General features: G+C 42.3%; 4 protein-coding genes across 4 annotated transcripts in view; 3 read left to right on the top strand and 1 right to left on the bottom strand.

The window, feature by feature from the left end:
• The window catches only part of EXOSC9 (exosome component 9), a 12,033-nt gene extending 10,950 nt beyond the window's left edge, over positions 1–1,083 (bottom strand). The window contains exons 1-2 of the mRNA XM_056855312.1: positions 1,015–1,083; positions 282–376 (exon numbers count right to left, since the gene is read on the bottom strand). Coding sequence (XP_056711290.1) covers positions 282–376; positions 1,015–1,080 — 161 coding nt within the window. The 5' untranslated portion in view covers positions 1,081–1,083. The remainder of the gene's footprint in view (positions 1–281; positions 377–1,014) is intronic.
• An 18,058-nt stretch (positions 1,084–19,141) lies between these two features.
• Positions 19,142–19,327, top strand: SMIM43 (small integral membrane protein 43). Its single transcript, XM_056855976.1, has one exon. The coding sequence runs from the start codon at positions 19,142–19,144 to the stop codon at positions 19,325–19,327; it is 186 nt and encodes a 61-aa protein (XP_056711954.1).
• Positions 19,328–55,513: 36,186 nt separating this feature from the next.
• On the top strand, positions 55,514–78,247 carry ANXA5 (annexin A5). The gene is made up of 12 exons (XM_056855029.1): positions 55,514–55,585; positions 57,070–57,154; positions 58,498–58,592; positions 58,844–58,957; positions 61,472–61,562; positions 63,049–63,128; positions 63,820–63,876; positions 74,584–74,677; positions 75,254–75,349; positions 75,767–75,825; positions 77,453–77,575; positions 78,137–78,247. Exons 1-12 carry the CDS (start codon positions 55,514–55,516, stop codon positions 78,197–78,199), a joined length of 1,029 nt encoding a protein of 342 aa, XP_056711007.1. The 3' UTR covers positions 78,200–78,247.
• Positions 78,248–84,935: 6,688 nt separating this feature from the next.
• Positions 84,936–115,943, top strand: LOC130482318 (DNA dC->dU-editing enzyme APOBEC-3B-like). The gene is made up of 6 exons (XM_056855028.1): positions 84,936–85,134; positions 103,065–103,089; positions 104,070–104,470; positions 106,286–106,333; positions 112,424–112,861; positions 115,819–115,943. The coding sequence occupies exons 1-6, from the start codon at positions 84,936–84,938 to the stop codon at positions 115,941–115,943; spliced, it is 1,236 nt and encodes a 411-aa protein (XP_056711006.1).
• The last annotated feature ends 28,236 nt before the right edge of the window (positions 115,944–144,179 follow it).

Genomic DNA, 144,179 nt, shown 5'->3' with positions numbered 1-144,179 from the left:
AAAGTACTAATTGCTTCATGGCTTGCAGATAGGGCTGTTGTCAGGCTACAACCTGGAAACTGACACTATGTATTCAAATTTCTGTGAAACATAAGAAATTGGATTCTGAAACCTGCTTTTCTCCCAAGGCCCTACATCCACCTCCTGCCACCCCCACTTGTTATAATGAGCAGGACTCCCAAAGTGCTACTTAGCATTATTTCTATCTGAGGAAAGAATGCTATGAGGGTAAGGAGACAGAGGTTGATGGGAATGATCAGCATCTCCCTCTTGTGACAAACCTGGTCTTCCCAAGCTCCACAATGCAGCAGCCATAGTCGGTGCCAAAGGAAATGCGGATGTTTCTGTAGTCATAGCACTGGCGCCCATCCAGACGCTAGAATGTCAGAACAGGGACACGTTACAGATATGTAGCTGGGATTGTGAAGAACAACAAACATAAAGGATTCCGCAGACTTAAAAGGACATGGCAAAAATACACTCTTTCATGCCAATTAGTAACTCAATTTCAACCTTAACTGTAATATTAGCATTCCCACCTTTTGACAGACAGGGTTTCTGGTCACTGAACAAGCGTGCGACAAACGGGGTTCAGATTTCCCTACCTCCATACTGAGGTACCAGCTAAAAGGACCAATATCGATCTTTTGGTACAATTTCCAACCGCTCTTCAATGGGCATTTGCGATTGGCGTAAAAGAAATTCTAACCTGCTTTTTTGGGGAACATAAAAACTGCACTGGACGTGGTTCCAAAAGAAACAGCCCGGAAAAGGAGTGATTCCGGCGAACGAATAAAACTTTTAGCGCAGAAATGCAGAAAGTCCCTACCAAGTTATCACACACACACACACACACCCCAGGCACGCATCATCTAAAAACAAGAGGGAAGGCCCCGAAGAAGACTGCCAACCCAACAGCCGATGAAAAGCGAGGCTGCGGTGCGCGACATCCCATCCTATCCCGCTCCCCATTGTGCCAGCGTGCTCTGCGTGGTACGATCTGGAGTCTCACACCTTCCTCTCCTCGATGGCGCGCAGCAAGAAGCGCTTCTCGCAGTTGGACAGCGGCGTCTCCTTCATAGCGGCGCTTCGGCGTTGCCTTGACGAGCCCGCGCGCCCGCCCGGAAGGAGCAGCGCCTTCCTTCCTTCCCTTGCGCGCTCTACGGACGTCATCGGCAAGCGACGGCAACGAAAGCGCGCGCCCATTTAGCGCATGCGCAAGACGGCGACTCTTCAGGGACAGGGAAAAGGGAAGCGGGCGAATTCACTGAAGTCTATCTCCGAGGCGTCGCCGTGTTAGTAGGCCGCAGTCCAAACAACTACTGACTGATTTATTTATTCGGATATTTATACACTGTTTTTCTTCCCAGTGGAGATCCGGGATGGTTTAGAAGATCTGTCTCTTCTCTATTTTATCTTTACAGCAACAGCGTAGAGTGACTGGGCCCAAGGGTATCCTGTCAATAAATAGCCAACAAAGGCGATGTTTTATCACAGAGGGGATATAGAATTTACCTGGTTCCCAAGTCACTAGATCTCAGTGAGGAGCTCACCTCACCAGCCTACAGAAATAAGAACAATTTATGATTTACCCCCACTAGACACTTGTAGAAATATGCTGGTTTAAAATAGTGTCGAAGGCTTTCACGGTCAGAGTTCATTGGTTCTTGTAGGTTATCCGGGCTGTGTAACCGTGGTCTTGGAATTTTCTTTCCTGACGTTTCGCCAGCAACTGTGGCAGGCATCTTCAGAGGAGTAACACTGAAGGACAGTGTCTCTCAGTGTCAAGGGTGTAGGAAGAGTAATATATAGTCAGAAAGGGGTTGGGTTTGAGCTGAGTATTGTCCTGCAAAAGTATTGTCCTGTAAGTATCAAGATAATGTGCTAATGAGGGTATGGTATGTTAATATGGAACCATTGTATCCTGAAGTGATCTGTTAATGTGTGTAATCCAAAGCTAATCTGTATGGCTATTGTTGAATGTTGTCTTTGTCTGGAGGTTTTTCAGGGCAGGAAGCCAAGCCTTATTCATTCTTAAACTCTCCTCTTTTCTGTTAAAGTTGTGCTGATGTTTATGAATTTCAATGGCTTCTCTGTGCAATCTGACAAAATAGTTGGTAGAATTGTCCAGTCTTTCAGTGTCTTGGAATAAGACCCTGTGTCCTGTTTGTGTCAGTCCATGTTCAGCCACTGCTGATTTCTCAGGTTGGCCAAGTCTGCAGTATCTTTCATGTTCTTTTATCCTTGTTTGTATGCTGCGTTTTGTGGTCCCGATGTAAACTTCTCCACAGCTGCAAGGTTTACATCGGGACCACAAAACGCAGCATACAAACAAGGATAAAAGAACATGAAAGATACTGCAGACTTGGCCAACCTGAGAAATCAGCAGTGGCTGAACATGGACTGACACAAACAGGACACAGGGTCTTATTCCAAGACACTGAAAGACTGGACAATTCTACCAACTATTTTGTCAGATTGCACAGAGAAGCCATTGAAATTCATAAACATCAGCACAACTTTAACAGAAAAGAGGAGAGTTTAAGAATGAATAAGGCTTGGCTTCCTGCCCTGAAAAACCTCCAGACAAAGACAACATTCAACAATAGCCATACAGATTAGCTTTGGATTACACACATTAACAGATCACTTCAGGATACAATGGTTCCATATTAACATACCATACCCTCATTAGCACATTATCTTGATACTTACAGGACAATACTTTTGCAGGACAATACTCAGCTCAAACCCAACCCCTTTCTGACTATATATTACTCTTCCTACACCCTTGACACTGAGAGACACTGTCCTTCAGTGTTACTACTCTGAAGATGCCTGCCACAGTTGCTGGCGAAACGTCAGGAAAGAAAATTCCAAGACCACGGTTACACAGCCCGGATAACCTACAAGAACCAATGCTGGTTTAACTCCTCTAAATCGTCCCCCTCTCTTTGGGTCTTTAGAAACTGTCCTTCAGATTAAGAGTTCTAACCCTTTCTTTGTCCCTTGGGTAGCATAATCCAAGTTTATACTTTTTAAATTGTGTACAGAATGACCCTTTTTTTTAATTGAACTTTACTTGTAATTAGAGCCATTGGTATAATGGAACAAACTTACATGAGCATGAGCTGCCCAAGAACTACTGAGCAAAGGAAAAATAAAATGAGTGATAAATTTAATCCTTTCTCTCTAGGTCTAAAAATTTAATCCTTTCTAAGGTCTAAAATGTACTATTTTAGGAGAAGATTGTATTCTTCTAAGAATTTGGCAGAATAATCTTTATATATTTAGAATAGTTTTGGTTTGCCAGGTCCTGGCAACTAGCAGGGGTTGGAGAGAGGAGTGCCAGATCCAGGTTGGGAAACTCCTGGAGATTTGGGGATGGACAGGGACCTCTATGGGGTACAATGCTATAGAGTTCATCGTCCAAAGCATCCATTCTCTCCAGGGAAACTGATCTCTGTAGTCTGGACATAAACTGTATTTCCGAAGGATCCCCAGGTCCCACCTGGAGGCTGGATCCCTAGGACAGTTGAATGCTGTTTCTCCAGAGGCAGCTAACAATAAAGAACAAAGTAATTAAAAGTACAATTAAAATGATAAATGAAATGAAAATGAAATTAACCCCCCCCACAAATATTTCACTAAAGTTAACCTATAAGCAATATAACTATCCAATCTATAATCAATAGCCAGTGAAACATTAAAATCTCAGCAGTGTTTAATAGCATAAAACAGTGTAAAAGGAGCATGTAACAGTAATAGCCATAAAAATATACCAGAGGTGTTCACAGTGCAGTCCTAAGCAGAATTACACCTTTCTAAATCGATTGAAATCATTGGGTTTAGAAAGGTGTAACTTTACTTAGGGTTACACTGTCAGTCTCTAGTTAACATATTGCTTATATCTGTTGATATAAGCCACATATTCCTCAGATATACTTCAAGGGTAACTGAGGCCATTTTCATTTTTTATAAAGCCTATGTTGGTATTTATTTGAGAGGGCCATTTCTTGATTGTGACTAGCAGAAGCACACTCAGTAATGTCACCAACTATGGGCATCATTCAATCCTCTATTTCTCAGCTAACTGTGACACAAAATGTTTCTGTGTCATAACTTGGGTTGAAAGCCAGAATGGAAGAACTCATTATCATGAACATACAAAGTTGCCTTATGCTGAATCAGACCATTGATCTATTAAGGTTAGTATGTCTACTCTGACTAGCAGTAGCTTTCCAGGGTCTCAGATGAAGATCTTTCACATCACCCACTACCCAGTCATTTTTACAGATGTTGGGAATTGAACCAGGGCCTTCTGCATACAAAGCAGATGCTCTGCCACTGAGCCACATCCCCTCCCTCTCATTCAGAAAACCGGGAGCTCAGTAGCTACCACCTTGCTTCAAATTTTTACTCAAAAATTTATTTGATAGTAGCCTATCATTGTATAAATGTGATTCAGTGATGATGTTTTCCCCAGCAAAAGTTTTACCTTTTTTGCCTCTTGCAAAATTGAAGGAACTGACCCTCCTGATATTTGTCATCCACTGATAACACCATCCCCTGGCTTTAATTGGCCAGAATTTAGGCAGGGGTCAAGTGAACATATGACATGAATTTAGTGGGCATTAGAGCCCTAAATATTATAGCTGAAAAAAGCATCTTAAAACTTGGAATAAGACTACCAGCCTGCACTGCATGAACACAATGGTGGTGGAAAAGTATGTTTCTTCACTGCCACAGAGGCGGTTCTGAAATGAGTTCTTATTCATGTTCAGGCAGATTTGGCTTGAATCTTTTTCTACAGCCACTCTAGCTGTTGTCTCAATTGCTTCATAGCACTCAGTTCTGCTGAGAAGCATGGTGTTTGACGTCCCCGACTACATGGGAGAGAATGCTTTGGAGCAATCATATCATCAACCACTGCTCAGAAGCCTCCTGGATCTGCAGTCTAATCGCCTCAGCGCTATCAGCAATCCATTTAGATCTTTCCTTCTTACCACCCCCCTCATTGTGTTTTTTTTTTATATACATTTTATTAATTTTAAACATTATGTAACAACATATAACATACATTCCCATTCTCATACAGATTGGGCTCTTGCCAGGGTTAATATTTAACATCACCATAGTCAACCATTTTGCTTGTTATACATTATTGATTAATATTTCTAAATTACTATTAGAAATTATAATAACTATCTATCCTTGCTGCTATAAACGATGATTTCTTAACATGTTGTTTGATTTCTGCACGATTTTAACCTTTTCTTTCTTTCTAAAATAACTACATCTGATCTCTATTATCACACATTGATATCTAACTTTATAACTTCAGGTTTGAATATTCAAAATAACACATCCAGTTCATTTGAAATGCATTCATTATTCTTCTTTTCAACATGGCGGTTAGTTTGACCATCACAGCATATTCTGACATTTTTTGTTGCCATTTCTCTATTTCTGGGGTCTCTTGTTTCCACATCATTGCGAAGACAGCCTTTGCCGCCATTACCATACAGCTAAATAAGTCTCTTGAGTTTTTATTTAAGTTTTCTGGTTCTAATCCCAATAACATGTTTTCCGGGTGCAAGGGAAATTTGATTTTTACCCCCTCACTGTGTTTTGTACTACCTTTAGCATAAATCCCACTAGACAGGGACTGAGTGGGTAGAGAATCAAGCTCTAGCCGCCTCCCACACAGTAGAGACATTTTAAATGTGTGTGGAGCAACAGCAGAACAAGTGGCACAGAAACAGGCTATGCTGTTGCCTCCCAGTCCCACTCTGATTGCTGCTGCTGCCACGGCAGGGACAGGTTCTTACATTCCTGTCCATTAGCAGTCCTTGTCACATTCTCAAAATATAAAAGAAACATTTTGCATCTTAGCTATCCTGCCTGTTGTTGTTTTTTAGCAGCTTATCTTTATTCCTCTGTATGTGTAATATATGCAAAATTAATCTAATATAGGAAAGAAACAAATGTATAGTACAATAAAGAACTTTTTCTACTTCTAATGAATTTTCATAATATTTGCATCACAGGGCTGCAGGACTTTTAAATGGTCTAGGTTGTAAAACTTGCAGTTTTTAATGAAAAATCATGGTTATTTACAAAACATCCAACATCTTCAGAAAAGGAGCAGAGATCTGTGTTCCATAACAAACAGGAAGAGCAACCCAGAAAAAATAGTGCCTCAAAGCTCAAACACACTTTTAGAAAGTGCTGCTTTTCTTTCCTCAGAGGAGTTGGTCACAGCTCCCTTAAGCATTATGAGAGAAATTCGTTCTCTGCAAAATGGCTCTAGTTTTGGCTCTCTCCCCCCCCCCGCCCGTTTGTAAATTGTAATTGGTTTTCAGGTACAGAAGATACCTACTTTTCTTTAATTATAACCATCCCATGAGAGTATCCTATTGATTATAATGCAGTACCATAATACACATATGCCTAGCAAGAACGTTCATAATTAATTCATGCTCTTATACATAAGACATCTTGTAGAAACCAATATTTTACAGAAAAATGCATTTACCCTGTCACAGGTTGACAGGGCTGAAGGTCATGGATTTGTCACATCAGGGTTGTTGGTAGCTGATGCAATGCAATGACAGCACTTGTAATGGTATGTTTTTCTGCCTTAGCAATTCAACAAACCCTGTGACCTTTTCCATCATGCAGTTTGTGTCATCAACAACTGTACAATTCTAATCATTTAAGAATTTAGCTCTAGCAATGTTTCAGGTTCTACACAGAGCACCACAGATCTTACACACAATTTCTCTTAATTAGATTTTATGTTAATCCTACACTGTTTATCATGACTTGGGAGTAGTTCTCATCCACTCTGAATCGTCTGATTACTTTTTAATTGGTTCTTGTTTTATATCGGCCTCTCCTTGTCACTTCTTCACATACTCTCTCCCCTCCCCTTTCTGTTGCTTGAACTCTGATTATACATTTAGTTACTTCAGATGAAGACTCCTGTGCAGCTTTGATTTACGAAAGCTTACGCTGGAATAAATTTTGTTAATCTTTAAAATGCTACTAGACTCCTCTTTTAATTTACTACAACTGAGTAACACGGCTACATCTGCAAAACATAGATTCAACATTTTTAAAAGCCCACTCTGTACATCCTATATAAACTGCATTGAAATAAATGGCATTTGTGTGACTTCAGCCTGAGTAGCATAAATTTATGCTCTCTGCCCACCTATTTATAATCTCCATATATTGGTAGAAAATAACCCTTGAAAGCACGCTTTCTCACTTGATTTGAAACCGATAATACCAAGGAAGCATACACAGTCTATTTTCCCTGAAGCATTAGTAGCCTTTACTAGCATTAGTAACCTACTCACATCCTCAATTTAGTACATAGTTTGTATGACTTCAAAGATGTTTCTTGAGAAACAGAACTTGCCAGGTAATGGAGTTCTCTCACACAATCTCAGGACCATTTCAGCATCAAACACTTCAGAGTAACTCAAAAGATGTTGTGCTTTTATTAAGCAAGTCTATTTGCAAATTATAAAAGGCTCAGCTAAACCCATCAAAGCTCTCATTTCAATACATTTAGCTCATATCGTGAATATGTTAATCCTGGGGTGCCAACTTGAATTTATTACCAGGTTAACTTCTCATTTGTGGGCCCATCCTGTTCCTATTGCAATCACAGGCAAAAACCTCTCACAGTGTTTATCAGAAACAGGATTAGCTCCAAATTTAATTTACATTTTAATGAATTGCTGGCTGCCTTCTAAATCTTACTGATTACAATTTGCACAGTAGTCACTTGTGGTACAGGCATGTTGTAAATGGAGTGTGTGTGTTATATGCTGTCAAGCCACTTACAACTGACAACAACCCTAATGACCCCCAAAATGTCCTTGCTCAGATCTTTTCAATCCATCTCATGTTGGGGCTTACTCTTTACCTACTGCCTTCAACTTTTCTTAGAATGTAAATGGAATAGATAAACCCAAATCTTTGCACTTTTAACTTGTATGTATGTATATACATGTGCAAAGTATCTGACTGCATAGTCTTGTGGCTGTGGTACTTGAGTTGTGGCCCATAGTAGCTAATATTTTCTTCAGTTTATTGAAGAGAAGCCAGCATCTTCTTGTTTTTTGTGATACTTCGCGTAACATAAAAATGCTAACTTGTACAGGACAAGAAAAGGACAGATTTGGATTGGTCAGTTCCTGTTCCTGGTAAAAACAACAGGTTAACGTAGTAATCTATAAGCAGTTTGAGATAAAATGTCTGATCCAAGTTGCGTAAGCCGATATTAAGTATTCAAGTAGATACTGTGTATTTAAACTGATACATTGTGGGTTTATGGTTTATATAGATTATCAGGTTTTAAATAAGAGTGTGCATGTAGCCATTAATGTGGGAGGCTATGCTCTTGCAATTCAGTCTTCTATATGTTAGCACTGGAACCATGTCATTTCAGCTGAAGTAGTATAAAGGAAACAGCCCCGTGGCACAGAGTGGTAAGCTGCAGTACTGCAGTCCAAGCTCTGCTCACGACCTGAGTTCAATCCCAATGGAAGTTGGTTTCAGGTAGCTGACTCAAGGTTGACTCAGCCTTCCATCCTTCCAAGATTGGTAAAATGAGTACCCAGCTTGATGGAGGTAAAGGGAAGATGACTGGGGAAGGCACTGGTAAACCACCCTGCAAACAAAGTCTGCCTAGTAAACGTCAGGATGTGATGTCACCCCATGAGTCAGGAATGACCCGGTGCTTGCACAGGGGATCTTTACCTTTTAGTATAAAGGAAGAAGAAGACAGTCCTGGAATGCTTGTATGTAGCTATAATTATTGCATGGAATACTGAGATATAACTTCTGCCAAAAGTAGCAGAGACGTGTACAGAGGACTCATTGTAATTTTCATCCAGTCCCACCAATGCTCTTGGTGTCACTATAGCTTGTCAGTGGCAGGCATCAGAGTACCAATCACAGGATTTTAAAATGGCCTAGCATGGTTAAACTTCACTTGCTTAGCTTGGTTTTGTGACAAAATCACATGTTTGCATATAAGAGGCTGTCAAGATTCTAGTATCATATAAGCAAGTAACATGTCCCAATCTGCAAAAAATGGTGGCTTAGTTTTCTACATTTATATTCTTTATTCCAGTTGCACAGCCTAATGTTGCAGACATCATCTTGACATTTGTAGTGCATTCCTAAGGAAAGTTACTCCAGTCTAAGCCCGCTGAAATGAATGGGCTTAGACTAGAGTAATTCTCCTTAGGAATGCACTGTCAGGACCAACAATATTCTATACATTCTATGGCTGGAAGTGATCAAATCACTTCATTTTCTTGCAGTTAACATAATAATAAGACACTTTGGAAGAATACATTAAAATAAGGGAAACATTTGTGTTCCATTTCTTGCACCGTCTAAAGTTATGTAAAATATACATTTCAAAACATGCAAGCGACAGTGGCCATAATGTGAGCCCTACCTCCTGCAATCAGGGGAAGCTGTGTATTTGTTTTACAACCCTCCCTTGTCCAACTGATTGATGGATGCCCCTCGCAAAGAGGATACATGGGAAGCATGCAGCTGTCAAAAAGAGGGCCCTGGCTGATACTCCCCATTCAGTTAAACCACAACCACCCTACATTTATGAATATCTTCTATTGCCACTGTCAAACACTTGTCACTCCTTTCCCTTTTCATGATAAAAGCCAGGCTCAGTTATGAAGGCCCATGACAGCAGAATTTACAGAAAATAGAGTTCTAAAACTTCTTGCAGTGGATGGGGGAATGTTGTCACAAGGCACTTCCCCAATAAGGAATCTACCATTGGGAGAGTGGGGAGCTAGGCCAGGCAATGCAGAATGAAAGAGCATTCTAGGTGATAGTAGCACCCTTTCTAATTTATTCAAATTCCCAGATTAAGCACCTATTCAAAGAAGCCAACTGTGGCTCTTGCTACCTGTAACTCATTCAAAGGTCAATGGGCATCCACCAACATGCAAGGGAGAAAGTCTTCCCCAGCCCCAGCAGAGAAAAGTGAATTGTGAAGCAAAACCAAAAGAAAGCAGCTGTTTTCCTATGGGGTTTCCCACGTTTTTTGTACTAGTGGGACTTTTGTGCTTTGGCCAAATGCATGACAGATAATGCTGTAACAGGTAGAGACCTACCAGCACGGAGGTGCAGGGATGGGACTGCTGTACCTGTTGCTCCATGATCAGGCAGCATTCTCAAGCACAGGGGCTCTGTGGGAACATAAAGGCTGGCAACCGCATTCTTCTGTAAGGTTGTTTGAACACCCTCACCTACTAAAGCAATTCAGTAAAAGCTGTGACTCTTACAGTTGTGGTTTTACTCTCATGATTGATAACCTTCCTTCCGTTTGTTAGTTGTCTCAGCTGTCTTCATAGACATAGGAGACAGCACCAAAGGAGCAGAGCTTTGAGTGCTCCAGTACCACACCCAATTAGGGATTAGGGTCTGCATTCCCTCTATGAGTTTACCATGGGAACTCTAACAAGGACGGGCAGATCCCATCCACTGAACATCCTCACTTTCATCTTTTCAGACACTGATGCAATAATAATCTCAGCAGATGCCCTGAAGCATTCATTCAGATAAGGGCCTACCTTCTCCTTACATGTATTGCTGTAGTGGCACAAAATCACATCAGGCTGCCTATTAAGTTGATGTGGGACTGCTTCTTTATGATGTGTGATCGTTATTTAATAAGTAATTCATTGCAAAGCACTGAAACACTTGCTGTGACCAGAAATTCTAGGAACAATCCTTGACAGATAGGCAGAGCTCTTGCCCCTTTCTGTCAGTCACCAGTCCCCTGTGTGCCTGTTTGTTTGTGTGTGTGTGTGTATAGAGTAGCTAACAACCAGTCAGGGCTCATGGATGGCTAAAGAAGCCAGATTTGCGGTGAGAGAAAAATGTTAGGCTTTCAGCTCAGATAGGGTCTGTGAGTATTCAGAGAGACAGAGAAAGGGAGAAAGATTGACTGACTACTAGAGGGATTCTGTCTCAGAGTTTGCCTTGTGTGTAAGTAGTCAAAACAAGTGAATGTATGGAGATGGGGTTTGCGTGTCCAGAGTGTTGACTTTTCAGAGCTTACTTTGGGGGCTAGCTTAGTGGATGCTGTGCAAATCCTGAAAGTGAGGAAAGACCAGTCTTTGCCTCAAGAATAAAAGCTTGGCTGATCACTGTTCTGTGCACAGGGTTGCCAGGAGGTGGGGGAAGGCTGGTAATTACTGGGGGGGGGAATTCTTTGTTGTCACATAATGACATTGTTTCTGGTATGACCTGGAAGTGCCAGCATCTCATCAGGGCAATGCTCTAGCGCTCACCCCAAAACTCTATTGTCATCCCCATTTTGTCAGACGACTTGCACCCACTGACCAGATGAGCACCAGTGGGCATTGGCAACAATTACTAGGAGTTTGCCCACCATTAGCGGGCACCTGATAAGTCTATCTGTGTACCCAAAAGTTATCATCTGAAATGTTATAACTTAATGTGCCAGCAAAAGCTGTGTATTATTTGTAAATAGTCTTAAACCTCACTACTGAACCTTCTTATTTCTCCTATCCCTGATAGTGAATAAAGGTTATTGGGTTTTTTAAAATCATGTTTCCCTAATGTCTTATATGTCTTGCAGAATGTTATAAAAGTGCATTTTGATAAAACTCAAGAGATGAGGGCTGTTCTATAACTGTAATAGTTTGGCTTATGCAATATTTTTATTGTCTGACTTGTATATTTTATTCCATTAAAGGTTTTGGTATCGGTATTGGATGTCTTATATGTAGGAACTGCATTTAGAAGGCCATGTGTTCAGTCCATCAGTAGAAGGCTGGGGAAGAGTCCCCTTTGGTCAAACTTTGCACCATGCTACCTCAGTTTAAATGGCATTTAATATCCCAACCACCATACACTCCCCTTAATAAGAGTCAACATAAAGATTAGTGCTAAATACGTCTTGCATTGAAGTGTGGTGCAGATATTCAGGATCTTCATATATTGCTAGGGATTTTTGGTAGGGTGGGGGATCGTGCAAAAAGTGACCATTTATCTATCTGCTTTAGGATAGGAGGGGAAATTGCTAATCAAAGTACCCTACAATGTAGCCATGACCTTCCTATATTTGAATGTTTTAGGTCTGTAGAACTGAAATGGTATTACTGATAGTCAGAGCTTAGTACAAAGGGGCAGGACACAAAATCACAAAATCACACAAGATTGGAAGAGACCACAAGGGCCATCTAGTCCAACCCCCTGCCATGCAGGTTCCTACAGACAAAGCTCCCTCTTATACCCTTCCCAAAGGACTGCAAATGCAAGCCTTTAGAGGTCAGGGCAGATATTAAAGGCTGCAATCCTATCCACAGTAATTTAAGAATGGATCTTATAATTGGACATGTCCACCTGAATCTGTACAGGATGGGACTATTAGGATTGGGCTGTATCCTTATCTATTTCACACTGTAGTGCAAATCAATTGTCCATTGCTCCAGTCTTCTGTCTCTAGTGTTTTTACATGCTATTGTATAGTTTCCAGTTGATGGCTGAAAATCACGTGTGCAAGACAAGCAGAGCCCATATGACTGCTTTCCCAAACATACTGACTTGAACACAAGTCTAATTTAACTCATCATCAAATTAAAATGTCTACAGTTGGACCATAAGTCATTATTTTCATGAAAGTCAGAGCAGGCAAGGAAGCTGCAGAAATTTTGAAACTGACAAGAGAAAGACACTACAATTCATGGGAAATGATTTGCGAACTATTCCCTGGCATTTGAATGACTAGGCAAAGCAGAAAGCAATGATCAGCCAGGGACCCAAACTGCCCATCCAGGGTACAAAATATTTTATTAGCTGTACACTGCTCCTGGTATCCTTCTTAATCACAACATGCTCCCTATTGGTCAGTTACTTTACTCCCCAGAAATGTAGAGAATATATATTGTCACAGAACATATTTTGTGCAGTACTTTGAGAGAAACAAAAATATTGTCAATATTATTTTATGAGTTACAAATACAAGCATACCTGCATTTGTTCATGAGACTTGGGAAATTCTTATTACCAGCATAGATGGGTGGAAGTGATTAGATTTTTTTCATTAAAGGTGCAGTTCTGTACTCATATAAATATTTGTGAATTCTATAAACTTTAGTGCGACTTCAGTATAGGTAGCAGAGTGCAGGATTCCAGATTAAAGTTAGGAAACTATCTCAAACCAACATCATCTTGCATTTTCCTGGTTTCCCATTTTAGCATTGCCTTGTAAAGTAGCAAAAGCTATTTGACTCTGCTGACAATCATGTTCCAGTTTTATCTATAGTTTTCCTGATACAGCATCTGTGTGTTCCTCCTCCTCTATCTACATCATGCCTTCTGTAATCCTGCTTCCACCCAAGATAATGATGGTTTTCGAATTAGTTTTAGCATGTAAATTATTCTGTTTCAGATTAGAGGCTGTCAACCCTTTAAACATGATATAAGAGCCGTATCGTTAAAGCGAAACACCCATTGTGTACTTTCTAAAGGCATTGGAACTACTCCAGACTCGTAAATGATTTTGGAATAGTAGCATTAAGCAGCATTTCTGTGGCTGGAAACAGCCTCAAAGGGTTTCAATGAGCATAGAATAATTCTACTTAGTTCTGTCAAGAAAGCATAGTTCTATACAAACAAAACTATTCCTAGCACAGGAAGCAGATTTGTCTAGATTTTGATTGCTGTTTGTCTCAAGCTCCACAAAGACACATAACATTCTAAATTTTAATAGTTAACAACAAAACTTTGAATGTCAACATGCCTGAAAATGACACTTATGCAATGATATTGGAAGTTTAATAGTTTCCTGCAGACAATGCTGAAACACCCTTTCAGTCTTCAACATACTTTAAAATGGTTTGTCAGAGTTGTTCATTATTGAAGGATACCATGGTGAAGGTCAGCCCTGCCACTGAACATCTTGAACAACAGCGCGGATTTCTGGGTGGCCTCCTACTGTAAAAGAGAAAGTGGGGGAAATATTCATTATGTTACAGAATGAATTATGTTAAGACTGTCAACCGCTGTGGATATCAGAGTGCCAGGCTTTCACTGCTGAAAAGGGAACCTATACTTTCATTTGTACATATTGATTTAAAAGTCAGAATGAGAAGAGATAAATAATCAGCTATCTAAAGTGGCTGCAATTTATTTAGTGTGCTAAATTGTTTTTAGATAACAGTTTATCACCTGATTCAGCAAGGCTGATTTGTGTGCATAGAAGAGTCAGGGAGCTACGGGAACTATCAATTTTAAAGCTGTAGAAGATAGGGATAATTTTGCTAGCCCAATGGTAAAAACTTACAAAATGTTATAATTAATAGCATAAGGTGATCCACACACTTCTGTCTGCACATGGGACAGATGAAGATTAAGGCAGCCTGCACAGCCTGCTTTTTAACTGGCCAATTCATTATTCAGAAAATAAGTTTGTGCATGTGCAACATTCTCACTGTGCCGTGAAATTATATCCGATGGAATAACAAGCTTATCCGGTAAGAAACTCTTAAGATACTAGTCTGTATTTCTACCCTTTCTTTTTAAAAATTATATGAATATTGCAGGACTTCTGACTAGTTTCTCCAAATGCCTCCACTTACAGCTCCCCTTGTCCTTGCCTTGCTGCTGGAACAGATCACTGGAGTGTGAGTTTAGGTATTAAAGCAAGATTGATTGTCAGGGAAGCAAAGAATAAGAATATAATAAGATTACAAATTCAGCTGAATGGTCTGGCTTATCCCATGCATGGTATGTGTAAGAAAAGAACAAGTTCCTAGAAATGTGCTATGTATGTATGTATGTATGTGTGTATGTATGTATGTATTTCCCCGCATTTTTCTCCAATGTGGTCCCAAACTGGCTTACGTTGTTCTTCTGACCTCCTTTTTTCTTTACAACAATCCTGTGAGGTAGGTTAGACTGAGTACATATAACTGGCCCAAGGTCAGCCAGCATGCTTCCATGACAGAGTGGATCTCCCAGATCCCAGTACAACATTCAAACCACTATAGATATTACCCAGGATTCTTATCCTGATATACCAATAGACATTTCCCAAACATGGAATTCCAAGTCACAACTCCTTGAGGACTATACTGGAATTTTAGTCTCCAGAAAAAGCAACCCTTCTAGTTGCTTATTGCTGACCAAAGAAGGCAGTTCAAAAGTCCTCCTAGTTCTTGCCAGGGATCGCCAGTTCCATTTCACCACCTTTCACACTTTGAACATGTAGATAAATGTGAGGTTTGAGATATTAATACAATTATCTGGGCCTCTAAAAAAATAGATTTTAGGAGTCAAGTGGAGAAGGGTTTTTCGTAATATTTGGGAAATGTTAGCTTATGACAGTGGTATTCACTCTGCCACCCACAGAGAGCCACATTCGCAATTACCATCAGCCACAGAGGTATAAAGGGCAGCTTTCTAGATCTGTAAAATTTGTATTTGACAAAATTTACTAAAATCCAATGCCTAAATAAAAAAGCTCCAAGAAAATTAAAAACCACAGCAGCAAAAGGGGAAGTGTTTGCTTGGATCCAGACTAAAATTTCTTTGGGCATGGGGATTTCTGCTCATGAAACAGGATTTCCCTTTCTCTACCATACTGCAGTTGTCCGAAATGCCCCATAAACCTGTTCCAGGAGGGCAATTTAGGCTGCCATGGGAAAATCATGCTTCATGGGCAGAAATCTTTGCACCAATGGAAACGATAGTCTGGATACAAGCTATTACCTGGACACAGCAGTTTTTGTTTGTATAACCAATGTGATTAATCTAGAGTTAAATCTAGTGCAGAGTGTGTTAAAAAACAAACATGTACCCTTATAGGGTTTCATATGCTGGGCATTACTATTGCCTGCAAATGCAATATTAGTACAGAGACCGAGGGCTGACAGCCAAGGTGTGTGCAAAAATTATACAGTAGCTTTTTCCCCCCTGGTTCATGATCTTTTTGGTCTCATAGATTTAGAAAAGTGACGTCAATTTACCAGGTGGTCTGATTTCAACATGCTGGCCCTAATTCAAAACAGCATCTAGAACCTTCTGAGGACAATATCTCAAGAAATAATAATGACACTACCTTGAAACAAAAACTGAATGAAATTTAAGGCGGCATAGAATATAATATCTAGCTACTATACAAATACAGAAAAAGTTTTAAGTTGAAAATGACAGGAAAACTATAGAGCACCATCACAAATTTTAGACCAAGTAATTTTGCTGACACATGCAACATAGTCTAACTAAATCAAAATGTGAAGGACAGAAAACAATTGCCTTGTTTTTTTAGTGACAATTAGGACCATTGAGCATCAGAGCACATAAACTGCTAGTAGAAGCAATGATACAGTTGAGATGTAAATATTTTTACTTGAAGTTCAGAATGCAAAGATACATGACGTTTTCCAATCTCTAAATCAGGAGAGTCCCTAATCTTGTTGAACCTCTGAGTAGATATGAGTAGGACTGAAGTGAAATAGGGAGGGGGGAAGGGGGGGAGAACAAGCAAGCAAACAAAGCAAGATAAGTGGGGACACACATTCAAACACAGCAACACCACCAAACATTCCCAGATATCATTAGCAGTGGGGGAAAACATTTGGAAATGGAATTCTGGATTATATGTGCCATAAATGTATACTTTGCCTATTATCTAAAGAGCACCTCATGTTTACATTTATAAACAGAAAAGGTCTGTATTTCTCATAATGTCACTTGGATTTCCCTCTGGAATTTTCCAGCATCAAGTTAGGATTATCCTGTTCTCATACCCGCCCTGAGCCTGGTTTGCTGGGAATGAGGGCGGGCTATAAATTTGAATAAATAAATAATATACCATAAATTCAATTGGATGCACTGCCAAGAAAGTGCACATATACTTGAGTCAATAAGTGGTTGGCTCCTACGCCAAGGGTGGGTGGGATAAAATCAAATCAGGAACCTAAATTACCCACCTGCACCACTGATTACATATCTAAACACCATCTTCTCCAATATAAGCCTGCCTATTGTGAAAATGCTTTGTGTGCCGCCGCCACTGGAGGTTCCATGGCAGGACCTTTTTAGCAATGGCATCCAGATTATGAAACTTTCCTACCAGAAACATATCTGGCACCTTCTGTTGCAGCTTTAAGAAGCGCAATTAAAGCACACCTCCTTCAGCAAACATTTGGATGACCTTGGGTAGCACTGTTAGATGTCTGATTTCAAATTGTTTCAGCTTAAAAAAACCTGTTAAAATGTCTGCTGCTTCCCTGACACAGAGGTTTAATATTGTATAGATTTTAATTTTGTTTTCAATTATATTATGGATAGAGACTTTTATATTTTTGTATACTGTCTCAAGGGTAGTATGTGCCAAAAGGTGGAACAGAAGACATAATAATTTAATTCATAATTTTAAAAATACGTAATAATGTTGGATAAAAAGAAACCATTAATAGGCTACTTATTCGGTACTGTTCACAGCAGTCCTAAACCAGTGTAGATTAAATTGTCCCATTACTTTCAATAGGACATTGGCACAATTCTGGAGTGAAGTCATAATCTTTATTTCCCATTCCACCCACAGCCAGGCATCCTAGAGTGAGGAACGGAGTAGGTCTAAAATTATTCTTGCCACCCCGCTTGTGAATACCAATTAGCAGTTAAAGTGCAACAAGCCATAACTAAATGCTTGCAAATGCTAGCCTCCTCGGTAGCATGAATCCCAATTCAGGCTACTGTGTGTTGTATGTGTTGTGAGAGAGTCTCCCAGATGAGTTTCTCCAACCAAGCAAAAACTTCAGCACCACCTGCAGCCTAGTTTCCCTTCTTCAGGGACAATGGCCCAGTGATTTCATTCCTCCCTGTAATTGAGACGGCCTCATTCTGAGGCAGAAATCAAAGCTCTCCATGGGCGCTATTAATTCCCAGGAAACAACCCCCCTTTCGTTCCTTCGGGCTGCAGGAAACATTAACTCCTGCCTTTTTCTCGTCCCCTTGGAGTGAGGATTCAGATTGATCGACCGCCCTTGCTAGAGTCACAGTGGGGTGTCCCTTCCAGGCCGGTGCTACCATGAGGTGAACTAGGCAGTCGCCTAGGACGCAGACCTGAGAGGGGCGCAGAACTTTAAGAAGAGGTTAGATGGCCATCTGTCAGCAGTGCTGATTCTATAACCTTAAGCAGATGATGAGAGGGAACACATCTTGGTCATCTTCTGGGCATGTAGTAGGGGTCACTGGGGGTGTGGGGGAAGGGTAGTTGTAAATTTCCTGCATTGTGCAGGGGTTTGGACTAGATGATCCTGGTGGTCCCTTCCAACTCTATGATTCTATGAACTGGCCTGAGGGGCATAGTTTCAAACAGATTAGTTTCTTGAAAAAAAATGTAACTGAAAATTTATATTTTTTACTTTAAGGTAAGTACCACTACAGTGCTATGGAATATAGTTAATTATAACGTCATATAAAAAGTTTTTTGCTTTTATTGTTTCTACGAGACATCTGTTTTTGAAAATTGGTTAGCAATGGGTGGGGGGCACAAGTAGTTAGCCTTGCCTAGGGTGCAAAAAGGACTGGCACCGGCCCTGGTCCCTTCCCCTCGTTTTTCAAACCACCCCTTTGGGTATAAAACCTATAACCAAGATTTCTCCCCCTCACCCCCCACACACACACTTTAATTTCTCAGGGTGGGGGAAGAGGGCTGTTTGGGGAAGCACCCAGTTCTCAGGCGGGGATGATTTTTCAAGGCAGCAACTGGGTGGACGCGTTTTGGATTCTGCACCAGGCGAACCCTCTCGGGCGAGACGCTTCTCCCCCCCCCCCCTTTCCCTCCTTTCGGATGGTCCCAGCCGTGCCGAGCGCCGTGCTCCAAGTAGGGCGGCGAGGCGGCTGTGCACACCGCTCTTCCGAAGCGGGGGGGGGGGCAGGCACATGGACTTCCCCGGGGCAGTAAAGGTAAACACGAGCCTGCTGGCCCCGGGAAGGCTGAGCAGGCTTGTTGCGGCTTTGGCTGCGGTGGGCTCCAGCAGATGCCTGGCGCGTAGGGAGCGGTGCCCCCCTTCCCGGGAAAGCCGGCGGCGGCGGCAGCATGGAGTGGGAGTTCAACCTGCTGCTCTACCTGGCGCTCTTCTTCTTCTTGCTCCTGCTGCTCTTCCTGCTGCTCTTCGGGGTCATCAAGCAGCTGAAGAACTCGGTGGCCAGCACCGGCGCTCTGCAGCCCGGCCGCCCCTCGCTGCGGGAGCCGTGGGGCTTCTGCCGCGAGCAGACGCTGTGAAGGGCGAGGAGGGGCAGGCGCGCGGCTCCGCCTCCAGAGGGCGCCGCGGGGCTGCTGGGGCTGCCGGCCGCCTGGTCCTGGCCTCGGAGCCCTTGGGAAGGAGGACGAAGGAGAAGCGCCCAGGTGCGGGGATGCGGGGCGAGCGGGGCCGGCGCTCCCATTGGGCGGACTCGGCGGTCCCCCAGGGCGCAGACCGCAGAGGGGTGCAGAACTGGCCCGAGGGGCACAGTTTGAAACAGACTGGGGGGAAATGCGCCTGGCAATTTATATATATATATTTATTTTAGGATAAGTACCACAACGGTGCTACGGAATATAGTTAATTATAGCACCTTGTTAAAAGTTTTGTGCTTTTATTTTTTTTTTCTCTACGAGACATCTGTTTTTGAAAATTGGTTACCAATGCGGGGGGGGGGGCACAAGTAGTTAGCCTTGCCTCGGGCGCAAAAAGGACTGGCCCCGGCCCCGGGGGCGAGGACTGTGCGGTCCAGCGGTTACAGCGTGCCGCTTTCATCTCAGGTCCCTTTTGTGACATGCTGCGTCCCTGGGCACGTCGCGTGCTCTTTAAGTTCAAATGGATTGTTCATAACTATGGGTTATATCGCGCCATAACTCCCCAAAGCTTCCATTTCCCTTCTGTAAATGGGACCACCAATGTTCTTTCTTTCAGGGATGCTGTGTTTAAAAAAAAGCATAAACTATAAATTTGAAGTAATTGTAGTGACAGCAGTGGGACTTTCTCTAGCTGGTCCATTAGCCTCTCAGATATATTATCCTTTTAGTTACCATGTTTGAGTTGACTTAAGTAGCATTTCTTGATTTCAAAGAGCTTCTGAATGCCTGTGAATGCCAGTGGTAGCGTGAAACTTCAGGGGAAGGCCTTGGTCTGTATGCTTTGTTTGTTGGCTGCTGTATGAAACCGGTCGCTGAACTAGATGAGTAAGGTTGCCAACCTCCAGCCAATAGAGATCAGTTCACCTGGAGAAAATGGCCGCTTTGGCAATTGGACTCTATGACATTGAAGTCCCTCCTCCTCCCAAACCCCGCCCTCCTCAGGCTCCACCCCCCAAAAACCTCCCACCAGTAGTGAAGAAGACCTGGCAACCCTATAGATGGGCCACTGGGTTGATCCAACAGGGCTTTTTATGTTCCGAGTCTAACTTTTGTCTAAAAACTAACAAGAGTGTGCTGGTGAGTTTCTGTATAAATGCGATTTTATACCCATGTTTTCCCAGTCCTGCATATTTTATTATTTAAGTACATTTAACAGTTTTATTGGGTGCAATCCAAAACCATCACAAATTAATGGGAACTTTGTCTATTGAGTTTAATAGGCTATGGATGATAGTACTGATATCCTTAATTCCAGAGGAGCAGCCACGTTTGTCTGTTGCAGCAAAAAAAAAAAAAAAACCTCTTGTGCCACCTGAAAGACTGATAAAATTGTAACTTAGTTCAGAATAAGCATTCATTAATTAGACCCCGCTTCTTTTGATGCAATGCATGGACCTTACTATGCAGTCATTTTATGTTAAGAGTTTTGAAAAAAGCAAATGGCAGGGGCAAGGAGCCATGAAATGCAGGGAGTACAAAGTGAAAAATAATTTTGAAAAATTCAAATCTAACCAGGAAAAAACAACCCAGACCATTTATGCAAAGCAAGCTTCATAACACCTTGACCTTGATATTTGTTTGCTTTTCAGACCTCGTACATAAAATAACTGTATAGTTGTGTGGGGGTCTATTCATGTGATATACTACCATTGTCCACAAAAGCTTATGGTAGGATAATTTTTGTAAAGCATGAATCCTAAGCCTAGCGTTTGTTTGCCTCCTTTTTGTCCATCACGGAGGCAGTCCCCTGCTGCATATTTCTTTCTTCTGGCCCTAGGTGCTTTTTGGCTCACTAAAATATGGCAGTCTTGCAGAAACATCTAGCATTGGAGAAACTTGCTCCGCAGGAGAAGATCCCCCCCCCCAAGGACGCAACACAAGTGGAAATAAGGCTAAGAGTTAAAGCCTATGTGCCCTAAGAACATAAGATCCTTGCTGGGTCAGACAAGTTGGGATATCCAGTCTGGCAAGGATCCTGTCTCACACAGGAGCTAACAAATACGGCAGAGAGGCCGAGGCCTTCCCCTGAAGTTCTTCCTTGTGGTATTCAGAGGTTTACTGTCTGTGACCGTGGAGGTTCCCTTTAGTCACCATGGCTGGTAGGCACTGATGGATCTATACTGCATTAATTTATCTGTTCCCCCTTTAAAGCCCTCTATGCTTGTGGCCATCACTACATCCTTTGGCAGTGAATTCAATTTTTTAATCATTTGTTGAGTAAAAAAAAAACTTTGTTTCACATGTAAAAGGGTAAAGGTAGTCCCCTGTGCAAGCACCAGGTCATTCCTGACCCATGGGGTGACAACACATCCTGATGTTTACTAGGCAGACTATGTTTACGGGGTGGTTTGCCATTGCCTTCCCCAGTCATCTACAGTTTTCCCCCAGCAATCATTTTACTGATCTCGGAGGGTTGGAAGGTTGAGTCAACCTTGAGCAGGCTACCTGAAACCGACTTCCATCGGGATCAGACTCAGGTTGTGAGCAGAGCTTTTGACTGCAGTACCGCTGCTTACCACTCTGTGCATCGGGGCTCTATTCCTTTCACATGAGCTTGCCACAAAACCTATTGTTGATTTTTGGTGTACTTCAACACTGTTCTGTACTTTTTGCCTTCTCTCTGAAACCAGATGTATACAGTTTGTTTCCACTTTATTTCATTTTAATTCAGGAGCAAACTAGGACCACGATCATCCTCTTCGCTTGCACATTCTAACTTCAAAATATGTTGATTCCTACATTTTATTGAATTCTCAGCATGGAAGTCTGAACATTAAGCTATCTTGACATCATATGGTCAGCCCACATTTTTATTTTGAGAGTGGAATTTAGTTGAAAGGGAATAAATATGCATTTTAAAAAACCAAACCCAACAACACGCTCTACAGATGTTTTGTGGCAAGATAGCTTAATTTCTCATTAAAGCAGGTGTGATAGGCCATTAATAAGTAATCCTTTGTGAAGAAAAGTATTCTGCACATGCTTAAGGTTACTTAACAAGTCTTCCTCTGTTTTGGCTGCTAAGCCCTGATGAACTGGCTCAAATAGAGCCATGCCATTTGATTTTGAGTAATATTTTCAGACATACCAAGTTTGGGTCATTTTGGAGGAAGGATGCTTGATTCAAAAAGACATCTATATTTTTATTTTTGACTACTGGGGTTTGGCTGGCGGTTTCTAAAATTAACAGGTGTTTGGCTTTCAGGTTTTAGGCAAGAGCTGGGTTTTCACACTCACACAAACATACCAAAGAAGAGCATCCTGGAACAGCAGATGAGACCTAAAAGTACTGGGATTTATTTTAGTATTTCAGTAGTTCTTGGCCCTTATTCTTTTAATTGGGCTTTCTTGCAAAGGAGTTTGGGAACTGCAAAGTCAGTCTTTGAATGAAGACAATTTTCAGAGGGTGTGTGGGGAATACTTTGTCTGTAGTTTGGAGAGCAGCAGATGGAATAGGTCGGAGTTGTTTGAAAGAAAAACTACATGCATGGTTAAGTGGTTGCATCTGTATGCTGCTGAAGGCTCCTGGCCATTTTTAATCTTTGAGACTGAGGACTAGACTGTTAATCTTCTTGGAGGAAGCCTATCATTAAGTCCTGACAATGAGCTCAGTAGCTAAGTTTTGGACATCGCTGGTCTCAGGTGTGATGCATTAAGGAAGGGGATGCTTCTCAGCAACAGGTTATTGGATTAGATAATTCCTGGTGACAGCTGCTAAGGTGGATGTCTGAAAGGTCCTGAGGTGCAAATTACAGCCCGATATCATTGTAGGAGGTGTGCTGTTGTCCTAAAGTATATAAATCCTGTAGTATACTCCAGACCAATTTGTCAGGGTCTAGCATTATTTCACACGTCGATAAGGTGATAAATATTGTGGGAGATAATGGGAGAAACCTGATTTTCATTGCCTGGTATTTAGGAATGGGCTCACTGGAAGGCCTTGAATAAGTCGCTGTCTGTCAAGTTTATAAAACCAGGGACTATTGCTATTACACAGGGTAAAAAAAGGTAAAGGTCCCCTGTGCAAGCACCAGGTCATTCCTGACCCATGGGGTGACGTCACATCTTGACGTTTACTAGGCGGACTGTGTTTACGGGTGGTTTGCCAGTGCCTTCCCCAGTCAGTGCCTTCCCAAGTCATCTTCCCTTTACCCCCAGCTAGCTGGGTACTCATTTTACCAACCTCGGAAGGAGGGAAGGCTGAGTCAACCTTGAGCCGGCTACCTGAAACCAACTTCCGTTGGGATCGAACTCAGGTCATGAGCAGAGCTTGGACTGCACTCTGCACCACGGGGTTCCTGCTACAGGGTAGCTGCTACAAATAAGGTTGCCTACAGGCCTAGAGCAAGCTGCCATGTTTCTTTAATAAGATGTTATTTACTAGCTGATCTTATTTACCTCCATGCAATGAAAAGCTTCAGCTGCCCATTTGCACACATTCAGCCTCTAGTAACAGGACATTTTTTTACTTCAGGCCTGTGTCCTGCGCTTTGCAGGCTGGCCCAGTCAGGTTTCCTCAGGAGCCCCTCCCGGCAGGTGTTCAGCTCCTGTGGCTGCACTGGGCTTCGAACAGGATCCTGTGAGGAAGGACTATCTTCAGCACTCCATTCTAGATCTATAGGGACACTATCTGCAGCTAGTTGGGCACTTTGCCTCCTTTGTGCCACCTCAGCCTGGGCCTTCTGCTACTGCCATTCCTGCGGAGCAGGAGAGGGTCCTGAGGGGCTGCATGCCCAGGTTTGAGTCCTGCCTGGCGGAGGCCTAGCAGCTGACTAGGGCTGGTGGCAAGGCTCCCCTTGACGGGTCTGGCAGTGCAGCTTCTGGTGCATCCTTGGCAGGTGCTGGTACATCCTTACAGGCACCACTGCCGTGCTGGGCCCTCTCTGGTCCCTTAGGCCCTCCTCAGTCACTGACTTGGCTCCTCAGGCTTCTCCCCTGAGTCAGATTCACTGGGCTGGTTGGAGGAGGTCATGAAGAACTGTTTTGGCCCCCTAGTTACAAACAATGGGAAGCACTCTTCCCATAGGAAAGGGTGAGGGAAATAATAAACATGGAACAATAAATAATAATAATAATAATAAATAGACATGGCAGAAGGCAGCCATAGGGCAGTGCAAATGATGTATGCCATTTCTGTCCCTCCCCCACTCTTCCTTCCTTCCATCCTTCCTCCCTTTCATCCTTTCTTCCCCAGTTCCTTCCTTCTCTTCCCTTTCCCAGTTCCTTCCTTCCTTCCTTCCTTCCTTCCTTCCTTCCTTCCTTCCTTCCTTCCTTCCTTCCTTCCTTCCTTCCTTCCTTCCTTCCTTCCTTCCTTCCTTCCTTCCTCTTTCTTTCTCCATCCCTCCCCACTTTCGTTCTTCCTTCTTTCCTTTCCCAGTTCCTTCCTTCCTTTCTCCATTCCTCCCCCCTCCCTTTCTCTACTAGCGTTTGCTGTTCTTTCCCTTTTCGGTTCTACATATTCTTGCAAACAATCTTTTTCAAACATGAACCTTATCAAGAGTAAATTGAGAAGTCGTCTTATTGATGAGAACCTGGAATCATGCCTAAAATTAAAAACAACAACATACAAACCTGATTTATCCAAACTTTCAAAGGAGATGTTCACATTAAGTGTTTGTCAGTCATTGTCATGATTTAATTTTATGGATACCTTACTTACAATTTAATTTTTATTAATAAATAAGATCATTATTAAGTATGATATCAAGTTTTATTCAGTGTACCTATAGTTTAATTAAGACTTAAAACTTTAATTAAAGTTTATTAAGTTAATAAACAGTGTACCTACCTATATAGTTTAAATTTAAGAAATTTGGCTCTCAAAAGAAATCTCAATAGTTGTACTGTTGATATTTGGCTCTCTTGACTAATGAGTTTGCCGACCACTGGGCTAGCCTGATCTTGGAAAGCTAAGCAGGGTCAGCCCTGGTTAGTACTTTGATGGGAACCCATCCAGGAAGTCCAGGGTTGCTATAAAGAGGCAGGCAATGGCAAACCACCTCTTGCCTTGTAAACTCTACGAGGTTGCCATAAGTCAATCTGTGACTTGATGGCACTTACAGAGAAGGCTTAAACATCATACTGTAATAAGTCCCGTACCGCCTTTCGAAGGCATATTTGCGTTGGACTTCGCCACTGCTAAGATCAGCATAAAAACAGCATTGCTGGATCGGAGCAAAGATAGAATTGACCATATTCTTTTGTACTGTCCATTTTATTGCGAAATTCATGCTGCCCCTTTAGATCCTTTTCTATCAAACTATGCTAATCAAGCCGACGATAGTAAGATTAACTTGTTGTTATCCTCCCGAAGTTCTGAGATTATTGAATCTGTAGCCAAATTTCTTGGTGATGTAATTAAGAGGCGAGGTAAAATGATGTATAGTGGCTAGGTTTACTCTTTTTTATTGTCCTTGGTATGCCAATAAAGGTACTGAAACTGAAACTACTTTCCCAACAGTACATGGCAAAAATGGACTACTAAATATTTCCCTGGCTCCGAGCTGTCAAAGGCTCAGGTTCTTTTGTGTGTAACTCCACACAATCGTTACCCTGAACATTTAGATGTCTCAGAATCAATAGTAAAAAAGCAGTGCACACAATTGCTATCCTGATAATGCAGCTGCCTTGATTGCAGCTTGCTGGCTCATGGAAAAGTGGAGTTTCCACTCCTCTTGTGCCATTGCAGGTGAGGTGGAAAATGTTTTTCTGAACGTTGCATTATAATCAAAGGCTTTGTTTGCCTTCATCAGAAGTTTGTGAGCAGGCTTGAAATGGTAAAGGCTGATAAGTTCTTAGGATGTCAGTTCTGCCCATTTCAGTAAATTAATAAAGTAGTTCAAAACTAACAAATTCTTAATGTGCAAATGAATACTGAGAGCTAGTAATCGGTAGACTATAAATAGCGAAAGAAAAATAGGCCAGTGATGGACAATCAAGACTGAGTTAGCAATGCAGAAGAAAGGTTGCTATATGATTGGGCAACAGGAGAGAGAAGGTTCGAGTCAGTCAGTTGTCCAGGTCTACCATTATTTCTGTGGGCTGTTATCGGTAGCAAATTGTTAGAACAACATTGACATTACAAGGGAAAGAGAACAAAGAAAGCAACAGAAAGACAGATGTGTCATGTTTGGCTAATTGACAACTAGTGATTCCCTACATGTAGTGATAGCATTGAAAAAGTATGCTGTTGTCAGGATCTCCACTGGTTATATGATTTATAAATCAAAATGGAACAAGGATGAGTTCCATTTATTTAAATGTATATCTTGTCTTATAGTCCCAATGGGGCCTTCAGAGTGTTGGATGAAACATTACCAGGGCAATACTAACCTTTTTTTAAAAAAATAAAAAAAATACTGTACTTAGTTAAATTTAGTTTTGCTTAAGGCCTCTTGTCTTCACTTTTTAAAATCCTACATTATTATTATTGATTTGTTAACAATGTATTGTTATTATTAACAAGATTTTTACCCCACCTTTCTGGTCCTGGTCTGGGCCAAATGAAAAGCTTCAGAGAGCCATTTTAATTGTGCTGCTATAATGAACTAGGCCCTGTGGCGCAGAGTGGTAAGCTGCAGTACTGCAGTCAAAGCTTTGCTCATGACTTGAGTTCGATGCCAACGGAAGTCCGTTTAAGGTAGCCAGCTCAAAGTTGATTCAACCTTCCATTCTTCTGAGGTTGGTAAAATGAGTACCCAGCTTGCTGGGGGGTAAAGGGTAGGCGACTGGGGAAGGCAATGGAAAACCACCCTGTAAACACAGTCTGCCTAGTAAATGTCGGGATGTGATGTCACCCCATGGTTCAGAAATGACCAGGTGGTTGCACAGGGGACTACGTTTACCTTTAATAAACTAGGAGCAAGGAGGAGCCCACTTGAAGCTACTACACTGTGGGAGACAGTGACCTTGAATTTTGTTTTATCTGTAGCTTGGATCTAGCTCTTCAGTTCCTACATTTCATAATCTGTATAATACTTTAATTTTTCAAATATTTGCTGAAATTGTCCTCACAATGAGGTTGTAAGGGTGGTGATTTCTGTAAGTGGATATTGGCTCGAGCTAAACCATAGTGAGTTTATGAGGAAGAATCCAGACCTTCTAGATATGTTACAGTGCAGTTCTAAGCAGAGTTGTACCTTTCTAAACCCATTGACTTCAGTAGATTTAGAAGGAGGCCCGGACTGGCTTGATCTCCTCAGATCTTGGGAGCTAAGCACAGTGGGCCCTGGTAAGTCCAGGGTTGCTACACAGAGCCAGGCAATGGCAAACCACCTCTGAAATTCTCTTGCCTTGAAAACCCTATGGGGTTGTCATAAGTTGGCTGCTACTTGATGGCACTGTCCACCACCAAGTCATGTTAGGAAGGTATGGTTAGTCTCCATATAAGGAACTAAACTGATTCTAGTCCTAGTCAACACTGCATATAGTGAAGAGAAAGGAAGACGTTATCTCAACCTGTCATGAAATGTACTGATCGACCCTTCTAATGTGTTGTTTACTTTTCAACTAAGTGCTAATTTGCACGAGACATGGTGATAATTGTTTGCTCAGGTGAGATTATTTTTTTCTTTCCAGATGGACCTGCTACTGGGTAGTGGAGCATAATGCCGTGTCACTTGTCCCTGGGGAAAAAATGAGACTGTGTTCTATGGAAACAGCCAATCCAGTCAAAAAGGCAGCTGCCCTGGAAGATTAGCCAATAATGACACATGTTTCACATCGACGCTCATTGTGTTTTCGTGAAGATCTACAATATGTTTGACAATGCTGGTCATGTTCTTTTTCAAAGTCTGTTTTCCCTCCCCATTCCTCCTCACAAACCTGGCCCACCCATAAATAGCTTTTCTCCTTGGGCAGGTGTCCATGACAGTGGCAGAATGCCTGGCCTCTCTTTAGGATGCAACATTAACAGGAATGGAAATTCATACAGCAGTAACCTGTTTCATTTGATATTTATTCATCCTTCGTGCTCCCAATTTCTTTGTTTTGCAAATGAAATTTGTGCTCTCTTGTGAGTCATGTATATGTCTTTCTGGGGAAAAGAATGACTTGGAAAGAAAACAGCACTTGTAACAGCAGCAAAGAGCTCTGACCTTCACTACTGATGATGAAAAGAAATTCTTTTTTTAATCTTTATTCATAGAGATCCATTATACTGGAACATCAGTTGATGCGGAGCTTACAACATTTGTCAAAAAAATTTAAACTGCAGGCAGGCCTGTAGTGTCCCATATACACAATCAGATGCTCTGAGTGTAATTGAATACAGCAGTTGTTTGTGTGTGTGTGTGTGTGAAGTGCCATCAAGTTGCAGCCGACTTATGGCGACCCCTTTTGGGGTTTTCATGGCAAGAGACTAACAGAGGTGGTTTGCCAGTGCCTTCCTCTGCACAGCAACCCTGGTATTCCTTGGTGGTCTCCCATCCAAATACTAACCAGGGCTGACCCTGCTTAGCTTCTGAGATCTGACGAGATCAGGCTAGCCTGGGCCATCCAGGTTAGGGCTAGTTGTTTATGGTCATCTGTATATAAAAAAGCCATTTGCAGGGATCCAGCACATTCTGGATAACTTGACTTGCCATCCTAAGCAGTATCACACAATTCTAAATCAATTGAAGTCAATGGGCTTAGAATGGTGTAGCTCTACTTAGGAGTGCACTGCAAAACAGCATAGATGAAATGGTGGGGTTATCAATCTGTTAGAAATAAACACTAACATGTATGTTATTCCCATAGTGATGACTTGTGTTCCTATAAGGGAAATGTATTGTAAATTAACATATTTAAGATTTATGAAAAGCTGTTGAAGGATGCTATTCTCTTCTTTTAATTCAACAGGAAAAATGTATCTTTTTTGATGTTTGAGATAAATTACTGAGCTAATGTTACAGGATTAATTCAAGGCCTGTGAATAATTACAAAAGGTGCCTCATGTGTATACAGAAGTGAATTAAAAATCCAAACCACTATTAAAAATGTTTGCAGGTTTCTTTGTCTTCTTCTAGTGGTGGTGTTTTATGTTCTATTAAAATGGCATATAATTGTCCACATTTTCACCTTTTTAATACATACAGTAAGAAAAGTAGCCTTTCCTGTTTGAACTTGTTAATTTTTTGAGGACATCATCAAACATTGCACAAGAAGAAGGGATCTAAAGGCCAGCAGCATCTTTGCACAATGTAAATCTAAATATCTGTTTAGAAGATGGGACTTTCTCCCAGTACAGAATTGAAGCGTACAATCTTTATAATTTGCAGGAAAAACTATAAAAAATTATAACGCTGCAATTATAACTCTTATAACCCATGGCACAGAGTGGAAAGCTGCAGTACTGCAGTCAAAGCTTTGCTCACGACCTGAGTTCGATGCCAACAGAAGTCATTTTTAGGTAGCCGGCTCTTCCACACACGGACACATTACCCATAATAATGTCAGGCATTTGCTGATTTAGTTATATCCCGACAGTAACAGCTATGACAGGAGAAGAGAGATTAACCAGCCCAGTGCTAGGTTTTATATCATTGTATACTATATGCCGCCCTGACCTGGATAGCTCCAGGCTAGCCTGATCTCATCAGATCTCAGAAGCTAAGCAGGGTCAACCCTGGTTTGTATTTGGATGGGCAACCTCCAAGGAACACCAGGGTCTTGGCATGGAGGCAGGCAATGGCAAACCACCTCCGAATGTCTCTTGCCTTGAAAAACCTATGAGGTTGCCATAAGTCAACTGTGACTTGATGGCAAAAAACCAAAACCCTTATATACCATAACAAGGAATTTGGATCATGAGCTCACTATTTCCCCTGATGAAATCCTCCAGTAAATTACAACTCTTGTTCATGTTTCTGAGGCTTGAGACTGTTTACAGACTGAGTTGGTAATAGCTGCCGTAAAATGCCATCTTTTATAGCGTGCACTGCTACCTTTTCTTGATCCATTATGGCCATTAAATTGGCATTGTTATCTCACTAGATCATTTAAACATTTGATCGTGCCTCCCCTGTTTATTTCTTAAAATGGCTCATGTAACAAAAATGAATACCTCCCACTTCTGTATGTGTCTCCAAGCTTCCCTAATTGGGTGATTATTCACTGGATATGTCTGTTTCCATTTAGCTTGAGCCAATTAAGAAGGCACTGCTGCACCCTAACTGGAAAAAGAAATATTAGTCTTCAGGGTCTATTTGCTTTTTGGTGTAATTATCTAAATATAGTGAATATTGAGTATTCGGGACATCTAAATGATCCTTGTAATTGAGGTATAGATTTAGATCATTAGAGTTTTCAGGTTGGCTTACTCTGTCCCTTCTGCTTGACATTTTGATTCCATATTCCAGTTTCCTTGCTATTTTGGTGAACTATAAGTATGATTGCTTCTTTCCCTTGCGCCTAGACTCCACTTTTTGAGAATTTTTAACATTAGAGGTGAAGATGTTGGAGGCTCATGAAGAATCACAGGAGAGGGAAAACAACTGGGAATTCTACCCCACCTGCAATCTCCTTTGAACACATGAAGCTGCCTTATACCGAATCAGACCCTTGGTCCATCAAAGTCAGTATTGTCTATGCAGACCGGCAGCGGCTCTCCAGAGTCTCAGGCAGAAGGCTTTCACATCACCTACTTGCCTAGTCCCTTTAACTGGAGATGCCGGGGATTGAACCTGGGACCTTCTGCATGCCAAGCAGATGCTCTACCACTGAGCCACGGCCCCTCCCCATATTTCCTGTGACACATGAAAAGTAAGCGATGAGCAGGCCAGTTTCTTCCCTTCAGTTTTCCTTTCCTTTCTTTAACTGAAGAAAAACTGTCCTTAGTACTGATTAAAGGCTGTTCCAGCAAGAATGCACAGCCCTTATGCCACAAAGCAACAAAAACAGACACTTTCTATGCCCCACAGGTTTTTGTGTGGAGGGGAGAATTAAGGTACACATGCAAATAGGGCGTATTCTGTGGTTACTCCAACATTCTGGAATGGGCTCCCAAGAGAAATGAACACTGCTCCCTCACTGACTGTTTTGGGGAGTGGGTGGAACATAGCTCTGCTTAGGGGAACATTTGAGGCCCCTAACTATTTGTTAGTGGTCATTTTCTGCCTGAATCTCTGTCTGTCTATTGCAATCATGCAGAAAACACCAATCTTACTGGATAAATGAGATTGATGGAGGTTTTAGTGTGTACATAGAGATGAATCGCTCCAAATATGAATGATACAATAAAAGTAATACACCCACAGGTCTGACAAATCCAGTGATTAACTCATAGCTGGCAGTGCAGCATAGCAATTGAGCGGGGGGTATCTTAATATTTGCTCATATTTGCAAATATTTGTGATTTTACTATTTAAAAATCTTTGGTGACAGTCATGTGTGTATTCTGCATATTCTTGTTAAGTTATGGATTACATTTCCAGTTTGTATTTGGGCACAGCAGAAGATATATCCTGTCATTAGTTTCTTTGAAAGCTGGTTTATGATTAGAGATTAGGAGTGACAATTTCAGAAAAGACTTACCTTATTGATCCCTGTCTGGGCAAACACTAAAAGCAATTTGCTGCTGGGAAACGGTATGAGAAAGCAGAAAAACGTTGCTACTGTATCCCCCTCCCGAGACGGAACACAAAATGTGCTGTCAATGATGTCTTTTCTGTTTCAGATTCTTTAATATTTAAAAGTGTGGGCGATCCATTAATGTGTCACGATCCATTAAAACTTGCATCCCCCACAACATTAAAGAGTCCTTCATCTATTTCATGGGAATGGGATACTGTGCTACTGGCTGTTAATCAGGGCTTATGGAAGAATTATCCTAAATATTGCCTGGGTTTTATTGATTGTACAGAATCCTTTAAGCATGATTTTACACAAGGGGAATTAATTATTTTAAACAAATCGTAATATTATAAATTTTGACATATGCTATTGTGGTTTATAAATTTTGAACAATATAAACTTAAAATATGCCATTTTTTATTTTATCTTATGTCTCTTTAAAAAACTTATTTCAACTTCTAATTGAAAAAATGAGGGGAAGGGTCTTTTTAAATAATACAAACTTGAAATACACAACTATTTTATCTCATTTCTTTCTCTTTAAAAAAATACAAACTTAATCCAATCTCTAATTTAAGAATAAGGGGAGAGAGTGGAGGCAGGTAGATTAGTGGGAGAAAACAGGAGAGAAGAGGAAATTGCCACCATAGCACAAGGATCTGCAGTGTGCTACTGAAGTCAACACACATGAAGCTGCCTTATACTGAATCAGACAGTTGGTCCATCAAAGTCAGTATTGTCTACTCAGACCAGCAGCAGCTCTCCAGGGTCTCAGGCAGGGGTCTTTCATATCACCTACTGTGGCAATCATTTTGTGGCTGGCTCCACCTCCTGCAGCAGCTGTTTTGTTGCTGCACCCACTATGCCATGTCAGAATTCCAAAAGTGCCAGCAAACTCAAAAAAGTGGAGAACCCCTGCTCTATGATATTATATCCTACTGAAGTCCCTCCCCTGTCCAAACTGTGCCCTCCCCAGGCTCCACCCCCAAATCTCCAGGAATTTCCCAGGCCAGAGTTGGCAACCCTAGAGGAATGGAGGGAGGACTTCTCCCAGCTTGATCCCTCAGTCCTCCAGCACTGCTCAAAGATTAAGAGCTGCTAGGGCTAATTTTTAAACTATACTTGTCTATGTTTTGAACTTTTTATAGCCTTGTAAACCACCTTGGGTGCCAAAATTAGTAGAAATGCGGGATATAAATGCTTCTAAATACAATATCATGTGGAGAACTTGATCCCCCCTCTTTCAATTTATATGTTACATAAAGCCCTTTATATCACAACAGAGTGGAATATTGCCAAATGCTACAATGTAAAGTGATTTTTGAAAGAGCATTTGAGTGCCTTAGGATAGGAAAGCCAGAACATTAGTCCATCAAGGTCAGTATTGTCTGTTCCAACTGGCAGAGCTTTCCAGGGTCTCAGGCAGGGGTCTTTCCACACCCTCTGCTGCTTGATCCTTTTACCTGGAGATAATAATAATAAATTTATTGCAGTCATAGACCAGCAAATATCAAGGTACAAATGCTATGCTACAAATCTAATGACCTAAAACCTTATGTTTTCAAAAATTACTAGCAAATAGGTAAAATTCTATATAAAACAATATAAAGCGTAGATCTGTAGCTGCTATGATTCTTTATCATTACCAGCTACCCTTTTCTTATTTCAAGCTTGGACCACATAAGCCCAAAATTTGGCATTTTGCTTTGAAATCATTGAATCTTCATCAATTAATAGCTTTTCCAACCAGAGCTGCTCTAAGCATTCCAGTTGGGGATTGAACCTGGGACCTTCCGCATTTAAAGGAGATTCTCTCCAACTCCTATTGAGCCACTGCCCCTCTGCATTTTACTTTCATGATGCTTTTATGTATTCTGTCGTCTTACAGAGTTGTGCTCATTTATTTTTTGGTGTGCCAATAAATGTCATTCGGCCACCGTTGCCATGTACAGGCTTATATACGTGCAGTACTTTAAACTTTCCACTAGATGTCTCCTTTGATGTTAAAAGGGTTCATTTGTTCGGTTCGGTGCCATCTTTTTAACAGATACTTGTTCCTACTTGAAGTTTTGCTTTCCAGTAGTCTGTAAAAATCAAGAACATATATAAGATAAGAACTGGATCAGGCCACACAGACCTTCCAGCATCTTGTTTCCCACAGTGGCCAAACATTTAAAATATTTTTATCCCACCTTTTGTTATCCCAGCTCAGAGCTGCTAGCAACAAAAGCCAGTATCTATAGTAAAAAAAAGGGGGGGGCACTCTCCTCCCCTTTTCCCCCAGTGGAAAAGCTGGTTAGATCTGGTGCTATATTTCCCTCAATATCAGAGATGAATTCCTTTCGATTATTAGAAACAGTTCAAAGAAATTTGAATGTGTCTAGCTTGTTCCCACTGAAATCACCAATGTAGTGCCTTCAATAGTTAATGCAGTGCTTTCAATGAAATTTAGATATGGTTTACTTTCTCCAGATTTCTCTTCTTGTCTACAAATGGAATATGGAAAGGTTTCATTGTGGTTAGCTGGAAAAGACAGTCACTGATTCATCCAAGCATCATCACACACAATCTAATTTCCCCCCCACCCTCCACCCCAAAGTGTGATTAAGGTTTTCCAGACTTCAGTACTGTAACATGTCATTTTAAAATGTGCCAACAGCTTTCAGGTTTACTGAATCAGTATCATAGTGTTGGTTAATTGTAATAATGTTTTTATTCTCCTTTTTCTTTAAAAAAGAAAGAAAGAAAACAGTCACAGAGAAAGGGAAAGAAGATTAAGACAGCCAGTTCCTTTGAACAAAATATGTAGTGGAAATACAATTCTTTCATGTTGCTAGAAGTGCTTTTTAATGCAGCTCAAGTCGACATGCAAGCAAAATTGGATAGTTCATCCTTGACAAAAATTACTTGTACCTGGGAGACTGCCAGTGCAGATTAAATCAGCTAACTGGCCTTCAGTATGTAATTTCCTCTACAGTACATTTTCCAGTAGTTTATATCTGGGAAACAAATCTTAAGTGAAACATAAAGGTATGGAACACAGTATAACCACATTCTACCAAAGTCCAGCATAATGTACAATGGCCACACTTAAAAGAGCAAAGGGTGAACTGTGATGACTATATGTACATATGTGTGTGGGTGTCTCTCTCTGTATACATGACTATATAATGATTTATACTTATGCTATTAAACAACCACACATACTTCTTTTCTACTTTTAATTTTCATCCCTTTTGTCAGCATCCCTTTTGTCTTCACATCCATTTCTTCACATCCACTGCTGTAATGCATAACCTTGTAATGCATTGCCATGTTTCTAGGACACAAGCAAACTCTATTACTATATGGTTGACCCACTGACATGTTTGAACTTACATCTGATGACATCAATACATCTTACTGTGGTCCCATCTGTGGATATTTAAATCTGGTTATTGGAGTCATAAATAGACAAGATTGCTCTACAAACCTGAAAAATGCCCCAGGTTTGCAAGGGAAAAAATCTGAAATCTAAAACAACGACAACAGGGTAACACCCCCCCCCCAAATAGAAGAAGCACCTGTAGTATTAAGAACTGAATGCTTTTCGTTGCTGTTGCTAGGTCACCACAACAGTAAATAAATGTAGAGGTTGGACAGCTGCCTGTATAGGAATCTGTCTAAAATAACTCCAGACTCATCATTGGCCATTAAAAATCTGCTATTTTTAAAAAAGTTGTATATTGATTTTGAAAGATATCTGATATTTGGTGACCCATTAAAGAAAGAATATTGTTTGGGGGAAAGTATATAAGAAGTATACTTTGCCATTGCCCTCACTGTTTATTCTTGATGGGGGTCGTAGTCTAGAGAAAATAAATCATGTTTATTTATATTCGATGGGATGAGTTGTGACTAATTCAATTAATTTCAGAAGCCACTAAGCATGTTTCTCTTTGTATTAGGTCAGGGCATGGAGGAGAGCCTCATTTGATACTTCAAGCTGACTATGGAAAAACTGACAGAAAGCCAAGATAACATTCCTAAGGCATGTGAGCAGTGAATCTTTGTAGAAAGAGTTGTGCAATGAAAATTAGACAATCAGTGCACAAGTTCATCTGTTCTAACTCATAGTTTCCACACTACCAAACAAACAAAACCAATCAGTAATTGTAGAAGTCTAGATTGCAATGAAGACACTAGATCTGGCCTGTTTGCAGTCCCACAAACGGAAATTTAATGCTAATTCCAGTTTAATGCAAATATAGAAGGACACATAGAACAATGATGCCTGGGTGACTATTTAAACTGGGATTAGTTCCATTAAATGTTGGACCCTCATAATGCACCAGTATATTCTCCTCTGCTCATGCTGTATTCATGAGCTTAAAAAGGCAGGCATTGGACATCCGCTAATCTGTTTATTTTTAAAAACCTGTCTTATTGAACATCTGCTCTCTTACATTTTAAGTATCAGAAATGGTTGATTATCTGCCTGGCATGGTGCCCAGTGGTATCAGCTCATTTAAAAGGATCTGTTCAGCAGGTGCAGCATACATCTTGCGATGTCTTGCAGCTCTATGAGCTACACCTTCTAGGGTGTCCAATTCAATTAGGCATGGAAAGGGGGAAACAATGGTGCAGACACACTTTTAGATTTCTTACTGGTAACTTGAGATGTTTCATTACAGTAAGGTAGACCACAGACCTTAAAAGTATCTATGCACCAATCCTGTTAGGAGTGGCAAAGTCCCATTGAAATAAGTCAAAACTCACATAGAGCCTGTTGTTTTCAGTTGTGAGGAAGTTGTTTTCTATAGCCTTAACTAACTTTAGCTGGTTAGAGAGTCCACTTGGAATAACTGCTAATAAGAGGGAAAGTAGCTGCACTGGGGATCTGAATGAAAAACAAACCAACAGAAAAATGTTTAAAAGTGCCAGCAGCTGCAACATATCTAATAATTACTAGCAGCTACATACCCATATATAATTATGAATATAGAATATAATTATGAGCTATCAACGTCTGTATTGGCTGTTTGCTTTAAATAAACACTATTCTTCCTTCTTTGTGGATGAATAATTCAAATACATATATGTGCAATCATTTTGTGAGCTATGCGCTAGTTCCTACATGGACATTTTGTCATATCGGAAACAGCTATGGATCATATTCTGCCATTCCACTCATTTAAAGGTGGTATATTTCATCTGTGAATACATCCAACAATGAAAACCATGAAGATTAAAGGGAACCTCCATGTCCTCAGGCAGTAACCTCTGAATAGCAATGCTGGGAGACAACATGGGGCAGGCCTGGTCTTGCACGCCCTGTTTGATAGCCCTCCGGTGCAGCTGGGTGGTCTGTGTGAGAAAGGATGCTGGTTTATAGGGATCAATGCTTTTTTATTTTCCTTATGGAGGAACGTTCATTCATTGGTGCAAAGTATATCCCAACAGCAGAGGAGCCTCTGGTGTGAGTAAAATGTGCCTTCGAGTGATGGAACATTGGGCAGCACTTTGTGGGCACATTTATCATTGTAGAGGACTTAGATGACTTGGAGGACTTAGATGGAAAGAAAAGGAGTGACATGCAAAGTAAGCATTGTTGTCAGTCTGGATCTGAGAATCAGTATTATATTTTAACTAAGGGGATCCACCTGTTTTGAGCCAGAGTGGTGGAGTGGTTAGGAGCGACGGACTCCAATCTGGAGAACCGGGTTCGATTCCCCACTCCTTCACATGAAGCCTGCTGGGGGACCTTGGGCCAGTCACAGTTCTCTCAGAATTCTCTCAGATCATGCTGAAGCAGGCAATGGCAAATCACCTCCAGATGCCTCTTGCCTTGAAAACCTTACGGGGTCGCCATACGTCAGCTGTGTTTTGACAGCACTTTCCACCAGCACTGTTTTATGGTCTGTTCCTGGCCTGACTATTGTGTTTTATGTGCACTTTATTGCTTTTATTGGCATATTTTACTGACTTTGATTTATTTTATTGAGTTGGATTGTTTTATTTATGTTTTTTATTGATGTGATTCATTTGTATTGTTTTTAATTGCTGTTTGCGGTGTCTGTTTTATGGTTTCATTTGTGAGTCGTATTGAAAAGGTGTAAAGAGGGGGCATACACGTTTCCTAAATACATAAATAATATAGTTTCCTGTAGTATATTTGAAGCATTCCTCAAGATTACAATGTGTACACCTGTGTGATGCTTAAAAGATATATTTTATTTGCTACATTTAAAAGAAAACAAGGATGTTTTTCTTCACTCTGTCAAGCATATTCCATATGTAACCATCTGATCGGTTTTAGTATTTCCAGATTAACTCAGTCAAACTCATACCAATAGCTTCATAAACTTCAATATCTGTACACAAAACTCTAAGTCTATGGAACTCAGTTATGATTTTTCTATTTTCCTCTTATGGAGAAATTTACAGTAATATTTGGAATATTAATATTATTAATAATATAACACATCTCTGCATATTTTACATTCCAATGCTCAATACTTATCTGGAAGTAAGGTGCATCTACCATTTTTGTTTAGATATGCAGACCTAGACATGGATTAATTTTATGGCTACTGTCCTAAACCTATTTCAAATAATACCACTGAAATAAATGAAACACTAGTAAGTAGTAGTACACATGGTCAAGATTTGGTTGTGACTTGCTTAAATACTTAGTGTGGTGTAGTGGTTAAGAGCGGCAGACTCTAATCTGGAGAACCAGGTTGGTTTCCCCACTCCTACCCATGAAGCCTGTTGGGTGACCTTGGGCTAGTCACAGTTCTCTCCGAACTCTCTCAGCCCCACCTACCTCATAAGGTGTCTGTTGTGGGGAGAGGAAGGGAAGGTGATTGTAAGCCGGTTTGAGTCTTCTTAAAAGGTAGAGATAACTGGGGTATAAAAACCAACTTATCTAACTACCTGGGTAAGAAAAAAGCATGAACAGCATGCTCCTTCACTAGTTTCATTGTGATCTCCATTAGAAATATGTGCTAGTATGACTCATTGGAATGCAATGGTTGCCAGTGAAATAATCCAAAGTTTATTCCCTTATTGATGATTCTTACAGTTTGACAGCCAGAGCCTTTCCTAACATTGTTTACAGCAATTGTGTTATTTTAGTACCCATTATTAGCTTCAGAATCAGATCAATACCAAGTAATGTTGTTCTGTAGAACTAGGGTTGCCAACTGCCAGGTAGTGGCAGGACATCTCCTGCTAATTCAACTGATCTCCAGCTGATAGAGATCAGATCACCTGGAGAAAAACAGCCACTTTGGCAATTGAACTCTATAGCATTGAAATCCCTCCCCTCCCCAAACCCCGCCCTCCTCAGGCTCCGCCCCCAAAATATCCCACCGGTGGTGAAGAGGGACCTGGCAACCCTATGTAGAACAGAGGGCAAAAATAGAGGAGGAGGAAGGGACAATGTACGCTACCCTCAGCTCTTTGGATGAAGGGCTTGATAAAAACGAGTGGGTGAGGAGACAGAGACAGACAGACAGACAGGGAGGAAGGGCTAGATTTTGTTCCTGCCCTAAATAGTTTGCCCGCCCTGACAAGTCTACTTCTGCCATCAAAAGTGGGGAAGTAAAAGTTAAAAAGCTCTTTCCAGAATGCAGTGAAATTGACAATTTTTTAAAGGACTGCACACTGTCCAAATGAAAAACAAAACAGCATCCCAAAACAGAACAATGTTGCCATGGAAGGAGTCAGAATATGAGCTAGCATTGTAGGTCACACACACCCCATTTAAATATAAGGAGATCACGAGACAAAGATGAATGGTTTTAAAGGTAGAAGAAATTATGACAATGGAGCTAATGTTACTTAAATGCTTGCTAAAAGGAAGACCCATGCTAGATGTAATTACGAGTTGCTCAAAACAATTTTATTAGTTTAAATCATTTTTACTATATGAAGTTGATATCATCTGTTGGACATTGTGTGAATTGTGCTGCTTGTGTTTATTACTAACTGTAAACTATCCCTTATTATTAATAATAATTTCACAAACTGGATGGTCACTCTGTCACAACTGTGTATGTGTGTGTGTGTGTGAAGTGCCTTCAAGTCGCAGCTGACTTATGGCGACCCCTTTTGGGGTTTTCATGGCAAGAGACTAACAGAGGTGGTTTGCCAGTGCCTTCCTCTGCACAGCAACCCTGGTATTCCTTGGTGGTCTCCCATCCAAATACTAACCAGGGCTGACCCTGCTTAGCTTCTGAGATCTGACGAGATCAGGCTAGCCTGGGCCATCCAGGTCAGGGCATCACAACTCTATCACAATGAAATACAGGGCCTTCAACATAGTTGTTAAATTGGTGTGAACGCCATGGAGAGAAGGAAAAGAAGGAATTGTTCTGTGATTCACAGGTTAATAGGAACTTGAAGAGTCTTGTGCAAATATATTCTGTGCCACAGCAATAGATTTGGTTTGTGATATTACCAATGCAAAAAAACCTGATGAAATACAAGAATATCCCTGTAAATGAGGGTTTTTCTGAATGTAGATATAACTAAATCAAAGATCTTGTGGATTATCTTTTTGGCCACCTATTACCCAGGAAAAAGATTCCTGCAAGATCTGATCAGTAAACGATGGGATTTCACAGGAATTTTGTCATCTTTTGGCCGATCTAAATAATTTTGAAATCTGCTGGGCTACATTATTTGCCAAAGGAGTTGAGAAAGAAGTCGGTTGTGGAAAAGACATTGTCATTCCTGGAGTTGGAGACCAAGTGACATAATTATTTTGGAACTTAAATGCATTGTTAAACTATTGCCCTTTTATTTTAAAAATGTGATGACAGAAATAAATGAACTGAAAAACTGCCTTACCTGCTACTCATTAGACTTTCACCTGCTAAAGTGTTTTTTTTAGCAATTCCTTTCTGGAGGGTCTTTGTAACTGGAGCCTCCTTTTTCAGACCTTTGCTCTACTGTTGTTCTTGTAATGTGATTACCAGAGTCACTGGAGAAAACGAACATTTTCCTAGTAAGATAATTACAAGGTCTCTCTCTCTCTCTCTCTCTCTCTCTCTCTCTCTCTCTCTCTCTGGTTTCCATTAGCATTCTTTTCAGCAATGAGAATTGCTGGAGAATTCAGGAATCTTCCAGTAAAAACCATTTGTAATGGACTATGGTTTAGAAGTACTGTAAACCTCTTTTCCTCGAAGTGCTTTTTACTGGGACTCAAAACAGCATCTCTAATGAAGTACATAAGATGTAGAAACCATCTTTTCACTAACAACATAACTAGTTAGATTTCAGTATATGCAATACTAGAATAAGCGTATAATGTCTCTGCATGTCATTCTAACATGATACAGCCAGAAATACTGCTGAATGCACACTGAGAAATAGGTATTAGGTTCTTGAAGGTTTACTTCTGATTTGATACATGTAAATCAACATATACAATAATTACTGGGAGAGCCAGTGTGGTGTAGTGGTTAAGAGCGGTGGACTCTAATCTGGAGAACCGGGTTTGATTCCCCACTCCGCCACGAGTGGTGGATCTGGTGAACTGGGTTGGTTTCCCCACTCCTACCCAAGAAGCCAGCTGGGTGACCTTGGGCTAGTCACAGCTCTCTTGAGAGCTCTCTCAGCCTCACCTACCTCACAGGGTATCTGTTGTGGGGAAGGGAAGGTAATTGTAAGTCGGTTTGATTCTTCCTTAAGTGGCAGAGAAAGTCAGCATATAAAAACCAACTCTTCTTCTTCTGCTACTACTATCAGACCATATTTCACTAGTACTGATACTCATGTCTCCAGCACGAAACTTGATGTAAGGTTGCCAACCTCCAGGTACTAGCTGGAGATCTCCTGCTATAACAACCAATCTCCAGCCGACAGAGATCGGTTCACCTGGAGAAAATGGCCACTTTGGCAATTGGACTTTATGGCGTTGAAGTCCCTCCCCTCCCCAAACCCTGCCCTCTGCAGGCTCCGCCCCCAAAACCTCCCGCCAGTGGTGAAGAGGGACCCGGCAACCCTAGCCTGATGGCCTGGGGAGCCACCCCAACCTCAAGCCAAGAGTGGGTCTCTTTCCATTCAGAGTGGCCCTTTTAACTACAAGTATGGCAAGCTGGTAGCCCTTGAAGCCATTGGAAGCAAGCTGGCTGCCTAAGCCCCATGCAGGCTGGATGCACAGCCACCACGAGTGCGCTGGATTTTGCTCCTCCCCCCCCTCTCGGTTAGGGTACGGGGCCCATTCTAGGGCTACTTTTGCTTCCCATTTCCCCCCCCCCCCCGGCTCTTATCTTCAGATAAGCAGTTTTGGGTCCAATCCAAAAGTTTATTACACCAATTTAATGAATGTAAAATTGGCTTAATATATTAATGGGAAGGAAACATAGAGGAGTGGTACACTTAGCATGCTGCACAAAGTAGGGAGGGGGAAAGAGTGAATTTGAGCATATGTGCCTGCTCAATAGTGATTTTAAACTGGAGACCCTGACAGAAGGTGCCTTGATTTTTTAAAGATGTTTTTGGATGAGATAAAAGATATTTTAGAGACGATCCACCCCTAGCATCAGAGTTAAAGGTCATAATCAGCAGTCATCTTCATCTTTACTGGTCCAATTTGGATGTCTGGGTAAGTTCTACCCCATTCACAGTTAAAATCCCAACAAAATACAATTTAAAACCATAATATAGCTTAAAATTGCCAAAGGCGCCCTAAAACCATATAACAGCAAACCATAGCAGGGACCAATTCAGAGGGTAAGAGCAAGGGGGGAAAAGACGGGATACTCTCAAAGGAAAGGGATGGGGACTAAAATAAACAGGATATAGGTAAATAATAAAAAGGGAAGGAGGGAGGGAAGGAGGCCAGCAAGATGGAAACTGTCACTGTCCTCAACTGTAGGCACAGTGGAACATCTCAGACTTACAGGCCCTGTGGAATTGTTTCAGATCCTGCAGGGCCCGGGTCTCACTTGACAAAGAATTCCATCAGACCTGGGCCACAACTAAGAAGGCCCTGGCCCTGGTTGAGGACAGCCAAATGCTTTTTGGGCCAGGGACCACCAGCAGGTTGTTCCCAGCTGAGCATAACACTCTTTGGGGGCAATACATGTGTTGCAAAGATCATTCTGAGCATCTCAATGTATTTTACCATGCTACATTTCAAAACTCTCTGAAACTAAATATGTAAATAAGCCTCACCCAGATATGCATATAAATTTTCCTTGCAGTTTGTTTTGCTGGCAGTAACAGTGCTTGTTTCTTCTTTTTAGCTGAAGTCTTGATGCTCAGAGAGCCAGTGTGGTGCGGTGGTTAAAGTCTTCGACTTGGGTCGGACAGACCAAGCCTTGGGCTGTGAAGTTTAATGAATGATTTGGGCCAGTCATTCTTTCTCAGCCAAACCTTTCTCACAATAGGATCCATGTGCATCATGCTGGATGCCTTGGAGGGAGGGCGGAATGCGAATGCAATGAATTATGCGGATCATTTCCTGAATATTTACATTTCATTTCTCATTGCTTTAGGTTCTTTCTTTTTAAGGAAGCATTTTTATTTTTAAAACTTTCTTTTTTTCCCTTTCCAAGGATTCCACTGCATGAATCTGAATCACCAGTTGGGTCTGAGTCAGTATTATTTTTCTTTGCCCCAGCAGATTTTGGTTCTGTTCCTTTGTGCATGCAGCCGTGCAGATATTTTACACTGAATTCTGCCTTGGGGATTTAGAACGTGTTGTACTTGGCGGGTTTGGATTCTATTGCATGTACATTTCCCCACTACCTTTTATCAAGGGGCTCCTAGTCTGGTTATAAAGTTCTGAGATCTTGGAAAGCATTACAAATAACATTTTTCTAGGGCGTTGTTAGATGTAGTATCTAGACATTTCTCGGTGTTGGTTTTGGCTTTTAAAAGGTCAGCTTGAACTTTCTGGAATGTTTTTGGAAACAGCAGTTCACAATTCTTAACACATTGCAAACCTCTACTGCTGTCATTGGCTCTGTATGACATTAGTCTACAGAATCAGACTAATTATACTGACACAATACATAATTTAGTTTTATTTAAAATTTATGTTCTGTTTTGCCATGAAAATGTATACAGTACATGCAATAATAAAAATAAATAGGTCTCAAAGGTCCCCTTTCATATCACGATCTTATGATATATAGCTGAATTAGCAATTCTGAATTTTCCCATTCTTCCAACTCTGAATTCTGAATTCTTCAGAATTGTAAGGGGAGGTGGATCAGGTATTTGAGGAAAGCTGGCCACAACCCAAAACAGAATTAAGTATATTCAAGTCTGTTTAATTCAACAGACTTAAATAGGTTTAACTTTGTGTTGGCAGTTGGTTTGGATGGTTTGGTGTTGGCAGAATATTTCAAGGGCAGCGGAATCAAATCTTGTTAAATGTTAAGTTAGGGTGCATGTGGAGTTCATAGAGCAAGTTTTTTCCCTCCTGCAGTGCCAGAAAAAATGGTAGTAACCTTACATCTATGGCCTTTTATGCAGGGCTGTTTCCCTCGCGGTCACCCCTCTGACAACGTTGAGTCTTTGTTTTGATTATGCATGCCGTTTCTGACTGTCAGAGGTCGCCTCGCTCTCCCCCTGCATTTCCCCATGTTTTCAAATTCAAGATAAACCAGGTCCCTGAAAACATGGCCAAATGTGGGGGAGAGCAAGGCAACCTCTGATGGTTGGAAACGACATGCATAATCAAAACAAAGACCCGAAAGCGTCAGAGGGGTGACGGCGAGGGAAACAGCCATGCATAAAAGGCCTATGTAGCTAATGGGGATCTATCTGGCAACGTTTTCAACTTTTTATTTTCATGCTCCAGCCGTTCACAATGGGAGTGTGCATTACCCATTATCATCCTGATATGCGTAGTCACCATTTTGTGTGAAAGGAGCAACATTTTGTATTTTGCATGCGCATACAGCTGTGGTACACATGAACATGTGCCCTTAAAAATCTGGGGCCTCATTCACTTCCATTACGTGTGGTTGGAGCTCCCAAACCAAACATCTGAAAGGGCTTGTGAGCTGTGATGCTGCCCTCTCACTCTGCCCCTTTGTTGGTTCAAATAGAGGGTGATGCTACAAGGGATAACAATGTTCCGGTTCCTTCACAGTCTCTCAATCTATCCTAAAGTGGATGTGGGAAGAACAATGGGACAAGCGGCTTGAGGTCCTGATTAGGAAGGAAAGCAGGATATAAAATAAATAATAATAAAAAAAATGGGCCGTATGTTTTCACACATGAAGATTAAATCTGCTTTTATGACCAGATCTGTTCCAAAGAGGAATCTGTGGACAAGCATTTGTAATGTGAACCAGCATTCTGAATTTCTGACCAATATGGATTTCATTCTCAATCCTAGAAGTCCCCATCTTCAGCCTTGTGTGAGAAAATGCCTATCCCTTAGCCTAGGGTTGCCAGGTCCCTCTTTGCCACCGGCAGGAGGTTTTTGGGATGGAGCTTGAGGAGGGCGGGGTTTGGGGAGGGACTTCAATGCCATAGAGTCCAATTGCCAAAGCAGCCATTTTCTCCAGGAGAACTGATCTCTATCTACTGGAGATCAGTTGTAATAGCAGGAGATCTCCAGCTGCAGGTTGGCAACCCTACCTCAGCCTCAGTTCCTTATCTATCTCTTATGTGAATTAAAGTCCTTTCACGCAACACACCCTTCCTACAAAGGGATGCACAACATGACATTAATCCTGCCTCTAGTGACGACTGCATATGGTAATTTGTTTTGTAGCATATGTGGTAAAATAGGTGCAAACACGCAGGGATTAAAAAAATGCCTACACCCATGACATGTGTGATCCTAATGATGCGTTGCAGAAGGCCTGTTGTTACCTCCACCTATGCAAGTTTATTAGAAGTCCCAGAGAATTCAATGGGGCTACTCACTTTCAATCAAGTAAATATGGGCAGTGAGGTCCTTCTTAACGAGCAGCAGTCTGCAAACAACTTCAGCTTGAACATCCTAGAGTCATTGGCCATTAACGCGGGGTCCATTTTGATGCTTGTTCACAGCTTTTTTTTTAAAAAAAAACGCGGCCTTTAAAATGCCTCTTCACGGTCCCGATGCCAAAGGAGAAATTCCACCCCCCCGCCGCCACTCGCCGGCTTTTTCGTTCCTCTTTGCCTAGCCATCCGCGTGAGCATAGCTCACGCGCAGCTGTGATTCTGCATGCTTGTTTGAGGGGATTCTTCGCGTCGGGGGAGGAGCAAACTCGAAAGGCGGCGTTCAAGGGGCTCTTCAGAAGCGTGGAGCAGGTCTGTGCCAGTTTCGCAGTCGCCGTGTTAGTCTGTCTGAAGTAGAAAAGGGCAAGAGTCCAGGAGCACCTTCAAGACTCACAAAAACGTTTTCTGGCAGGGGATGAGCTTTCGTGAGCCACGGAAAAGAGCAAGAGTCCAGTAGCACCTTGAAGACTACCAAAAATATTTTCTGGCAGGGGATGAGCTTTCGTGAGCCACAGAAAAGAGCAAGAGTCCAGTAGCACCTTGAAGACTACCAAAAATATTTTCCGGCAGGGGATGAGCTTTCGTGAGCCACGGAAAAGAGCAAGAGTCCAGTAGCACCTTGAAGACTACCAAAAATATTTTCTGGCAGGGGATGAGCTTTCGTGAGCCACGGAAAAGAGCAAGAGTCCAGTAGCACCTTGAAGACTACCAAAAATATTTTCTGGCAGGGGATGAGCTTTCGTGAGCCACGGAAAAGAGCAAGAGTCCAGTAGCACCTTGAAGACTACCAAAAATATTTTCTGGCAGGGGATGAGCTTTCGTGAGCCACAGAAAAGAGCAAGAGTCCAGTAGCACCTTAAAGACTTACAAAAATATTTTCTGGCAGGGGATGAGCTTTCGTGAGCCACAGAAAAGAGCAAGAGTCCAGTAGCACCTTAAAGACTTACAAAAATATTTTCTGGCAGGGGATGAGCTTTCGTGAGCCACAGAAAAGAGCAAGAGTCCAGTAGCACCTTAAAGACTTACAAAAATATTTTCTGGCAGGGGATGAGCTTTCGTGAGCCACAGAAAAGAGCAAGAGTCCAGTAGCACCTTAAAGACTTACAAAAATATTTTCTGGCAGGGGATGAGCTTTCGTGAGCCACAGAAAAGAGCAAGAGTCCAGTAGCACCTTGAAGACTACCAAAAATATTTTCTGGCAGGGGATGAGCTTTCGTGAGCCACGGAAAAGAGCAAGAGTCCAGTAGCACCTTGAAGACTACCAAAAATATTTTCTGGCAGGGGATGAGCTTTCGTGAGCCACGGAAAAGAGCAAGAGTCCAGTAGCACCTTGAAGACTACCAAAAATATTTTCTGGCAGGGGATGAGCTTTCGTGAGCCACGGAAAAGAGCAAGAGTCCAGTAGCACCTTGAAGACTACCAAAAATATTTTCTGGCAGGGGATGAGCTTTCGTGAGCCACGGAAAAGAGCAAGAGTCCAGTAGCACCTTGAAGACTACCAAAAATATTTTCTGGCAGGGGATGAGCTTTCGTGAGCCACAGAAAAGAGCAAGAGTCCAGTAGCACCTTAAAGACTTACAAAAATATTTTCTGGCAGGGGATGAGCTTTCGTGAGCCACAGAAAAGAGCAAGAGTCCAGTAGCACCTTAAAGACTTACAAAAATATTTTCTGGCAGGGGATGAGCTTTCGTGAGCCACAGAAAAGAGCAAGAGTCCAGTAGCACCTTAAAGACTTACAAAAATATTTTCTGGCAGGGGATGAGCTTTCGTGAGCCACAGAAAAGAGCAAGAGTCCAGTAGCACCTTAAAGACTTACAAAAATATTTTCTGGCAGGGGATGAGCTTTCGTGAGCCACAGAAAAGAGCAAGAGTCCAGTAGCACCTTAAAGACTTACAAAAATATTTTCTGGCAGGGGATGAGCTTTCGTGAGCCACAGAAAAGAGCAAGAGTCCAGTAGCACCTTAAAGACTTACAAAAATATTTTCTGGCAGGGGATGAGCTTTCGTGAGCCACAGAAAAGAGCAAGAGTCCAGTAGCACCTTAAAGACTTACAAAAATATTTTCTGGCAGGGGATGAGCTTTCGTGAGCCACAGAAAAGAGCAAGAGTCCAGTAGCACCTTAAAGACTTACAAAAATATTTTCTGGCAGGGGATGAGCTTTCGTGAGCCACAGAAAAGAGCAAGAGTCCAGTAGCACCTTAAAGACTTACAAAAATATTTTCTGGCAGGGGATGAGCTTTCGTGAGCCACAGAAAAGAGCAAGAGTCCAGTAGCACCTTAAAGACTTACAAAAATATTTTCTGGCAGGGGATGAGCTTTCGTGAGCCACAGAAAAGAGCAAGAGTCCAGTAGCACCTTGAAGACTACCAAAAATATTTTCTGGCAGGGGATGAGCTTTCGTGAGCCACAGAAAAGAGCAAGAGTCCAGTAGCACCTTGAAGACTACCAAAAATATTTTCTGGCAGGGGATGAGCTTTCGTGAGCCACAGCTCACGCTGTGGCTCACGAAAGCTCATCCCCTGCCAGAAAACATTTTTGTGAGTCTTGAAGGTGCTCCTGGACTCTCACCCTTTTCTACTACAGAAACTATTTGTGTTAGTCTTTCAGGTGCTCCTGGACTCTTGCCCTTTCCAAACCACCAAATGAAGGCGCAGGGCCAGCCCGCCAGGAAGGCGCTGCTCATGCCCCATGGCCTCGCGCGTCCTCCTTGCCGCCCCTGGGCATCTGACGAAGGCCACAGCCCCACCCGCCTGTGCGCGGCGAGCCCGGGGGTGCGGCTAGAGGCGGGGCGGCCCCAGCCCCGCACTGGGCGGGGGAAGGCGAGCGCAGGGTGGGGCCGGCCGCCGCAGCCCTCGCAGTTCCCCCCGGCGCTCCCTCGTTGCAAGAACCGGCGAGCTGCGCTTGACTGGGCTGCGCTCGCCCTGCGCCGTCTGCTGAGCTCTCTCGGTGAGCGCCGGGGCAGGAGGGCGAGGGGGGCGAGGGGACTCAGGCGGCGGCGGGGGGGGCAGCCTCGGGGACTGGGGGGGGCAGTCAAGGCTCGGCTCGTACGGAGCAGCGAAGGACGCCCAAAGAAGCCTACTAGGGGCGAAAACGCCCGGGCGCTGCATCCTCCTTTCATCCCTGTTTCAGCCAGGATTCAGCCTGGGTGGAGCGCGGGCGTTGCGCCGGATGCGCGCTCGAGCCTGGCTGGAACAGGGATGAAAGGAGGATGCAGCGACCGGGCGTTTTCGCCCGATAGGGGTTGAATACATTGTTGCCCCTGGGGGCGCTCGTCTTCCGCTCCGGCGCCGCGGGGGGGGGGGGAACGGAGGCGAAGCGAGGCGGCCGCTGGCGCCGCTTCCCCGCTTGGGGACGTGGGCCCAGGACTCGGCGCTCCCGAAGTCGGAGTTTCCCAAAGTTAGATGGGGGGGGGGGGGGAGGAAGAACTGTTCTTGTCACTTCCCAGTGGGTAGCCGTGTTAGTTTGTCTGCAGTAGTAGAAAAGGGCAAGAGTCCAGGAGCACCTTCAAGACTAACAAGAATATTTTCTGGTAGGGTGTGAGCTTTCGTGAGCCACAGCGTGGCTCACGAAAGCTCATCCCCTACCAGAAAATATTCTTGTTAGTCATGAAGGTGCTCCTGGACTCTTGCCACAGCTCACAAAAGCTCATCCCCTGCCAGAAAATATTCTTCTTAGTCTTTAAGGTGCTCCTGGACTCTTGCCACAGCTCACAAAAGCTCATCCCCTGCCAGAAAATATTCTTGCTAGTCTTTAAGGTGCTCCTGGACTCTTGCCCTTTCCTACTACTCTTCTTGTCAAGTTTGTCGGCTTTGAAACGGGTTGCTTTCTGCCGCCCGTGCTCTGCGGAGAACTTTCCTCCAAATTTGCCGCCGTTTGAACTCTCCTTTCTTTCTTGTGACCCTTTTCCCTGCAGCGTCTCGCCTGATCGACCCCCCCTGCAGCCATGGCGAAGGTGAGTCAGACCTGGCTTCCTCTCTCTCTCTTTTATAGAGGGGCGGGGCGGACACTGGAAAAGACAGCCCTGCCGGGAAAGGGGAGGGCAGCAGGAAAAGAGGAAGACCCAACAAGAGGTGGATGGACTCAATCAAGGAAGCCACAGCCTTCAGTTTGCAAGATCTGAGCAAGGCTGTCAAAGATAGGACATTCTGGAGGATTTTCATTCATAGGGTCGCCATGAGTCGGAAGCGACTTGACGGCACTTAACACACACACACACAGGGCAGACAAGCAGCCTTTTAAATCTGTTGGCGCCATTTAACGGGAGATCAGCGTATTACAGTGCAATCCCGCCCTTCCTCGTCATAAATCACAGCGGCCGCCACAGTGTTTGCTTTCCCGGCAACCCTGTGCGTGTTTAGTTTCATTCAGCTCCTCCCGTGGCTAGCCTCCGAGTACTAGCTGGAGATCTGCTATGACCACTGATCTCCAGCTGATAGAGATGAGTTCACCTGGAGAAAATGGCTGCTTTGGCCATTGGGCTCTATGGCATTGAAGTCCCTCCCCAAGCCCCACCCTCTTCAGGCTCTGTCCCCAAAACCTCCTGCCGGTTGCAAAGAGGGACCTGGCAACCCTAAACATTATGGATAGGGTTGCCAGGTCCCCCCGGTCACTGGTGGGGGATGAGGAATAGACTTTCCAGATCCAGGTTGGGAAACTCCTGGAGATTTGGAAATGGAGCCTGGGGAGGACCTCAGTGGGCTACAATGTCCATCCTCCAAAGCATCCATTTTCTCCAGAACAACTGACCTCTGTCGTCTGCAAATGAGCTGTAATTCCAGGGGATCCACAGGTCCCACCTAGAGGCTGGCGTTCCTAATTAAGGGGTGGATGGGTGATAAGAATGTTTTCCCCTCAGTTCTGGTACTGGGTCATGGTATTCATGATGTGTATAGTACCGTAACTTTGGACATTTCCCATTCATTTCCCTGCCCTGCTGAAGAGGGGCGATCGGCCATTGGTTTCACTGCCCTAGATGGGCGAAACACAACTTGCAGAGTTACAGTGGGTGGGTTTTTACTGGTCATTTTGTTCCTGGCTCAGAAAAAACATCAAAATGCTTTAAAACGGGTGGGGAACCTTTTTTCTGCCAAGGGGCATTTGCATATTTATAACATCGTTTGGGCGTCATACCGGGCATAGATCTCCTGGTGGGGGGGAGAGAGAAGCTAGGGTAGCCAGGTCCTCTTCACCACTGGCGGGAGGTTATGGGGGTGGAGCCTGAGGAGGGTGGGGTTTGGGGAGAAAGACTGCATAGCCATAGAGCCCAATGGCCAAAGTGGCCATTTTCTCCAGGGGAACTGATCTCTATTGGCTAGAGATCAGTTGTAATAGCAGGAGATCTCCAGCCACCACCTGGAGGTTATGCAGAGAAGGCTTGGAGGGTGCCTCTGCTCCCCCAGGTCTTCCCCCTCCTCCCAGGTGGGAGGGCAGCCAGCGGTGGGCCCAGGCAACCGAGGTGCCAGGGGGGCGCAACTTGCAGCCTGCAGTCAATCTGCAGGGAAGGGAAGAAGGAAGGAAAGAAAGAATGAGGGAAGGGAAGAAGGACAGAAAGAAGGAAGGAAGCAGGGAAAGAAGGAAAGAAAGAAAAGGGAAGGAGAGAAAAAAAGAAAAAGGGGGAGAAAGAAAGACAGAAAAAGAGTAGAGAAAGGAGAGAGAGTGACAGAAGAAGGAAGAAAAGAGAGAAAAGCCTTCACACACAGCCGGCTCCATGCGACCAGGGCTTCAGCCTTCCTACCTTCCCCCCCAGTCCACAAAAGTCCTGCACCTGATTGGCTCCCACGCGCATGCTCCGCTGCCGGGAGCGGCTGGCTTTTTCCTCTCCTTCCCCCCTCCCTCAGCAGTGAGAGGTTTAAACTGTTGTGCCATGGCCAGGAATGCTTTGCCTTCCCTTGGGGAAGCATCTTTCTCCCTCCCCACTCCTCTCGTCAATTTACAGCTGACAGTTGGCGAGAGGGGGTTTAAAGGGGCCACAGCGTTCCTGCACGCTGTGGCTTCAGGGAGGGCCGTGCTGCACTGTATTTCTGTGGCAGGGCCCTGGAGCTCCCGAGGGCCACCGAAAATGGCCTTGGGGGCCGTAAACGGCCCGCGGGCCTGACGTTCCCCATCCCTGCTTTAAAAGTTTGTAACTCGGCCTCTTTGTGAACTCATCCTAGTCATATGAAGGCCACGTCAACTTTTTTTTTTTTAATTCCCACTCATTTAGCCAAGTTTCCTGTACAGCAAATTTATGCCATGAGTGGGTGGATGTAGCAGCTCCCAGAGAAGCAAAAAATTTGTGAAATCAACTTGGTTCCCTTCTCTTTTCCTCAGTATTTATTCTTTGTGTGTGTGGCTTCATTATCCTTGCATCGTTTTTCTTTTTTTCCAAATAACATTTTCGTTTAAGTTCTTTAAAATGCATTTCTTTTGAACATTTGAGTATTACAGAAACTTTGCATGCCTTTCTTTTTGGTATTTGTCAGAATAATAAATGATAAAGAGAACAGAGGATATGATTGGGAGGAGTATGAAGATTATGATCAGAACGGTCTGTGCACCCAAGATAACTTTTTCCTTTTACAAGCTAGCTCTTAATTCAATTACTATATTAAACGAGCCCTTTTATTTCCTAAAGGAGCTTGCTGGATAATAGTTGCTGGAGAAGTTGACGCAATCTGTCCATTTCCAGATGATAATATCCTAGCTATGATCGCTCTTATAGTTTATAATTGGTCATAGGGCAGTTTTTGCTACACTTTAGATGTGAGGAGAGAGGTATAGCTTCTCCTGTTCTGACCTGCTCCGCCAGTAAAATACTATGGTGTGAATGCTAGGAAATTGTGCTGTCTCCACCAAACCCCTACATCTGTCTTTAGGGGAAAACATCTAGAGGCTGCTCAAGAAATGAATAACAACTGTGCATTGGTGGTATAAAAATATAACCACCTGAAAAAGCTTCAGGTATTGTTTCCCATTCCCATTCCCAAGTGCAGTGATACAGAAACTGTCTTGAACTATACGGCAGTATTATATGCTTGCCAAATACACTCAAACAGTTACCGGTAACTGTGAACTTCCTCCAGTGGGAATTATTGAATTGGGTCCGGTGATCCAAATACAGAAACTTTGACTTAAATCCCAAATCTATGCTTCTGGGGATGATTCCAACTCAGTTACGAGCTATACAAAAAGAATTTTTCCAATATGCGACCACTGCAGTGAGAATTGTTTACGCAAGACATTGGAAAAATAAAGAGATACCCAGTTTGACAGAATGGATTACAAAAATGATGGAATTCGCTACTATGGCAAAGCTCACTAATCAATTACAAGGAAGACAATATGAAGAACATCAACTGAAATGGCAACCCTTTTATAATAAATATGGTTAAGATTGTTTATATTTAGGTGATTTTATTTTAATCTGGTAATTAACAACACTTGCGTATATGAGAATCATATATTGAAATATGGTGTAGAATTTAACTGTAGAAATATAGTAATGGATGAAAAGTAATTTTTTATTTAGAAGAATTATAGTGATATAATGACCCATAAATGACAAATATATATATATATGTGTGTGTGTGTGTGTGTGTGTGTGTGTGTGTGTGTGTGTGTGTATGTATATATATATATATATATATATATATATATATATATATATATATATATATATATATATATATATATATTAAAAAAAAAACAGAAATCAGCTCATGGAATGGATCTTTCCTGCCTTCCCCTGGATTCTGCAGCTACCTGAAAAGTTGCCTTCTCCCAAGGAGTAAAAATATAGGAAGAGTTGTGAAGAAGAGTTGTTGGATAAAGAAAGGGCAGTGGTGGCCAGGGACACCTTTCATGAGCTTCAGCTGGTGAGGCAGCTGCAGCCATTCCTAAGCAGGAAAGATCTTGCCATAAACATCGTCTTATAACCCAGGATAGCATCTGTTATAAAAGTTACTGACACTTGGTATTCTCCTTACGGTGCAAACCTATGCAGGTTTGCTCAGAAGTAAGTCCCACTGCATTTAGTAGGGCTTGCTCCCAGATAAGTATGAATAGGATTGCACAGCCAGTCTTTTTCCACTAAAGAAATGCCGGCCTATATGGTTTGAACAAGAGCTGTAATGTTGTATCTCAGCACAGTCACCTGAGGTTTAAAGCAACCTCCCGGTTGCAGTGCATATCGGCTTCCACTGTAATTGGAGGACTCTTCTTGATCTGGCTTGTTTTTCCTAACAAGACTGTTTCTATAGCAGCGCTGGCAGATACTGAAATGCTTGGTGTGGCATGCAAGTGACCTTGTTGTAGTTCCTTTCCCCTTTAGCTTCATTAGCGGCTTTACATTGTTCAGTGCTGGCAGCCCTCCTGGATTATGAAATTGGGGCAGGCTGGTAGGATTTTGTCAAGGAAGCAGCTTTATTGTAACTACTTAGATCCTTCTGTTGTAAAAACCTCCGCTGTTTAAAGGGATACTCAGTTCCACTGTTTTCACTTCACATAGTTGCATAACTAAAATTAAGCATGTTTGTACTTGCAAAATCAGCGCTTCAGTGAACCAGTGGCTAGAATGGGAAACTTTTTTAATGTGTAAAAATTTGTTGCAAAACTCTTCACATAGGATTGATTCTGTGATTACTAGATTTGGCAAAAGCACTTCATGTTGCAATCCTTAAGAGAGTCACACCCTTCTAGACCCATTGAAGCCAAAGAGTTTAGAAGGATGTAGCCGTGCTTAGGATGGCAGTGTGAGTCACCATTGTGGCTCACTGCCAAGTGTCTGGCTACTTTCAGAAAGAAGGACCAGAGAGGCGAGAGCCAAAGCTTTCAGAACAGCTTTTAGGCTGAGTGAGGAGGTTTCACCCGCCGCTCCTGTCAGCCAGTGTGGTATAGTGGGTTAGAGTGTTGGAGTAAGAGCTGGGAGACCCAGGTTCACATCCCCACTTTGTCATTAAAGTTTGCTGGGTGAACTTGGGCCAGTTACACACTCACAGGGTGGTTATGACGATAGAATGGAGAACAATGTTATAAACCACTTTGGGTTCCTATTGGGAAGAAAGGTGTGGTATAAATAAGTAATCTAAATAAAATCAAAAATTCCTGGGAAGAGCAGCAGCATTAACAGAAAAGGCTTGGGGAGAGATCTAGAGCAGATGTAGAGTGAGGGCAAACATTTAAACATTTCCAGTGCATAACCATGGTGGAGTGTCATGTCTCTAGCGTGGGCAAGGGGTTTCTTCTCTCCAAAAACAAAACTCTGTTGTTCCCTTAGTTCTGCAAGTTGCTCCAATGACCATGGATTTGAAACTGGCTAAATAACAGGGTATAAATGAAATAACAAGACTACTATGAAACCCACCCACTGTAGAACTGCATGGACTCTTGTGCAAGTGTTTGTGGAATGATCCTAGCAGTTATTTTTATTTTGCTTGCAGTTTCTTGGATCATATATATGGTGCATTAGAGTAATATATGTAAAGTACTTTGCAGTGCTCGTGAGAAGTGCTATATAATAATGATAGTATTAGGAGATCCTAATTGCGGATCTCCTATATAATATTTATTGTATTGATTCCAGGCAGGTTCATATTTAGGGGATGACCATTCTGAATGTAGGAGCTGAAAAACAGTTTTATATTAATGATAGCTTGATATGGGCTTTGAATCAGGTGAGTCTTTGGCTGAAGATTGCTTCTTAAACAATATCATCTCATAGTCATAGCAACATAGAACTAGAAGGGGTCCCAAGGGTCATCTAGTCCAACCCCCTACACAATGCAGGAAATTCACAGCTAGCTCCCAGTGCCCCCTGCTCTATGTTCAGGGGAAGGCAAAACACCTCCAGGATCCCTGGACCAATTAGGCCTGGAAACAAAGTTCCTTCCTGACCCCCCAAGTGGCGATTGGCATATAAGAAAGGGCCACAAAAGCCGAGTGCTGGCACATCCCTTCCTGCCCTCCCTCTCACAATCTGCCTAAATTCATGGTTATCAAAACATATTTGGACAACGTTTCTGTTGTACTTTATTGGAACAATAACAATTAAAATGTTTTACTTAGCTAAAACAATAACGTATAGCATATGTATTCTTGTATTTACGTAAACATCCATGTGTGTTAACTAACGTGGTTAAACAAAATCTCTTTTTAAAAAACGTAACTGACTACATCAGCCAGGTCCACATGAAAAATTTAAAACACTGTCTTCTGAAGCTCACTCATCCTTATTTTATTAGGTCCCAAACAATTTATCAATTTAGAATGAGTGGGTCCAAAGGAAGAGGATATTCTTTCTATGCCAACAGAAGAAGCTGCAGCTGTTAAAAGTGAAATCATTACTTCAACAGTTTCTAAATCCAAATGCTTAAGTGACTTCCACCAGTTCACTAGTGTGACTTTCTTTAAAACATCATCAGCAAACATATATTTCTTGAATGGTTCCCCCTTAGCTCTGAAGTTTATTACGTTGGCGTCATGGATGGATGATTGCTAGATACCCATGTCATAGCTAATTCCTCTTCTTCAGCACTTTTAAGGTTTGACCTTGGTACCAGATATTGACAATATTTGGGAGAAAGTGAGCTGGAGATAGTGCTTGTGGTATTCATTTTTTAATGCTTGTAATTTAATTCTGTCGTTACATAGTTTGTTTTTAAGGGCTCACCCAGTTCCAAATTTCAACAGCATCAGCAATAAAACAGCGATTTTCTGAATTTTGTTTAAAGTTTCAGAAATAGGTTTCGGGATGCTCAGCATATGTTCGACATTTCTCTTAAGCCCAGTGTTGAGGATTTTGGCTGTGACAGTGCCATCTATTTTCTCTCAGTTTTGTTCTCAAACTGTCATCAGAATCAGCCAGTTCTCAATATACTGATCAAAACAATCCACTACAGAATTCCATCTAACATCTTGTGAGAGAGTTAGCTTGGTTCCGTCCATTCTTTTCAAAGAACCTGCTGCAAAATGATGTTGATGGACCGATGGTCTGATTCAGTATAAGACAGCTCTGGTGTCCGTTTTGTTGGCAAAACCTGTTTCATCTGGTTAGGAAAGAATTCTTATGGTTCAGATTGGTCAACACATCTTGAGTTATGACTTTTATGAACAAAATATGAACAAAAATTGCAGTGTCGTAATAATTATTTTTTTCCAGCACACAAGAGGCACTGTAAAGGATTTTCCAGGCTTTGATGCCAGAGCAGATGCGGAGGCCCTTCGTAAGGCCATGAAAGGCTTGGGTAAGAGCTAGCTGTTCTGCAAATTAGTAAGGTATTATCAGCAAAGTCTGATGTGTCCTGGTTGCTGTTTCATCTTTTGCCTTGGCAACTGCTCACGGATGTTTACATAATGGTTAAGATAACATGGCTATTCACTGAATAAAGTAAAACAATAACTATTGCAGTACTTTGGATCCTTACTTTTTTGTACAAGAGTGTAATTGTTCTCTGGAGAGTTATATATGGACAATTTAATCATGTTCCAAAGGTTGGATGAATAGTTATTCTTTTACTGGAACTCATGGAGTATTATTGATCCCCCCTCCTCAACCTGAGTTAACCATTAGAGCAGGGCAAAATGGAAAGTATTTTTCATGCAACATCTGCACAATACCCTTCTACCATTTGTTGGTAATCTGTGGGATCTTAGGAAGAGAGTACAGAGAGCCAGTGTGGTGTAGTGGTTAAGATGTTGGACTAGGACCTGGGAAACCCAGGTTTAAATCCCCACTCACCTCATGGAAGCTTGCTTGGTGACCTTGGGCCAGTCATACACTCTCAGCCCTGACCCTGGCTAGTAGTTGGGTGGGAGACCTCCAAGGAATACCAGGATCGTGATGCGGAGGCAGGCAATGGCAAACCACCTCCAAACGTCTCTCACCTTGAAAACCCTGCGGGGTCAGCTGTGACTTGATGACAAAAAAGGGAAGAGAATGAAAATGTCTGCTTATCTGAGGAAGCTCCTCATTTTGAGTTGACTTCATGACCTCATCTTGTAGGCAAGTGTGATTCTGTAATGATGTCATATCATTGGACTGCCTGTGTGATTCCTGATCAACAGGAATCACCTCAAGAGGGAGTCCTCCATTTTAAAAAAGGATACTGAAGTATAGATTGCAAAAAGAACCAGCTGTAAAGCTACTGTGCATGAAAAATGGAACATTTCATCCAGGCAGGTTTTTTCTGCAAAAAATATCATGACCAAAACTTTAGCAGAGCTATACTTAAAAAAAAAATTACCAATCATATAGGGATACTGTCTAAAGTTTCTATGAATGGAAGTGTGACTTGTCTCCCTCCCCACTCCTGCTGCAGCCTGAAATGTCCCAAATCATGGGGTGGGGGCAGGCCACCTGGAGGATCAGCTTGATAGGACAAGTTGGAGGTCTGCCATGGGATGGAGGAACTGGTAAAAACCACCCTACTGCCACTTGTGTGTGTAGATCCTTTGACTGCAGATCATATTGTTGGGTACAGAAGTGTTCATACAGTGTTCTTCCAACAGCCTGTTTTCAGTGTTGTTTGACTCGATCATCTAAAATACCAATTCATAATAAGAATAACTGTGTTTTGCTTTATCCAAGGGACTGATGAACAGCCCATCTTGCAGATCCTAATAGGCAGAAGCAATGCCCAGCGCCAGGAAATTGCAGCTGCTTTTAAAACCTTATTTGGCAGGGTAATGAGCTTTCTTTTGGTTCTAAGTTGGCAAGTGTGTGTTTGGGTATGCGTGCTCGTATACCAGCTCAACCATATAAAGTAATATATTTTGTATTGGCTAATAATTTGCATCTTGTTAGTTTTTCTATGCTTCTGTTTGTACGCTTTCCTTCAACGTTTTCTTCACTTCCTCGGTGTGTTGGTTTGTATGATTGGAGAATTAATTTTGAATTGCTTTCTTAATGAGGCACTCTTCATTCTGCCAATTAGGATCTGGTTGATGACCTGAAATCAGAACTGACTGGCAAACTTGAGACTCTGATGGTCAGCTTGATGAGACCAGCACGGCTTTATGATGCTCATGCACTGAAGCATGCCCTTAAGGTAAAATGAGAGGCACAAAATGCAAATATAAATGGAGTTTTGGTTTCTCTAGGAATGTTTCTCCTTCCTTTGTCATGTTTCCTATTATGCTGGTTCCTCTTTTTGATTATTTATGATGATTGCTTTCATTTTAATGACTTCATTTATATTCTTATCCACCTGAATAATTTCAGAGAGACTGTAGTGATCAAGTTTTCAATAGTCTTTTGATTCTCGACTAAGCACATTGAATGATTGGTCAAAACTGTGCATGGAATAAGCCAAGTATTGTACACTTGGTTTTCTGGATTACAATGCACCTTTCTTTTAAATGTTGCTCTCTGTTAAATTTATGATGAGACCAGTGAAAGTTATGGAAGATTCTAATGGTCATTAACAGCTCTGATTTGTACTTCAGTACATTCTGGATGGCCCTGATCTGGATGGCCCAGGCTAGCCTGATCTCGTCAGATCTCAGATGCTAAGTAGGGTCATCCCTGGTTAGTATTTGGATGGGAGACCACCAAGGAATACCAGGGTTGCTGTGGAGAGTACAGCACTGGCAAACCACCTCTGTTAGTCTCTTGATATGAAAACCCCAAAAAGGGGTCGCCATAGGTCGGCTGCGACTTGAGGGCACTTTACACACACACATACATTCTGTATGAGGAGCCCTGTGGTGCAGAGTGGTAAGCTGCAGTACTGCAGTCAAAGCTTTGCTCACGACCTGAGCTTGATCCCAGCAGGTCGGTTTCAGGTAGCCGGCTCAAGTTTGACTCAGCCTTCCATCCTTCCAAGGTCAGTAAAATGAGTACCCAGCTTGCTGGGGGTAAAGTGTAGACAACTGGGGAGAAGGCAATGGCAAATCACCCTGTAAACACAACCTGCCTAGTAAACTTGGAGATGTGACATTGCCCTATGGGTCAGTAATGACCTGGTGCTTGCACAGAGGACTTTTGCCTTTACCTTTACTTTCTGTATGAACCTATTCTTGGGTAGGGAAACTAGCTGAGAAGGTAATATAGTTTAATTCTTCTAGAAAATATTTGCAGTTGGCAGTGATTTTTCTTTAGGTGTAATTTCATGCTGTCTTTAAAATTAAGCACATGGATTAAGCTGGGCTGAATAAAAAGCGATTCCCCTGAACGTTCTGTAGAAACTTTTGATTCATCTCACAATGTCGCATTTGTCTGCTGCATAGTAAGTTGGCACCCACAAGGTTTGCTTAACTTGCTGTTATTCAGCAACTGTTCCAGTGATCTGACCAGTCTTAAGCAGAGTATTCTAGCCAAATATTGACTTTTCAACTTGGCATTTGTAAGAGGAATGGTGTTTTAACTTGACTGAAGTAGCTTAGAAAACTAAAAGCTCATGTTGATTCAGGAGATGAAAATCAATGAACTAGCAGTCTGGAATAGGACAGGAATCGATGGTTTGGTTTAGTCCCCCCCCCCCCCCGCATTCTCTTTTGTTCATAAGTAACTTTAATAAAAAATTACATTAATAGTTGTGTATGTCATGGTGCAACTAAAGGATATAATAGTACAACCAAATTGGTATGCAGAGTGAGTAAATAGTAGAATTTCACATTTGGCAACAGACCCAGTCAGGAAGCCCACTGGATACTTCTTTTACGCTGCCAATTAAGATTAAACATTTTAAAAGCAACCTTGAAATCCTTTGGATGCACATTTATCTGCTCTTTGCATTAACTGGACACACCTTAGTTATCAGACAAACCTTTGGTACCCTTCTGAAGGCCTTTAAATTGTCCTTTTGTTTGAGTGTAACAAGCTTTGCTGGATGAGTGCATTTTATATAGGAAAGGATAGTGCTAGGTTCCAATGCGTTATTTTTCTATATTCGTTGGAAGAAATGCTGTGAGCTCAATCTCTCCTCTGTACTCCATCCACTCTGTTTGAGATGGAATGTTTGCATTTGGCAAGGCACTAGAAAAAGGATGGCCAAGCCATACTTATTGAATTAAATCCAGCCAGTCAGGAAGCCTGCTAGGAAAATAGAGATTGTTTCTTTTTTTGCCAGAAGATTTCAGCTGTTCACTCTCTGCCATGGGTTTCCTGTGTGAGTCAGTGTAAATGCTATTTATGGGGTTACACTTTATGGTCATGCGGCATTCAGAAAGGAGAACAGAGAGGCTTGAGCATTATCCATTTCTTCCAAATGCACTTCAGTAATGTAAGCACTTTATTTTTGTGGAGAAATGCCCTCCACCCAAGAATTCATCCCAATATTTCAATTATTGTGACTGTTTTGCACCCCTAGAGAGCGAGGGGAAGGAACGTCATTGCCAAGTGGAGACTTGGGATGGCCACAGAGTTTTTCCAAGCTTGAATGGGCCAATCAGAAGGAACAGGAGTGACCTGTACATATTTTTAGGTATAAACTAAAAAGAAGTGATATAGAAACGCTCAAAAGGGGCTGAAGAATACTAGCTACCTTTCAGTTGATGTGTGGCATTAAAGAAGCATATATGAAAACAATTCTGTAAACCTTCCATTAATACTTACATTACAGGGGGCAGGAACCAATGAAAAAGTCCTGAATGAAATTCTCGCATCCAGAACACCTGCAGAAATCCGAAATATAAAGCAAGTTTATCAGGAAGGTAAAATGTAGTCGCTGTTCGGAATCTTGAAAGACTTTCCTAAGAGTACAGTTTTTTAGATTGGGGAGAGAGTAAGGGGAGTGAAAAATGAGCATAATATAGCATTGAAAGCTTTTATCTTCCTGTGTAGAACCTATTCATGGACTTTTGTGTTGCACAATATAATCGAATTTGCTTCTAAGACACTTCCCTTGTTGAGAAAATGAAATCACAGAGAGGATTGTTGCAGTAAATGAAGGGGAACATAGGACATACTTGAAGCTTAGTTTAAGTGCTTACTGATCTAGCTGTGCGTCACATTTATATCCTGCCCTTCCTCCTAGTAGTTTAGAGCAGAGTTTGTGATTTTCCCCACCTCCATGAGTGAGGCCAAGAGACTGTGATTGGCCCAAGGTGTGTCAGTGAGCTTCATGGATAGGTGGATTTCCTTGATCCTAGTCAGATACTCCACCCACAACACCACTCAAGATGTCTAAAGTCTTTGCTTCTTGGCAGAATGTACCACTGAGGCCACTTTTTACAAATCAACCCTGTAGGTTGCATTTAATGTATGCAGTTGTGAATAATATCTTGCTTTTTTATGTATGTGGATGACAAAGAATTTATTTATTTACATAACACATATGCTGCCTGTCCAGAGATGTGCTCGGGGAGGCTTATAACTAAAACAGAACAACATAATTAAAAACAACATTGAAAACAAGCCAAAATAATTCGAATAAGCCATAAAAAACCGGGCCAGGACACAAAAATAGCATATAATACACCCAAACAGCCGAAAATGATGTAGTTAACGTAACCTCAGGCTAGAAGCAGACCATAAAACAAATTAAAGCATAATACCTCCTACTTTAAAGCCTGGGTAAAAAATAATGTTTTAGCCTAATGCCTAAAGGGAAATTAGGTAGGTGCCAGGTGGCCTCATGGGGGAGGGGGCATTCCCAAGGTAAGGCACCACTAGCCATTTCTGAGGTGGCCGGCTGCCTCCAAGAGGGCAGGGATTAGGAAGAGGACCTTAACTGGTGGGCTGGACAATATGGGTGGAGGAAATTCTGAATAATTCAAAATCTAGTATGTTGACCTGTTCACACAAGGATTGTGTGTTTTGCTGGATTGTTCCAGCTGTGGTCACCCTGGGGATCTTGGGTCTGCCATTTGCCCTAACAGGGATCTGTGGATGGCTTGAAGGTGTCAGAATTGATCTGTGTAACCTATTCCCACCCTTCAAACACCCCAGAGGCTTGGCTTTAGCAGAAAGTGTGAGTAGACTTAAAATAAGATTGTGCACCCATCAATCTCTTTGCCTGTTCTCCCCCCCCCCACATGTGGTGTATACAGGCAGAAGTGCTTATTTCCTTCTGAATTATAAAATGACTGTTGAGTAAGGGTAACTGTCATATAGTAGTAACTCTGGTTACTCAAGTATCTTCAACTCAGGAGTAGCTGAAATTTGGTTGAGTGATGGATGTATATTTCTTCATTACAGAATATGAAGCAAGCTTAGAAGATCATATAACATCAGACACAACTGGTTTCTACCAGAGGATGTTGGTAGTTCTTCTTCAGGTAAGCTTTTACAGTAGAATCTGAAATAATAGGCAAGGTTACTTTATTTGATGTAGTTTGTTACTGGAAGGCTGTGTGCCACATGAAGTGGCCCTTAGCATTCTAAAGTAGGAAGAAAAAGGAGAGATAAAACTTTGACTGAGGAAAGTAACTATCAGTGATTTCCTGAGGGCAATACATATGATGGACCATTTGCACATTGAGTGAGAATATTGTATGCCAATAAAGGTTTGAATGATTAAGTGAGAATATTCACTGCAGAGATTCATTCCAATCTCAAGCCCAGCTTTATCCTTCTTACTCCTTCCGTCACTTATTTCCATTTGCTCCTTGGATTACTGCAGTATGCCAAATCTAGAATTGTAGTGTGGGATTAGTTTGTGGTCTGCATCATTTGAATAGATGTTCCATCATATGTTGGCTCAAGGGACTTCTGTTGGTACTGCTCATTCACCATATCCAAACTTATAATGCACATGGCACCCATTCACAGTTTGATTCCCTCTATTACCCATTCATGTCTTGGAAGCAAGATCATATGAGATGTGCACGGAGAGTGCAGGGAAGGCATTATGGATACAATCATCATGCTTCTTTTAGTGGCACTGACCCTCTTATCCTATATCAAGACACAATTTTGTCTCTCGTGCTTGCTAATACCTACTTACTTTGGCCTTTTATCCCATTTTAGGCTGGCCGAGATCCTGATGGCTCAATTAATGAACACTTAGTTGAGCAGGATGCTCAGGTAGGTGAAGATTCCCTTTGTCTCCCCACCCAAATGTGTTTAAATACTCTTGTTAAATTAAAAATGCAAATGGGATTTCCCTTGAGATAATTATTCATTTATGGAAATTATATTTGCTGGTGGTGAAATTACGAGCGAACCTTGGAGAGTTTCAAAGAATAAAACACATGTGTGTATTATTATTATACTTGAATTAGCGCAATATTCAAACCTAGGCAAATAGATGAGCATTGCTAGTGGGCCGTTTGCTGGACAGTTAAGAATAATGTAGAGGGAAGGTCATTACAGCATCATATCTGATCTTAGCACACATAGTGGAGATATATTCGCCTTGCTGCGGATCTGTGGTCCTGTTCAACTGAACCATGTCAAGGCTTGGCTGCGTTCCATGTTGATTTGCAGCCAACTCAATAGTTCCGCATAGGAGGGCAGCAGTCTGGAGACTTCAAAGGGCTTGGCGTGATGTGCATCAACCTTCCCCTCCTTGTTGTTCACTGACAACAGTAAAGAATCCAGCTGGCATTTTAAACTTTCACTTCACTTATCTTGGATTGGGAAAAAGAAGAGAAAAGTTTAGGTGAGCCCTGGCTGTGGGAAAGTTGTACCATGTACCTGAGTTCTTGTCGAGGGCCTGATTTTTTCTCCAAGGATTTCAAGACGATGTCCATGGTTCCTGAGGTTTTCACAATAACCCCATGGGGTAGGTTAAGCTGAAGGATGGCAATATACCACTGTCACTTAGTGATTATTGTGGCTGAGTGAGGACTCGAATCCTGGTCTCTGGATTCTTAGTCCACATCTATCCAGTACACTGTTCTGGTCCACGTCCCATTAATCCTGTTCCTCTGATAAGGGTGACTCATAAGACGGTAGAGCATTAAAACATCTGCCATTGTCTTACTTTAATATAACTATGTTACAGAGTTTGCTACCACCATGTGACTGTCTTAAGACTCCTCTAGGGAGACCAGATGTTTTTGATGAATAACATTTTCCATGGTTCTGCCTGCTTCCTTCTGAGCTGCTCTGCAAACAGGAAAAGGGAGGGGTAGGAACAGAATAACCACTTAGGTCACACTGTATTTTAGATCAGACTGGCTTTGTGGTTAATTATAGTAATCTTTTTTCAACAGAGGATGGCTTCGTCAAATATAATGCCTTTCCATTTCAAATGGTGTTTTGGATAGAAATGTGAGGCCCAGATTTCACTGAAAAGGAGAGAGAAAGAGGAACATAAAATATAGTATCAGTATGGAAGGCTTTGACTGGACTTGCTCAGATCATGGAAAATGCACATGGTGCATGTTCGTCAGCTTATGCTGGCTCCTGTAAAGAATGTTAAAATTGCCCACTGCGGGGCCCCAAGTTCTGCTGTAGAAAATAACAGGGAAGTTGGCAGCTGATTTAATTGGTGGCTTGTGTAAACATTTCTCCCCATGAACTGAAACTGTTTGTTTGGAGCTTTGTCTCTAAATGAGCTTCTTTGTTCATAAGAGCAGGCTTTCATTAATGAGTTATTTGGTTAGAGCTAATGAGATCCAAATGAGTCTTAGAGAAATGGCACAGCCACAGTGGCCCTGGCTTTTTAAATCACATCACATGGCTCAGCAATTGCTGCGCTTCAGCTTGAATCTGTAGGAATCACTCTTTGGTTGGAGGGTTGTTACCTTTCAGAGAAAGGGGTCAAAAGTCTGCCATACAATTTGCTGTTCGTACAATCACTTGGGTGAAGTTACATTTGCCCTTAGGCAAGCATCTGAGGATATCTGTTCCTAGTGACATTGCTTGGGGGGAAAAGACTTTCATGTATTGAAAGCAGGACTCTGAAGAAGCGGCATAAAATATTGTAAATAAATACCCTTTGGTACATAGTCATATTTTTCTGTCTTCAACCACTTTCTTCAGTCTGTGTCCAGTTTCTGGTTGATCCTTCCATTGTAGGAGAGATTTATCACTACTGATTTTGTGTTGGTAACTTTGTTCTAGCTAACTTTCATGATAGCACCTTTCCTCTGCTGCCTGCCCATCACTGTTCTCCTCTGGAGCTGCACCCCTTTGGTTCTTGTTGCTGCCTTTAAATGTTGTACTGGGCCAGCTTAGATAGTCAGATGTTGCTGTTTCTAGAATGGAAAGATGCAGTGTGCTGTTAGGTCAGCTGTGTGCAAATGCTCTCTAAGAATGCCTACATCTGCAACAGTTTTTTGTCCTGTGTTATTTTGAGTTACAGTGAGCACCAAGCTACCCTGCCTGGTTTTGTGCCACCATTAAAGGCTGTGATAAACACCCACAGCATGGTAGATTGCAGCATGAAGGAGGGTGATCCGAAAAGCCTGAGTTAATAGAGCTGGGGCTGGATTAGTGCCTTCACAAAATTGCTTGTAAGCCTGTCCAAAATAATATAGAAGATGTTCAAGTTAGCAGTTGTGTTATCTACTTACACATTTTACCCAGCCCTTCCCCCAAGGAGCTCAGGAGGAAGTGCATAGTCTTATGAAAAGGGCTAAATACTTTCCCCAAAAAAATAAAAGGTGATGTCTAGTATATCATAGCAATAGATAATTTTAATTTTCTAGTCATCTAGCAATTCCCAGCTTAAAAAAAAAAAAACTTCAAAAAAAGACCCCAAGTGTGTTTGTGGGAGGAGAAAGTGGCAGCTGTGGGGCAGAGCTTATAAAAATGCACACCTTCCTGTCCGTATGGGGACCAAAGTGCAGCCTTTTCAACATCACTGTACCAAACCAGGAAAATATAGAAGCAGGATGAATAGAGGATGGCATCACGTGGATGTTTCTGAAAACAGTTCAGCTGTAAGGAAGCCACAGTGTAGCAAAACAGCCACAAGAAGTCTTTCTAATATGATGGACATTTTTGTACCCCTTGAAGGTTTATTTCTATGTTCTGCCAGTAAAGCTGGTCCAGTAAAAATATCTGAATAATTTTGGAATCTTATTTGAGAAAAAAGCCCTACAAATTGTATTTAATAATGTGACAAAGTAACCTTGGACAAGAGTTGTTTCTGATCATGTAGCATGCAGCATTCTGGAGATAATATTGTCCCTCCAGCAAGGTGCCCCTTGTTTACAGCTGTTGACTTCTTATGGCACATTATATTCTATGTATGAAACTGGCATCAAGTCGCAGCCGACATTGGGACTCCAGCAAGGAGCTTTCAAGGCAAGAGATTAAGCTGGGGTGGGCTGCCATTGCCTACCTCTGCCAAGTCTTCTTTGGTGGTCTCCCTTCCAAGTACCAAACCTGTTTAGCTTTTAAAATCTGCAGAGATTTGACTATAAATTGCTGCCTTCTTTTGCACATATTATATTCGCGATGCTGGGAATTTAATCCTGCTAGCAGGAGTTAGGTGATTTTAATGGGCCCTTTCAGAGCTACCCAAGGCAAGCTATGCTACTTTGGTTGTAGATTTTAAAAAATCATGCATTTGGAATTAAATATAAATACTCGGTCTGTTAAGAAGAGAGACATAACAAGTCCTTGACATTTATGTATGAACCATTCATAGTTAAAGAAAAGAGTTTAATGGATTGTCCCTGGTAGACCATAATGTACTGTCACTCGTAAATAATTATACTTATAACTGATTGAAATCCAATTTTCGCCTTTCAGATTGATTGTATGCATCAACAGCCATTTGGTCTTAGAGGCAATTCAAGTTATTAACAAAGTGGATTGCAGTTTAGGAAAAAAAATTGAAATCTGGAGGGGAAAAAGAAACTCTGGAATTTCACAAGTGACATTTTCAAACAGATGTTTTTAGCTTTTTATAATCTTTGTAAAAACATTAACATTTAACCCTGTTACTTCAGAGAAAAATATTCTGTGCAAAGCTTATGGTTCCAGCCCTTGACTTTATTTCACTTTTTCCATTTTAACAATTCCTGATACTTCATTTGGCAAATCATATTGTAATCGTAAATACAGGAGCATGTGTGCTAAGCTTGGCTGACCACCTAACCAGGAGCCCAGAAATTGGTTTCCCATGGTCTGCCTCTACTCAGCCTGTACAACTGCAGGGATGAGCCTCTGTAATTCCCTTGTCTATCAGCTGAAGATGGGGGAGGGAGTTGATTCTTACATTTAGCTTCAGAGTCACTTGGTGGAGCAGACCCAATTCTCCCCAAACCCAGCAGAGCCCAGTAGGTGGATCACTCCCGCCAGCTTAGATCTGGGGAGAGGGTGGAGAAGCTTATGCATGATGTCAGAAATGAGATCTCAGCTCTCAAGGTGGTGCACCATCATATTTGGATGGCAACCAAGGCCATCCAAAATTTGTGGATATGTACACAGCTGCCTGAGTTTTCCATGGAGCACAGATTTCACAATTTGACTCTATCCTTTCAGAATACTGTATTGGTCGGTTGAGCATGTCACATGTTTTAGAACTGGACAGCCATAAAAAATATTCGTTATGTATGTTAACTCCCATTTTACTTTTACAAATGCAACCAAGGTTAATTCAAAATTGAGACAGGGGTCTCAGTGTACAAGCAAACCAAAATGTTGGCGGCAACTAACTCCCCTGCATTGACACATACTGAACACATGAAGCTGCCTTATACTGAATCAGACCCTCGATCCATCAAAGTCAGTATTGTCTACTCAGACCGGCAGCGGCTCTCCAGGGTCTCAGGCAGATGCCGGCTATAATTGAAGTACCCTGAAATGAACTGAATGCAGTAGTAATATCTCTTTGTGAAATAATTCTGGAGTGGTAGCTGGGTTAGTCTTTTATAACAAAAACAAAATAAAATCTTAACCTTTAAGGTGCCACAAGATACCCGTTTTGGGAGGCTACAGAGGCTTTGCATAAATAGAGCAGAATTGGGTCTGGGCTTTCTCGCCACCTTTTGTAGATTTACGGTATAGGTATTATTAACAAGGCAACTCCCGTGTGGTGGCTGAATGTTTTCACTGTTAATAGCTTTATTCTGAATATAGAAAAAACTTCTACCTTCTGTTTTGGCAAGTAAAAACTCTGGATTCATCTTCAGTCTTCAGTGCAGCCCCACATGTGGGACTGCGCCTGCGCGCAGGCCTGCCGCTGGAAACTTTTATTAGCCATAGACCTTTAAAGGGGATTCCCCTCCCCTTGAGCAGCGAGCTGGCTTGGCGCTGAAACCACCGCGTGCTCCTGGGCGGGGCATCCCCTCCCTCCTCAGTTCCTTCTTTGCTGCTGCCAAGAATGGAGCTTTTTCGCCTGAACTCAGAATTCCTTCGGCATTCTACTTTCGATTTGTGAGTTTCCACACGGGGCTGCCGCTGGGATCCTCCCGATCAGCCCACCGACCTTTACCGATCCTCAATCTACCGTACTACGGGTGAGAAGAGCGAGAAAACCCTGTTTCCCTAGTTCCCTTGGCCGCGTGCTGAGTCCCGGGATGGCCCCCCAGACCCCGTTTAAACTGTGTCCCAAGTGCGCTACGAAGATACCGCACATGGACCAACATGAACTGTGCTTAATCTGCTTGGTCGAGGGGCATAACGTATCGGCTTGTGGCATATGTCAGCGTTTTTCCACCCGGGCTCGCAATGCCCGTGCAGACCGCTTGAACGCGGAGCTCTGGAAGAAGGCCCTGATGGCTCCTTCCCCTGCGACCAGCTCCAAATCTCCTAGGAGCACGCAATCCGTGCGCTCGGCTCCAGCTTTGCAGACACCTGGATCTGACTACCCTCTTGGATCCAACGCACGTCTCTAAGAAACACAAGCACAAGACGAAGCATAAGCAAAAGAGCACCGGATCCAGCCGCCGCATAACCTCCCGGATCCGAGGCTCCTTACACAAGCACCTCTCCCGGTACCGAGGACCCCGTCATTCCATTCGGGCTCACCTCTCCAATGTTTCTCCGATGTAGAACTGGATCCATTAGACGACCCACTCTTACTGTTGGATCCGAACCTCTCGGATCTGACTCCCTCGGATCCGACCCCCCTGGCTCCGAGGAATACTCCACGACCTCTTCGGAGCCTGTCTACTCAGCCTACCATCTTTCCAGAGCTAGTAAAGGACTAGATTGATTTTTGCAGGTATCGCCAGATCACCCTTCAAGGCAAACCTCTAGTACTCGAGACCCCACAACTCCCCTCACCCTTCACTCCTCTGACTCAACGGAGTCCTAGGGTCGAGTCGGATCCAGAGGACTCGGAAACAAGAGCCTCTGCAGGAGGACGTCTCTGAACCTTCCCCTGATGAGTTAGTAGGCGACACAGAGGCAGTGTCTCCTTCAGAGGATCTCAAGTTAAGAACGGAACAGATGATCAGGATGGCTGAGGCTTTGGATATTAACATCTCCACATCAGACAACAAGCCTAAGGACAAGATCCTCAGCCGCTTGTATCCAGATCATCCAGGAATCGCTGCCTTCCCCATTCTGGAAGGTCTCTCCGATATCACCAAAACGGTCTGGAAGAAGCCATCATCCACTCCTCCGTCCACCAAGAAGATAAAAAATCTCTATTGAGTAAAGCCAGTCTCAGCAGAGTTCCTGATGGTGCATCCTCCCCCATCCTCCATTGTCACTGGGGAGATGCAGTCTAGACAAAGACAAGGGCATCACTCCACCCCTTCTGATAAGGAGAGCAGACTCCTAGACCATCTAGGTATAAAGGCCTACACCTCCTCGGCGTTAAACTTCCGTATCGCCAACTATCAGACGATCATGGGGGGTATCAATTGTTCCTGTGGGAAGAGGCCAGCCCTCACATAGACTTATTGCCGGAAGAGTCCAGATCAGCCCTAAAACTCATCCAAGCTGAAGCAACTCGATTGTCAAAGCAGGAGATTAGTGCGGGCAAACATGCAGCTGAAGTGGCAGCCAGATCCATGGCCACAGCCGTTACCTTAAGACACCACTCCTGGCTACGCACAACGGCCCTCCCAGCAGACACCAGAATCCAGGTCGGGGACCTCCCCTTTGAGGGTGATACCTTGTTCGCCTCAGGCACCACTGAATTCTTGACTAATATAAAGAAAGACCGTCAGACAGCAAGATCTTTAGGCATTACCACGGCCTTTCAACCCCAACGGGATAGATTTCAGCCTTGACACCAGGGCTTCAACTCATCCTTCAACAGAAGCCAACAGTATCAAAGGTTCCAGCCGTATCCTCCCCAAGGCAAGTTTCATCAGCCAGGGCAGCAAGGGCAATGTAAGCACAATTTCAAGCAAAGAACCAACTCTGGCCCTCAACAGAGGGACCAGAGGCGACCCAACCAGAAATTCTTGACTACCCTCACCAGCCAGTCAAGGGGACTTTCCATTCCTGAATAGATTGGCCAGATTTACAGAGGCCTGGCGGTCCATATGTTCGGACTCTTGGGTCCTCCAGATCATTTCAGAAGGCTACCTCCTAGAGTTCAAGTTTTTGCCCACCTGTTCTCCCGCCAGTTCTGCATGGGACAACCCATTTCCAGATTTTACTCCACAGTTAGAGGAGCTGTTGTTGAAAGGAGCGGTTCAAAAAGCCTCCCCAACCTGTTCTGGTTTTTTCTCCAGGATATTTATGGTGGAGAAGAAAGATGGGGGCTCCAGACCCATTATTGACCTAAGAATTCTCAATAAATGTTTACGGATCTCAAAGTTCCGGATGGTCTCACTGACCTCTGTGATGGAGCTGATCACTCCCAATACATGGTTCGCAGTGCTAGATCTTAAGGACGCGTACTTTCACATGTCTATACACCAGATCATAGAAAATTCCTCATGTTCCGCTATGGTACAGAGGTGTTCCACTACACGGTTCTACCGTTTGGACTGGCCACAGCCCCTCGAGTTTTCACAAAATGCATGGCGGTAGTCATGTCATACTTTAGGGACAAGGGATGCAGTATCTTCCCGTGCCCTTTTGTCATCTCACCTTGAGCTGGTCCTTTCCACTTGCACTGACCTAGGCCTCTTGGTCAATGTAAAGAAATCTAGACTAGACCCCTCCCTCCAAGCCCGATTCATTAGGGCTGTGCTTGACTCCAGCACAGGAAAAGCTTTCTTACCACAAGAAAGAGTCACAACAATTAAAAGCCTAGTACAACACTTCTTGAGGTGCAGACACTTCTTGAGGTGCAGTACTACACCTTCTTGAGGTATAGTCTCCATACAAAGACTTTTAGGCCTCATGGCCTCGACCACAGCAGTCACCCCCTTTGCTAGATTGCAGATGAGGGAACTTAAGAACTGGTTTCTCAGGGCATTTAACCCGACCCGTCACTCCCAGCTGCATAGACTCTCTATCCCTAGAGGGGTGTTAAGATCTTTGCATTGGTGGCTTGCTGAACCCAATTTATTGAAGGATATACCCTTTGGCCATTGGACCCCAGATTACTCTTACCACAGACGCCTCTATGGAGGGTTGGGGTGGCCATTGTAACGATATGTCTGTTCAAGGGAGGTGGGAACCCAGGGAATCATCCCTGCACATAAACCTGTTAGAATTACGGGTTGTGCGTTATGTACTTCCCTCCTTCACAGATATCCTATGGGGCTCCAGAACTCTCCTCCAATCAGACAACACCTGCACGGTATTCTATATCAACAAGCAGGGAGGCACGGGCTCCATCCCCCTGTGTGCAGAGGCTTGGAGGGTCTGGCTAGTGGCTCTCTCGAACGACATCCAATTGAGAGCCATACACATAGCAGGGATACAGAATACCTGGGCAGACTCCCTCAGCAGGAAATTGCTGACCAGTCACGAGTGGGAGCTACAGGAGTGTTTCTTGCAACCGATATTCCGAGACTGTGGGGTCCCTCAAGTAGACCTGTTTGCCACCAGGGAGAACAGGAAGGCAAAGGAGTTCTGCTCGCTGGCAGGGAACGACCCAATGTTCCTAGGGGATGCCTTTCAGATCATTTGGTCGGGCTCCCTTTTCTATGCCTTCCCCCCATTTCCCGTCTTAGCAAGAGTACTGGGGAAAATCAGATCGGACAAGACCTCGTGCATCCTGATAGCACCCATGTGGCCTCGCCAAATATGGTTCACGGAACTGATGCGTTTAGCAGAAGGTACCTACAGACCCTTACCCAGACACCCGGGCCTACTCAGATGGGGCAGCCTTCTTCACCACGATGTGGACAGGCTGCACCTAGCAGCTTGGAGAATCGTGCCCAATCAGTGATGGGCCTGTCCTCCCCAGTACAGGAGGTAATCCTTCAAGCCAGAAAACCCTCCACTCGATACTCATACAATAGGAAGTGGGAAAGGTTTGATAAGTGGTCTAAGACCAAGGGCCTTTCCCCCTTTTTCTGCCCACTCCCTCAAATCCTTGATTTCCTTTTGGATCTAACTAAGACAGGACTCACTGACTCCTCGGTGAGAGTACATCTTGCTGCTATTTCAGCGTTCCATGATAAGCTAGAGGAGTACACTGTTTTTTCCCACCCTCTTTCCAAGCGTTTTCTTAGAGAGCTTAATAATGTGTTTCCCCCTGTTCTAAGGTTAACCCCTCAATGGTCCCTTTCGCTAGTTTTGGCTAGACTCATGTTACCCCTGTTTGAACCTTTGGCTCACACGCATTTGTCACTACTCTCAGCCAAGGTTGCATTTTTAGTTGCAGTCACTTCAACCCGAAGAGTTAGTGAGCTGGCTGCTCTCAGGATAGATAACCCGTTTCTTAGAGTGTTTAACGAAAGGGTGGTGCTACACCCCAGCCTCAAGTTCAAACCTAAGGTGGTCTCTAGTTTTCATATGTTGCAGGACTTGGTATTACCAGTTTTTTCCCCAAAACCAACTTCCCCTGCAGAGAAGACCCTACACACGTTAGACCTTAAGAGGGCCATACTTTACTACATTTATAGAACGAAAATTTTAGACAATCAAAATCTCCTTTATTTGTTTTCAAGGCCCCAAGAAGGGGAAGCCCGCATCCCCCCAGTCCATAGCTAGGTGGGTGGTATCGGCAATAAAACTTGCTTACAGGGAAGCAAAGGTGATGTGTCCTTTGGAAGTCAGGGCTCATTCCACCAGAGCCCAGGGCTCCTCGGCTGCGCTTCATAGAAGAGTCCCCGTCGGTGACATCTGCAAGGCGGCGACGTGGGCAAGCGAAGACACGTTTGTCAGACACTACGCACTGGACCTGCAAGCCAGGAGAGACGCAGAAGTGGGAAGAGCAGTCCTTCAGGCGTTGTTTTCCTAGATCGACACCCGCCTCCTGTTGGGTAAGCTTGTTAAAATCCCACATGTGGGGCTGCACCGAAGACTGAAGATGAAAACAGAGTTGCACTTACCTGTAACTGCTGTTCATTGAAGTCTTCGGTGCAGACACACATCCCTCCCTCCGACCCCGCTGTCGACCTAAAAAAAAAGAAAAAAAAGAAAGGGAAGGGAAGAATTAGTAGAAGAGAAATGTATGTTACGGACCAGAGAGTTGGGGTTAATTATCCTACTCTTCTGTACCCAGTCCTGGCCCTATTTTCAGGATCACTGGGGAACCATCTACTACATTGGCCAAGGTTGGCGGCGGGCAAGGAACTGAGGAGGGAGGGGATGCCCCGCCCAGGAGCACGCGGTGGTTTCGGCGCCAAGCCGGCCCGCTGCTCAAGGGGAGGGCATCCCCCTTAAAGGTCTAAGGCTAATAAAAGTTTCCGGCGGCAGGCCTGCGTGCAGGCACAGTCCCACATGTGTGTCTGCACCGAAGACTTCAATGAACAGCAGTTACAGGTAAGTTCAACTCTGTTTTTTTTCCCCTTTGGATCATAACAGGTGCTGTTTAGAGCGGGCGAACTGAAATGGGGAACTGATGAGGAAAAGTTCATCACCATTCTGGGAACGCGGAGCATTTCTCACTTAAGGAAGGGTCAGTGGAACTGGAAATTCTGGACTACTTTTCTATTGTGGATGTGACTGGTTACGGCAACCTTGAAAGTAACTTAAAAGAAAGAAACTCTGACCTTCTGATTGGTTTACTGACCTCTGAAGGACCAGCTCTTTCTCTTCTGTTTCTTAGAACCATTTCACAGATTGCACAATATAAACATAGATGTTGTCACTGATTGTACGCTTGATGCATGTCTCTGCAAAACGTGCTTTCAGTACCTTTTTGTCACATTCACATGTTTGTTGGAGAACTTTTAATTGTACACTGTTATGTTTTAATTCCTGGAATATGTTGTGAGCCGCTCCAAGCCCAGCCTAACTGGGGAGGGGTGGGATAGAAACCAAATGAATGAATGAGGTCTGTCACCTTTGTGGGACTTCACCACTCCAGTGGGATTGGGGGATTGCCAGTTTGAATGCTCCCTCACCTCAGCAATGGCTATCAAGATGCAGCTTGTAGTTTAAGTATGTCCTTTATTGTGCTGGCTTGGAGAAACAGAAAAGAAGTAACTTGTAAATTGCTTATAATGAGCAAAGATACCTGTTTGTTTTTCAGTCTTCGATAAATACATGACCATTTCTGGCTTTCATCTTGAAGAAACTATTGACCGTGAAACTTCTGGGGAGCTGGAGAAGCTGCTTCTGGCAGTCGGTAAAGACCAGTCTTCCTGACTATGCACTTTTTATAAGAACTGCAAATGAAGGTTTTTTTGGGGGAAACCCAGCCTCACGTGTCCATTAAAGGAAAAACAATACTGTCTTTGGTAACCTGATTAACTACCTGAGTGGAGGCAAACCTTTTTTTTTTTTTTTTTTTTAAACACACCTGGTGGTCTTTCTTCTAGTTGATACAAGGTGATTAGGTCAGTATGCATGTTTGGTCCTGGGACTTGTAACTAAATACAATCTGATTGAACAAAACTTGTTTCTGGAAGGGCTGGAAACGTTCGAAAAGTGGTCTCTCTCATTCATTTTGGTAAAGAAAAGACGAAGCTGCTTGCAGTAATTTATAGCAACATTTAACTATGCTTTGCTTCATAAATTACACATGGTTTTTTTTATTCCCCAGTGAAGAGTATCCGAAGCGTTCCTGCGTATTTCGCTGAATCTCTGTTTTATGCAATGAAAGTGAGTGAATTCTCCTTTTTTAAACATTTGTTGGCCACATTTATTTTGTTTTCTAAGCCTATAGCTTGTGCTCCCCCAAATCAACATTTTGGTTTATTTTCTTATGTGAACATTTTAACAGCTCAGTCCTATGCCGGTTTACTTGAAAGCACGTCCAACCACAAGTGTGCCTAGGATTGCTGCTTTAGTTTTCTACTGGAGATACCAGGAAAAGGGTGGGGATGCCAAACAATGACATAGAGTGCCCGTTCTATTTTATGTGTGCAAGTACAGAACCTCGAAGTAAGTTATTGGTTATTCTGAAATAATAGGGGTGTGATGATGTGATCAGCAGTAATCGGTGTCTGTAATCATATCAGCAGTGGGGCCAGCCGCAGATGTGACGCCTGGATCAGTGCCTTCTGCTTAATCTGTACTAGTTCATCCTTCTTTCTCCCCATTCATATTGGAAATCTATAGCGTCTGCCATTCATATCCTTGGAGACTCTTTCTTCTCGTTTACCTCCCATTGATTTGTTTTGATACAAGTGTTTCATCTGAATGATGGAAATGCTGTCCTTGAATAATGCTAGAGCCTGCCATGGTCCCACCCAAACATTTTAACTGCCATTGAGGGTTAATTCAGGCACTTGTGGATTGGCAGCGGATAGGCTGGTTTTGTGTGTGGGAAATTTTTGTGTTATTTTTTTTCAGCACCTGCATTTTCCCCACCACTGTAATAGCTTTCATCACTTGGCAGCAACATAATAAATAAAATAATGCAGTGCTTCTGAAAATCAGGTTATGACCGTATGGGTGAACAAACATGTAACTACGTCACCATTTTTACAAATGTACCACTTCTTTGATGACCTCTATTTCAGTACATTTATCCTGGATCGTAAAAAGTATCCCTAAATTCCCATCCTTGTCATCAAGTTCAAATAATATTCAGTGTGTCCTTGTTTTTACCAGTCACTGAGATTTGGAGAGCTAGTTTCATCCACTTGGGAGGTGTTTACTCTTGTTTTATTTATTTGTGTAGCAGGTTCCACTGAAGCACATTCAGATTACTTTGAAGCTTTGGGTTGGATCCGGCTAGTTTTTTCAGTCAGTCTCTCCTAATTCTCCTTACTGCATTCCCCATCCCATGTGGTCCAGTGATCCCCAACATAGCCTTCTTGGTGATCAGAGGGGGATCCCCTCCTTTTTCAGCAGTGGAAATGCTGACTGGATCTAACTCATGATCTGATACTTCTCAGGTTTCACAAATGAGCATTGTACACGATGCATTGTTTGCCACCATCATTGCTGTCTCATTTGGGACCCTTGCAGCCTGATCTTGTGAGATGTTGAACATCAATGCAGTAGTGATATAGGGTTCATATAGTAAAGACTGTTGTTCCCCATTTCATGTCCTGTGAACACAACAAAACCTGATAATTTCAAAGTAAAAATAAATAAATATTAATACACATTCACACTGAATGTGTAATTTATATAGCTCTCATGCATAAGTAACTAGTGTGGCCTTTTCAGATGCATTTATAGATGATTGACATGCTTAATGCTCTTCCATTGAAATCTGTGGGACTTAAAAATGTGTAACCTAGGTTGGATCAAATGGGACCCCATTTGTTTTTTTCAGGGAGCAGGTACTGACGATGATACCCTGATCAGAATCCTAGTTACAAGAAGTGAAATTGATCTGCTGGACATCAGGAAGGCTTTCAGAAGAGATTTTGCAAAATCTTTGTACCATGCAATTCAGGTTGGTCTACTTTTTATAAATCAACGTTATTTCCTTTTCTGGTGGCTAATTCTGCCAGCCCATGTAGCCATGGTTTTCTTCCTCTTTATTTGCTATAAAATTGTCACAAAACCTTTTGCAAATACAAAGATGGTACGTGATAATATTTAGATTTCTAAGTCCCCAGCTGTAACATTTAATGCTGATCCAGATCCATTTGCTATGCTTGGGACTATATTGGCATACATGCAAGTATTCTGTCTTAACTGATTTGTGGGCTGGGCATCTTTTTTGGGGGACTGTCGCTTGCTAAAGGATACCATTTTGTAATGTTTGGAAGTACATAGTCTGCAAATGGAAGATAGTGCTGCAATATGCTGTATGTTCCTGTTTCGCTTCTCGGCGTTTTTTGTATGTATATTTTAGAAAATGAATCACTTGCCAAGGACCTTTTATGAACCATTCCTGCATGGATAGTCATACTAATGGATTTCCTGTTTTGAAAAGGCCATCACTGGCCAAGACGTTTACTTGGGCTTTACTGATGACTCATTGCCCTTTGATCATGTGTTTTATTTGTAGAAAGATACATCTGGGGACTACAGGAATGGCCTTTTGCTGCTCTGTGGTGGCGAAGATGACTAAGGCCTAGAGTGGACAGAAGGACAGCGTCTTAACTGTTGCCTTTTGACTCCTTCTCTTTCTATGGTTAAGCTATATATTTGCATTTATGGCTGCAACTGCCTTTGCCTTCCCATTTGCCGTCCTTATTGTCAAATTATATGTATGATGTTAGTAAAGTGATTCAGCACTTCATACTGAAATCCATATCGGACACCTCCCCCCCCCCAAAAAAACAGGATTGCCATTTCTCCCCAGAGAGCTGCCTTTATCCCTGCTCATTGATGTCATTTACAAAAGTCTAGTTTTTACATTCTGCTGTTAAAAATCAAGATAGCCAGTTGGAAGTTTGTATGAATAGCTTTAACCCAAAGACCTTTTAAAAATTGCTTAATATAAGTGTATCCTTTTTTGGGGGGTATAAGATGAAGAAGCCAGAAACATGTTTTTTTTTCTGCTTGCAGAAGTAAGACACATTCCAAGCACTAAAACCAAACTCTTAGTAACTTGAGCTGTAGTTTGAACTTTTATTTATAGTTAATTGGAAGAAAGCTTCTGCTAATGGCTTTACAATGGCATTGATGTTTCATTGATGTTTCATATTTGGTGCTATTAAAAGAACTAACCCAGTAACTGAGTTGTCATTTGAAACATAAAGGACCAATAATGCGCAAAGAAAATAATGAGCATTATAAAGATTTATAATTTATTATGCAGTTCTTCAAAATTTCTCATAGTTTGCATAAAGTCTTGTTAGTCATTAGTTCATTTCCAACCAATGGAAATCTTATTCATCCCCCCTTTCCCCTCCATGGCTGTATGATTTTATTGAACATTTAACTTCTGCATTGCATGCACAAGGTAGACATTGAATTTAACTTTTTTTAAAAAAAAAATCAGAGATGTTTAGGACATTGAATTCTTATCACAGTCTTATCTTATTCTTTCTTGTACTTTCACAGAATAGTATCTAATACCCAGTCTGAGTTATAGAGGCCAGCATAGTGTTGATTTGTTAGTGGCTGGGAATTGGACTGTTTGCATGATGATGCTTTCCTGGCATGGATGTGCTTCTGAGATTCAGGTGCATGACACCCAAAATTTGTAACTCATCTTGAGAACTGAATCCCTCAGTCTGAGCACTCTGATTCCTTGATATCTGGCCCTGCACTATAATTTGCCCCAGTTTAGACTAAATACTGCATCATCCATATCTACAAGCACATTGAGTGTTGCTGCACCCACTCTTGCCAAAGAGAATGCTTTGAAAGGGTCACAGGTGGGCATTTTATCCTTTAGAGAATCCAGGTGCAGCAGCCATCAGATAACTGGAAATTGGCCTGGTAAAATTATTCTTAAACGTGAAGACATGGGACATGTTTTGGAAAGCTAAGGTAGTGGTTAGTCATTTCTGGTACCTTTCTAATGTAGGGAAATCTAATTTGCAGTTCTTTGGTCAGTCACAGTCATTGCCACTCGGTTGAACAATACATTTCAGCAGTTGGGTAAACTTTTCAGCTGTGGAACAGATATCCATCCAATGGTTAAGTTAAAGAATTTGCTGCAATATTAAAATTTCCTTTGTATGTTTTGGTTTTACAAATATAAAAATTGGAATGGCTGTTGAGTCCAGTGTTGAGCAGCTGTATATAAACCATCATCGGATTGCTGGGATGTGAACATCTGTTCGCAGGAGTTGATTGGGTTCCATCTCACGAAGCACAGAACGGATGTACAAGACAGCTTGAGAACGAAATTTAATGGCACTGAATTTGATCTAACTATTACATAGCATAGCCGTGGGTAATATGATGGACAGAAGAATCTAAAATGAATTTGGCTGCACAGAGCTCTAAATTTTCAGCTACAATGGGCATCATAATGAACTTGTATGCTTAAATTTATATTTATGTCAAACACATACATGGTCCTTGCAGAAGTGAGGGGGAAGTAACTTGGGGATGAGTGGATTTTGGGGGTGGGGGGAGCCATCAGGGAAAGGCTTCTGCTGCTCTTCCATTCAAAATGACAGTGTCTGAAATCTTGCATTTTTTTTCAATATTTTATTTTATTTTTAGGATACAAAAAAATAGGGGAAAGATCATTGCTTTTTGTTAGCGCACGGATTCCATTCATCTAGCATAATTTGTTAATTCTCTTCTTTGTTGTTGTCTTTGTTAACTACGTCAATACTCCTACAACCGATCTAACAAACATTTTTAACCACGACAATTCTGAGTAAAAGACGTCCCTATTTATCATAAAAAGGTTGCCATCTCAGCTTGTGTTCTTCAATCGTCTCATTATGTAACATGGCCGAATGTTTTGACATCAGTGCGTATGCATACATTTTTGTAATCCACACTTTGAGATCGGGCATCCCCTTTCCATTTTTGTGCCAATGCCAACCTCGCAGCTTTGATTGCATATTGATACATCTCTTTAAACTTTGATGGAATTTGAGTTGGTACTATTCCCAATAGAAAATACTTGGCTTCTAGTTGGAAATTTGTTTTCGTCAACTCTTGTATCTCTTTATGAATAATTTCCCAAAAAGATTGTACTTTTTGGCATGTCCACCATTGATGAAAATACGTTCCCTCTGTGTCTGAACATTTCCACGAAATCTTGCATTTTTAAAAATACTATTTGCTTTGATTTCTAGGCTTGGGTTCTTGCTTTACTGGTTTCCATTTTAACAAGATGCCCTGAACCCATTCCAACAGCAAAGCTTGTCTATTTTGTCTATCTGTAATCTACACATCTGCTAAAGAAAACCAGTCAGTCTACAAGAAAAATGTGTTAGGCAGAGTTTTCTCCTTTCCTGAAATGTCAGTGAAAGAAATGCCGAAGTCTGTTCCTAGGGAGACTTTTGCTCCAGTGCATGGTTGCATTCTGCCCTTGCCTAACCTTGATAGGCTTTTCACAAGCATTCTCTTTCACTGCTTCTCTGAATGCTGCATGGCTAGGATTGACTGCTGTGGCTTGGGAAACTCATGGAGATTTGGGGATAGCGCCTGGGGAGGGTGAAGTTTGGGGAGGACGCTCTGCAGGGCAGTGATGCCATAGAGTCCACCCACTAAAACTGCCTTTTCCTCCAGGGGAATAGATCTATAGTTCCAGGAAAGCTCTCGACCACACTTGGGGGTTGGCAACCCTATGTGTGCTGCTGGAACTACTCTTGGATGGTAGCTCAGAAAATATGTGTCAGACTTCATTTTGAAAATTTCCAGAAAAGGAAGATGTTTGGAACTTGTATGAGATAGAGCTCTGCCTGGTATTTGTTCTATATTTCCTGGCTAATTTGCCTGTGTACACTTGAATTTAAATATTTTTATTTAATGGCTGTTCCTCTGGAACACATTTTTGTCTTGAAAAGGTTTTGTCTGTTTGCACACATGCAGGAAAAGAGTGTGCTTAAAACCCCTTGGTTACATGCTTGCCTGAAAACATGCCTCATGATGAGGTGCAGCAAAACAAACTAATCTCATTTTGATTGTGGAGGTCACAGTATCTGAGCTAAGAACAATAATCTTGGCTAACAGACCAAAATACTGTGAAGTCTTTGAGTGAGAACTTTACTCTTGTTCAAATGTTCAAGGAAGTTTAAAAGTGGTAGGAAATCCCTCAAAGGAGTTCCCGTACACATTTGCATGTTTGGTCTCATTTGCCTTTGCTTCCAAACAAATGAGACTTGCTTATGATTCTGGTGCCATCTAGCTCCTGCTGATCTCATTACTGTTCTACTGATAACTATATCCAGAAAATCTTGTGAATAGCAATAACACGATTGGGATTTATTTTTACCATATACTCCCAAACTTAATGTTGGCATACTTGGTAAGCAAGAGCAATACTCTCATTTTTGAAGTGTCTTTCTTTTGAAACAGCAAGAATGAAACAGAGTAATTGATAAGTTCATGCAATGAAGTCACAGAGCCATACTAGATAGAATGTTGCCATCCATTCAGCTCCAAAAGGTACAGAAGCATCATAATTATTTATAAGGGGTCATCAGCGTACATGGCTCAGATTTTTTAAATGAGGAGTTCCCTTCTTTTGAGTTGCACAGAAGCAACTTAAAGGTACAGGGAGCAAGCTGTCTAAATTCAAGGTGACTTTCTTAAGATATGAGGAAGGAGAAGGCGGAGGAGGACAATGTTTACATCTCTAAATAATGGGAAAACGGAACACTTCTAAAGTTGGTTAGCAATCTTTCCAGCCTGCTAAAGACAGGATCTCTATATCGTGCTTATTATCTACTTTCTCAAAGTACTGAACATACCCATCTACGTTGCTAAATGGAAGAGAATGTGTATTGGTATACCCGTGCTGCAGTGAAGCAGGAAATCCTGCTATACAACTCACGTGGAGATGTTCATCACAGTATTGGTGGATAGCCATGCTCATTTTTCATGTGGCTTCCTATCTAGCATGGGAATCTCTATACTGTTTTTCCTTGCTGAGCCAGGATGATAATGTGTTCAGCACTCTTACTGAGTAAGATCTTCTCATGGCTATTGGAAATACATGCTGGATGTCCTAGGCTTGCATCAGCAAACACACTATATTGACAGATTCTAACAAAACATCTGCAATATTGACTGATGCATCAGATGTCTTCAATACAACATTTTGCTGCTTTGCTAGCAAATGTTTCAGAACAAATGCTTAGGACTGACTAGCAAATATCACAATGTTCTTCAACTTTGTCCGAAGAGTATGTGTTTCAAAAGGGTATAATTTTCTCCTCTCAAAATCAGTTCTCATTTGAATTCCCAAAAGCCTCATCTAATGAGGGCTATTTTCTGCCACATTTCAACATTCTTCAGCTGTTTCAGCGCCTGGGCTGACTTTTGTCTTGTTTACAAGAATGCATTACAGTGATGCTGTTCCTCTTTGAAGAAGTCCTTTGTTCTCAAAAGAAAAGAACTCATCCATTTTGACTGACTTTCAAAATGAAATGACGTGCTGTATTTTTGAATGAATGAAGGGAAATTTTAGATTAAATTGACCTAGTTTGCAATGTCAGTAAAGCCCTTGTGAGATGGCCTCGTTCTTGGCAATGTGAAGAAGGGCGGCATGGTCTAAGATATTAAGAGGTGCTCGCTTCTTCTAGTTTAGATGGCTGCATAAAAGGCAAACCTTAAAAGTAGTATCAAGTGCTACAAAGGAACTCCATATAACTTCAGGTACCTGGAAATAAGTAGAATGTGTTCAGTGTTTGGGTGCTAATCTGTACTGTCAAGATAAATGGTCATCTCTGTATCAATCAACCTGACAGTTTTAACATCAGCATTTAGCCACGTCTTAAAGCAATAGCCGGTTTCCTGATATGTCATCCAAATGTTAAAAAGTAGCATGGGGAGAGTTTCATATCAGATGCTTATTCTTCTTCTGCTGTTCCCAAGCTCAGATGAAAAGCTTGAGATCTGATCTTTGGATTTAACTGCTCTCCCCAATGTCAGATGGGAGGGGGGAATCTTGCTGTTCCTTGAGAATAATCTTTTGGATCATGTTCTTGATTGACTTATACTGGTCAGAGAGTCAGTGGCCCAGTTTCCTATAAAGTTAGCCTTAACCATTTCACAGAATTTTCCATGTATGGCCCAATCAGGAGCAGTGATGGGCCAGGGGCCTCTTGCTGCATCTCTCGCCTGCTGTTGTTTGACCTGAACCTATTCTTTAAGTTTTTGGGTTGACCCGAACCTATTCTTTAATTTTTTCAATAAAGCTTTTTCCTTTTACCAATGTGTTCTACAGCGGGTGTGAGAGTCCAAACCCAGAATCAGTCAAACTATCAGAAGATTTATTTCAGGGTCCCAGGCTTGGGGACAGGGAAATCAGATCATCCTTGCAAAGACGTGGCAGGTCAGAAGCCCCCGTCTTTGACATGTACTGCAAAATAAATCCTTAATATTTGTTCACTGCCTTTTCTTTTGTTTTTGGGAAAGCAATTTGTTGTTTAGTTGAAAAAGGACTGGCATTCCATTTTCACATGCTACTTTTGGCTCAGTGTTCTGTTTCTAGGCATGCCAGGTCAGAGTGTCCAGAGTCTGTCATCCTTCTAAACCTTATAGCCAACTGCGACCCCAATGAAGGGGTTTCAAGGCAAGTGAGAAGCAGAGGTGGTTTGCCATTGTCTTCCTCTGTAAAGTCTTCCTTGGTAGTTTCCCATCCAAGTACCAGCCCTGTTTAGCTTCCAAGATCTGATGAGATTGGGCTATGCCATCTCTCACCTTCTAAGCTCTGTGGGCCTGTACAATTTATAGACCATCCAGGCAAAAGCAGGATTGCTAGACGAGTATGATGCTGGTTACATGTTGTTTACAACAGCACCCCAGCTTGGGTCCGTCCTGTCCCGTCCCCCCCCCCCCCCCGCAGCAGGAAAGCTAGGTTTATCGTATACCTGATAGGGCTTTTTTTGTGGCAGTACTGACAGATACTCACTGGCACCTTTTTTGGGGGGGTCTCTCTCAAATCCTGAGGGGGGAATTGGTGGAAATCAGTTTTGCAGTCAGTTTATTTGAGTTTAGTAGCCCATAGGCCATACGCTATAGATAATTATATGAATTAAAAATCACTGTAAAACAAATTTGCCACATCAACAATACAGCTTTTGCAGAGGCTGCTCAGAAGTAATCTTAATTTTTGAATATCAGGGGTGGCTGAGTACTTTAGTAGCCATTTCCTGAGAAATCTCTTTCTGGCTGTTGCATGCTTTGAGCAGTCGAAGAAAATATGGAATAATGAATCAACCATGGATCAATCAAACAGCACTGTTGATCCTTCTGAAGATTATTCATTCACCTCCACACAAGGAGCAAGTGTAATTGATTATATGTTGATCGGTGATTCCTGCCTTTCCAAAGTGTTGGAGTTTAAGGTTAGTGACTACGGAATAAGTAACCACCTTCTTATCTCCATCAACATTTTAATTGAGACCACACCAGACTTGGGTACTGGCCAAACTGGACTTAAGACATTACCATCCAAATGAAGATTGTCTAAAAGTTGGTGGAAATCAGTGCAACCTTTATATGAGTCCAGGCAACTTTAAAAAAATAAAAAGCAGTGTATGATAGAGAATGTATGTGTGATAGGCTTTTAGGGTCACAAGTTTGTCAGGCCTGTCAATATGTTCAGAATTATTTTTATAACAAATTGTGCAATTGTACCTCATCATTTCAGGACTGAGTGTTAAATAGGGAGAAAAGTAGATCATTTTTTTAAATAATCCCCCCAACTGCCTGAAGTTTATCTTTTCAATGGGTGTGATTTGAAATCTGGTTTGCACCTGTCACCATGTAATTCAGTCATAAGAACATAAGAAAAGCCCTGCTGGATCAGACTAAGGCCCATCAAGTCCAGCAGCCTCTTCACACAGTGGCCAACCAGGTGCCTCTAGGAAGCCCACCAACAAGAGGACTGCAGCAGCATCCTGCCTGTGTTTCACAGCACCTAATATATTAGGCATGCTCCTCTGATACTGGAGAGAATAGGTATGCATCATGACTACAGGCTAGCCTGATCTCGTCAGATCTCAGAAGCTAAGCAGGGTTCAGCCCTGGTTAGTATTTGGATGGGAGACCACCAAGGAATACCATGGTTGCTGTGCAGAGGAAGGCACTGGCAAACCACCTCTGTTAGTCTTTTGCCATGAAAACCCCGAAAGGGGTAGCCATAAGTCGGCTGCGACTTGATGGCACTTTACACACACACACATGACTAGTATTCAAGTTCACAACACCTCTTCTCCATATTAAGAAAATAAATTGCAGATAGACCTTGAGTTTTTCTATAATACTCTGAAACATCTCCCCCCTCCTTCCCGTATACTTTCTGTATTTAACTTCCAGTTCGGTGAAGAATTCTGGGAAATTTGAAAACTTGTGTTCAATATTTTGTAATATTTTGTGATGTTTTGGCTGGGCTCAGTAAAAAGAGATTACATTACTGCTGTGTTTTGTTATCTAAAATTTTGTCTTCCTGTTTCATATTGTTTTTTCTTTTTGTTGCACTTGGTATAATTATGCTAAAGGGAGAAAAAACCCTCCCTGCATCATGAAATTAACATCACAATTACTACTACTTAAAAAATATCTCATTTGCTTATGGAAATATTTGTATCCCACCTTTCCTCTCATAATCAAGTGATTGAGCTAATCCTCTGTATTATATTCAGTGAGTAAGGATGACCAAGGACATGATTCTGTGTCCTCTAATAGAACATAGTCAGTGGAAGAAGTGAGACAGATACCTGGGGATGAACCCAGCCAGCACTTTCATTCAGTCTAATCCAATTCACTTCCTTACTACAGTCTCTATCTGAAAAACTCTACAGCTTATAGAAGTTAATGTCACAGTATATGTATTATGACCTGGATGGCCCAGGCTAGCCTGATCTTGTCAGATCTCATGAAGCTAAGCAGGATCAGTCCAGGTGAGTATTTGGATAGGAGACCACCAAGGAATACCAGGGTTGCCGTGCAGAGGAAGGCACTGGCAAACCACCTCTGTTAGTCTCTTGCCATGAAAACCCCGAAAAAAGGGGTCACCATAATTTGGCTGCGACTTAATGGCACTTTACACACACACACACACATTACAGTGCATTCCTAAGGAGAGTTACTCCAGTCTAAACTGATTTATTTCAATGGGCGTAGACTGGAGTAGCTCTTTAGGAATGCACTGTTAGTGTTTAAGGTGCTTCAGAACTTTGACTCAATAAAGGAAGCCCCAGCCTTCAATTTGCAAGATCTGAGCAAGGCTGTCAAAGACAGGACATTTTGGATGACTTTTATTCATAGGGTCGCCATGAGTCGGAAGCGACTTGACGGCACTTAACACACACAGAGAGAACTTATTTTATCATTAAATTAATGAGAACATTAAGAAAAATCCTTTTGCAGAAACACTTCCAATGTGGCCCAAATAAACAGATAAATCTGGTGCTTTCATATAGCCAGCAGAGGGTGCTGGTGGATAATTTTGTGAGGCTTTAAACATAGTTGGTTCAATAGGGACGTGTGAAAATAAATGCTTATTGGTTTTGGGAAAGCTCCTAAGCAGGTCTACTCAGAAGCAAGACTTAGTTTGTTCAGTGGAACTTACTCCCAGGAAAGTGTCTTTAGGATTGCACTGTAAAACTCTGAAACTACACTCTGAAAAAAAATTATATAATTGTAATATGGAATATATTTCTACCTCAATTCCCAATGTATCTTGGGGTAAAAATGTCCCCCTTTCATGGTAGAAACAGCCACTGTGTTTTACAGTACCCCCAAAACCAGACTCATCTCTTTCTTTTTGCACATTAAATAACTCATGCCAGTTTTATTCCTTTGTTAAGCTATATTTTTATTTTCAATTTGGAACAATAAAAACACTATTTGGAACATAATGCATTTTCATAAACTTTAAAGTATCTTACATTAATAATCGCAAATAGTGGGTTGGATCCAGCTAGCATTATCACTCAATCTTACCCCATTGTCTTTTTCATTAGAGCCCCTGTCTCACATGGCTTTTGTATATGCAAGTCCCATAATGCCCAGCATAGCCATTTTGGTGGTAAAGGAAACTCCTCCTTTTGTTTTCAGTGGCAGAAAAGCTGCTTGGAGCCAACCCTAACAGCATAAGAAAAGCCCTGCTGGATCAGACCAAGGCCCATCAAGACCAGTAGTCTGTTCACACAGGGGCCAACTGGTGCCTCTAGGAAGCCCACAAACAAGACGGCTGCAGCAGCACCATCCTGCCTGTGTTCTACAGCACCTAATATATTTGACATGCTCCTCTGATACTGGAGAGAATAAGTATGCACCATAGCTAGTACCCATTTTTACTAGTAGCTATGGATAGCCCTATCCTCCATGAACATGTCCACTCCCCTCTTAAAGCCTTCCAAGTTGGCAGCCATCAACACATTCTGGGGCAGGGAGTTGCACAGTTTAACTATGTGTTGTGTGTGTGAAGAAATATTTCCTTTTGTCTGTTTTGAAAATCTCATGCCAGCTTCAGCAGATGACCCCACATTCTGGTATTATGATGGAGAAAAGCCTGTCCCTGTCCACACCATGCATAATTTTAAATACCTCTTTCCTGTCTCCCATGTGTTTGCATTGTATTTTTATATCCTATTGGTATATCTCTCTGTGGTGATGTAGATGTTTTCCAGGTTATCAGGTAGGGTCATCAGCAGGCAAGTTTTGTCACTTCTTCAGATAAGTGACAAAGGGACCGGCAGGATAAGTTCTGTCTCATACTCTGACTTCAGGTGAAAATAGAGTAGTTCAATGTGATTAATACACCGGTTGATAAACTCTAGCAGGCCCGAAGCAACTCAGGATGCTGCACCTTCATCAGCAGCTCAGGATATGAGCAAATAATCTTAATCAAGAAACCAAAGTGAAACTTTACAATGCAGTCGGAAATTTATAAAGCAGGCATGGATCTAATGACTGAAGGCAAAGCCGGGGAGATGCACTGAAGCCAGAGTGTTAGCCAGCCCAGAATTTCTGAGACAGAGAAGATTCAGCAAGATAATAAAAGGTATCTCCATGTTTCTTTGATTGCTGAGGATGGGGTTAGGTTGGTCCTAGCACGATGCAAACAGTAGAGGATTGAAGAGCCTCATTGATAATTCTTCCATAGCAAAGCCTGATGTATTTCAGTGCAGAGTATTCTGACAGCCTGATTTTAGTCCAACTATTTTGGAGAGGTTTATGCTAAGTAGTCATACTGTGATTCTTAAGGAAGAGGATTTTTTTTTTCACTGATTGGAAGTAAAAACCTTCTATTATGTCAAAAGACAGACAAAAGCTCTTTTCAGCTGTCTGTGGCTTTTTACATCCTTCCTGTCTTTCTTGATAGTATTTTCTTAAAGAATGGAACTAGTCAAAAGAGATTTCATCTTGCACTTAGCCCTTTTGGCTAATTCCTCTTTCAAGTCCCTGTTATTTCTCCAAATCACAATGAGTCTCCAAAGTAATATGCTATTATATTTGCAATTAGTATTGATATTTTGACACACAATTATAATGATACATAGAAATGTAAAGCAAAGCTTAGTATGACGTTTAAAGGTTGTGGGTTTTCAGCAATGCTGTGGTCCCTTGGGCTGGGCTGAAATGGCAGTCTTCTTGCAATTGCAACGGAGAACAGCTTGGATTTGAATATGTATAAAACTATCCCCAAGGAGAAAAATATACAGCAACGCGACCACTAGCATTTAATATTGTGAGAGTTCCCGACCTCCCTGTGCAAATTCCATAAAACCACTTGCTCAGACTGTCATGCAGAAACAAGGATCTTTATTGGAAGCTTCAGGTGGTACAAGTCTTACACTGGTAAAGTTGCAAGTGAATCCAGATTCACAAAAACAGAATTATAACCCCTACAGGGAAGCAGATGTCAAACGTGTATTATGGGAACCTACGAGATAATTGTGCATGGTACAAAACATCAAAAGAACCCAGAGCTTGTTAGTACTATCTACCCACCAAGGCCACAGTGGTGGAAGGGAGTCAGTGAGAGCAAGGGAGGGACGTGGGAAGAGGGAGAGACATTCCAACCTGGGGCCCGTCAGACGCTGCGCCTGAACCAAGGAAAGTCAAGAGACCTGGACTGCTTTTACGAGTCCGGGGGGGGGGGAAGCATACAAGGTAAAGGCCTACCCAAGGCCAGGCATACAGACCCTCACAAATATGTAAGATTCCACAGTCAAGCATGCATTTTAGCTTTTATGCACAAATTATCCAATCACATACAGTATATAAATATCATATAGTACAGTTGACAATCAGTGCAGCCGCACATCCTCTAAAAGAGGAAAAAAGACAACACCCTAAAAAGTCACGGAATGAGCACTGAAGAGTGCTTGATTTAAGGTCCTTCGTGGTCAAAGTTCCGTTCTTTAAAGGCGAAATGATGATGATTTATGGTCAAACTATAAATGAATTCCACAGTAAACTGTAGCGTGACTCCCCGTGAGTAGTAAATCTTATGCTGGGAGGTTTTTCTTCATTTCAAAAACGGCAGTGTGGATCCTCTGTGCCGTTTGGAATGATGTACTTAACAGCCCCGAGCAGCTGAAAAAGCTGGTTAATAGGACTGCGGCTCTTACTGGAAAAAAATACATTCGCTGGGCTGCAAAGACCAGCTAATTATTGGTCAAGATGAAATGCAGTCTGCTGGAATGCTAGATACCGGTTTTATCTTGTTTCGATACTTCCTCAGATAGTGTGATACATGTAATCTATAAGAAATAAAAGGTTGGATGATGTATGACTCCCCAAATTGGCTCTCTGCCTCTGTTTGTTTATTTACACTACTGATCTTGATATGCCTATTCATCACCAGTGGTTGCTACTGAGGAATACTAACCCAGAACTGACTCAGTTTCAACTGTATTAATTTGTTGACTGTACAGGACATACACCTATCATTATTTCTTGTATTGCTTGCCTTTTGGGCCTCACTTTGTAAACCAGTGAAAAATATTTTCCTTCCCCATTCTTAGGATACATATTTTCCTGTCTCGTAAAAGACCACTCATACATTCATTGAAATGGGCTGTAGACCATGAAAGTTAATGTCCCAAATGTGTTACTTTTTAAAGTGCTATGGGAACCCTATTATTCTTATTGGGAAAGGTGCTTGTGATTCCCAGCCTGATCACAGCCTAGCCTAACAATTTTCAAGAACGAATGAAAGAATCATTTATAGCATAGATCACTGTGTGTGTAAAGTGCCGTCAAGTCACAGCTGACTTATGGCAACCCAGTAGGGTTTTCAAGGCAAGAGACTAACAGAGGTGGTTTGCCAAAGCCTTCCTCTGCATAGCGACCCTGGTATTCCTTGGTGGTCTCCCATCCAAGTACTAGCCAGGACTGACCCTGCTTAGCTTCTGAGATCTGGCAAGATCTTAAATGCAATTTCTTTAGCAAATTCTAATTTAAAATTTTTAAATATTTGTAAATATTAGATTGTTCTTCCACACCACATAGGAAGAGGACAGCCTTGTTTTAACTGGAAATTACTTCTAAATAGTTGGAATTAAAAGAAGCAACTGTAGTAGCTCCCAAGCCTTATCAATAATTTTGTTCAGTTAGCCTCATTCACTCTCTCCACTAAATGTACCTTGTCTAGGCAGAACGAGACAGAGAACCATAGTAGAATGTTTCAGTAAAATAGGACAAATGCTAACAATGCTTCTTTCTCCAGTTAGGTGTTTGCACACTCCTTGGCATCTAAACTCCTGTATTACTATTATAAATGGTATTGGAGAGGCAAATTACACCAGGATCACTGTAGGATAAGCAAACAACTGAGAACTGCATCAACAAAGACCTGAACATGGAAGTTAGCGAAGAAACCTCTACCCTCAAGCTTATGCAGTATGACTAAGGTGAGGGATGTGGGAAGAGGAGACAATGGTGCACTACTTTGTGGCCTGTTGTACAATTATGGACAAGACTGCCCTCCACTTTTGTCTCAGACAGAGCTTAATTGTTAAGCTCAGGAAAGTCTTTATGCAGGCTAGGACTAATTCATTGCCTTCAGCGATCCTTCGTGGCAGATTCCTGAAAACACCTTACTGTCAGGCTGCTATCTCGGTTTCGTTATTGCCTCTGTCTCTGTGCTGTATTGTCTGCCCCCCAAGGTCGCATGCCTAAGCCTGGGAACTCAGCTCCTGGGAAACTGTATTCCTGCGTGTAATCTCCCGCCTTTCCTGCCTTATAATATCTCCCAGCTAGTGAGCCTCTTATAGCTGTCATTTTATAAGGGTCTGCAGATGTGGTGCAGGATGTCCTGACTCCCTGTCTCATATTCTTTTGGAATGCCATCTTTATGATTCCCCAAGAGGAAACCTAATAAAACCTATAGTTTTGAACTTCTCATCAAATAATACGAATGTACTTTACAAACTATTAGCTGATAAGGATCCTGAGATAACCAAAAACGTGGCAAAAGTTTTGATGATAGTAGTCAACCGATGGGAATCTAGTCGGAAGTAGAATCACAACATTAAGGAATGATTTATTTTAATTTTATTTTACTCTAACTTTTATCCTTTTATATACTACAGATTGTACAATGCCAATAAAGGTATTTGAAATTTGAAAAAAAAAAAGTCTTTAACTGTAGGAGGTGGGCTTTGTTAGTCAATACTTGATGGTTGGTGAACATTCTAGTATCCTCCCCCAATGTGGTTAACCCTGTTTGGTAGGAAGTCCATCGTTCAGGGTTGTAGGGACTGCTGAATCCTTCTTAGAGGTTTTATTTATGTCCTACAGCAGTGTCCCAGAACATCTCTTGAGCTATCCTTTAAGAAAAAAAAAGATGGCAATGCTCCATAGGATAGCTTTTTGGTTGACTTCATTCTGGTATTGAATGGAATGTTGTGAGCCTCTCCTTTTTTGTGTTTATGTGATTCTTTCAGTTGTAGAGTTTACTGGTGTAAACTGCCTTATGAGGAGGAAAGATGGAATATACATGGTTTAATAAATAAACATTTAAAAGTCCTTGTGCTTTAATGCTGGTACCAGAGCTTTGAGTGAGCTGCGTTTGGAGTAGAGGACGAGCATCCCATGCAATGAGGGGAGCACAGATAGGATCAGCTTTGCTTGTCTATGTGTCAACCCACTTTTGAGCCTGTAGCAAATCTTTCTTTTTCAGGGAGGTATTTTTCAGAGCGTTAAACAGATCATGTTAATTTACGTGTTTATTATTTTCTCATCATCATAATCAATAGATAACTGTAGTCTGATTCATTTTAATTTCATAAACAGCTTGAATCCTTATAAACAAATAGCAAACTGCAAGCCGAGAAGCTGAGTGCCAGATGTTGTTTTGGTTGGCATCTTGAACGTGAAATTGATAGATCTTCCCCCATGGCTGCTTCTTGACAGGGGCATGAAAAAATCCCTCCACCACACTAGCAGCAGCAAATGGCATGTGAATGTGCGTTAATGCTGTCCACACTAGTGTCCACCCTCCTACTGCTTGCTGCTGCCACCATCCCTGTCTCCACCCTCCTCATTTTCCCCTATCTTGCTGGGACCCCTTGTGGGCAGAAAACCCTCACCCCCTCACTTTCTCTACCCAGCTGCACTGTAGCAGTTCAGCACACTTCAGCACGGAAAGGGAAGAAGGCTTTTAAAAGGACTAAAATGTGTGTGAGTGTTTGGGAGGTGCAATGCCACTGCGTGCCGTTTGGTAAGGTTAGCTCCACTCCTTCTCCCCACAATAATGATGGAGGGAGCATCCACATGGACACTCCCCTGTAGCCACTCTGCAGATTCCCCTTTGAACCAGAGAGAATCACTTTTTCTGCAGCTTAAAGGGGGAAAACCCAGGAATGGCAGGAATTGTGCTTGGATTGAACATGATCTCAGGGTCATGTTTCCTTTAATGTGGGGGCTTCCTGTTTTCCAGGCTAGGGTGAAGAAATCATCATTTGAGAGCAGAAATAATAGAAAAAATGTTCTGGAGTATTTCCCCCCCCCCCATTGTGCATCCTTTTATAAAGGGTTGGACCCGATACACTGCCAATGGAAGTTGCTGGTGGACATGGATCTTTCCCGCCTTCGCTTTCTTCCAGTAGCCCCCCTGTCAGCACCGAAAAGACAACCACAGGTGTTGAGGGAACCACATGGTCAAAGGTCCATACAACACTGATGACTGCCGTGAAGAAGGAGAAGTGAGTGAAATCTCCCCTCTCGCCTCTTGTGCGAGCAGAGCCTCTTTCACTGTGAGAAAGTTCCTGCTTACATATCCCACTCTGTATAACTGCATTAGCCCTGCAACTATTGCATCCTTAAAAAAATAAGTACAATAAACATTTACAATATTATAAGACAATAAGAACATAAGAAAAGCCATGCTGGATCAGACGAAGGCCCATCAAGTCCAGCAGTCTGTTCATACAGTGGCCAACTGCATGCCTCTAGAAAGCCCACAAGCAAGACAACTGCAGCAGCATTATCCTGCCTGTGGTCCATAGCACCTGACAGAGAGAAAGCAGAAAGGCTCAATGCCTTTTTTGCCTCAGTTTTTTTCACCTGAACAGGCCCATCTAGGGATGGTAGCAGGCTGCTGGTTGACATGGATAGAAAGGCTGTTGAGAAGCACCTGGCTACACTGGATGAGTACAAATGACCTGTGCCAGATGGTATGCACCCGAGAGTGCTCAAAGAACCTAAGAACCTAAGAAAGGCCGTGCTGGATCAGACCAAGGTCAATCAAGTCCAGCAGTCTGTTCATACAGTGGCCAACCAGGTGCCTCTAGGAAGCCTACAGACAAGACAACTGCAGCAGCATTGTCCTGCCTGTGTTCCAAAGCACCTAACATAGTAGCCATGCTCATCTGATCTTGGAGAGAATAGGTATGCATCATGATTAGTATCAATTTTTACTAGTAGCCATGAATAGCCCTCACCTCCATGGACATGTCCACTCCCCTCTTAAAGTCTTCCAAGTTGGCAGCCATCACCACATCCTGGGGCAAGGAGTTCCACAATTTAACTATACGTTGTGTGAAGAAATACTTCCTTTTATCTGTTTTGAACCCTCAGCAGATGACCCCCATTCTAGTATTATGAGAGAGGGAGAAAAGTTTCTTCCTGTCTACTCTCTCCATACCATGCATAATTTTATAGACCTTTATCAAATCAATGAATTAATCTTCCTACATTACATCTGATTATTCCGTTATCAGTTTACAAAATCAGTACATTTGGAATTCTGTCCCTTTTCTCAGCCTCATACAAAGTATTCAAAGTATTGAGAAGGAGTGGAAGAAAGTATATGTACTATTCACAGGGAAAGTGAATAATCTGGAAAATTAAAAAACCCTTTCTACTCCTTGGTTCTTGTAGGTTATCCGGGCTGTGTAACCGTGGTCTTGGTATTTTACCAAGACCACGGTTACACAGCCTGGATAACCTACAAGAACCAATGAACTCTGACCGTGAAAGCCTTCGACAACCTTTCTACTCCATTCCCTTGACTCATTGTGAGGAAGTGATTCATAAAAATGAACAAAACTGTTGTCTATCTAACTGCATTACATTTCCCCCCCCCCACAATCGTGGACAAGATAAACTGCCAAAAATGATTACTTATATGTTAAAAAAAGCACAATCAGATGTTTTCACTTAGGGCGAAAACGCATGGTCGCTTTAGCCTCTTTTATTCCCTGTTTCAGCCAGGACTGAACGCATATTCGGCGAAACGCATGCATTCGATCCAGGCTGAATCCTGGCTGAAACAGGGAATAAAGGAAGCTAAAGCGACCAAGCGTTTCGCCCTTAATTATTTTTCTTCAACCCATAACACAACCTCGTTAGAGAACCTGATCAGTTCCACAGGAGGTAGTCTGGAATAAATGCAGAGAAATGAATAAAAATACATAAGAAGTATGAGAAAAGCTATTTTTTGCTTAAGACAATTCATGGCTGTGAAAGTGATGAAGTATTTTAATAAGAAAGATAATGTGTTAATGGTTGCCACAACTACACAGTGGGATTTTTTTTTTGCATTTTTAAATCCTTTGGCCATATTTTTTATGCTATTAACGAATTCCTTTACTCTTATGTCTTATGCCACTTTGGAAGGCTGTTTCTGCAGATGAAAGGAGTTCTTTCTTGACTTTCCCCTACCACTGCAGCCCCAAATGTCCCCAGAATTTCTGTTCCTGGCCATTCCCTGTCCCCCCAGGAGCAGTGTTTTGGGGGATATTTAGGACTACAGTGGAAGTGGGGAGGCAAGAAAGCTGTGCTTCACAGACAGAAATCTATCTCTGGAAACATTCTTATGGGTCCAACCCAATATATTACTGCTGATGAAGTGATTCTGCCTCTGTATGTTTACCTTTACCATGACAATTAACACATTATTCTGCTGTTGACTAATAAATATTGTGCCATCAAGTTTGGGGGAAAATCACTTGCAAAGAGAACATTTTAAAATATGAAAGCGAATATCTCTGTGTTTTAATAGTTCTGAAACTGTAGCTATTGTTATCTTCAATAACGGCTACTTCAACTGGCCTCTAAACATTAATCAGTAGCGTGAGCATGGGGGAAATTAAGTTTTGAGACAGTTATTTGCATTAAATCGCTATCATTTTGATAACTGGAAGTATCACATGCTGCCCATCTTGAGTGAAAATCATTAGTTGTTGTTGACAGTCAAAATTAAGGATGGATTCACACATTCACTTTCCTGCTGTGATTGACTTAACAGTGGGTTCATGGGAGGTCATTTGCTACAAATGGAAGACTTCATATATGCCAAGAGACAAAAAAGTTATATTCAGCTTTGAACAATAAAACAAGCATTTCTGGGAAGGAAGGGGTGGGCCCACAACAAAGATGGAGGAGATGGAGGTTAGTGCTACTATGAACTATTTAATTAATTGTGAAGAACTAGTTCAGATCTGCATTGCTACATTGTTGTTCAGGCTGTTTTTTTTTTTTTTTTTTTGCTGTCAATTCACATCTGCATATCCCTGGCGGGGTTTTCAAGGCAAGAGGCATTCAGAGGTGGTTTGCCATTGCATGTCTCTACACTTCGACCCTGGTATTTCTTGGAGGTCTCCCATCCAAACACTTGCCCAGGTCAACCTTGCTTAGCTTCTGAGATCTGACGAGACCAGGCTAGCCTGGGCTATCCAGGTCAGGGCCTGAAATTTGTGGGGAGACAAACTTGGCAGATCCCAAATGAGTTTTCATTTCAGGAAGTTCATAGCCAGATGTGTGTGTTAGATTTTAGTAGGGCAGACTTTAATGAACACAGAGGCACTGTAGGTCACCCCTCAGAAAGGCCAAAACTCAGAGTGAACTGATAAGCTTCTTCGGATTTGTGAGGAGCAAATGTAAGGTAAAAGGAGCTGGTAGGCCCACTGTTGGGTGAAAAAGGAGAAACTCTGACAGAGGACTGGGAGAAAGCAGAAAGGCTCAATGCCTTTTTTTTTCTTCCGGAAGAAGAGAACCGGCCCACCTAGAGATGGTAGCAGTTAAGGAATGGCATCCAGGCTGCTGGTTGACATGGACATGAACACTTATGTAAAACAATGCAATTTTTAATTTTACTTGGGATGATTGGGTAGAAGGGTGGAGGAGTACTGTATGTATATGTGTATATGAGAGAATTCATATGGATCTATCATATTGACCTTATTTTCTACAGTACTGGTGAATTTGTAGTACATAGTCATTCCTTGACTATGTACTACATCTTGTAAGTTCAGTTTGTGGTTAGACTCACTTCCTGGAGTGATCCATTATGAATAGGTTTTGTGACTTTAGTCATAGTTTCACAGAAGCTACAGCCTACAACAACAGTGGTTTGTCGTAAGAAACTTTATTTTCAGTTTCAGTATACTGACTTAAGTGCACTATGGGGGTAATAACTATGTGCGAGCCCTGTGGCGCAGAGTGTTAAGCTGCAGTCAAAAGCTCTGCTCACGACCTGAGTTCGATCCCGACAGAAGTCGGTTTTGGGTAGCCGGCTCAAGGTTGACTCAGCCTTCTAAGGTCGGTGAAATGAGTACCTAGCTTGCTGGGGGTAAAGGGAAGATGACTGGGGAAGGCACTGGCAAACCACCCCGCAAACAAAGTCTGCCTTGGAAATGTCAGGATGTGAGTCACCCCATGGGTACTGTATAGGAACTTTTTCAGCTGTTGAACAAACTATGAAAATGATAGTACAAACATTGTCAATAAGGAGATAATAATAAAAATGGCCTACTTGAAGATGACTGAGTTAAAAATTTTAACACCTTAAACCCTAACTATAGTACAGCCTCAGTGAAGGTAAATTTTGTTACCACTCATTCTTCAGGAAATTCACACAATTTAGTAAATTTTCAAAAAATAAGGACCTTTTAGGATGTCCTCCCCACTCTTGCCTTATCACGTGTATCTAACAAGTACTTAATCAGAAAGCCAGGATTAACTGCAGCTCTCTGTGAAGTATAAATTAAGTCAGAACTGAGTTCACAGAATGAAGGTTATTAGTATAAAAATAGCAAAGGTCACATTTTGGCAGGCGGCTTTCAAAACATTAAAGGAAATATGGGGCATCTATGAGTTGTTGGTTAACTTGACCAGCTTAGGTTCTTACAGCCTAGATTGGAACCACATCCATACTCAATGCTGGCTCAACTGCCAAGCAATCCAATCAGGAGAGCCTCAGATAAAAAGGTGTAGGCTGAGCTGTTTCCCAGTAAACAGAGAAGACATAACATTGAACACTTACCTTTCATGCCTGTGAGCAGGGCATTCCTTCCGACTGCCTACCTTTAGGTAAGAAAACAAAAAGTGAATTTTTGGAGGGGGTGGTGGTGGTGGTAGAGGAAGCATGTGCTTTGTATGTTTGTAAAAACAGATTCAAATCTGACACAAATTAAACCCTAGAGGAAAGAATGAGGAGCTTTTGCTTACAGCAATAACATGGGCTGAATGCATTTGCGGCTGCAAGAGAAACTGGGCAGAAAACAAAATAGGATTTTTTCTGAGAGGGGAGAGGAACTATTTGTTACTGGAGTTCAGTTCTACTGCTAAAAGCAGATTTCCAGGCAAAACCCATACCCAAATGAAAGCCTTGGTAGAATGGAAAGAAAACAATCCTTTTGCCTATGCCTATGGGTGTAAGAAACATTTGAGGCTACGGGAAAGGCTGCACAAAATAACGTAGTGGACTCTTTTTGTGAGGTAAAGGACAGTGTTCTTTAGATGCTGGCAAGGGAGGGTGCGTGGTACTTAATTTGTCAAGCAGCCCTGAGAAAGAAGGCTCAAGCACACATGGCAGATGAAATTAAAAGGAAATACATGTTGGGGTAAAAAAAAACAACATAATTCCACATAAATGCTGATAGGGTTTTGACCTAGGGATGCCACAAAGATCACTGCAGACATGTTAAACAGTCAAACTTGCTATGTTCAACTGTGATGATCAAAGCAATTTTTAAAGAAAACACCCAATACTGATGGAATATGATAATGAATATAGCGGGTGTGGAAGCTAACATGACATTATTTAATATGTTGGGTGGTATTTCAGTTTTGAGTTTGCATAGCAGTTGCTGTATCCCCAGCAGTGCCTTTCACAGTTGTTGGATTTTGTTGTGTGCAGCATAGTATAGCCAACTTCCTTTGAGAAGTTTGAGTAGACAGAGGAAAGTATGTGGAATACAAGTTGTTCTACCGTTTTTCACAATGTCCAATTTAATGGATGCTGACTTGCCCAAACATGACTTCTGTAGTATTTGAATACAGACTCAAGTTCTAACCTGCTAGATGACATATGGTTTAATGAATGAAGTGATACAGCATGCGCTTGTGTTTTGCTCTGATTCTACTGATTTCCCGAGCAATGGGATTTCCGTCTTCCAACTGCATCCTTGTAAAGGAGGAGCACAAAGTGCTCCTAGCCAATCACCATTGGAGACAAGTTGCAGAGAGCCACAGCTCTCCTTCCCTCCTTCATTTGTGGGGGTGGAGACATTTTTATTCACAAATACGATGGCTGGGGGGAAACCTTGTCCAGGGGCCCATAGAAGTGGATCCCTTGATCCAATTTGCTTGCCTCTTGGTGGTTCTTTAGCTGACAGGCAGCACTAGCTATGGTGCAATTTTGGTGTCACTTGGTTGAAAAATAGATGCTCCAACCCCCCCGCAAATCCTTCATAGGGAATACCAGGAGAGCTGTCGTTCTCCTTCCCTCCCTCCATAGTAGGGGTGGAGCTCTTTTTTCTTGGCAAATATGATGGCTGGGGCACCTTGTTTAGGGGCCTGTAGAATGGACCCTTGGTCTTACTTACTTGAAACTTGAGGTTCTTCCTCATTGAAAATAAAGGATCTAAACCTCCATAACCCGAACGAGCCACACAGATTCAAATCCTGAAACGGTAATGATCTACACGAACATAAGCAATTATGGTAAAAAATGTCCTCCTGAACCCCAGATATGAAGTTATAACCAGTTTTTTTTTCTCAGTGCACACCCTATAGAGCAGTGTTGCCAAAAAACTGGTCTGGCCAGGAAATATTATAGCACAAAAGGTATTGCCTGAAACCAGAAAGTTCAAGGTAAAACATCTCAAACTGGTCAAGGAGCCCTACCTGTTACACTGAGGATGTTTCAGTTTCTCTGTGATGTTTCCTCAGGTTTTCAGGCATGCATTTCAAAACCGAATGCATCATGCAGATTCCATACAAGGGTGGGGCTACAGATTACGTCCTGCGAATGCCTCCTCCCCCCACCAGTGTGGGCTTTCCCTTCTGGGAAATCCCTGCCATGTGGCTGTGCTGGAATCATGGGCCAGATACTCGCATGTCTGCCCCCATGCCGGTGTAGGTGCCACCTGTGATAAGGTGGCACCTATGCCGACACGGGGTCACATTGGCTCCCAAGGAGCTTCAGGCTCTAAAGCACATCTTGGGGATCTGATACTTGACATAATGTGTAGTTTGGTTCTAGAACAGGGCTTCTTAAACGTTTTCCACTCGCAACCCCTTTTCGCCCGAGAAATTTTTACGCGACCCTAGGTATATAGGTATATAAAATAGGTATACAAATCAAACATTTACTGATAATAAATTATAAAGAAATTTATTTTAAAACAATTATTTGGTATACATATAATTTTACCATTTACTGTTGCCAAATTTTCCGCAACCCCCACATTCAGTTACACGACCCCATATGGGCTCGCGACCCACATTTTAAGAAGCTTTGTTCTAGAATTCTTTATATAATCAGGATTGCCTCATGTGTGTTCAGGGTTGGTAAAAATGCAAGCACATCTGACATATTTTGCATGTGGAAAGTAAATAAAAGGTAAAGGTAAAGGTCCCCTGTGCAAGCACCGGGTCATTCCTGACCCATGGGGTGACGTCACATCCTGACGTTTACGAGGCAGACTTTGTTTATGGGGTGGTTTGCCAGTGCCTTCCCCAGTCAACTTCCCTTTACTCCCGGCAAGCTGGGTCCTCATTTGACCGACCTCGGAAGGATGGAAGGCTGAGTCAACCTTGAGCCAGCTACCTGATACCAACTTCCGTTGGGATCGAACTCAGGTCGTGAGCAGAGCTTGGACTGCAGTACTGCAGCTTAGCACTCTGCACCACAGGGCTCCTATGTGGAAAGTACCAGTGTAATATTCATGCATCCACTGCAACCATGTGCATCTAAGGCTTTCTCATTTCTTTGCTCATTCATCCAACAAGAATGTATACAAGTAACATAGAACCAAGTACGTTGAGGTTTATGTGGATCTAGACCAGAGTTTCTGGATCCCTCAGGAAACAGCCCGTGCCCCCAAGCTGTTCCTTGTATTTGAAGTTCTGATCTGACAAAACCTGGCTAAGATAGGCGGAGTCTGTGATGCAGTCACATTGGAGTTACGCTTTGAACAAAAACAATCCGGAGAATAGAAACTGAAAATAGGAAAGAACATATAAAAGAAGTAGTACATTAATATTCTGGAAGTACATCAGGATGGAGCTGCAAGAAGAGAGAGGTAAAAAATGGTTCTGAAAGTGTATTCAGCTGTTTATGTCTGTAGAATAAAATAAGGAGAGATTGGCGCAATTGTATTCAATAGTCATGTCTAACCACGAATTTTTAAAAACCAGAATGTTTGTGGGATGATACATGATAGTCTGTGCTGCAGCTTCCAAGATTCAGCAGTGGACTCAGGTGGTCGCAGTCTTCTGAGTATTTGCTGAATTTCATTCTGCAGGATTTCTGCCACAGAGGACTGCAAAATTCATTGAACGTCTGGGGAGAAGTTTAGTGTGCTCTAATATCCTGGCGTCTCTCAGGACATTGTCACACATGAGTGGCTGTTGCTTGAGTCTGTTTTGTAATGCAAATATATGGTCTGCATTGGCCAGAATGCTCTTTTGTATTATAAATGCCTCTTTCTCCTGAGCAATGAACAAGCATTAATACAAGAGTATGAAAAACCTCATGAATTATTAAAGTTTTATGAATGAAAAGTTTTTCAGTTTAGGCTGGTACGAAAGCACAGAAGCACATTAAACGTGGTATGCAGAAGTATATATGGGTAACAAAATGCATGAATAAGTATACATGCTGGTTATTTGGGGCTGTTTCTTTTTTTATAAATTTTGTTTTTATTATAAAGGAAAAGGGTAAGGTAAATGCGGGAAAAGGGAACATATGTAAACATTACATATCTGTAACGGGACTGTTTCTTGATATTTATAAACATCCATTTTTAAATATTCACATGCATCTCTATGAAAGATTGCTGCTGATAATCCACATGTCTTTAATCAATTCGATCATTATGTGACAGTGTAGCCAACCTCCAGATGGGGCCTGACATTCTTCTGGAATTACAACTGATTCCAAGCTATAGAGATCAGTTCCACTGGAGGCAATGTCGGTTTTGGAGGATGGACCCTACGGAATTACATCTCCACTGAGTTCCCTCCCTTCCCCAAACTTTGTTCTCCCCAGGCATCACCCCCAAATCTTCAAGAATTTCCCAGGCTGAAGTTAGCAACCCTATTTTGTAATCATATTTTCACTAATATTGCTGCCTGACATAGCAGCATCATGTGCTTGAAGTGGTTCATGGTTCTGTCATTATATGGCTTTGTTTACGTGAATGGCTTATTAGATTCGTAGCCATTTTAGTTTCCCTGCGTGTGGCAGTTAGCTTCCAGCATTCAATACAGAAATCATATCAGAAAAATACCGAGTCCTTGGATTTTTCTAATATGGGAGTTCTATGTGCTTTTGACTTCAACATTCCTTATTTGTGCATAACTCTGCATGGGAGTGTATCACTGCAGTCGATTTTGGGGTTGTCTGTATAGAGCTAAAAAGTGTAATTTATGTCTCACAGGTCAAGCTGGAAGTACTGACGAAAGGTAAGGAATGCAATCGGAAGAAAAGACATTCGGTGGAAGATCCAGACTTTGTGCCCGTGGCTGGGGTCAAGAGACTAAAAATTATAAGGATAAGGAGTGGGGCTAGGGAGGGGGATGGGAGGGATGGAAGGGAATGAGAAAAGTATACAAACGTATGTAGAATAAGAAATGTATAATTGAAATTTGTATAAAAAGAAACAATAAAAAAAGGTAAGGAATGCAATTACATATTGCACTCTTCATAAACACGCAAAGTTATTCAGCTCCACTCAGGAGTAGAAATCTTTGAGAGAAAGAAGAAGTACACATCAAACCAAGTAGCTAGTGAGGAAAGGCATTTGCTATATTGCTTTGCCATTTATATTCATCTATGTAATTTTGTTTTCACTTCTTTTTTTTTTATGTATTTCTTTACAGAAATCCCCAGTCATTTTCCATAATAACTTCTGGGTAATTTCTGTCTCATTATTAAGTTCTTGCATCCATGAGTTGCATATAAGGTGAGAAAGAGATGTGTCTGCTATATTGGTCCAAGTGACACTTATACAGCATGTTTGAAAAGAAAATGAGGGAGTAACTTCCATCATTTTGCAACATCAAATTTCACTTTGTGATTTTGGCAAGGTGGCAAACTTTACATTGTTCTGTATTACTGACCTTTAATTCTTGTTTATTTTAATAATATAATTCAGTGAGATATAAGATACTCCCTGTTCACATAAGGATGTGTAAAACTCCAGTCACCTCCAACATCCTCCATGAAATTTTGCCAATCTTGGTCAGACTTTTTTCTTGGATTCTTCACCTGAAGGTGAAATTCCAATTTGGCTATGAAATTCACACACAATGAAATATGACTACTGACAACTGACCGATCTTAGGAGTTTATAAGTTCAGAAAGTCTATATAACATATAGCAAAATGATGCGGGGTTATGAAAGGTTAAATTATGCTGTTATATTTGTACATTTGTGCTTCAGGTGGAGAATAGAACCAGAGACGTTTCAAAGGAATTATACCCCAATAGGACCCCCAAAGGTTACTCATCTCTTGTATGAAATCCATTGGGGTAGAAGCCCCAGGACCTGGAAGCAATGGTGTACAAGCAATGGTAACCAACATGCTGAAATCAATTTTTTGGAAAATGCCTGTGAAGTGATAAAAAGCCGGAGAACCACGCCATGCTCTGTCACTTGGTTTCTGTCTTGGAGCCCTTGTGGTAGATGTAGCCACTCTATAATTGAGTTCTTGAATGAACATCCTAATGTAACACTGAATATACGAGTCTCTTACCTGTTCAATATTGATGACAGGCGAAACCAGAATGGTCTCAGGGCCTTAGTTGAAAATGGAGTCCAGATATCTGTCATGCATCTGCCTGGTAAGTTAATAATTTTGTAATATATATATATAGGACATGGATGGTGGATGAGGGTGTGCACAGTGAAAGTGTTAACATAGTTCTCACAGAGAATACCAATAATATTTATAAGCGGGAGCCTCCAAGGACTTGCAGGAGGCATCTCCTGTCCTCCTCCACTATTTCCTCTTTCCCTTTCCTGAAAGCCCCCATAGCCAGTCCCCTTTTTCTGCTTCCTTCTCTCCTTGTAGGGTGGCCAAGCTGCAGGTGGGGCCTGGAGATCTTCTGGAATCACAATGGATCTCCCAACTACAGAGATCAGTTCCCCTTAGGGTTGCCAGTCCAGGTTGGGTAATTTCTGAAGATGTGGGGGTGGAGCCTTGGAAGGGTGAGGTTTGAGAAGGGAAACAACCTCAGCAGAGTATTATGCCATAGAGTCCACCCTCCAAAGCAGCCATTTTCTGTAGGGAACTGATCTCTGTCATCTGGAGATCAACTGAAATTCCATGGACCTGTAACTTTCCCTTGTATCCCCTTCACCAAACTATTTCCTCTTTCCCTCCCTCTGGCAACCGCCATATCCTTTCCCCTTTCTCTGCCTCATTCTCTCCTCAGCCATTCACCAACCTACCAGTTTTCTCCACAGTGGGGATCAAAGCAACTTACATTACTCTCCTCTCCTTTTTATGTGCACAACAATCCTGTGAGGTAGGGTTGCCAGGTACCTCTTCACCACCAGCAGGAGGTTTTTGGGGCAGAGCCTGAGGAGGCTGGGGTTTGGAGAGGGAGGGACTTCAATGCCATAGAGTACAATTGCTAAAGTCGCATTTTCTCCAGGTGAACTGATCTCTATTGGCTAGAAATCATTTGTAATAGCAGGAGAACTCCAGCTAGTACCTGGAGGTTGGCAACCCTAATCCTCAGGCAGGGGGCACATATTGGAATTAGATATATAGATGATTATTTATGAGCCACCACCAACATCTAGGTGTGTTCAGTACAATATTAAAACATATTTGTTTAAAATATTTGTCTCTATAGTGATAGCTAAGTTAGCTAGCGAGGAGGCTTATAAGCTGTATAATTAAAAAACAACCCAAAAGGGGGGGACTCAACCCAAAAACTGAATTAGTTCTTACATGTTAATTTAAATGTCCAGTAACTTTGACTAAACATTTTTCATCTTCAAATCCCTTCAAAGCTTTCCTTGATTACAGATGGCAGTGAGACAAAAGCAATGACTATGCATACCATAGGCAATGCTGCCTCTATCATATCACCTTCTTTATTCTCTATCTCTAATTACAAGCTCAGCGTGTAGCTCAAAGCTCCTGAGATCCCCCTCCCAAGAGTATCAAAATAGTCTATAATAGTTACCTATGTAATATTTCTCTAAGACAGAGTTTTTGTAAATATAGTTACCAAAATACGAGCAAAGGACTCTGTGTGCTTAAAAACAGAAATGCTGATTCATCATTCATGAATTTTAGCTTTCCATTGTTGATCATAATCACAGCAGTATAGTTTCTTTCTCTCACACATAGCTAATTCAATACTCTCCTTCACAAGTATTCATCTGTTTTCCCAGTGTGGTGAACTTTTCCTTATTTTAGTGTCTAACTTTATGCCTGAGATTGGTTCTCTTGTTTTTCCACAAGAGAATTTGGAGACGGGAAGGGCTATTCTTGAACCGTTTTGAGGTATTACCAAGCCTCACAACGGCTCAACTTGATCTACCAGGCCTTCTGAGAACCAAACATTTTGAAGCCCTCTGTAGTTTGGACTCACCCACTCACACATTCTCTCTCCCAAACTAACTGGCTTTTATTTCTTTAGATTATGGTTATTGTTGGAGAACATTTGTGTCACATCAAAAAAGAAGAAGTAACTTCTGGCCACGGAGTTTCTTTCCTTTGATATGTGTTAACTCCCAACAACTACACTTGATCCTTGAGTGAGTAGCAACTTTGAAAAGACTTCGAACTTTCCAGAGGTATAACTTGCTTGTTCTAGCCTACTACTGAAATATATTTGTATTTCAAAGGGGGCTGTACATGACAAGGCCTCTGACACCGCATCCTCCTGTGCTGTACTGTCCAGGCCACCAGTTATGATTCGTTTTCCAAGGCCCCGCTCTCTCTGTCTCAGTGTATACAGGAGAGGTGGGTAGAAGCTAAAGAGGGCTTTGTCACTGGTTGCACCTCACCTTTGGAGTGTTTCCTCCCTTGAGGCTCACCTGGTGCCTAGCTTACTGTCACTTACTGTCAAAACATTTCTCCATACATAGGCGGCGTTTAATCACACTTTCATCCATTCCTTTTGGTTGTTTCATGGCCTGTATTGCACTGAAGTACTGTTAATGCTGTTTTAAAAATCATTTTTTCCTGAGTTATGAATGCTGTTCTTATAACTTCCAGAATGATCACTGCTGTTTCATGCCTTTCATGTGTATTTTATCAACATATTTAATGCTGGCTTTTATTGATTGTTGTCATGATTTTCCATTTATACTTTAGTTTGCTTTTACTTTAATAGGCACCTCATGAGAAGGTGGTCTATAGATTTTCTAAATAAATAAGAACATATTTTATATTTATTTTTGGAAAGCTACATTTAATAAATCCTAATTGAAGTGAAACAAACGTGAAGTTTATGGAGTTCTTTTTGAGGAAGGTGTGTGGAGAAAGTTGTTTCTGTTGATATACTATTGTTTTTTAAGGGCAAATGGAGAGTGAACATTATTTGATTGATGTTTACAAAACAGCCCTTTAGCCAAGGAGTTGGGGGAATGGGATAAATAACAAATCTTGTTCATTTTCCTTCCTTTGTTCCTGTTGAACAGCTCTATGGTGGAAGAAGGGGAGAAGAAGCTCCCATCTCCCCTGAGCTGTTCCTCCTTCTTTCCCCCCATTTCTGTTTAACAAAAAAATGACTCTGAAAATCTGGTAACTGGCTTCCAACTAGACAAGGGAAAAGGCTAATGGAAAGCAGGAGCTGCTTGAGAAACTCCCACCTTTCCCTTGTAATGAAGCTGCAGCAGCTGACTGGGATGCATAAATTATTGTACCAAGTCAAAAATGTTGTGAACCACTTTGGCAAAATTGTAAGCAAAGGATCTTTATTATACAAGAATAGGGGATGGGAAGGGCTATAGAAGACATTGCAAGGAGCAATGACTCTTGGCGTGTATTTACAGGCATTGTAAATAACACACACATGACTAAAGGTAAAATGGGGAGAGGTTTGGTCAAAGGTTTAGCAGGGCTGAAGACAAAGCAAGGCCGAAATACAATCCAAAAGCTAACAAAGCTGCTGTTAAGTCCGCCTGGGGAGGACACGCGAGGTCAGAGAAGGAGTTCCAACAGCAACGCGTTTATTGTGACAGAACAGAACTAGGGAATACAGTGAACCGGCCCTGCTTATATGCCCCCCTGGCCACCCACGGCCACTCCCCCCCAATCTGTGATAGGGGGGGAACAACCCCCGGGTTGCCAATGGCGCGTGCCGGCTTAGAGCCAATGGCGTGTGCTGGCTTAGGGCCAATGGCGCATGCAGATTTAGGAGCCTTCGTTGGGGACTCAAGCTCCTAGGTTTTCCCCTGCTTACCGGCCTAACTATATACATACATACATAACAACTGCATATACTTTTCAGTACAGTTTCAGATTTACTTTCGGTGGTCCTAGTCATTCACATCAGCAAGATTGTTCAAGCAGCTCCTGGTGCTCCTGTTTGATCCCACAAAATGCACATGGAACTTCCTCATTCATGAGATTTACAGTATGGCAACGTGCTCACATTCCAGCTGAGGTTGTGGGGAGGTGTCCCCTTAACGGGCAGTTGCCCTTTCCCATTGCAATGGCAAGGGTCAATCCCCCGGCTCTGAACTGAGGAAGAAGTGCAGTGGGGATTTCACACTTTCCCACACTTTCCCAGCACCATATTCCATTAAGTGGATGGAGCCTATTCCTGACTAGAGTATGCTGGCAGAGTTTTCTCAATGAAGGAAAAGGTGTACTGAGTGGGGAACATAAGCAAAGGATCGGCATTAGAATATTAATATAGAATATTGATATAACAATCTGTGTATCATTTTCTGTGCATTTCCAGCTTTTCTTGTGAATTCTCATCCAGAAAAAGTTTTTGGCTCCTTTCATTGCAGAGATATAAGTAGAAAGGCATATCTCCACAGTGAAAAGGGCTAGAGACTTAATGAAAAATGTAAACTGGGAATTCACAGAAAATGATTAAACAGGTTGTTATATCATTATATTGATATAACAATATTCATTTGCCAATTAAACTAGCAGTCCTACCCATACCCTCAAACATCCATTCAGGCCTTCTTGTGATCTTTCTCAAAACCTCACAGCAAAGCAGGTTTGGGAAAGGTCATAGAAAAGATGGGGAACACCCGGGAGGTACACAAATGCACCACAATGCTGTGGGAAACCAGGAAAAAACCCACTTCCCAACAGTGTCAAACCTGAGGCAAGTAACTCAGTGAAAACAGCAGGGTCGTGATGTGGAGGCAGAACATCTCTTGCCTTGAAAACCCTGCGGGGTCGCCATAACTCAGCTCTGACTTGACAGCACTCTCTCCACCACCACATATCTGCCACAGTCATGTGCAGCAGTGTGTAATACACAGGGCTTACTTTTTCACTTCTTGATTCCCTGCCTAAAAATGTACGCATGAGAAGGAAACAAGTATGCTGAAGCTTCTGTGGCTCTAAGCCAAAATCATGAGGGCACCAAGGCAACAGCCATTGTCTCCAAAATCTGGCAAGTGGGGTGTGGTGGGGTGGATACTACAGTTTCTTTTTTACAGTGAATGCTTTCTGAAGAACAGAAAGTGGAAGTAGGAGGGTACCATACAAAAGAAGCAAGAAGAGCAGATTTTGAAGGTACAACAGGATGGCTCTACAGCCTGTAGAAGAGAAAGGTAAGAATTCAGTTCTGTAAATGGATTGAGGGTTTTTCTTTTTTCCTGCAGGATTTTAATGACCTTTACAGTTTCACAGTAGCAGAAATTCAGTAGAAAGTTCAGCAAAGGGATCCAATATGCAGTGCACGCTGGACTGTCTGATACCACAGAGGGCAAATTAATATAATCTTGGCAACTGCAGCACAAGTTTTTAATGTATTACCCTATGTTCAGTCTGCTTGCTGTACAGACATCTGATGACTGGGTAACAGGTTCAGAACAGACAAAAGGAAATTCTTCTTTACTCAATAATGAGTTAAATTGCAATATTCACTGCAGGTAGACACAGATGGCTTTAAAAGGGTTAAACAGATTCATGAAGGATAAGTCCATCAATGGTTACTGCTAGCTATGGTGACTGAAGAGAACCTCCGTATTCAGAGGCAGCAGACTTCTGAATACCAGACTTCTGAATACTAGGAGGCGGCAACAAAGGAAAGCCTTGGTCTCTAAACTCTGTTTGCCAGCCCTCTAGGGAAACAAATTGGCCGTTGTGTGAATCAGGATGTTAGACTAGACCAGCGTTTCTAAACCTTTTTAACACTTACAGAACACTTGAAATAATATTCATGGCTCAGGGAATCCCTACATACGATTACATATGATTAACGTATGATTAGCCTATTCATCACTATTTCTCGCGAAACCCCTAGCGATTTCTCGCAGAACCCTAGGGTGAACCCTGGTTGAGAAACGCTGGACAAGACGGACCACTGATCTGATTCAGCAGGGCTTTTGTGTTATGACTATTCGGTATAATAATTGCATCATCATAATATAATATTCAGTACAGTAATTGCATCAAAGGGTGAAAACACATGGTCGCTTTAGCCTCCTTTATTCCCTGTTTCAGCCAGGATTCAGCCAGGATCGAATGCACGTTCGACGAAATGCACACGTTTGATTTTGGCTGAATCCTGGCAAACATTTTCATTTGTTGTTGCAAACATTCATTTGGTATAGCGGCCTCAAATAGCAGAATCATGTCTGCTGTGCCTGAACTATTTCATGGCTAGGGTTGCCAGCTCCGGGTTGGGAAATACCTGGAGATTTTTGGGGTGGAGCCTGAGGAGGGCGGGGTTTGGAGAGGGGAAGGACTTCAATGCCATAGAGTCCAATTGCCAGAGTGGCCGTTTTCCCCAGGAGAACTGATCTCTATTGGCTGGAGATCAGTTGTAATAGCAGGAGATCTCCAGCTAGTACCTGGAGGTTGGCAACCCTATTCATGGCTCTGCTATTATATTGCTGCATTTGTATGCGCTGGTTAGGTGTTTTCAGAGCCATTTTTCGATTCCTTGTGTTTGGTTATTGGCTCCTGTCATCCTATACAGAAATTGTATAGGAACAGGGCCTCCTGATCATATAGTTGAACTAGGTGGTCACCTAGGGACATTTCAAGTGGCACATTAAAAAAACACAATTTAAACATATTTTCTCTTATAAACTAAAGTATCAAATATTGTACTTATAAAACAGAATATTGCCATTTCAAAAGTTAAGCTATTTATTTCACACTGTGCAGCACAGCTATGTATGTACATATGTCACAGCACAGCTTCTTTCTAGACTTCTTATTTTACTCTTTTGAATACGTGGGTGGGTAGCCACAAAAGTCAGTTTGCCCATGGTACCAAAAGCCCTTGGCCTGGCCCTGTATAGGAAAATAAGACATCCATCTCTTGGATTCTGCTGATTTTGGGGGTTATGTTCATTGAAGTTTTGTTTTTAAACAAGATGTATACAGGGATGAGGTTGCAACCATTCTTCTAAAAATACCCCTTCCAGAGCTCTATATAGAACTGCATCAATTAATTCTTCAATTTGGTTTCCAACAGGTCAATTAGCCGGAGATGCCATCAAAGGGTAAGGAAGGCAGTTTTCTATTACATTTTTTTCTTACAAACTCATAAAGCTATTCAACTGCAGTCAGGAGCAGTGAAACAACATTTCAGTCAGGATCAAGTTATAGGGTTGCCAGCAGGTCCCCCCTGGCCACCAGCAGGGGATGGGAGGGAGGGTTGCCAGATCCAGGTTGGCAAACTCCTGGAGATTTGGGAATGGAGTCTGGGGAGGACAGGGATCTCAATGGGCTACAATGCCATAGAGTCCAGTATCCAAAGCATCCATTTTCTCCAGGGGAACTGATCTATGTAGTCTGTAAATGAGCTCTATTTCCAGGGGACCCCCAGGTCCCACCTGGACGCTGGCATCCTTAAGTTAGTACCTGCCAGCAAAATTCATTTTCTTCTTTGCTTTGCAACAGTCTACTTCTCTGTAGTAAATGTGTTCCATTCTTTTGGAGCTTGGAGTTTTTTGGCATTTTGGTATATGAATCTCCCCTTTCCATTATTTTTTTATTCTTTTGAACCATTCTTGACTTGTAATGGAGCTCTTGCAAGCAGAATGAGCTTGTGATGTTTTTGACAACTCTGTTCCTGTAATCTGGGCCAGTTTTTTAGACAGCATGAGTGCACTCCAGGACTTGGTTTGGGCAGAAACAGGGAGAAAGGAAGTTGTGGTCACTGCAGCTTCACACAGGGAAAAGAGACTTACTAAACTGTGTTCCTGTTTAAAACTACCGGTATGCTGCCTCTTTATTCTGATGCCTAGTGTTAAGGATACAAATAGAGCTGAAAAGGGACCTCTGTCTCTCCAGGTCCAAAGGTAATCACATACTGCATTGGAAACAGAAGATGGGGCAATAACTTTTATCGGTTTCCAAGATTTTAAATTATATAAGTATATAAGATAGAAAACCATTCATATTGCTCTCATTTTAGATGCATGAAATCCTGGCTGCTCCCCATGTCTGTTTAATTTTCTAAACCTTAGACTTTTCACTTACCTCAAAATTCCTTGGATGTTCCATGTGAGGAGGAACCCTAAACGTCTTCAGATTTTCTCCTGTGCTGAAATCTGTTCACTCACAAGAGGCAATTTTAGGGGTTACTCCATACAGACAAAACATACAACACCAAGAAGGTAAGTGGGGAATGGTTATATTCTGTTATGCTTGCGCTTTAGGTGGACAATGGAACCAGATGTCTTCAAAAGGAATTATACTCCAGTACAACATCCAAAGCTAACTTATCTCCTGTATGAAATACACTGGGGCAAAAGTTACAGGACCTGGAAGCACTGGTGTCGAAATGATGACAATCACCATGCTGAAATCAACTTTTTTGAAGATTTCTGCAAGGAGATAGAACACCGCAGAACCCAGCCATGCTCTGTCACTTGGTTTCTATCGTGGAGTCCGTGTGATGAATGTAGCCAGTTTATAATTGAGTTCTTGAAGAAACACCCTAACGTAACACTGGACATACGAGCCTCTCGGCTGTTCAAGGATTGGGAAAAGAGGAACAAGACAGGACTCAGAGCCTTAGTTGATCATGGAGTCCATATATCCATCATGCATCCGGGTGGTAAGTTTACATCTTTATTATAGATCTACAAGTGGGAACCTGCAAGGACTTGTGGGAAGTATTTCATTTCCCCCTACCCCACTATATCTTCTTTCACTTTCCAGAAAGCCCCTATAGACTCTCCCCTTTTCCTGCTTCCTTCTCACCTCAGGATTGCCAGCTCCAGGTTGGGAAATTCCTGGAGATTTGGTGGTAGAGCCTTGGGAGGGGGAAGTTTGGTGAGGGAAGCCACCTCAGTAGGGTATAATGCCATACAGTCCAATCTCCAAAGCACCAATTTTCTCCAGGGGAACGATCTCTGTCATCTCGAGAGCAGTTGTAATTCCAGGTGATCTCCAGCCCCCACATGAAAGTTGGCAATCCTAGTTTCCCTGGAGGAAATTGCTACTTTAGAGGGTGTAACCTATGGCATTGTACCCTTCTAAGGTCCCTCCCCTCTTAAAATCTCACCCTCTCCAGGCTTCACCCCCCTCAAATATCCAGGTATTTCCTAACCTGGAGTTGGTAACCCTACTTCCTTCCCAATCAACAGCCTTTCACCAACCTAACTTTTATCTGGCTATCATCTTCAGCTACATTTATTATGTCCTTACTTCATTTTTATCCTGCCTTTCTCCTCTCCCCAAACCCTGCCCCCCCAGATTCCACTCCAAAATCTCCAGGAATTTCCCACCTTGGAGCTGGCAACCCTAGTCAGGCCCGGCCCCAATGAGACTTCCCTCAAAGGTCAAAATATCCCTGGATAGGGCCCTGCCATTTCCCCCACATTTTACTGGCAGAAGCTCCAAGCCTGGAATGCTGTGGTTGCCTAGCAACAGCCACTAAGGGAATCAGTTTGTTAAAGCTACAGGCCTTCCATTTTTCATTTCGGTTTTTTTCAACCCCTCCCAATGTTTTTTTTTTTTAATATTTTACATTTTTCTGCAAACTTGGGATGTTTTTTAGGTTTGCAGAAAGCTCTGTCTTGCCCGTTCACCACTCCAGGCACTGGATTTAAGTATCCTCAGATGTGGGTGACTTAGCTATTGGTATATAGACAAGTGGAAACCTGCAATAACTTGCAGGAGGCATCTCATTTTCCCCTCTCCCACTATTTCCTCTTTCCCTTTCCTGAAAGCCCTGTTTCCCTGCTTCCTTCTCCAGCCTGGGTCCCCCAAGTCTGCAGAAACATCTGTTTGGGGTTAGTGTGGCCCCGATCTGTGGATTTAGGCATCCGCATATGGAGGCCACACTTGAGAATTAGATATATAGATGATGATATATATAAAATGGATGGAGGAGAAATGTCTCTTAATACGGGCCTTACTAACTAAATAGCAGTTTTCAACATCTAGGTATATGATTAAAACTTAAGTAGGGAAACAATTGGCACTCAAAAGATATCCATGATTTTACAAATCCTGTTACTAACCAGATGTAAAGTCTACATGAGAGAGCATTGCCTCATTAATGACTCTGTGGATTATCTCTAGTGCAAATCCAAATCCCCTTCGAAACCAATTTACTGTCATGCTTCAGCCAAACAATCCAAGGATTTGTAGCTTGGAAAGGGTTCTAAGATTTCTGTAAGATATTTCCAGACACTTTGCAGAACTACTATTCCCATTGCTTATAATTAGCCACTATGACAGTTGCACCTATTGAACATAAGAACATAGGAAAGGCCCTGCTGGATCAGACCAAGGCCCATCAAGTCCAGCAGTCTGTTCACACAGTGGCCAACCAGGTGCCTCTAGGAAGCCCCCAAACAAGATGACTTGTTTGCTGTAGGGAAAGGCTGGACACATATAAGAGTGCTTTTTGTTTAAATGGTTTTTAGTTTCTAAAGCTCCCTTAGACCTGTTTGGCTAGAAGTTATAATGGGACAAAAGGAATAATTATATATACTCTGAGCAATGCTGCATTTCCCCCATCACCGTCAATGCTGTTAAAAATTGTGGTTTGCCTCCCCAAAATCTCCCCCAGAATCTCCCAGCCAGTGAGGTGCAGTGGTTAAGAGCGGTGGTTTGGAGTGGTGGAGTCTGATCTGAAGAACCAGGTGTGATTCCCCGCTCCTTCACATGAGCAGCGGAGGCTAATCTGGTGAACCGGGTTGGTTTCCCCACTCCTACACACGAAGCCAGCTGGGTGACCTTGGGCTAGTCACACTCTCTCAGCCCCACTCACCTTACAGGGTGTCTGTTGTGGGGAGGGGAAGGGAAGGTGATTGTAAGCCGGTTTGAGTCTCCCTTAAGTGGTAGAGAAAGTCGGCATATAAAAACCAACTCTTCTTCTTCTTCTTTATGTTTCTCTTGCATCTCTCAAAGAAAGGGCGCATATCTTCCTTTTAAGTCTCTCAGGCCTCTGTCATTCTTCTTTTGGGAAATCACTAAGCAGACACCAAAATTTCATGGTTCTCCGTCAGTTACACACAGGTCAGAATTTCTGTTAGCTGTGTCACATCGACATATGACATGGTCCCATGCTAGCCTGACAAAGACTTGGAGAAATACTTCATCTGCAATCTTTGGTACACTTGGGAAAGTTGTTTTAGGTTAACCTTAGAGCACTGTCAGAGTACGAATTAATTTTAATTTCAAACCTGTTACATTATGAATCTAGTTTATCCATGGAATCTGCAGTCTGGAACCAAATCTCTATAAATGCATGTGGCTTGCCTGTGTGTAAATTTGCTAATCTTTTACAGGTCAGTTTTCCCATTCAAAACATATCCCCATTCCATACTGTAGCTAACTACTGAGCCTCAGAAAGGAGGTGATTAGTTCACCACAAACTAGCCAGGAGGGCTTTGATGCATTTAACAATTAAACAGCAAGATCTTCTACACCTTGGGGTCAAGTGAACATTAATTCTGAAAATGTTCTTCTTCCGAGATGGAAACCAAACATAAACTTTTATCTTGAAACTCTCTGTGCTGTACGCATACTCAGAAACTGACAGGTTACTTATCTCGTCAGATTATAGCTATTGTTGGAGAACATTTGTGGCTCATCAAAGGAACGAGAACGAGAATAAAGGCTATATGCAGTTCTTTCAGAAAATATGTGATTGGAATGAAGAACTTCGCTTAGTCCTTGAGTGAGTGGCTATTATATTCAGAATCTTGCATGGATATATGTGTGGCTTCTGGCACTTGGTTGCTCTTACCTACTACCAAAATGCCAGTAGTATTGACAGGTGACATAGTTTATAATGAATGGTCTGCTAGGGAGGCACCCCATGTGTCTTTTTGCTTTGAATACACACAAACGAAACCCAGTGGGGTTCAATGGAGACCAGGGCATCAATTCCAAGGGCTCCCGTACTGATGGTTTGCTCCCACCCCAGAAATATTTTGCTTCTTCAATTTTACTTATCTTTTGTTACTAGTGAATGGCACCCATTGTCCCAAAATACAGACCATTACTTTGGCCTGGGTGTGTATACACACACACGCACACACACATGCTAGCATGGAGAGCCAGCATGGTGTAATGGTTAAGAGCGGTGGTTTGGAGTGGTGGACTCTAAGCTGGAGAACCAGGTTTGATTCCCCACTCCTCCACATGAGCAGTGGACTCTAATCTGGTGAACCAGGTTGGTTTCCCCACTCCTACACACGAAGCCAGCTGGGTGACCTTTGGCTAGTCACAGTTCTCTTCGAGCTCTCTCAGCCCCACCTACCTCACAGGGTGTGTGTTGTGAGGAGGGGAAGGGAAGGTGATTGTAACCTGGTTTGATTCTTCCTTTTAAGTGGTAGAGAAAGTCAGCATATAAAAACCAACTCTTCTTCTTCTTCCTCTTCCTCTTCTTCCCCCTCAGTCTGGATAGATGTGAGAGCTAGACCTGCTTTTCCACAGTTGGCCCCACCCCTTATCTTGAACCAGCCACAAGTTCCAGGCCCTGGAAAAGTCATTTATTTTATTTTATTACGTTTTATCATGTCCTTTCTTCAAGGAATTTAGGGTAGCATACATCTTGTATCCTTTCCCACCCTTTATCATTAGACTAGCCTTGTGATGCAGGTTAGACTGAGAGACAGTCACTGGCCCAAGGTGGTTTAGTAAACATTATGGATGAACAAGGACTGAATTTGGGTCTCCCTCGTCTCAAGTTAAATACTTCATGGTATCAGTTAGGGGTGTGCATACGGCAAAGCTGAACCTAAAAAATGGCACCTTTAAACAATAGCTGGCAAATCCCAATTGTGAAAAGCTAAACAAAATTGGCTTTTTTCAGGATTGTTTTGGGATCGCTGGCTACAACCCCTTTTAAAAGGAAGAAAACTGCTTTGGCACATTCACACCTAGCGCCTTAAAGTTTAACCCCCCCTCCCTTCTTCTCCATTATAGTCTATGGGGAATCTTTCCAGGGCTCTGGGGGGAGGCTGTTTTTTTAAGGTGGAGGCACCAAATTTGCAGCATAGCTGCTGGTGACTCTCCTTACAAGAACCCCCAAGTTTGGTAAAGATTGGGCCAGGGGGTCCAATTTTATGGATCCCATTTTTCCTCCATTTGGGCCCCCATAAAATAGGACCCTCTGATCCAATCTTTATCAAACTTGGAGATTCCTCTAAGGAGAGTCACCAGCAGGTATGCTGAAAATTTGGTGCATCTACCTTAAAAAACACCCCCATGGAAAGATTTCCCATAGGCTATAATGAAGCCAATTTTTTAAAAAATTCCCAACCCCCCAAACCCATACCAGTATGTGTATTTGGGAAAATGTGGGAATCCTGATCATTTTCAGGCCCAATATACCCAAATCTGAATTTTTTTTTTTTGCACACCCCTAGCATTAGTCCCTTTCATTTTTAGAGAAGCAATTTTCACAATCCCAGTTTTCCCTCTCTTGCATTCAGAAGGATTTTGCTTCCCTTTCCCTGGTTATTACTGCTGGTGTTAAAATTCTGAGGCTTCAAGCTTCTAGTTACATTCTAGTTACATGGACTCCCATCCATGTTTCTCCGTCTTTACATTCTGACTGTCACTACATTGTGATCACCACTTCTTTCTGTTGTAAAGTGGTTTTCTAGAGTAGCGTTGTTCAATCCTCAGCTCTCCACGTTTCTCTGTTCCCACAACAGATCCTGACATGCTACAGATGGTCACCCTTTGGTGCTGGCTGAGAATCAATGATGCCCTCGCAAACCTCTTGCCAATCCCACACCTCTGTATATTTTGCCAAGAACTGTTATTGTCAGAAACATACACATTTAATGATGGGCAGTATTTTCCAATTCAGAATTTATAATGAAAACATTCTTTAAAAAATAAATATCTTGTATAAAAAGGGTAAGTGTATGAATGAGTTCATGTAGGCTTTATGTTGAGTGTAATGGGAAAATGAGTTGGAAATAATATGAACTGTTTTGTTTTTTATTTCATATGAATGAAGGATGTTAATAGCGAATAGTTACACAAATGGGTGGCAAGCCGTATACAATAAAAATGTTCACAACTAGGTTAAAGAAGAAGGTGGGTGTATGTAGGCTAAGGGAGCCGGTGGTTGACATGGGGAGGGATGCTGTCCTTTTCAGGTGGGCCTAAATCCATCAGTTGCAGAAATGAGCAGGGACACGTCAGCATTGCCAAAAATTAAGCCATGTTCATAAGCCATCCTGTTTCCTGTTTTCTCCAACTTAGAGCACTGGTGTCAGCTCATTACACCGCAGCCATACCAATAGCTTGTTTGGGTTGGGAAATAATAAGAGACTGTGTAGAATTCTGTGAGGAACAGTGTTGGAGCATTTGTGTGGGCTAAAGTTATCACACAGTTAGATCTGAGTCACATGTGAGAGACTTCATACAGGAACTGTACCAGTACAGAATCATAGGTGGTGATATTTTCCATGAGGTTTCCTGTTCATGAAAATCATTAATCTTACGTGCCCATGACAATGCTTATTGTTAAACAATGCTTTAAAAAATGTTCCCCTTTTAGTTTCATACGAAGCTGATTTCAGACAAAGGTCTCTCCATGAGAAGCAGAAGAGGTAGGGTAGCTAATTACACAGTGACGACCATCTCAGAAGCTGCTTCCACAAGGACATGGAAAGGCATCCCTGTTGCAGAAGGCGCAGCCAACTGGGATGGTGCTTACATCCATCCCTGCACTTGTTGTTGCTGGTCCCTGCCCCTCAGGGCCAAACTACATGTCACAGCATACACGGGTTGGACCCATAGATGCCGTCGCCATTTTAGAATTCAGTCATTTAAAAATGCCATTAGGACCTGATCAGGTGTGGGGGGACCAGGCTACCTCGTTTCCCCCCAGCCCTGTGGGGGGCTGCTTTGCCACTTGAAAATGGGGGGAGGGGAGAGAGAGAAGATTACTTGGTCCTGCTGCGATGCAGGCCTGATCACAGCTTTTATAAATGGCTGAATTCTTCTCTAAAATGGCGACGGCATGCATGGGTTGGACCCACGGACACCATAACATCTAGTTTGGCCCTTATCCTCCCTTCTCTTGCAACAACACTTGTGCTCTACCCTCTTCCATTGTCCGCACCCCCTTTCCCTTTCCCCAGCTGAGTCACAGTCAAAGTTACACTTACAGTTCCAATAGGAACAGAAAAAAGCCCTGAAGGTCTAAAAGGGTCTGTGTGAGGGGGGTGCAGAGATGCAGAGTTTATCTCTGCTCTCTCCCCATATTGGCTGTGGGTGGAACATCCACATAGCTGCCCCACCTGAAGCCACCCCACATTTCCTCTTTTAAATTTTAAGGAGCCCCTAAATGGTGCCTGGAATGAACACCAACATCATGTCAAAACTAAACAACAACAGCCAAACAAACAAACAAACAAACAAAAACTAAAAAAACCCCCCAAAAACCAATGGCAAGGCCATGGTGTGTTTCATATAGGATACATGGTGTGTTTCATACAGGGGAAAAACCCCTGTGGAAGGAAACCCAAACTCACATGTAAACTAGCTAACATTTATTGAAAACATTTTGCTTTCTGTCCTGTTTAACCTATCCTAATTACTCAAACCTCCTCTAATATTGCTACATAAAGAAATAACATTGTTAACTATAAGGGAGAGAATTGTTTTGAATAGAAGGCTATTACATGAGTTCAGGCTACCGAGGCGGAATCACAAAGATTCAGTGGCTTCCTACTGCTGTAAATCTATAAGCCTATCAAACTGTGCACTATAATTACAAATGAAGATGAATAGGTATTGAAACAAACTCGGGATCTTTTATGATGACTTTTCTATATTTTTCTTTGATACCAGTTTTTAGACAAAGAAAATGTCAGTGTATTACTGTAACCAAGCAATTTAACTGTCGCTGGGCAATTGAACAGAAGTAAGCCTGCATCTTTAGGACTGCCTGGTCTCCTGCAGTTTTAAAGGACTGCCCGAATTAGAGTATTGCTTGTAAATCCATTAAATCAGACCTGAAACTCAGAGGAGACCTCTTCAAAACTGCAAAAGTTTTAAAGTACTGGACCGTTATAGCAAATGGGCCTTTCAGCTGCTTGACCGACTGCTATATATGTTGTCCTGCAGAGAAACTCAGTGTTCCATAAAGGAGCGATGTTTCCTTTTATGTGTGATAAAACACAACATATATTTCCTGTGGTTAGCTGATCACTATGATTTTTGTTTGGAGTGTCACATGAAATGAAGTACTTCCACTGCACTGATCGTTTGAAATATGTGTCTCTGTGAACATAAGAACATAAGAAAAGCCATGATGGATCAGACTCCGGTCCATCAAGTCCAGCAGTCTGTTCACACAGTGGCCAACCAGGTACCTCTAGGAAGCCCACAAACCAGACAACTGCAGCAGCAGCATCCTGCCTGTGTTCGACAGCACCTATTATATTCGGCATGCTCCTCTGATCCTGGAGAGAATAGGTATGCATCATGACTAGTATCCATTTTTACTAGTAGCCATGGATAGCCCTCTCCTCCATGAACATGTTCACTCCCTCTTAAAGCCTTCCAAGTTGGCAGCCATCGCCACATCCTGGGGCAGGGAGTTCCACAATTTAACTATGCATATTGTGCCCTGCTCTACAGACCTGCCCAAGGAACCAATCTCCCCTCTTCTGGCATCCCAAAACCCACGACTCAAGTCAGCCCCATGTTCTGAGCCTGAGCTTCTCCAAGTTCTCAGCACCCGCCATTCCCCTGTTATGTAACAGCCAATCAGAAGGCAACACTTTGTCTTTTGCACCTCTTTATTCTCTGCTCAGAATCAGTCTCATTTAACCACCCAAGCCGGTGCCCTCCATCCAACCCAGCTAACACCACATGTCTTCCCAGCTGGAAAACTGCAGTTCGGTTCGACTTCTTACATCGTAATCGAGCGTGCCACCCAATCTAAGCCGAGGCTCCAGATCAGCCTTTGGCACACCCCAGCTCCCTTCTGATCTTCCAGGGAAACTCACTTCTGGGCCCCCAATAAGATAACCAATGAATCAGCCAGCTGCCATCAACAGCCACACACATGAATAAGGCCACTCCCTCATTACGGGGGCTTGTCAAATGCATCATAGGAGACACCTCTGCAACTGCGCGTCATTTCAGACTTGCCAAAGAGTGTCATCTTTTAAGGGATGTCATGATAAAGCTGGCCTTTTAAAGATGCACAACTAAAGCCAAGACACGGCAACTGGCTCAAGCGCACACAGAGATCCTGAACTCCACACCCAAATTGCTAGCCATTTGGCCTACTGACAATTAGAAACATAGAAACAGAGAGCTGGAAGGGACCTCAAGGGTCATCTAGTCCAACCCCTTGCACAACACAGAAAATTCATAACTACCTCCCCCCCATTCCCCAGTGACCCCTGTTCTATGCCCAAAAAAACTCCAGGGTTCCTGGTCAATTTGGCCCGGAAGAAAATTCCTTACTGACCTCTTTAAACCTAATTTAATGTAAAATCACCACTGCAAGTCCTTAACCAGCCCAGCAAGCCAACAAACCAAAATGCCTCCATCCCAAAAGCAACCCTGTTCCCCTCAAAAGAACTCTCCAGTCAGACACAACACAGCAACCTCTTGGGGTACACAGGCTGCAATTTAATGCTTGTGAAGACATAACATAACAGCCATAACAGCCGAGTAGTTATTTCCCCAACAACTCACAGAATATTTGTTTTTTAAAAAATCCTTTCAGATGGGAATCCTACTGAAGGGAGACATGATAGAGGTCTATAAAATTATGCATGGTTTGGAGAGAGTGGACAGGGAGAAGTTTTTCTCCCTCTCCCATAATACTAGAACACGGGATCATCTGCTAAAGCTGGAGGGTGAGAGATTCAAAACACATAAAAAGAAGTATTGTTTCACACAAAGCATAGTTAAATTGTGGAACTCCCTGCCCCAGGATGTGGTGATGGCTGCCAGCTTGGAGGGCTTTAAGAGGGGAGTGGACATATTCATGGAGGAGAGGGGTATTCATGGCTGTTAGTTAGAATGGATACTAGTCATGCTGCTTACCTATTCTCTCTAGTATCAGAGGAGCATGCCTATTATTTTGGGTGCGGTGGAACACAGGCAGGATGGTGCTGCTGCAGTCGTCTTGTTTGTGGCTTCCCAGAGGCACCTGGTTGGCCACTGTGTGAACAGACTGCTGGACTTGATGGGCCTTGGTCTGATCCAGCGGGGCCTTTCTTATGTTCTTATGTACTCTTGTCCCCAGTTCCACAACAACTATATTAGCATTCTGTGTGAGGAAGGTAGAACCAAACAATATTCTGTCCTATATAAGGGACAGTGAATAGCATTGCTCTGAGGGATTGCAATTGCCTTTTAAGAAATCAGGTACCTACTCTACAACTGCCCGCATCCCCCTTCCCAGCTGAGTCACAGTCAAAGCTACACTAACAGCCCATTCCTGAGGCTGTTAGTGTAGCTTTGAGGGAGCGTACCACAGCATTTCAAGCATTTTTAAAAAGAGAGGTTCACAATGTGTGAGTACATAAGAACATCAGAAAGGCCCTGCTGGATCAGAATAAGGTCCATCAAGTCCAGCAGTCTGTTCACCCAGTGGCCAACCAGGTGTCTTTAGGAAGCCCACAAACAAGACAACTGCAGCAGCATTGTCCTGCCTGTGTTCCAAAGCACCTAATATAGTAGGCATGCTCCTCTGATCCTGGAGAGAATAGGTATGCATCATGACTAGTATCCATTTTTACTAGTAGCCATGAATAGCCCTCTCCCAGCATGGGACTCTCTAGAGTGAAACCATAACGTTTTTGCAAATCCTGGAATATCCCATGACATTGCTTCTGATTTTCAGTGATGTCACACCCTGGCGTGATACCAGTGCATATCCCCCCAGTTAGCCACCATTTTCTCCTACCGGCCTTTCAGATGCCAGCAGGCAACACTGAAGTTTGCCAGGAGATCTCCCACTGTAGTGGGAAACTGGGCAAACCTAATTGCAAACAGTACTGTGGGTTTCTTTCTATTTTCTGCTGATAGTTTGTCACTAGCACTACAGGCCCTGCAGATATCTCTGCCTTTCTGCCTAATGCTGATTTGAAATTGTTCAGCCTTCTGTTCCTCTGGACCTGCAAATATTAGTTCTTCCCTCCACTGGGGCCAATTCTCAGCTACATTCCCAAAATCATAGTCCATAGGGGGTACTTGCCCGGTGCTAGACGCCATTCCTGCTGTGTTCAGTTTTACATTCATAAATCTCATTTATGTCTGACACCATGTTATGTATCTGGTCTCTCACAAACAAGACTGCACCACAAGACCTTAAGCCTGTCTCTATATTACGTCAAAGTACTTTAACAATGTTGCTAAGAAGAAAAGAAAGGGAATCTTGGACACCACGTTGCATTCTAAGGAAGAAGGATAGGATAAAAATCAAATGTAACTGTGTCTGAAACCAAATCAGGGTGAGACTGAAGCTTTCTGTTCTCACTCAGTCATTTTGTGGATAAAAATAAGACAAAAAATGGCCCTCAGGAGTAGGAAGTGCAATAACGCCTGCTGCCAGGGCTGTGAACAGTGCAAACTGAGTGTGAGCTGTGTGTGTGTATGTAAGCAGGGTAGCTTTCAGGAAATCTTTCAGTCCTCTGGATAGCAAAATTTGGCAGGGTAGTTTGACCTTAGTAGATTTTTCATGTAACCTAAACTTTGTGTGGGTGGGATACACTACCATTGCTAGCAAATATTCTCATGCGTATCAAAGGTTACCAGCCTCTCCCAGAACTGCAACTGATTTTCAGACTACAGAGATCAGTTCCCTTGGAGAGCATGGCAGCTTCAGAGGGCAGACTCGATCATTTCCCATCCCTGTTGAGTTGCCTCCTCTCCTCAAACGCCACCCTCCCAGGCACTACTCTGAAATCTCCAGAAATGTCTGAAGCTGGAGTTGGCAACCCTACTTTGAATACGGGTCATCCCAGTCCTAGTGTTGCACTGTAAGGCTAACCATCGTGCCACTGGTTCAGTCTCACCGATTACATAACATCATAATGAAACCAATTCAGAGGAAGTATATTGCTTTCTGGCCCCTCTTTGGCATCTTAAATTAAGCAGAGAAAATGACACCTAGCAGGATGAGTAGGATTGCCAACCTCCAGGTACTAGCTGGAGATCTCCTGCTATTACAACTGATCTTCAGCCGATAGAGATCAGTTCACCTGGAGAAAATGGCCGCTTTGGCAATTGGACTCTATGGCATTGAAGTCCCTCCCCTCTCCAAACCCCACCCTCCTCAGGCTCCGCCCCAAAAACCTCCCAACGGTGGTGAAGAGGGACCTGGCAACCCTAAGGATGAGGGAGTTTGGCCATTACCAATTGTAATTGAGTGAACAATTTGCTGCTGGTTGCTGGCCTCCACCCAAAATTGCCCAAATGGCAATTTTATTTCATTTATATATTATGGTCATTGGACTAGAACTGAACTAAACTGAACGGAACTAAGCCCTTTCATAGCTTCTGACCAGGGTGGTGAAACTGAAGTACCTATTTTAGCTTGGCCATCTCTGTAACTGGGAACATTGCCTATTCTGAGGCTTAGTACATTCTTTCTTCTAAGAGACAGAAGACAACATTTCCCCTGAATTACTTCAATTTACTCAGACTTATAATTAAATAAGACACTTACATTTAGAAAAACATTACACAAGCATTTCACATCAGAATGGGGTGCTTGTGACTGAGGTATCTGAGGTATTGCATAGAGATTTAATTAAAAACTACTCATTCAGCACTATATGGCAGGTTATTTCTGCTTAAAAGGAATAACAATGCATTTCCAGAACATGTACGTCAGACTTGCTTCAGAGAACCATTGCTGCAAGGTGGCATCTGAGAATTTCATATTTGTTTTTGCTTTAAAAATATTAAAGGTAAAATAATTTTTGATAGTTTAAAAATAGAATACCATAAGTGAACCAGTTCCCCTGTTACCCTCTTAATGAAGTAAATTCAGTTCCCTTTCTGCTTTCGTTAGCCTATAGAATACATGGCCAGTGGAGTCAACACAGCCTGAGATACTTGCTTCCAATTCACCAACCTGCCAACTGCCTTATTCTACCCTCCCAGGAAGATAAGGAGTGTCACTAAATGCATACCCTATGCACCATTAACACCTTCACGGGACTTCTTTTCTATGGGTGGTGATGTAAATAACAGTTGTAAGTGACTGGGTGGCAGGCCCCCCCGCAATACAGATGTAATGTGGAATCCAGTTGTGTACACTCATATGAATGGTCCCTAGCAGAATATCTACATGCATATGAATTGTCCCTAGCAGAATATCTAACTGGATGACAAATCTTCCAAATGAAGACAAAAACAAAACTATTTAGACCTTTGATTCACAACCTGTCATCTCATGTTGTGAAATGTCTTTGCCTAGCTGCTTTATATCCTTGAAGTCCCCTTGTGGCATATGCTACAAAGCTGATGTAATGGTACAACATTATGAATCTCGGGTTGAAGGATCATAGCCTTGTAATATATTCAAGAAACAGCAGCATCAGCCATAGTTGTCCTTTAGTTCTGTAGGCTGGAAATTTTTACTTTGTTAGATATGGGTATTAGAGGATATGAACTAGAGCTTGACGCCAAATGCAAAATATCTCCTTGAATATTCCTTAAGAAAACAGATTTTGTTGTCAAAAGCAAATTCACAGCCAGTTATATAAACATGTGTTTGGCCACTGTGGGAAGCAGGATGCTGAATTAGGTGGATCACTGATATGATCCAACAGGGCTATTCTGAAGTTCCAATCTGGGTTTTTGGGTTGTAATCTGAGGAGATAAACTTCTCTGGTCCAGCTTGCTGGTACTTTTTTTGCTTAGTGACTCTGAGAAGAGTATCTGCTGTGCTAAATCACAATCTTGAATATATGCACAATTTTTTTAATTCATGGCTGAATTTTACAGATGATGGACTAAATTACTCTTCCCATAAAGATGTCTCTTCTAAAGAACAAAAGTGAATCTATGATAATAAAGATGATTGGGGCATATCACAATTGCAATTAAAATTGTAGGTTTTTAAAAAATTACCCATGACATAAGAGTTTAGTATTTAAAGTAGGTACTTTGGTAACTGGCTTAATGATCTTTCCTTGGCTTAATGATATTTTACATCTCCTTGATGAGGAATTGATGAAGCTTTTCTTGAATTTTAAAAGCATCCAATAGCTTGAAACATATTAACTATAGTAAGATGTGCTTCTGGCGGACATCTGTTTGTAATGAGATGCCATTGAGCCATGTAACCTTATCCAAAGGATGTTGATTCAGAAGTAAATCCCACTTAGTTGTTTGTCCTAATAGATGTTTTTAAGACTAAAACCTTAACGACTCAATTCATTTCAATGTAACTAACAAGAAAACTAGTAAAGCCACTATTCTTCAGCAAAAGAACTTCAAAAGTAAAATACAGAGTAAATTTGCTGAGGGATAATTTAACAATAGGCTTACTTGCATTAATCAGGCTTAAGAAGCAATGTGACTCTCAGATGACATTGCTAACATAAAGAAGTGTAATTAATTATATTAATAGAATATTGTGATTGAAACTTAACTGAGATATAAGAATAATTAAGATCAGATCATCTCACGATGGGATAGAATACTTTATTAAGAGGCGGACGGAGGTGATGGGGAAGTCAACAAATTTCCCTTTATTTTTTATTTTATTAAGTACTTAAATAACTATAACAACATTACTTATGATTTAGTTTTTTATATTACTTTTATTGTTGTTTGTTAACATGGAAAATTTATATTATAAAAACCAATAAAAAATTTCCACAAAAAAAAAAGACGCAATGTGACTCTCACTGCAGATGATAAATTAGTTTATATCACTTTCAGCCCATTCCTGGGGTGGGGTGGGGGCAAATTGTGGGGGCTGGGAAGGCGTAGCTTAGAAGTCTTCTCAGACGATTCCCGGCCACTGCAGAGGGGAAAAATAGCGGGGTTTTTTTTGTTTTGTTTTTAAAGCAGGAAAAAACACTTTCCCCTCCACAGGGGAAAGCGGGCCACCGGCATCCCAGGAGGCATTCCCAGGGCAAAAGGGGTTTGGAAGCTGCCTAAGCGCATCTCTCCCCCCCCCAAACTGCCCAGGACTGTTCCCGGGCCATTGGTGTTGGGACTTGCGCCAGCAGAAGGAGGCTGTGCCAGAGTCTGAGGGCCACCCTGCCACTGTGGTCCATGGTGGCTGGTGTAGGTGGCACGTTTGTGCCAGTTTGCACGGTGCAAGTGGCACAGATGCCAGCATAGGGGTCACGCCGCCTCCAAAGGAGTGTTGCTCCCCTCTCAGGAATGGGCTGTAACTCTGCTTTACTTCCCAATGGGGAACCAAAGTGGCTGACACCATTTTTCTCCCCTCCTCCATGTTATCCTCACAAAAATCCTGTGAAGTAGGTTAGGTTGAGAGAGACTGACTGGACCAAGGCCACCTAACGAGCTTCCATGGCAGTGATGATTCAGACATGGATGCCGGGGTGCCCACTGATACCTTTTCTTGCACCCACTGAGCATTTTGAGACAGTGGGTGGGGCCAAGTGGGGCTTCTGCCCAGCAAGGCTTCTGATTGGCCACTGAAGATTTGATTGGCTGTGCAGATTTTTTTTTTAATATTGCTTTAACAGCAGCTGCCGCCATACCGCAAGGATCTTCACTGTGTGACTGAAGGGAAGCTGTGAGAGCTGGACTGTGGCTGACTTGGTCTCCTGTGGCAGCCGTTTTGTGGTTGCACCCACCATGCTGTGTCAGAATTCCAATGGTGCCCATAGGCTCAAAAAGGTTGGGGACGCCTGTCCGAGTCCAGCACTCTAGCCATTACACTACACGGCTTGAGATTTGGCATGGAGAATGTAGTGCCCAGATATAAGGGCTGGTATAGAACACTATGTGCTCATATGCACACACATGGAAGCTTTGGGGAGGTTGGCATCCAGGGGCCATGAACCAACAAATCATACTCTCTCCCTGGTACTACCTCTCACCATAATGAGAGAAAGCTGTCTTTGAATTAGCTCACAGTTCCTCTTACCTCTATCCTTAGGAATGCAGTTTCTGTTTCCTAGCTCACAAGATCAAGCACTTTCCTAAGTGACGCCTTCGGACAATATAGGCTATGCTAATTAACATGGAGTAGACACCTAATGTGTATTGATGCTTTTGTGTATCAATCTGCTTGCAAGCAGCTATGGGCCTGCCCCATTCTAATGCATAAATTATGCTCACCTTCCTTTGTTCTCGGGTGGGTAACCCTGTGCCTTATCTGTGGTTAACTCACCCCAGCTCTGTGTTTAGCTAAATAAAGAACTGTTGCTTTTAACTTAACCTCCTCCTTGTTGTCTGTCATTGGACTCTATAAGACAACCAGGCACTTCAAGAACTTGTTCAGTAAAAAAAGCAGACGTTCCATGAGGAGATGCAACCCTTTCTGCATGCCTAGAGTCCATAGATTGTAACCACTGCTGTGGGAGCTGAAGGCAGGAGATGGGATGTAGTTGCAGGACGTAGTTGAAAATAAGTCTGTAATAAGTGCACAATATTGTCCATCAGAAGAAAAGCCTGCTATTTATGCAAAGACAGACAGTAAATCCTCATCTATCATCTTGACATTCTACTTGTTTGTTGTTCTGTTAGCGAAGGATTAACTCTCTAATTATAAAAACAAAAGTGCTGATGCAAAAATGGCAATGAACAGCTGGGGGGAAATGCTAGTGAGCCAACAGTGGGTCTCTGCAGGAGAAATAAAGGAGTACACATTGCATCTTTCAAAGTGTGTGTCTTTCTGATAGTGAGGAGACAGTTATGTGAATGGGAAAAGTTCTATTGTGGGTCATTGTATGAAGGTCAGCTCCTTTGTTGAGTTGTAAGAGTAAATCGGGGAGGGAAGAAGAGGTGAAGAACTGTAAATCTGAACAATATCAGACTGGCAGCTGCCCGGGTTGCATAGACCAGAGATAGTACTGAAAAGACTGCTAGAAAACAGCTGAAGGTTAGTGGTTGTGGCTAAAGTTCAGGTGGCCTTGCATGTACTCACATGTTTCTGAGAATTTCTTTCTGAGGAGTTACACATCTGGCAGCCTCAGACCCCCACTCTACCAAATACAGTGTAAAAGCAGTATGTGAGGGGCTGCAACCATGTATTGTTGCAGATCGCCCTACAGCAAGGGTTCGCAATGGGATTATCCTATGCAAACCAGCCTATCCTGATGCAAAAGATTGTTATAGCACAACAAATGTGCAATAACCAACGCTGTGTTGAAGCATCTTTGAGGGGCTTAACTCTTTCTGCCCTCGCTGCTATTCTCTGCATCTGCCCATCATTGGATATTGTGCTTTTGTTGAACTATACAGGGCAATCCATTTGACATAAAAATGGAAATCCTGCATGGGGGCAATTATTTGACCACTGAAGAAAGCCAGTGGGATGAAACATGTTTGGTCAAGGTCAATAATGGTCCTTTGTACTTATGCACATTTGTGAGGCTATTATTTGGGCCAGAATATATGTTTTTAAGCAATATTGAGATAGATAGATAGAAAGATAGATAGATAGATAGATAGATAGATAGATAGACAGACAGACAGACAGACAGACAGACGGACAGACGGACAGACAGACAGACAGACAGACAGAGACAAAATGTTTTTTGATCCTGGCTGAAACAGGGAATAAAGGAGGGTAAAGCAACCATGCATAAATGACCATTGACAGGCTGGAAAACTGGGCTAAAACAAATAAAATGAACATCAGATGAAATGAATAAAATTAAAACATCAGATCCCACTCTCATTCCAGATCCTTGAGTTTTTTTTTTTTTAAACTCAGAGAACTGGTTCCTTCCCGTGTGTGAGTTTTGTGGCTGTCCCTTTTCAGGGAGTTATTTATCTGATTATTTTAAAATACATTTACATATTTCTTCAAAAAGAATATCCCAAACAAAAATGCATTTGCTGGGCAGAAAACAAAACATAAAAACCAGAACGCTATTTTTTTAAAAATATATATATTTAAAAATATTTTAAAAATAATAATGTTGAATTTACTTAATAAATCAATGCACCCCCATCACCCTCAGTCACTGCATGATGCTTTGATTCAGGCATTCTGCTGCCAGTGGGAAAAACATAGAACATCTCACAATAAATAACCTTTTCGTTATGTGATCGATAGGTGCCACTGATGTACATTTCAAACTGACTGTGCTAAAACATAATCATAGTCACCAGCACACCTTATTATTTACATGCTTTTTCTGAGCCCAGAAGCATGAAGGGAGCAGAGTTTTGGCATTTACAATTCCAAAGAAACATCACCACTAAAGGGAGATCAGAGCATTGTGTTGGTTACACAAAGAAAGGCAAAGGGACACTTAATAGTTATTGATTGTTTCTTGCTTGGTTATTTGTTTGGATGAAGTATCCTCTTTATCAGATACCCGGGCAGCCCTTAAGGGAAAAGGACTTGAGAAAATTTTTACATTTTTAAAACTGGAATGTCTGGCTGGCTTTCTGTCAAAATTTCTCAGATTATGTTATAACACAAACGAACTAGAATCAAAAAGAGCAACCATAGATCAGTGGAGGAGGTAGGGTTGCCCGCTCCGGGTTGGGAAATACCTGGAAATTTTTGGGGCAGAGCCTGAGGAGTGCGGGGTTTGGGGAAGGGAGGGACTTCAATGCCAGAGAGTCCAATTGCCAAAGTGGCCATTTTCTCCAGGTGAACTGAATTATATCAGCTGGAGATCAGTTGTAATTGCAGGCGATCTACAGCTAGTACCTGGAGTTTGGCAACCCTATGTGGAGGCCATACTTTGTATGCAGCATTTTCTGTACACAAGTCTCAGGCAGACATGTGAAGAAACTCTTCATCAGACCCTGAACAGCCACTACCAATCGAAGCAGTCAGTAGTCTCAAACAGACTGGTGGTCTGACTTATTGGCTTGGCTCCTATGTGACATGAATGCAGCTGTCCTGCAGAAAGGCGGTTTCCCCCCTCCTATCGCAGCCTTCTATGCCTTCTGAAATTGTTCCTTCATGGATCAGTGAGGCCTCAGCAACATCAAGGGAGTCAAAGTGGGGGCTGCAGTAAAGATTGTTCTGTCCCCTCTTTCATGAGCAGAAGTACCTACAGCAAGAGGAAAGGGAGGTTAGGCTCCAGCTACTGATGGCTCATTAAATACACGGACCAATTGGTTTTTTTTGCCGTCAAGTTGCAGCCATCTTATGGCAACCCCACAGGGATTTCAAGGCTAGAGATGTTCAGAGGTGATTTGCCATTGCCAGGGCCCTAACTGGGGGTGGGGGTGGGTGGGCAAAGGAGGGCAGACGCCGCCCCTGTGGCATGCAGAAAGGGCAGCAGAACTGCCTCTTCTACAGGAGTGGGCCAGGTAGGAGAGGCAGTTCTGCCACCCTCTCTGCAAGCCACAGGGGCGGCAGCTGCCCTCCTTGTCCCCACCCCCCAGTTACTGCCTTAGCCATTGCCTGCCTCTGTGTAGTGACCTTGGTATTCTCGGTGATCTCCCAATATTGCCAGGGCTGCCCTGCTTATATTGAGGTGGTTTCATGTGTTCATGATGACACACACTTGTTGTTTAATATTACCAGATCTTTTTCAAATAATAAAGAGCTGCAGCTTCTTTGTATGTTCTGCAGAGGCCCCTGCAGGACTATATAGCTGTGGGGCCTTTTCCCACAGCACCTTCTGCTCACTATCCCTTCTCTGTGGAAATGTGGGTATCAGTGACTCCAATGGGCTTAGAAATGTGTGATGCTCCCCCTGGTCAAGGCTGAAATGCCTGAAATCATTATATGCTATGGGAAATGTATTCTTTGATTTGAAATGTATTCTTTGTATTCAATAAAGTATATCTGCACTTATAAACATGCCAGACTCAGCATATAAGAGTTGGCATCTATTATAAAGCCACACCAAGCACCTATAGATGTTAGCAGGCCTCAAACCTAAAGAGGCCACGTTTTACCCTCTAGTTAGAAGTTAATTAGAGAAGCTATAGACAATCTTAGTATGCTCTCATAAGCTGGTTTTCCACAGATAAGAACCAGCTAGGAACCTCCGTAGTTAGCCTTGGCAGAAATCAAGGTCCAAGATAAGAAGGCAGTAACTTAGGATCAAACAGAGCAGCACCTGACACTGTAGGGTCTTCTTGCTCATTAGTGAGCATGAGATCATCACTTTCTCTGTAACCGCCTTCAATTCTGTAATAGGGTATGCTAATTTGGGGGTCCCGAGTATTGGGCATTTGGGTCCTTATGTGTGTATTACGCCTCTGTAACCACCCATTATCGAAGTCTATATTCGTGCTTGCAATCCTTTTATGTGTGTGTGAATTGTCCTGCGCTTTGGGGAATTTTCACCAGGCGTTTTGTGTATTGGCCAATAAAACAAACTGCTTTGAATCTTCAACCTCCTACTGTTTTATTGTTATTGGGTATTGATACAATAAGACAGACATATGAAGGCCACACTGCCTTTCCTCTGCCATGACCTTCCCGGCCGTAGAGGACCAGCAAGTAGCGTTGCCAACCAGGTACTAGCTGGAGATCTCCTGCTATTACAACTGATCTCCAGCTGATAGAATTCAGTTCCCCTGGAGAAAATGGCTGCTTTGGCAATTGGACTCTATGGCATTGAAGTCCCTCCCTTCCCCAAACCCTGCCCTCCTCAGGCTCCGCCCCCAAAACCTCCCGCCGGTGGCGTAGAGGGACCTGGCAACCCTAATGAGGGAATTTGGCCATCACCAATTGTAACTGAGTGAACAATTTGCTGCTTGTCTCACCCAAGTTGAGTTGCCCCTGCAAATCTGGGGTGGGCCCCATTACCAGGGCAAACGGTTAACTGCATAGGTGGCACTGCCAAAGTCTAAGTGAGTATCCAGTTGTAAACATATCACTTGATAATTGTGTGGCATAGAATTGAGCCTTCTTTGTCAATCTATATAGCAGTTCCAGGAATGGATATGGTTAGTGGCTATGTGCTCTTTTCACTTGTTTCTGATTGTTGCATGGTCTTTCTTTCAGGTTGCCAATCTTCTAGATAAAGTAATGAAAAATCATTGTGGCCTTTTCTGCAAGTGCAAATATTTTCTTTAAAAAGTCACGATTTGCTAATAAAGTAGCAGCTGCCCACTGAAGTAGCTATTATTATTATTATTCACAGCCCATTCCGGGGGGGGGGGGGAGAAACGCAACGTCCGGGAGTGGTGCAGCTGCACTCAAAATAACTCGTGTAATCAGTTCTTTGTGGAATCAACATCCTGTTTCCATTTTAACATGCAGAACATGGATGTTCCAGTGTTCATCTCAGCTCTTGCAATTCCTTTCAGTCCCCAGAAAGATTGCAGAGCCTGGGTGGAATGTTGTGTCCTTAATGCTAGACATCAGTTTCAAACAGGAGCGCAGTTTAATGAGTCCAGTTCTTTCTCTGTTTGGAGCTGCAGTTACAATAACTTCCTTTCTCCCTGTTCCTGACCGCACCAAGTCCTGGAGTGGACTAGGGCAGTCTAAGACACTGGTCTGGATTAGGAGAACAAAGTTATCAAAATACCACATTGAACTGGAGAAGAAGCCACATTGGGGGAGCTGTAGTGAGGAGGGAGAAAGGATGAAATCTCACCCTCTTCTAGGTTTGCCAGTTCCCTCTTTGCTACCGGAGGTTTTTGGGGTGGGTCCTGAGGAGGGAGGGGTTTGGGGAGGGGAGGGACTTCAATGCCATAGAGTCCAGTGGCCAAAGTGGCCATTTTCTCCAGGTGAACTCCATCGGCTGGAGATCAGTTGTAATAGCAGGAGATCTCCAGCTACTACCTGGAGTCTGGCAACCCTACCCTCTTCTCTCTTCCATCAGTGAGTGGCACTGGTAGAAGAGGGTACTCTCTGCCCTTCAACCACTGCACATGTATGTAGGCCCCAGGATGGCTGCCATTTTCCTCTTGATTGACTCCACTTTCAGGAGACCTCCCACCCCCAGGAGACCTCCCACCCCAAGCATGAAGACTCAACTGCCAAGAGAGGGAGGGCAGTTGTGTGCCTTGGCCCAGAGAATCATTTGTGAATCATCACATCTCTCTAGAATGTATAATTCTACTATGAGTGTATATGTATTCATTACTACCAACATTTTTATAAACACCTTTTTGGTTGAATAGAAGTAAGCAGGATCAAAAGAAAGAGATGAAGATTTCAATGTAGCTTTACATTGTAAATGTGTAATACAGTACTGCGAGGTAAAAGGCGTGATACATGTTGACAGGAAGAAATCAGCGTCAGTTAAATTCCTGCCTTTTGAATCTTATTGCAATAAAGGAGTTTATTAAAAGGGGGAGAAACCCATCAGATAAAAATAACTTTCCAAATGTCTAACTCAAGAGAAGTAATTTCGTGACGCTCTGAAAGAAAAACATATGGAAAAGGATCACTGTGTGAAATTTCTTGCAGTTTTTCTTCAGAAGAAAGTACAGGTGACAGGTACAATTGGAGGTGTTGTCAATTGTTTGCTAAGCTATGTCAAAATATCCTTATTTCCTATGCAAAATGCCCCAATTTGCTAGAGACAGAAATAATTGCCAGGCATTATATTTTTTTAACTCCTCAAGACAACTGGTTCCCAAAGTTTATCTAGAAAAGACAAACTGGAAAACAAAATTATGAACAGAAAGAAAATTATGAACAGAAGAATGAACATCTTGAAGGTTTTCTGCTTTCTGCCAGTCAATGCGTAGGGTTGCCAATCTCCAGGTACTAGCTGGAGATCTCCCGCTATTACAACTGATCTCCAGGCGACAGAGATCAGTTCCCCTGGAGAAAAAAGGCACTTTGGCAATTGAAATCCCTCCCTTCTCCAAACCCCACTCTCCCCAGGCTCCACCCCCAAAATCTCCAGGTATTTCCCAACTTGGAGCTGGCAACCCTAATAGTAAGGTCTGGAGCCTCAAAGTGACCTTTGATCCTTTGTTACGCCTAAACTTGTGATTGCAGGAACGTGCTGGAATTCTGTTCCTAACCGTCTGTGCAAAATTACTGCGGACCTTTGTTTTTACTTCAAATCCATAGCTGTCATTTGTACTGGCTAAAAACAAAACAAAACCAGGATTATATTCATGCAAACCTCTTAATTGGGCACTAAGGCATGTGTAGTCCTATTAAAGCTCCGTCTGCTTACTAGTTTTGAATTGCTTTGCAATATGAATAAAAAACTGGAATAGGCCACACAAAATGTACTTAAGGAACTAGGAATTAGTAAACACTATCAGATATTGGACACATGAGACTCTGACCCTAGCCAGAAATTCTACCAGCCAGAAACTCAAAATGAAATGGAGCAGGTGTGTTCCTATTGGTGTTGCTACTCATAAGATTAACATTTCCAGTATTGTAAGCCACAGGAGGGCTACAAGCAATTCCAGTATGAAGGCAAAGCAAAATGGGAGACTTTCATACAAAGTAAAGAACTTGACAGAGGAATTACCTCAAATACTGACAGCTGATCCCATGTAAAGTACACACAGTAGAATGAAAAACACGAGTGCGTTTTCAGGTATTGGGTGAGATGGTAGGCCTTGGAAATGTTCCCTTCTGCAAAATGTGATTCTATTTGGGTCAATATCTATCTGATACTTCCATCTTATCCATTCTGTATGTCTTTCTTCCTGGAAATGGTTTTTATCAGGGACCTGGCCAATGTACATCTTATGAATTTCCTATATGTGACGTGACCATCTGCGTTTGTAGGGTTGCCAACCTCCAGGTAATAGCTGGAGATCTCCTGCTATTACAATTGTTCTCCAGCTGATAGAGATCAGTTCACCTGGAGAAAATGGCTGCTTTTATGGCATTGAATTCCCTCCCCTCCTCAAACCCCGCTCTCCTCAGGCTCCATCCCAAAAACCTCCTGCCGGTGGCGAAGAGGGACCTGGCAACCCTATGCGTACGTCTGTGGAGCCTGAGCAGCATTGGAGCACTCCAACCACCTCATCCAGAAAGAGAGAAAGAGAGATGGGTGGGCCTGAGGAAGCACCAGGAAGAGGGGGGAATTAAAAGATGGGAAAAAAGAGGTAGGAGGCAGGAGGAGGAAGGAGGCAGGTCTCCGAGGCCAGAAAAGTATGGGGGAACAAGGCCAGTGGGGGAAGCAAAGGACCTGGAAGCCACAAGGGATGCTGCAGCTGGCAGCCAGCAGGAAAGCAGAAGGCAGGTGCCCAAAGTGAGGGAGCATGAAGAAGTGTCTGTGGAGGAGATACCGGCCGCAGTACAGGAAGGCTCAACCAAGGAAAAAGTAGGCAAGGAGTAGGCAAAGAGAGCTGCATGCTGCTAAAAAAAATGAAGCATTTGGATAGGGTTGCCAACCTCCAGGTGATAGCTGGAAATCTCCCGCTATTACAACTGATCTCTAGGTGACAGACATCAGTTCACCTGGAGAAAATGGTTGATTTGGAAGGTGGACTCTATGGCATTATACCCCACTGAAGTCCCTCCCCTCCCCAAACTCCGCCCTTTTCAGGATCCACCCCCCTACATAAATCTCTAGGTATTACCCAACCCAGAACTGGCAACCCAACATTTGGATGGACTGTGCATATTTTGATCTCCATGGAAGTGCTAGCTATGTGGAAATCCAACACATTTTAAGCAGTTTTCAAAACCTCAAGACCATTGGTATCCAGAGCACGGCATCCAGTTGGATAAGCAGGAGAGAAAAAACAGCGGAGGTTTCTTCCTATCTCTGCTTACCTTGGCAACTTGCCGATCAAGAGGCAGCACTGCTGTTATAACAGCTGTGTTCAACCCAATATGTGGCCCAAATGTAAAATGAAAGGCAAATGAGATGGAGGATTTTTTAAATTATCTGTATCTCAGCCAGGTAAGGATTTTATGTAAAGAAAAAGGCAAATATGTATATTAAGAAGAAGAAGAAGAGTTGGTTTTTATATGCCGACTTTCTCTACCACTTAAGGGAGACTCAAACCTGCTTACAATCACCTTTCCTTCATTGGCCTGGGGAACCTGGACCCAACTCCTTAATAAAACAGAATGAATTTTGTCTGTGACTGTCTTGTTTTGTTCGTTGTTTTCTTGTTTTTATTGTTTTGCTGTGGCTTTGAGCGAATGCCATGAGGATCTTTAGACAGAAAGAATAATAGAGATTTTTTAGGAATCAAGTGCAGGTCTAGCCCTCCTTCTTCCCACCAGGAGGACCAAGCTGGCTGGTTATCAGTTTTGAAAAATCCAGGTGTTTGCTCTTAAAGTGAATTTATCTGCTCAATTCTTACTAGAAAGGAAATTCACTTATTCCTTCTCCAGGAGTTAGGGCAGGTCTTCAGACTACAAAGGCCAGTCCCCCTTGAAGAAACAACAGCTCTGGAGGGCAGACTCTATGGCATCACATCCCTGCTGAGCGCTCTCCTTTCCCCAAACTCTGCCTTCCCCAGACTTCAACCCCTAAATCTCCAAGAATTTCCCAAGAGGGAGTTCCCTCCTGCAGCGGCTTTTAGAATTATTAACCTTCATGCATCTTAATTCATACCTTCATTTTACATTTGGCTGATGGTGGAATTAGAACATATGTATTCTTTGCCTTTAGCTGAAAGATTAATTTGTCTAGATATATGCATCATTTGCAAGGATCTAAAAAGCATGCTGCTTAACCTGGTACATTGGATGCAAATTCTGCTGGTTTGGTATATGGCTGCACTGAAAGGTTTGCTTAAATTACTTGACTGAAAGGTAGCATACAAATGTTATTCATTTTTTATTTATTTAAAACATTTGTATGCTACCTTTCTGCCCAGTTAGGGAAGCAAAGAGTAGGAATAAATGGACAGTTCTCACAATGGAGGGAAATAAGCCCTGGGGTCCCATAAGGATCAGTATTGGGACCAGTTCTATTTAATTTGTTCATAATTGATCTGGAACTTGGGGTGAACAGTATCGTGGTCAAGTTTACAGATGACAGGATGGTGAAAACCAAGAGTGACTGTGAAGAGCTCCAAGAGGATCTCCCCAAATTGGGTGAGTGGGTAACAATGTGGCAGATGAAGTTCAATATTGGTAAGTGTAAAGTGATGCACACTGGAACATAAAATCCCAACTTCATGTATAGGCTAGCGGAATCTGAACTTGGTGAAACCGAGAGAGAAAAAGATCTTGGGGTTGTAGTAGATAGCTAAATGAAAATGTCAACCCAGTTTGCTGCAGCAGCGAAAAGGCAAAGTGAAGTACAAATGAAACAAGTAAATAAAGAGTAAGATCCCTCTCTGCTTGATAGCTCAGTGACCTGCTTCTCCAGACCATATAGAATGAGGTAAATCAATGGCCTAGCTCAGCATAAGGCAGCTTCATGTGTTCCAACTTCTTCATTCAGACATCTATGAGAAACTCCTGAATTTTTAAAACATTCCTGAGGCACACATATGTCCATATCTCTGGCTCTAATTGCTCTGAGCGTACAAGGCATCTTCAGGGACAGTTTTACTACCAACAACCTATCTCCTAGGAACGAATCAATCTAGTATAATTACTTGCAAAGCAGCAGAGTTAAAATGGATTAGTACCAAATGAATTAAAATCTATTTATTGTAAATGTATGGTGTATTCAACAAGTGAGCATTTCAGAAGAGTGATTATAGTAAATTAACCAGTTTGCAGTGTGTTGAAGGCACATTAAATGTTGCAATAGCTGGAAGGCAAACATTATAATCCCAGATATATATTTGTCACATATTCAGGTGGTACAAAGAAACTGTAATTTACACCTACTTTGAAATACCCTTTATCCTGCAGTGAATTTAATATAATTTGTAACAGCTTACTTTTATTCTATTATACTGTAAGTATTTGAAGTCTTGGAGCCTCCTGGTTTATAATGTCTTAGTTTACTAAATAATGTTGGTCTCTGAATATTTGGTTTTGTTAGATAAAAATCCCAGTGTATTTTGTTCTGTTTCAGAGGAACCCTTGCAGAAATGAGGGTACTTGCATGGAAATAGGGCTTGAGATGAAATCACCTCCCCATCCTCTTTGCCTTGAAAAATGGTCAAAAACACATTTATTTGTGACAATTTCTGTTGCTTGAAGAAATGTTAAGGAATTTATTAATGCTATTGGAAATAATTTCTTGCTCTCTCGCCATATATAAAATTGCTATAAATACACAGAGAAAGAGAGAGATGTATATATATTATACATATTGCATTAATTATAATATTGTTATAAAAAGACAAGTGGGCTGTAGATTACATCGAGCCTGAACTCTGCCTAGAAACTAAAATGACCAAACTTGATGCTATCATACTTTGGTCTCATTATGAGAAGATAAGAGTCACTGGAAAAGCCAATAAGGCTAGGAAAATTTGAAGGCAGCAGGAAAAGATGAAGACCCATCATGAGATGGATTGATTCAATCAAGGAAGCAAGGCTTGGAGCAATATAAAACAAAACTGGCCCTTTATTAAATTGTCTACTGCATCCTTTCATCAGTTGAAAGCAGTAACTAACTTTCCCCTCCCAAGCAAATTAAAAACTCAGATGTCACCCTGGTGAGTTTAAATCTGACTACTCTGCTTCACCTTTTTTCTAGTCAGTTTCATTTTGCCTAATCAAAGTTGTAGCAAGTAGAGGGAGATTTGTCATGTTTTAAATGGCTAGATCTAAGGAAACACAGCTCCTTTGTCAATCAGTTGAACTATGCCTTAAAAAACTGAGCTGTTAGATCAAAGCAGGATTTTTTCTAAGATCTTGGTTCCTTTGCAAATTATGGTGAAAACTGCTAAATCAGGACTGCTTGTTAGCTCCTTCAAAGCTTTTGTAAACTGATTTTTCTAGCAAAAGAAACAGTGGATGATTAGATCATTATTTTCAAATACAACCAGAAGGATAAAAACTTCAGTCCATTTTCAGCACTCTGCTGTCTCATCCTAACCTTGTTATTGATTTCAGTGCCACTGTCTAACAAGGGCAGTTTCACACTGCATTTCAACGGTAACTTCATGGAGTTAATCTGATGGAGTGACAAACCCTCATCATACTGCAGTAAATCTTGTTAATCTTCAGGGTGCTCTGAACTCCTGGTTAATATTGTAGCAGTGGACTACCACTTTGGATATTTTAATGTTTTTTTCTTTTGGCATAAAGTCCGAATCAAGACAAGCACTACTTAGCTATCCTTGGCCTTTAATGCATGGCTATTTCCCTCGCGGTCACCCCTCCCATAACTTCGGGTTTTTGTTTGGATTATGTGTGCCATTTCTGACCACCTCGCCTTGCTCTCCCCCTCCCCGCGTTTCCCCACGTTTAGCCCACGACATTCAATTTTGAGATAAAACAGGTCCCTGAAAACGAGGGGGAAATGTGGGGAAAGCGAGGCGATCTCTGAAGGTTGGAAACGGCATGCATAATCTAAACAAAGACCCAAAGTGATGGCGAGTGAAACAGACCCTTGTTTTCTTGTTTTTGTTGCCATCATGGGTGATTTTGTGGAAATAGCAATGTAGGGAAAAGACATTTTCTCCCTTTGTGTTTTCATACATGAAGGTCAAACTAATGATGTTAGGTTGGGGATCAGTGGTTAGATGCCCCAGTGTGTGTTTTGTCTAATAGGAGGGGAGGGTTAACTCCATCCCAACACAAGCAGCATTTTCCTGAATGAAACTGGCAACCCAGGTTTCTGTATGCCCTGGAAGGGAAAGAAGGCCGGGTGCTGCTTGTCCAATCCTATTTCCCTACATGGGCTAATTGCCAAGTATTTTTTTAATCAGAAAAAAGATATGGGGAAAAATAGTTAAGCCCCCTGCCCAGGACCATGTTCCTGATCTGGGACAAAACCACATCAGGAGATCTGATTGCAAATCTCCAGTGTAACGTGTAGTTTGGTCCTTAGGTGACCTAAGTACCTACTGACTAAGTACCTAGTTCCACCTAATTATCCTTACATATCTCATTTTGTTCTCAGTTACACAATCAGAAAGAGCAAATCAGCACTTGCTGTAAACAATAGAAAACCAACATAATCATTTTTATCGCTACGTTTAATACATACCAAAAGCATTCAAGTACACTTACAGAACCTTGGGCAGCTTAAATCCACTTTTTTCTTTGCACTATTGGGCTGTGGCATTTAAATCAAACAATGGACTTGCAGGCTTCTCTTTCAAGTTCCATAGTAGGAAATGTTGGAGACTTTTCTTCTGTGGAAGTTAAACTCTGGTATTCTAACAAAGGACATAATGTTGCTTGAATCACGACCTTTCAGCCTTTCAGAACATCTATTAAGAAGCAGCTCAAGGATACCACTTCGTAGTTATTTTGTATGGAAGATTGTTCTTCTGCTGATGGGATGTAGGTTTTAATACTACACATTCTTCCATGAAGGCAGTTATTCAGTGAATAGTAATCTCCTTTGCCTGCTGTGTGACACTGAACTCTAGTTCAAGCATCAGTTATCCAGATATTTAAAGCTTAACTGTTCCATGTATGGAGAGTAACTTGTTTTGATTAAGACTCTAAATAAAATGTCATTTAAGTGGGAAGAAGTACAGCATGGCTGTTTTCACCTTTTAAATTGTATGCATTCTGGTTTGTGGAATTGCTTTACAAAGTACTGTGGCCTAGAACTGCCTATGTGAGACAGTAACAAGGCCCATTAGTGCTCCTGAAGGCCCATTATTTCACAATGAAGAAGAAGAAGAGTAGTTGGTTATTATATGCCGACTTCCTCTACCACTGAAGGAAAAAGCAAACCGGCTTACAGTCACCTTCCCTCCCCCTCCCTACAATAGACACTCTGTGAGGTAGGTGGGGCTGAGAGAGTGTGACTAGCCCAAGGTCACCCAGCCGGCTTCATGTGTAGGAGCGGGGAATCAAACCTGGTTTTCCAGAGCAGAGTCCACTGTTCCAAACCATCGCTCTTAACCACTACACACAGGGCCGGATTTAGGTTTGATGAGGCCCTAAGCTATTGAAGGTAATGGGGCCCTTTATATGTCCAGCTGTCCTTTGTCAACAACAAATTGTCGCTGTTTTTTGTGTTGAATATATGCTATATGGTAATGAGCAAACCAGTGATATTTTAGGGAGCAGGCTAACAGGCGGGGCCCATTACTTACATCATAGGAGCCTACACAACACAAAACACTGTTGCTGTATGTAGGTTTTATTTAATTTTTTTTAATCTTATATTTTGGAAATGTACATTGTTTTTTTTTCCTTTAAATTTTTTTTGGCCCTAAGCTATAGCTTTTTTAGCTTATACGTAAATCCGGCACTGACTACACATAGAACTTTATACAGCATCATGTTGCCTATAATAATTCTACAGCGCCTGGTCCTCTGGGCATAATCCTAGGTGCTTCCGTCACAAACGAGTCCCATTTGGTTCAAGGGACTTTCTTTAACAAGTGCATTTAGGAGTGTAGAACATACGCCAAAGCAAAGAGCAAATGCTAGCCTTTCTCTACATCTTTGAAGCACGAGGCCTTGCAGGCATCTTCTTTGTGACTACAGGAAGCACCAATTCTGAAATCGCTGTCTTAGTATTTGGCTTAGAATCTTCCAATTGATCCCATTCACCATTAGGGAGAAAAAATAGGGTACAAATAAATAAAATTGATTCCTGTGCTTATGCCTGGGGCCTCTACAGGCAAGGACAACTCTGCTGCAAAGCCAAATAGGAGTGGCCCTGGAAGGTTTATGGAAACGGAACCCATGATTCTTTTATGGAATCACAAAGCCCTGCCAAAGCTGCTCACATTGTGCATTAGAATTATGGAGTTGGAATGGATGAAAAGTTCTGGATCCAGTTGCTGTAAAAAACAATGCTAGGGCTTTGACTGTGCTATGCAACCATAAGCACTGTGAAAAGGGCCTCCAGAAAAATAATACCTCCTGGGATGGAGTCGAGAAAGCTAGTTCAGAATGCCACTTCAAGATGCAGTCCTCTTTGTAAAGAGCTGTGCATGCTAGGGTTGCCAAGTGCCAGGTGGTGGCGGGCAAACCCCTGTCAATCCACCTGGCTGCCCACCGACCTGCTGAGGGTTGGCGGGCAACACGTGCACGGGCACCTGCCCGCTTCACCATGTCACTTCCGGTTTACACCTGGAAGCTCTGCATCACAAGGGGCCTTTTACCACCTGGAAGTGCTGCATCACAAGGGGCCTTTTACTTCCAGTTTGAGTGGTAAACGGCCCCTTGTGATGCGGCACTTCCAGGAGTAAACCAGAAATGACGTGATAATGTGGGCATGCCCACCCTTGACCCGATCTTTGCCTCACCTCCACCCCAAAAACCTCCCACCGGAGGAGAGGGGGGACCTGGCAACCTAGTGCATACACTCTCTGTCACACACAGCTCATGTTCTCCAGTCCAGTATGACAACTTCAAACTGTTCAGAGTTCACAAAAGGACATTTTTCTTTCTGCTTTGTTAAATGCATAGAATGAAACAGAACTTCTGACATTTTGTTCGTATGGCTGACTGGATTTAAATATAGCAATTATTCTTTGAAAATGCCTTTCTATCGGTGGAGATGTGCCTCTGAAAGTGACACATTCCAGGAACTCAGATTTGAATGAAGCCCACAAAATTCTGTAATGAATTGCTCAAACATTCAAAGCCACTTTTTAAGAGGTCTCAGAATCCACACCAACCCTATAGTGCTCCCTAGACTATAACTGTGAATAGTTCTCCGTTGCATTAATTTTCATACAAAAGGAAAAGGGGAACAAACTCAACCAAAAATCAACTGGATCAACTGGAAATCCTAAGAGGTTGAGCTAAAGACAACAAAAATAGAAAATAAAAGGACTGTATTTATTCAGTGTGCACTGGTTGATTATTAAAAACAACAGGCCTGAGAAATAGGTTTCATTAA

Source organism: Euleptes europaea, chromosome 9, assembly GCF_029931775.1.
Source record: "Euleptes europaea isolate rEulEur1 chromosome 9, rEulEur1.hap1, whole genome shotgun sequence".
Taxonomy (NCBI): Eukaryota; Metazoa; Chordata; class Lepidosauria; order Squamata; family Sphaerodactylidae; genus Euleptes; species Euleptes europaea.
Note: the sequence above shows the minus strand (reverse complement) of the source record. Positions and strands in the feature narration are given on the sequence as shown.

What these genes read in the sequence shown, in the direction of transcription:
- LOC130482318 (XM_056855028.1), top strand. Translation starts at nt 84,936, where the DNA reads ATGGATCAATCAAACAGCACTGTTGATCCTTCTGAAGATTATTCATTC. An exon ending in TGAGACCACACCAGACTTGG is followed by an intron (nt 85,135 to 103,064) that starts GTACTGGCCAAA and finishes TATGTCTCACAG; the next exon opens with GTCAAGCTGGAAGTACTGAC. An exon ending in ATCCATCATGCATCCGGGTG is followed by an intron (nt 112,862 to 115,818) that starts GTAAGTTTACAT and finishes TTATCTCGTCAG; the next exon opens with ATTATAGCTATTGTTGGAGA.
- ANXA5 (XM_056855029.1), top strand. Translation starts at nt 55,514, where the DNA reads ATGACCATTCTGAATGTAGGAGCTGAAAAACAGTTTTATATTAATGAT. An exon ending in TAGTTGAGCAGGATGCTCAG is followed by an intron (nt 63,877 to 74,583) that starts GTAGGTGAAGAT and finishes GGATCATAACAG; the next exon opens with GTGCTGTTTAGAGCGGGCGA. An exon ending in GAAGCTGCTTCTGGCAGTCG is followed by an intron (nt 75,350 to 75,766) that starts GTAAAGACCAGT and finishes TTTATTCCCCAG; the next exon opens with TGAAGAGTATCCGAAGCGTT.
- SMIM43 (XM_056855976.1), top strand. Translation starts at nt 19,142, where the DNA reads ATGGAGTGGGAGTTCAACCTGCTGCTCTACCTGGCGCTCTTCTTCTTC.